The sequence below is a fragment of the Melozone crissalis genome, unplaced genomic scaffold (assembly GCF_028551555.1).
Source record: "Melozone crissalis strain CALT ecotype California unplaced genomic scaffold, PUWL_Pcris_2 ptg000372l_1, whole genome shotgun sequence".
Taxonomy (NCBI): Eukaryota; Metazoa; Chordata; class Aves; order Passeriformes; family Passerellidae; genus Melozone; species Melozone crissalis.
In genome coordinates, this window is record NW_026536115.1 from 363793 (window position 1) to 477060 (window position 113268).

Consider the following 113268-nt stretch of genomic DNA (forward strand, 5'->3'; position numbering starts at 1 on the left):
CTCAGCCCAGCCCAGCCCGGCTCAGCTCAGCTCAACCAAGCTCAGCCCGGCTCAGCCCAGCCCAGCTCAGCCCAGCCCAGCCCGGCTCAGCTCAGCCAAGCTCAGCCAAGCTCAGCCCGGCTCAGCCCAGCCCGGCTCAGCCAAGCTCAGCCCAGCCCAGCTCAGCCCAGCTCAGCCCAGCCCGGCTCAGCTCAGCTCAACCAAGCTCAGCCCGGCTCAGCCCAGCCCGGCTCAGCCAAGCTCAGCCCGGCTCGGCTCAGCCCAGCCCAGCATGAGCGTGCCCGGGGCGCTGCTCGCCGTGCCGCTGCTCCTGCTGCAAGGTAAGCCCGGCTTCAGCTCGGCCCAGCTCTCCTCCCCAGTCCTGCTGTGCTGCTGGCACCGGGGTGACACAGCTATAATGGCACCCCTTTCCCGATTTTGCCCCCCAGTTCCCAATTTTGGCACCCCTTTCCCAGCTTTGTCACCCCTTTCCCAATTTTGTCCCGTCCCGATGTCCTGACCAATTAGATCTGCTTTTCTAGAGGAACCACTTTGGGGGTTCTCTCCCAAATTTGCCCTGAACCAGGACATCACCCCATTCCCAGTTTTGTCACCCCATTTCCAGTTTTGTCACCCCATTCCCGATTTTGTCACCCCTTTCCCAGTTTTGTCCTGTCCCGGTGTCCTGGCCAATTGGATCTGCTTTTCTAGAGGAACCCCTCTGGGAATCCTCTCCCAAATTTGCCCTGAACCAGGACATTGCCCCATTTCCAGTCTTGCCACCCAATTCCCAGTTTTGTCATCTCTTTCCCAATTTTGGCACCCCTTTCCCAATTTTGTCCTGTCCTGTCCCAGTGTCCTGGCCAACTGGATCTGCTTTTCTAGAGGATCCCCTCTGGGAATTCTCTCCCAAATTTGCCCTGAACCAGTACATCACCCCATTCCCAGTTTTTTCACCCCTTTCCCGATTTTGTCCTGTCCCGGTGTCCTGGCCAACTGGATCTACTTTTCTAGAGGATCCCCTTTGGGGGTTCTCTCCCAGATTTGCCATGAACCAGGACATCACCCCATTCCCAATTCTGTCACCCCATTTAGGAGTTGTCACCCCATTCAGGGGTCAGTGAGCTCACCGAGTCCCAAACCCAGGATCAGTGACACCGAGTTACTCCTGGGTGACAAAGCTTTGGGGTATCCAAAAATTCTGCCTTAAATTTGGGCAGGGGGTCACTGCTTGCTTTGCCTGGCTCCGAAATCCAAATTTGCCCTTTTTGGTGTGAAGTCAGAGCAACTCAGGGAGAACTTGCAAAGTCCTTTGGAAAAGAAAACCGCTTTAGGTTTTCTGCAGGATGAATTTGTAGCTGCTGCCTTGGCTTCCAGAATTAATTCAGCTCCATCCAGAGGGCAGCAGCCAGGACAAAAACAACTCATTAAATGGGGTGATTGTGGGTTATAATCTCACAGATAACTGCACCAAAAAAACTTCATTAAATGGGGTGGCTGTGGGCTACAATCTCACAGATAACTCTGCACGAAAATTATTAAATGGGGTGGCTCTGCGGGTTACAGGCTCACAGATAACTGCACCAAAACTAACTCATTAATTAATTAGAGTAATAGTGGGTTACAGGCTCATAGATAACTGCACCAAAAGTCATTAAATGGGATGGCTCTGTGGGTTACAATCTCACAGATAACTGCACCAAAAAAACTCATTAATCAATTGGGGTGGCTCTGTAGATTGCAGGCTCACAGATAACTGCATCTGTGAGAAATAATACTCGCTTGCAAAAAGTTAAAAGGTTTATTAAAACCTTAACAGAATACGCTGTTGTGTTACTCATCTATAACAGCACCAAAACTGACTCATTAAACAGGGTGATTGTGGGTCAGAATCTCACAGACATCTGCACCAAAACTAATTCATTAATTGGGGTGATTGTGGGTTACAATCTCAGATAACTGCACCAAAACTAACTTATTAAATGGGGTGGCTGTGGGTTAGAACCTCACAGATAACTCTGCACCAAAATCACTAAATGAAATGATTGAGGGTTACAGGCTCACAGACACCTCTGCGCCAAAATTATTAAACAGGGTGATTGTGGGTTACAATCTCACAAATAACTGCACCAAAGCTCATTAAATGGGGTGATTGTGGGTTACAGGCTCACAGATAACTGCACCGAAATCACTAAATAGGATCGTGGATTTCAGGCTCACAGATAACTGCACCAAAATTATTAAAGAGGATGATTGTGGGTTACAATCTCACAGATAACTCTGCACCAAAATCAGTAAATATGGTGATTGTGGGTTATAATCTCACAGATAACTGCATGAAAACTCACTCATTAAATGGGGTGCTTCCGTGGGTGACAATCTCACAGATAACTCTGTGCCAAAATCATTAAATAGGAGGATGATAGTGGGTTAGAATCTCACAGATAACTGCACCAAAAACACGAAATGAAATGATTGTGGGTTACAGGCTCACAGATAACTGCACCAAAACTCACTCATTAAATGGGACGATTGTAGATTACAGGCTCACAATTAAATGCACCAAAATCATTAATTGGGGTGGCTCTGTGGATTACAGGCTCACAGATAACTGCACCAAAATTATTAATAGGATGATTGTGGGTTACAATCTCACAGATAACTGCTCCAAAATCAGTAAATAGGATGATAGAGGGTTAGAATCTCACAGATAACTCTGCACCAAAATCATTAAAAGAGTTGGCTCTGTGAGTAACAATCTCACAGATAACTGTACCAAGATTATTAAATAGGATGATTGTGGGTTACAATCTCACTGATAACTGCACCAAAATCAGTAAATAGGATGATTGTGGGTTAGAATCTCACAGATAACTGCTCCAAAATCAGTAAATAGGATGATAGAGGGTTAGAATCTCACAGATAACTGCATGAAAACTCACTCATTAAATGGGATGATTGTGGATTACAGGCTCACAGATAACTGCACTGAAATTATTAAATAGGATGATTGTGGGTTATAATCCCACAAATAACTGCACCAAACTCATTGAAAGGCATGACTCTGTGGGTTACAGGCTCACAGATAACTGCACCAAAATTATTAAAGAGGATGATTGTGGGTTACAATCTCACAGATAACTGCACCAAAATTATTAAAGAGGATGATTGTGGGTTACAATCTCACAGATAACTGCACCAAACTCATTTAAAGGGTTGGCTCTGTGAGTAGCAGTCTCACAGATAACTGCACCAAAATCAGTAAATAGGATGATAGAGGGTTACAATCTCACAGATAACTGCACCAAAACCATTACATTGGGTGGCTGTGGGTTACAATCTCTCAGCTAACTGCACCAATATTATTAAATAGGATGATAGAGGGTTACAATCTCACAGATAACTGCACCAAACTCACTGAGCAGGGTGGTTGTGGCTCACAGCTCACTCTGCACCCTGCTCTCCGTGCAAGCCTCAGTGCAGGCAGCTCAGTCACTTCCTGGGGGCTGCAAGAGCAGCAGCCAGAGCAGAACCCTGTGCTCGGAGCCTCCTGCAATCCCACCCCAAACTGCTGCCCTTTCTGCCCAGGGACCTGTCCTTGGTGGCACAGGGGTTGTTCCAGGTGGGATCCACGTGGAGCTGCCATGGGGACATTCCCACATTTGGGGACCACAGCAGAGCCCCCGCGCTGGGGAGAGCTGCCCTGTGAGTCACGCTGTGAATAAAAATAAAATAAATAAAAATAAACCCCATTTCCCAGTGGGTTCCCCATGGAAATTCCATTTCTGCCCCGGGTTGGAACGGCACCAACACCCCCAGCTCCTCCTGCTCGGCCTGGCTGCCGTCACCCCCAGAGGTGCGATGTCCCCACGCTGCCGGGGGTGACAGGAAACCATCACGGGGACAGAAATACCCGAGGGGGCTGTGAGAAACCACACAGAGCCCCAGCTGCCTCCAAACAACTCTCACCTCCTGCCACAGCTCCCCTGACAGCCGCAATCCCCACGGGGAACCGTCCTACAGGGAGACAGGGCTGGTTCTGGAGGCACAAAAATCAAAACTTTTGTAGTAGAACCAGCTTTTGATTACAAAAGCAAAATTCCTGACAAAAAAGCCCCTCATTTCTGAGCGATTTAAAATGGTTAAAAATGTGAAAATCTTCCCCAAAGCCCCGAAAGATTCATTTCCCCAAACTGCAGTGGGAACTGGCAGTCGACAGCCGCGTGGAAAATCAAATCAAAACACGCAAAACAGGAATGAAACCAAAACTCTCCCGCTGCCCATTTACCCAACTCCAAGGCAGGCACCAATGTTGGAATTCTCCAGGGTATTTTTGTCTGGAGAAGGCAAAATTCATTCAAACTATCATCAAATATTCTCATAAAGTTTTTAATCTGCCTTAGAATGGCTGGAGAGGAAAAATACATTTTACTGCCAGCCTGTAAATGAGCTGGGAGAAGAGAGAGTGAAATTTCATAATTTCATTTTAGTAACCTCTGCCAGCCCAGGTTTGGGTTTTTTCAAAAGAAGTTTCATTTCTGAATAAAAAAGTCTCATTTTTAGAGGTGTTGGGAAATCATTCACTGAGCAAATGAGACACAAAATCAGAGAATGGTTTGGGTTGGAAAGGACCTTGAATATTATTTAGTTATAATGATGAAATAAGTAAAAATTGAATGTCTGTGTTTAAATACAGTGCATGAAATGGGTCTGCTTCAGTTCTCTATTAGCTAATAATGAAATGCTTTCTTGGCTAATAACTAAAACTGGTTTAATAATTATTTAATAATTAATAATCAGGTGGTGCTGGCAGGCGGAGACCCCAAACCTTTGTCACACAGATGACCTGTCCAATGAAAATAATCTATTTATATGCCTACAACCATACTGGCAATGTAGAAATACTAAAAAAAATTGCAAATAAAGGAAAATTACCACATCACCCTGTGCAAAATATCCCTGCTTTGCTTTGTGTCACAATTTCCAATTTGTTTTTTCCCCCGGTGCGTGTCAGGGACGTTTGCAGGGGCTGCCAGTGACTCTGTGGCTCTGAAGGAAGGAGAAAATCTAAACCTGAACTGCACCTTCAGCACCCTCAGCAACCACAACTTCACCCTGCAGTGGCTGAACCCTCGCAATTTCACCATTTTCCTCAATGCCCAGCAGGGTAAGTGTGAAATCAGAGCGGAGGTTGACGCTGGGGACACTGAGCTGGCCCTGCTGCCACCCTGGTGCCAACAGGGGAGGTTGTGGCTGGGCCCAGAGGGTCCTTTGTGGTCACCAGAATTTGGTGCCTTTTGGGGCTACCTAAATACAGAGGCCAGAGAAAATTAAAAGCATAAAAAACAGTGGTTTTCTCTTTATTGAAAGGCCTTTCTGTTTATGGAATGGCCTTCAGGTACATTTAGGGCAGACAAAACCCACCCAAAAATGGACAACGGGTCACAGGTTTCACACTTTTATAAGTTTGGTCCATTTACATTTTGGGGGTGAATCTGCCAATTCCAGCTTCAGCCAATGAAGTCATTGACCCCAAGTTTGCTGCCCCAAATCCCCTTTTGTTTCCATCTCTGGGCCCTGAGGCAGTGAGGTGTCCTTGATTGCCAGGCCTGGAGAGGAATTGTTGTGTCTGCCCCGAATGGGGAAGCAGCTGCTCCCACTGTGTGTGGAGTTTGGAGTTCTGCACTAAAGAACTGCAGGGTTACAAACAGATGGAAAATATAACAATATACTGTTATTGAATATAATTTATTATTATTGGTAGTATTAGTATTAATGTTAAATATAATATCATCTCTTTCAAATATGTAGAAAATAGAAAAGCTGAAATCCTGGAGAGGAATTGTTGTGTCTGTCCCAAATGGGAAACTCCACACTGTGTGTGGAGTTTAGAGTTACACACTAAAGAACTGCAGGGTTACAAATAGATGGAAAATATAATAATATACTATTAATAAACATAATATAGTAGTGGTAGTAGTAGTAGTATCACTAATATTAGTATTAAATATATAATCTCTTTGAAATAGATGGAAAATATAAAATATAAAAGCTTAAATCCTGGAGAGGAATTGTTGTGTCTGCCCAGAATGGGGAAGCAGCAGCTCCCACTGTGTGTGGGGTTGGGAGTTCTGCACTAAAGAACTGCAGGGTTACAAATAGATGGAAAAATAATAATATACTCTTATTAAATATCATTTATTGTTATTGGTAGTAGTAGTGTTAGCATTAAATATGATATCATCTCTTTCAAATAGATGGAAAACATAAAATATAAAATATTAAAGCTGAAATCCTGGAGAGGAATTGTTGTGTCTGCCCAGAATGGGGAAGCAGCAGCTCATAATTTACATGGAGTTTGGAGTTCTGTACTAAAGAACTGCAGGGTTACAAATATGTGAAAAATATAATAATTTACTGTTATTAAATATGATTCATTATTATTATTATTATTAGTAGTAGCGGCATTAGTATTAAATCTAATATATCTTTCAAATCTATAGAAAATATAATAATATACTATTATTAAATATAATTTATTATTATTGGTGGTGGTGGTAGTAGTAGTAGTAGTAGTAATAGCATTAGTGTTAGTATCAAATATAACATCATCTCTTTCAAATAGATGGAAAATATAAAATACAAAAGCTGAAATCCTGGAGAGGAATTGTTGTGTCTGCCCAGAATGGGGAAGCAGCAGCTCCCACTGTGTGTGAAGTTTAGACTTACACACTAAAGAACTGCAGGGTTAAAAATATGTGAAAAATATAAAAATTTACTATTATTAAATATAATTATTATTATTGGTGGTAGTAGTAGTAGTATTAGCATTAGCATTAAATATAATTATCTCTTTCAAATAGATGGAAAATATAAAAATGTACTATTATTAAATATGATTTATTATTATTGGTGGTAGTAGTTAATTGATTAATTAATTAAATTATAAAATTAAATCAAACTAATTAATTCTAAGTTAAATAAATTAATTCTAAAATTAAATAAAATAAATAAATAAATAAAATAAATAAATTAAATCTTGATTCTAAAATGAAAATAAATTCAATAAATTATTCAATTACATTTCTTTAAAATACATTTAATTATTTATTATTTGAATTTATTAAGTAAATTTAATTATAAAATTAAATACCTTTAATTATAAAATTAAAATTATTGGGATTCGCCCAAATTGCTGGGATTTCCTTCCAGCTCAGTATTCTGTCAAAACCTCAGCTAAAAAATAAAATTAAGATTAAAAAGAGAAGTTTTGAGGTCTCTTCCCCCTGCTGTTTGTACAAAGCACAGTTTCAGTTCAGTTTAAGTGCAGAAGTTGCATTTTCTGGGCTGCAATTGTGGGAAAAGTTCATGGATTTGTTGGGTTGAGCCCGAGGACTCCTGAGAATTGTGCAGCAGGAGGGGAGAATTAAAGATCAGAAAGTCAAGAAAGGAGAGTAGAGCTGCCCTGGGAGATGCTTTCATGAAAAAATTAAAACTTTAAAATGCCATAAAATAAAACCTCTCCCCAAGCTGTTGGGAGATTTAGGTGACTAGAGACTGGAAAAGTCCAAAGTCGTGGCTGATTCCAAGTCCTGCACTGTCGCAGACATTTTTTTCACAGAAATCCTTTCTTTGGGACTTGTTCGTTTTCTGGGAAGCTGAGGCCCCAGAAAGAGAATGTAAACAATTGTTATCAGCTGCTGTAAATGCAATAGGATGCACCTGCGATTGGTTCATGTTCCCATGTTTATAATTAAGAGCCAATCGCAGGAGCAAGCTGGGGACAGAGTCCCTGGACACAACTTTGTTAGAGATTCTTTTCTTTCTATTCTTAGAGCAGCAGCCTCTGCAACTTCTCTCTTTATTCCTTTTAGTATAGTTATAATGTATTATACATCATATATCAATAAATCCAGCCTTCTGATCAAGAAACAAGATTCTTTTCCTTCTCTCACCATCCCCAGCGACCCACTCAGGTTGCTGTAATACTGCACCGGTGAGATAGCGCGTCCTTGGGCCTAGCTGGAGTAGGATAACAAATAGTGAGAGAGAGACATGAGAAAAGAGAGGTGTAACCCCTGAGGAATGAGGAAGAGTTCATGGTATAGTTTAACCAATAGAGTGTTTGGCTCACAGAATATTCATAAGCTGATTATTTGCTGTATAAGTGTTTGATGCTTTCTCTAATAAACTGGACCTGTGATGAACCAGCTGGTGTCCTGGTCCCCTTCCTTCGACAGAAAGCTCTCCGCGATAGAAGTGCGGTGTTCTCTGTAATCCGTATCAGGAGCCATAAGTGGTCCGAGGGCCTAGGAGAAGGGAATGAGCGTGCAGATAAATTGGTTACCTTACCCATTGATAACTCTTGTCCTGTTGATAAGCATACCTTAGCAAGAGAAGCCCATAGTGGATAACATCAAAATGCGAAAGGGTTGGTGAGGAACTTTGATTTTGGGCTTATCAGAAGCCAAGGGCATGTCCAATATGCAATTATCATAATGGGGGAATAGGTCTGGGCTGCGGAGTTAATCCTCGAGGTTTAGAAATGAATGAGAAATGGCAAACGGATGCCACGCATGTAGCTAGGTTTGGTAGGCTCCAGTATGTGCATGTTACTATAGGTACATATAGCCACTGTTGGGAAATTTAGGTGACTAGAGACTGGAAAAGTACAAAGCCGTGGCTAATTCCAAGTTCTGCACCTGCTAGATAGCGTGTCCTTGGGCCTAGCTGTAGTAGCATAATAAATAGTGAGAGAGACATGAGAAAAGACAGATGTAAACCCCAAGGAATGAGGAAGAGTTCATGGTATAGTTTAACCAATAGATTGCTTGGCTTACAGAATATTCATGAGCTCATTATTTGCTGTATAAGTGTTTGATGCTTTCTTCAATAAACTGGACCTGTGATGAGCCACCTGGTGTCCTGGTCCCCTTCCTACGACACCAGGCTTTTTTCCTGAGCTGGATTTTCTGTTCGGGCAGTTCTGAGGGACCGGAGGTACAAACTGCTGAGGTACTCCAGGGATGAACTGTCCATCCAGCTCTCCAACCTGACCCTGCAGGACGAGGGGATTTACAGGTGCCTGCACTACACCCGGCACGTCAGAGCCCGCAGCCAGAACGTTCAGATTTTGGGTGAGTTCCCTCCCCTGCTTTGGTTTTGTACCTGGGGCAGAACAGAGCGAGCTCCTCAAGTCCACACCTGAATTTTTCCGTCAATTTTTACGTCAATTTTGCATCAATTTTTACTCCAATTTTTACATCAGTTTTACATCAATTTTTACACCAATTTTTACGTCAATTTTTACATCAATTTTTCCATTTTGCTTTTATCAGTCCCCTCCTGCGGCAGCAGCCACAGAAAGCAGAAAAATCCTTCCCAGAAAAATCCTGGGAAGCTGTGGGATCTTAGAGGAAAAGAATTCAAATAATTATTATCTCTCTTTCTGTAACCATCTGATTTGGATTTGTACCTGGGGCAGAACAGAGCCAGTTCCTCAAATCCACACCTGAATTTTTCCGTCAATTTTTACATCAATTTTTCCATTTTGCTTTTATCAGTCCCCTCCTGCGGCAGCAGCCACAGAAAGCAGAAAAATCCTTCCCAGAAAAATCCTGGGAAGCTGTGGGGAGCTTAGAGGAAAAGAGCTCAAATAATAATTATCTCTCCTTTTGTAACCATCATTTATAAATATGGTTCTCCAGAATTCAAAGAATTCAAGGAATTCAAACAATTCATACAATTATTATCCCTCTTTCTGTAACCATTGTTTATAGATATGGTTCTCTAAAATTCAGAGAATTCAAACAATTCAAAGAATTTTAAAAATTCAAGCATTTATTATCTCTCTTTCTGCCATTGTTTATAGATAAGGTTCTCTAAAAGTCAAAGAATTCAAAGAATTCAAACCATTATTATCTCTCTTTCTGTAACCATTGTTTATAGATATGGTTCTCCAAAATTCAAAGAATTCAAAGAATTATTATCTCTCTGTAACCATTATTTATACAATCTTAGGTTTTAATTGTTTCTATAAAAACTGTAAATTTCTAATTACAAATTCTTACGTTTTCCATTATTTCTATAAGATCTGTAGATTTCTAATAATAAAATACTAGGTTTTAATTTTTTCTATAAAAACTAGATTTCTAACAATAAAACCTTAGGTTTTCCATTGTTTCCATAAGAACTATAAATTTCTAATAATAAAGTCTAAGGTTTTCTATAAGAACTGTAGATTTCTAATAATAAAATCTTATGTTTTAATTTTTTCTATAAGAACTGTAAATTTCTAGTAATAAAGTCTTAGGTTTTCCATAAAAACTGCAGATTTCTAATAATAAATTCTTAGGGTTTCCGTTGTTTCCATAAGAACTGTAATAACAAATAATTTCAATAATAATTAATAATTTAATAATAATTATTTCTAATAATAAAGTGGCCCTCATTCCTTCTGGATCATGGGGTCCATGCTAATTATTACCCAGCTGGGGGCCTGCAACACCCTCCAAAAATGCTGATGGAAAAAAGAAGAAATAATGCTGAAAAAAAAAAAGAAAGAATTCTGATGAAAAAAGGAAAAAATACTGATAAAAAGGAGTAGAAAATTCCCCTAAACTGATGCTAAACCTCCCTGTTTCAGCTCCTCCTTCCCACCCAGTGCTGGAAATCTCCCAGGATGAGGAAAGGGGCATCAAACTCTCCTGCCACACCCGGGGGGGCAGACCCCAGCCCCAGATTTCCTGGCTCTTGGACAACGGCATTGAGCTCCCAGGTAAGAGTTTGAAGGGTCTTTGAGCACTAAAATCGGGGTTTTGGGCAGTTTTGGGGTGGTTTGAAGGTGCTGGAGGGGGAAATATCGGCTGGGTCTGTGATTCACGGCTGCAGCTCCGGGGAACAGTCAGCATGAAATTGCACTGGGGTGAAATAAAGCCAAAATTCCGGAATTTCAGCACTGAATTGCACTGGGATAAATCCCAAAATCCTGGAATTTCAGCATTGAATTGCACTGGGATAAATCCCAAAATCTAGGAATTTCAGCATTGAATTGCACATGGATAAAATAAAGCCAAAATCCTGGAATTTCAGCACTGCATTGCACTGGGATAAATTGAACTCCAAATCCCTGGAATTTCAGCACAAAATTCCACTGGGATAAAACCCAAAATCCTGGAATTTCAGCACTGAATTGCACATGGATAAAATAAAGCCAAAATCCTGGAATTTCAGCACAAAATTCCACTGGGATAAAACCCAAAATCCTGGAATTTCAGCACTGAATTGCACATGGATAAAATAAAGCCAAAATCCTGGAATTTCAGCACAAAATTCCACTGGGATAAAACCCAAAATCCTGGAATTTCAGCACTGAATTGCACTGGGATAAAACAAACCCAAATTCCATGCCTGGAATTTCAGCATGGAATTTCCCAGCCCCAGGAAATCCCCTCAGAGCTGCCTTCGTTCATCCTCGGCTGCCCTTCAGAGCAGCCACTTTTACATGAAAATATGAGACACAAAAATTTAATTGTTCGAAATATAAAAATTCATTGCCTTAATTCACTATTTCTCCAATTTTTGTGTTTTTCTCCATTTTTTGAAGGCTTGGAGTGACTCTCTTTCTCTCCCTCCCCTCCCCAGCTTTAATCACTTGCTGCAAATATTGACACTAATCAGCAAATAGCTAATAAATGTTAATTACTGCCCCCAGCAGGGCTCAGCAGGGCAGGGCAGCTGTGATTGCTGAGCTGCTGCCAAAGATGAGCTCTGGAATCCTTTTGGGGCTCTGGAATCCCTTTGGAGCTCTGGAATCCCTTTGAAGCTCTGGAATCCCTTGGGAGCTCTGGAATCCATTGGGGCTCTGGAATCCCTTTGGAGCTCTGGAATCCTTTTGGGGCTCTGGAATCCCTTTGGAGCTCTGGAATCCTTTTGGAGCTGTGAAATCCTTCTGGAGCTCTGGAATCCTTTTGGGGCTCTGGAATCCTTTCGGAGCTCTGGAATCCTTTTGGGGCTCTGGAATCCTTTCGGAGCTCTGGAATCCTTTTGGGGCTCTGGAATCCTTTCGGAGCTCTGGAATCCTTTTGGGGCTCTGGAATCCCTTTGGAGCTCTGGAATCCTTTTGGGGCTCTGGAATCCCTTGGGAGCTCTGGAATCCTTTTGGAGCTCTGGAATCCTTTCGGAGCTCTGGAATCCTTTTGGAGCTCTGGAATCCTTTTGGGGCTCTGGAATCCCTTTGGAGCTCTGGAATCCTTTCGGAGCTCTGGAATCCCTTTGGAGCTGTGAAATCCTTTTGGAGCTCTGGAATCCTTTTGGGGCTCTGGAATCCTTTTGGAGCTCTGGAATCCCTTTGGAGCTGTGAAATCCTTTTGGAGCTCTGGAATCCTTTTGGAGCTCTGGAATCCTTTTGGAGCTCTGGAATCCTTTTGGGGCTCTGGAATCCTTTTGGAGCTCTGGAATCCTTTCGGAGCTCTGGAATCCTTTCGGAGCTCTGGAATCCCTTTGGAGCTCTGAAATCCCTTTGGAGCTCTGGAATCCTTTTGGAGCTCTGGAATCCCTTTGGAGCTCTGGAATCCTTTCGGAGCTCTGGAATCCTTTTGGGGCTCTGGAATCCTTTTGGAGCTCTGGAATCCTTTCGGAGCTCTGGAATCCTTTCGGAGCTCTGGAATCCCTTTGGAGCTCTGAAATCCCTTTGGAGCTCTGGAATCCTTTTGGGGCTCTGGAATCCCTTTGGAGCTCTGGAATCCCTTTGGAGCTCTGGAATCCTTTTGGAGCTCTGGAATCCCTTTGGAGCTCTGGAATCCTTCCGGAGCTCTGGAATCCCTTTGGAGCTCTGGAATCCTTTTGGGGCTCTGGAATCCTTTTGGAGCTCTGGAATCCTTTTGGAGCTGTGAAATCCTTTTGGAGCTCTGGAATCCTTTTGGGGCTCTGGAATCCTTTTGGAGCTCTGGAATCCTTTTGGGGCTCTGGAATCCCTTTGGAGCTCTGGAATCCTTCCGGAGCTCTGGAATCCCTTTGGAGCTCTGGAATCCTTTTGGGGCTCTGGAATCCTTTTGGGGCTCTGGAATCCTTTTGGAGCTCTGGAATCCCTTTGGGGCTCTGGAATCCCTTTGGAGCTCTGGAATCCTTTTGGGGCTCTGGAATCCTTTTGGGGCTCTGGAATCCTTTTGGGGCTCTGGAATCCTTTTGGAGCTCTGGAATCCCTTTGGGGCTCTGGAATCCCTTTGGAGCTCTGGAATCCTTTTGGGGCTCTGGAATCCCTTTGGAGCTCTGGAATCCTTTTGGGGCTCTGGAATCCTTTTGGGGCTCTGGAATCCTTTTGGAGCTCTGGAATCCCTTTGGGGCTCTGGAATCCATTGGGGCTCTGGAATCCTTTTGGGGCTCTGGAATCCTTTTGGAGCTCTCACCGGGCCCTGCTGGGGATGGAAAAAAGGGTTGAGAAATGCAGAGTTGGGAAGGTTCATTTTATTTTTATTGGGATTGTTTTATTTTATTTTATTTTATTTTTATTGGGAATTTTTTTGTTTCAGGGTAAAAGAGCACAGGGAGCATCAGAAGCTCTGCATTATAAACAGAAATATTTTTAATATTTGTGTCCTTCGGGCAAATATCTGAAATACCTCCACCTCCACACATCTCTGGTTACATTAAATACAATTTTATTTTTTATATCATCGGAATTAGGAGGAGGAGGAGGAGTGGGAATCCCACCAGACTCCCCCTAATTCCTTGTGGCAAAGTAAGGAATCCTCTGTGTAAATTCCAGCAGCTGGGAAAGGGGAAGAGTCAAAGCTGTGCTGTAGGAGAGCAGGATTTCAGGGTGATAGAAATTCTTTTATTTTATTTTATTTTATTTTATGTTATTTTATTTTATTTTATTTTACTTTATTTTATTTTATTTTATTTTATTTTATTCTATTTTATTTTATTTTATTTTTATTTTATTTTATTTTATGTTATTCTTTTTTATTTTATTTTATTTTTATTATTTTATATTTTTTAATATTTTTTACTTTATTTTATTTTATTCTATTCTATTTTATTTTATTTTATTCTATTTAATTTTTTAAATTTTATTTTTATTTTATCTTTTCCTTTTTATTACTTTATTTTATTTTTTTATTATTTTATTTTACTTTATTTTATTCTATTTCATTCTATTTTATTTTTACTTTTTTTTTACTTTATTTTATTCTTTTTTATTATTTTATTTTACTTTATTATTCTATTCTATTCTATTCCATTCCATTCCATTATATTCCATTTGTTTTATTTTATTTTATTTTATTTTATTTTATTTTATTTTATTTTAATCTTTTTTTACTTTATTTTATTTTATTTTATTTTATTTTATTTTATTTTAATCTTTTTTTACTTTATTTAATTTAATTTAGTTTTATTTTATTCTCTTTTATTTTTAATTTTTTTTCTCCCCACGGGCCTGCAGGCGACACCAGGCACGAGCTGGGAGCCGATGGGAGCAGCTGGAGCAGCAGGAGCACCCTGAGGGTCCTGAGCTACAGCCCGGGGGTGACAGTGACAGCCAGCTGTGCCATCGGGCACCCTGCGCTGGGGGCACGGAGACTGCTGGCACCTGTCACCTTCCAGAACCTTCCCAGCCCGGGTACTGCAGCTCTGCCCTCCGATTTCACTGCCCTGAGCTGGTGAAAATGTCCCTGATACACCACAAGTGTGGGGGGTGCTTTGAAATGAGGAATCTGGGGCAAAAAATGAGGAACTGGGGGCAAAAAATGAGGAATTGGGGACACAGAGACTCGTGGCATCTTTCCCCTTCCAGAACCTTCCCAGCTCAGGTACTGCAGCTCTGCTTTCTGATTCAGTGCCCTGAGCTGGTGAAAATGATACAGATACCCACAAGTGTGGGGGGTGCTTTAAAATGAGGAATCTGGGGCAAAAAATGAGGAATAAGGGGCCAAAAAATGAGGAATTGGGGGCACAAAGATTGGTGGCATCCTTTCCCTTCCAGAACCTTCCCAGCTCGGGTACGGCAGCTCTGCTCTCCAATTCACTGCCCTGAGCTGGTGAAAATGATACAGACACCCACAAGTGTGGGGGCTGCTTTGAAATGACGAATCTGAGGCAAAAAATGAGCAATTGGGGGCAAAAAATGAGGAATCGGGGGCAAAAAATGAGGAATTGGGGGCACAAAGATTGGTGGCATCCTTTGCCTTCCAGAACCTTCCCAGCCCGGGTACTGCAGCTCTGCCTCTCTAATTCAGTGCCCTGAGCTGGTGAAAATGTCCCAGACACACACAGAAATGTGTCTTTAAATGAAATGAGGAATCTGGGGCAAAAAATGGGTTTGGGGCTGTTCATCGGTGCCACAGCTGAGCAGCAGCTCCTGCCCCGAGCTCCCCACGGCCAAGTGTGGCATTTATTCCTCATTTCAGGGCAGCAAGGGCAGGAAAGGGCAGGGAAAATATTCTGAGGGCAGGAAAGGGGAGGGTGGGACTGGAAGTGAGACCCCTGATCAGCCAGAAAACCCAATGAACAATGCAGGGCGTGGAGCAGGACAGAAAATCCAAACAAACAATGCAGAGACTGGACCCGGGCAGAAAATCCAAAAAATGCAGAGTATGGAGCAGGGCAGAAAACCCAATAAACAATGTAGGGCATGGAGCAAGACAGAAAACCCAAATAATGCAGAGCATGGAGTAAAGCAGAAAACCCAATAAAAAATCCAGAGCACAGAGCAGGGCAGAAAACCCAATAAACAATGCAGGGCATGGAGCAGGGCAGAAAATCCAATAAAAAATGCAGAGCATGGAGCAGGGCAGAAAACCCAAATAATGCAGAGCATGGAGCAAAGCAGAAATCCAAACAATCCAGAGCATGGAACAGGGCAGAAAATCCAATGAAAAATCCAGAGTATGGAGCAGGGCAGAAAATCCAAATAATGCAGAGCATGGAGCAGGGCAGAAAACCCAATAAACAATGCAGAGAATGGAGCAGGGCAGAAAACCCAAATAATGCAGAGCATGGAGTAAAGCAGAAAACCCAATAAACAATCCAGAGCACAGAGCAGGGCAGAAAACCCAATAAAACATCCAGAGAATGGAGCTGGGCAGAAAATCCAAAAAATGCAGAGTAAGGAGCAGGGTAGAAAACCCAAATAATGCAGAGCATGGAGTAGGGCAGAAATCCAAACAATCCAGAGCATGGAACAGGGCAGAAAACCCAAAAAACAATGCAGAGAATGGAGCAGGGCAGAAAATCCAATAAAAATCCAGAGCAGGGTAGAAAATGCAATAAAAATCCAGAGCAGGGCAGAAAACCCAATAAAAATCCAGAGCAGGGTAGAAAACCCAAATGATGCAGAGCACAGAGCAGGGCAGGATGGTTTTTCAAGGATCTGCTCGGTGGCAAAGTCTCTTCTGATTTTTGTCATTATTTTTGGTGGGTTTCTTCAGGCTGCAAAGAAGCAAGCAGACCTCCAGAAGATGGAGAAGTTCCCAGCTCATCAGAGAGCCCAGAAGTTTCCAGTTCTCCAGGGAATCCAGCAGGTACCAACCCATCTGCATCCCCAGAGAATCCAGAACCTTCCAGCCCTTCTGCATCTCCAAAACAACCAGAAGTTCCCAGCCCTTCTGCATCCCCAGAGAATCCAGAAACTTCCAGCCCTTCAGCATCCCCAAAAGAACCAGAAGTTCCCAGCCCTTCTGCATCCCCAGAGAATACAGAAGTTTCCAGCAGCCCTTCTGCATCCCCAAATGATCCAGGAGTTTCCAGCCCCTCTGTATCCCCAGAGAATCCAGAATTATCCAGCCCCTCTGCATCCCCAGAGAATCCAGAATTATCCAGCCCTTCTGCATCCCCAGAGAATCCAGAATTTTCCAGCCCTTCTGCATCCCCAAAGAATCCAGACATTTCCAGCCCTTCTGCATCCCCAGAGAATCCAGAATTTTCCAGCCCCTCTGCATCCCCAAAAGATCCGAAAGTTTCCATCCCTTCTGCATCTCCAAATGATCCAGGAGTTTCCAACCTTTCTGCATCCCCAGAGAATCCAGAAGCTTCCATCCCTTCTGCATCCCCAAATCCTCCAGGAGTTTCCAGCCCTTCTGCATCCCCAAAAGATCCAGAAGTTTCCATCCCCTCTGCATCCCCAGGGATTCCAGCAGCCCCAGCCCAGCCAAACCTCACGGGCGTCACACTGCGCGGTGAGTTCGGTCTCAGCCCCCTGAATTTCTCAACCCTGAGATGACAATTGCAGAGATGCCGCCGGGCACAGCGGTCCATCCCGCACCCCAGAGCAGTGTGGGACACAGGGCCCAGCGTTTCCTGCTTGTTCCCTCCTTTTCCCTGCCAAAATCCCTCTCCTTGGAGGAGCAGGGTGGGAGCCGGGTTGGGATGCTCTGATGGGCTGCACTAGATGGCACTGTGCAACAATTCTTCACAGAATTCGCAAAATCACAGGATTCACAGAATCACAGAATCACAAATTTGGAGGAAATCCTAAAGATCATCGAGTCCAACCCAGCCCCAACCCCTCAACTCAAACCCTGGCACCCAGTGCCACACCCAGGCTTTGTTAAACACACCCAGGGATGGGGACTGCACCACCTCCCTGGGCAGAACATTCCAGAATTCATCACCATTTCTGTGAAAAACTTTATCACCCTTTCTGTAAAAAAACTTTATCACCCTTTCTCTGAAAAACTTTATCACCTTTTCTATAAAAACCTTTTCCCAATATCCAGCCTGTATTTCCCTTGGTGCAGCTCGAGGCTGTGTGCTCTGGTCCTGCCAGTTCCTGCAGAAAGAGAGGAATTCACGCAGTAGCAAAAGAGGAAGATTTTAGAAAATCTCAGAGAATAGAATGGGGTAGCAGGGGAGGAAATTCTGGGGAGCACAGCTGGAAAAATCAATTTGTTCTAGGAACCAGTGTAAATGATGAAAATGATCACTGGAAGGTTTTGGAAAGGAAAAAGTAGACATAACTAAAGGAAAGGAAAAAGAAATATACAAATATACAAATATACACATTTATACATATATACATCTATACATCTATACATATATACATCTATACATATATATACATATATACATATATACATACATACATATATACAAGGAAAACTATAAATATTTCCTTTTATATATAAACAATATAAATAAATAATATATAAAAAAGGAAATAAAGGAAATATATAAAAGGGAAAATAATACATAACTGCAAAAATGTCTCTTTGCTCCAATCAGATTTGCCCTGCAGGAAAGAATGTTGATTTTTCAGGAATGCATCACTGGGGTGAATAATTCCTGTTTGAATTCCCAGCACATTTAACAGCACGATCCTCTGTTACAGAGCAAAATCCCGAATCCAAAGGGCTCCTGAGGAAGGAGAAGAATCTCCTGCTGCCCATGCTGGTGGCTGCTCTGGTCCTGGTGCTGCTCATCATCGTGCTGCTGTTCGTGGTGAAGCTGAAGAAAGCGCACGGGGTGTGGAAGAGAGGTGAGGAATGGGAATTGGGGGGGTCAAGGCCATCCCTGGGGTGCTCAGAGTGAGAAATCTCCAATTTGGGACTCTCTGGATTTTTGTGAGATTATGTGATCTCTGTCAAGGTAATGAGGTGCCCATTTTCTAACTCTTCTCTCAGGGTTTTTGTAAGATGATGATGTATGAGGTGATGGTGATCTCTGTCAGACTGATAAATCCCCATTTTCTAACTTTTCTCTCAGGATTTTTATGAGATGATGGTGATCTCTCTCAGGCTGATAAGATCCCATTTTAGGACTCTTCTGTCATGATTTTTGGGAGACGATGGTGATCTCTGTCAAGCTGATAAAATCCCCATCTTGCGACTCCTCTCTCACAGTTTTTGTGAGATGATGGTGATCTTTCTCAGGCTGAGAAATCCCCATTTTCTAACTTTTCTCTCAGGATTTTCGTGAGGTGATGCTGATCTTTCTCAGGCTGATGAGATCCCATTTTGTAGCTCTTAGGATTTTTGTGAGATGATGGTGTGTGAGATGATGGTGATCTCTGTCAGGCTGACAAATCCCCATTTTGTGACTCTTCTCTCAGAATTTTTGTAAGATGATGGTGATCTCTCTCAGGCTGATAAATCCTCAATTTCTAACTCTTTTCTCAGGATTTTTATGAGATGATGGTGATCTCTATCAGGCTGATAAAATCCCCAAATTATGATTCTTCTCTCAGGATTTTTATGAGATGATGTTGATCTCTGTCAGGCTTTTAAATCCCCATTTTCTAACTCTTCTCTCATTATTTTTATGTGATGATGGTGATCTCTGTTGGGATGATGAGATCCCCATTTTGTAGCTCTCAGGATTTTTATGAGATGATGCTGGATGAGATGATGGTGATCTCTGTCAAGCTGATAAATTCCCAATTTATGACTCTTCTCTCAGGATTTTTTTTGTGAGGTGATGGTGTATGAGGTGATGGTGATCTCTGTCAGGCTTAGAAAATCCCCATTTTTTAACTCTTCCCTCAGGATTTTTGTGAGATAATGGTGATCTCTGTCAGGCTGAGAAATCCTCATTTTGTGACTCTTCTGTCAGAATTTTTATGCTCAAGGCAAAGTGTGAGAAGGAATAATGGAAAAAAAAAATCTCATTCTCATAATTAAAATGCATGCGGTTTTAATTATTTAATTATTTTAAAATTCATTTCTGTTTCTAAATTGTTTAATTTTTTTTATTTCATTTAATTAAATTTAAATAATTTAATTGTTTAAAATAATTTTTGGGGTTTTTTCCACAGAAAATGATGTTTCAGAGCAAACACTGGAGAGTTATAAATCCAGATCTAATGAAGAGAGTCCAGGCCATGAGAAGAATGGGCAAGGTAAAAATCTTTAATTAACATATTCTTGGAAATATGTTCCTGTTTTCAATAACAAATAATTCTTGTTTTATTTAATTATAATAAATAATTATCATAATAATATTATAAATTTTACAATATTTTAATATTCAATTAAAGTTATATTTAATTATAATAAATAATTCTTGTTGTATTATAATTTGTTTAATTATAATGTTGTATACAACATTATAATAATTATAGTGTTGTGTTATAATTTGTTTAATTATAATAAATAATTACCATAATAATATTATACATGTTATAATAATTATAATATCCAATTAATATTATAATAGTTAATTGGAAGAAATAATTCTTGTTTATTTAATGATAATAAATATTTCTTGGTTTATTTAATTGCTGCTGACTGTGGCCAGAGCAGGTGGGGACCATAAATACTAAATAATGATAATGATAATATTGATAATGATAATGTTAATGATAATAATGATAATAATGATAATGATGATGATGATGATAATGATAATAATAATAATAATAATAATAATAATAATAATTTTACTAAATATTATTTAAAATAATAAATACTAAATACTAAATATAATAAATAATAAATAATAAATAGTAAATAATGAATAATTAATACGTGCTGGTTTTTAGCTGGAAATCCCAAATCCAACATGCAATATGTAACAGAAGAACACGTGGAAACCCCAGAGAAGAACCTGGAAACCCCAGAGAAAAATCCAGAAAGGCCAGAGAAGAACCCAGGTGACAAAAGCACGGCAATAAATGAGGAAATATTCACGTGTGGAAGGGAGACAGACGTGTAACAGCGCAGGAAACTGCAATTTCCTGATATTTATGTTAAAGGTTTCAGGGATCTTGGTTTGAAGGAGCAGGAGGGACAGGGAGCTCCATCTGGGGGTGCTTTTGTCCTGGAGACCTGGCCTGATTCACCTGGGACCTTCAGAACATGTCAGGAACCTCTGCCACCTACAGCTCAGCACCCCCAGCAGCAATCAGCACCCTGAGAGGACATCCAGACCCAAATTAGGACATTTATGGTTGATTTTGTCACCTCCTCTGTGACCACAGGTGCTACAAACCCGCTGTGACTTTTCTTTTCTCCCTGGGACTCCAAACCAGGAAACGTGGCCTGAGTTACCTGGGACCTTCAGAACATGGCAAGAACCTCTGCCACCATCAGCTCAGCACCCTCAGTGCCCTGGCAGGACATCCAGACCCAAATTAGGACATTTATGGTTGATTTTGTCACCTCCTCTGACCACAGGTGCTACAAACCCGCTGTGACTTTTCTTTTCTCCATGGGACCCCAAACCTGTCACTGAGCAGGGCAGGGAGGTGGGGCTGGAGCTCCTGCAGACCTGGCCTGAATCACCTGGAACCTTCAGAGTGTGTCATGAACCTCTGCCATGAACAGCTCAGCACCTCAGGAAACCTGGTCTGAGACACCTGGGACCTTCAGAGCATTTCAGGAACCTCTGCCACCAACAGCTCAGCACCTCAGGTGTCCCTGCAAACCTGGCCTGGGTTACCTGGGACCTTCAGAACACGTCAGGAACCTCTGCCATGAACAGCTCAGCACCCTCAGTGCCCTGGCAGGACATCCAGACCCAAATTAGGATATTTATTATTGATTTTGTCACCTCCCCTGTGACCACAGGTGCTACAAACCAGATGTGACTTTTCTTATCTCCATGGGACCCCAAACCTGTCACCCAGCCGGGCAAGGAGGTGGGGCTGGAGCTCCTGAAAACCTGGCCTGAATCACCTGGAACCTTCAGAACATTTCACAGACCTCTGCCATGAACAGCTCAGCACCTCAGGAAACCTGGTCTGAGACACCTGGAACCTTCAGAACACGTCAGGAACCTCTGCCACCATCAGCTCAGCACCCTCAGTGCCCTGGCAGGACATCCAGACCCAAATTGGGACATTTATGGTTGATTTTGTCACCTCCTCTGTGACCACAGGTGCTACAAACCCGCTGTGACTTTTCTCTCTTCTCCCTGGGACCCCAAACCTGGACTTGCAGCTGGGTTTAACCGAGCTGGGAAGCGGCATGGTGGTTAAAGGGTTAAAAATTAAAAAAGAACAGAAATTGACCCAAATTATTTGATGGTTCTGTGAAGGGGATGTTCCCCATGGGCTGCCCAAATGGGGCAGCAGGAGAGCTGGGACTCCTCCAGGGCTTTCCAGGAGCCCTTCCTGCTCCAGGAGGGTAAAATTCAATCCCTAAAATAAAGGAAATATGAATTACAACCATTTTTGCCATTTGCAGAATCCCAGAATATTGATTTAAGCGTGAATTACAATTATTTTTGCCATTTGCACTATCGCAGAATGGTGATTTATGTTTAAATGTGAATTACACTGATTTTTGTCAGAATCACAGAAATAATTCCATGTTTCAGTGGAAATAATTCCATTTTCCAATGGAATAATTCCATGTTTCAGTGGAAATAATTCCATTTTTCAGTGGAAATAGTAATTCCATGTTTCAGTGGAAATAATTTCACGTTTCAATGGAAACAATCCCATTTTTCAGTGGAAGTAATTCCACGTTTCAGTGGAAATACTTCTGTGTTTCAATGGAAATAATTCCGTTTTCCAATGGAAATAACTCCATGTTTCAGTGGAAATAATCCCATTTTTCAGTGGAAGTAATTCCACGTTTCAATGGAAATACTTCTGTTTTCCAATGGAAATAATTCCGTTTTCCAATGGAAATAACTCCATGTTTCAATGGAAATAATTGCAGTTTCCAATGGAAATAATTCCATGTTTCAGTGGAAATAATTCCGTTTTCCAATAGAAATAATTCCATTTTCCAATGGAAACAATAATTCCAGTTTTCAGCGGAACGCGGCGGCTCCCGGGCGCTACCACCGGGCCCGCGGGAGGGGGGGATCCGCGCTCCCCCCGCCCCGGTGGGTGCGGCCGGCGTCCGCGGGGTTGCCGTGGCAACGGGGACAGCGCGGCACGGCCCAGAACGGGCCCGGCCCGGCACGGCGGGACAGGGACAGGGACAGAGACACGGGAACGGCGGTGAGAGGGACACGGACACGGACACGGGACAGAGACACGGGAACGGCGGTGAGAGGGACAGGGACACGGGACAGGGACACGGGAACGGCGGTGAGAGGGACAGGGACACGGACACGGGACAGGGACAGGGACACGGGAACGGCGGTGAGAGGGACACGGACACGGACACGGGACAGAGACACGGGAACGGCGGTGAGAGGGACAGGGACACGGGACAGGGACACGGGAACGGCGGTGAGAGGGACAGGAACACGGACACGGGACAAGGACAGAGACACGGGAACGGCGGTGAGAGGGACAGGGACACGGACACGGGACAAGGACAGAGACACGGGAACGGCGGTGAGAGGGACAGGGACACGGACACGGGACAGGGACAGAGACACGGGAACGGTGGTGAGAGGGACAGGGACACGGACACGGGACAGGGACAGGGACACGGGAACGGCGGTGAGAGGGACACGGACACGGACACGGGACAGGGACAGAGACACGGGAACGGCGGTGAGAGGGACACGGACACGGACACGGGACAAGGACAGAGACACGGGAACGGCGGTGAGAGGGACAGGGACACGGACACGGGACAAGGACAGAGACACGGGACAGGGACACGGGAACGGCGGTGAGAGGGACAGGGGCAGGGACACAGGACAGGGACACGGGAACGGCGGTGAGAGGGACAGGGACAGGGACACGGGACAGGGACACGGGACAGGGACACGGGAACGGCGGTGAGAGGGACAGGGACACGGACACGGTACAGGGACACGGGAACGGCGGTGAGAGGGACACGGGACAAGGACAGGGACACGGGACAGGGACATGGGACAGGGACACAGGAATGGGCCGGGAACAGCCGTGAGAGGGACAGGGACATGGGAATGGGACACAGGACAGGGACACGGGACAGGGACATGGGAGAGGGTGACATGGACACAGGACAGGGACACGGGACAGGGACATGGGAGAGGGTGACATGGGCACCGGACAGGGACACAGGACAGGGACATGGGAACAGCAGTGACAAGGAAAGGGACATGGGAACAGCAGGGACAGGGACACGGAATAGGAGAGAGGGACATGGGAGCAGAGAGAGTGAGAGGGACTTGGGACACAGGAGGGGACGGAGACAGGGACATGGGACAGGGACACGGGAACAGCGGGGACAGGGACATGGGACAGGGACAGGGCACCAGGGAATGGGGGACTGGGAGAGGGGACAGCGGTGAGGGGACAGGGAGGCAGGATCGGGGACAGCAGACCAGGTAAGGGACATGGAACAGGGGACAGGGGATGAAGGGGATGGGACAGAGGACCTGGGACAGGGACAGGGATGGAGAGAGGGAACAGGGACAGGGGGTGAGGGAAAGGGGACAGGGAACTGGGACAGGGGACAGGAGAGAGGAGATGGGGATGGGGGACCAAGACGGGAGATCAGGGACACAGAGTGGGGACAGGGAATGCGGGGTTGGGAGTGGGTGAGGACACTGGGGACAGGGGACAGGACTGGGTGAGGGACATGGCAGAAGGGACACAGGAGAGGGGACTGGGGCTGAGAGGAGGCAGGGACAGGGAGCTGGGGACAGGGGAGGCCTCGGGGACACAGTGGCTTTCCTCTGGGACTGAGGTCTGTTCCAGGCCAGGAGATTCCCCATTCCCTGCCCATCCCAGCGCTGCCCTGGTGGGAGCAGGGGACACAGGGGACACAGGGGACAGTCCAGCTGTCAGGGCTGCCTGCAGGGTGATCTCAGGGTAAAATATCCAAAATCCTTTATCCCCAGGGGCTGAGGTGACACTGCCTGTGCATGTCTGGTGCCAGGTGTGCTGGCACTGGTGCACATCTGAGAACAGAAAGCTCAGCACAGAAAGCTCAGCACAGAAATCTCAGCACAGAAATATCAGTACTGAAAATTCAGCACAGAAATCTCAGCACAGAAAGCTCAGCACAGAAAGCTCAGCACAGAAATATCAGCACAGAATTCTCAGTATTGAAATCTCAGCACAGAAATCTCAGTACTGAAAATTCAGCACAGAAATCTCAGCACAGAAATCTCAGCACAGAAAGTACAGAAAGCACAGAAATCTCAGCACAGAATTCTCAGCACAGAAAGCACAGAAAGCTCAGCACTGAAAATTCAGCACAGAAATCTCAGCACAGAATTCTCAGCACAGAAAGCACAGAAAGCTCAGCACTGAAAATTCAGCAAAGAAATCTGAGCACAGAAATCTGAGCACAGGAATCTCAGCACAGGAATCTCAGCGCAGAAAGCACAGAAAGCTCAGCACAGAAAATTCAGCACTGAAAATTCAGCACAGAAAGCTCAGCACAGAAATATCAGCACAGAATTCTCAGTATTGAAATCTCAGCACAGAAAGCTCAGCACAGAAATCCCAGCACAGAATTCTCAGCACTGAAAATTCAGCACAGAATTCTCAGCACAGAATTCTCAGCACAGAAATCTCAGCACAGAAAGCACAGAAAGCTCAGCACTGAAAATTCAGCACAGAAACCCCAGCACAGAATTGTCAGCACAGAAATATCAGCACAGAAATATCAGTACTGAAAATTCAGCACAGAAATATCAGCACAGAAATATCAGCACAGAAATCTCAGTACAGAAATCTCAGCACAGAACAGCTCAGCATAGAAATCTCAGCACAGAAAGTACAGAAAGCTCAGCACTGAAAATTCAGCAAAGAAATCTCAGCACAGAAATCTGAGCACAGAAATCTCAGCATTGAAATCTCAGCACAGAAATATCAGCACAGAAATCTCAGCACAGAAATCTCAGCACAGAACAGCTCAGCACAGAAATATCAGCACAGAAAGCTCAGCACTGAAAATTCAGCACAGAAATCTCAGTACAGAAATCTCAGCACAGAAAGCTCAGCACAGAACAGCTCAGCACAGAACAGCTCAGCACAGAAAGCACAGAAAGCTCAGCACAAAAAATTCAGCACTGAAATCTCAGCACAGAAATCTCAGCACAGAAAGCACAGAAAGCTCAGCACAAAAAATTCAGCACTGAAATCTCAGCACTGAACACTCCTTGTCCTTCTCCCACCTCACCTGGGGAACATCTGGAAGTGCAAACAATTCCTGAACACTTCAGCTGAGTGTAAAGAAATTCTCACCCTAATTTAGACACACCCTAAATTCACCCCATCCCACCTTCTGCTGCTTTTACATGGCCAGAGGGTCTGCAGAGAACAAACAAAATTCATTTTAACTCTCAGAGTTAACATATAACAGATGCTTTGCCTCACTTTAATTCTCTTTGCCCCAAGCTGCTTTTGCATTATTTATTAATATTATCCCCAATAGTTGAGATTTCATAGCAGTACATTCAGGAAAATCAGATGAGAACAGAGAATTGTTTGAACAATAGGAGGTCAAATTCTGAGCCTAAGCCAATGGTAGCAGCGAAATGCAGCTTCTAAATGTTATTAAAATGCATTTTATGTGTTCTCCAAGCAAAATACAGCTTTTAAACATTATTGAATATGTTTAAATATTATTTAAATATTATTAAATATTATTTAAATATTATCAAATGTTGTGTGCTCTACAAATAAGATGCAGCTTTTCAATATTATTAGAAGGCATTTCATGTGTTCTCCAAACAAAATGCAGTTTTTAAGTATTATTAAAATGCATTTTATGTATTCTCCAAAGAAAATTCAGTTTTTAAATACTATTAGAATGTTTTATATTCTAATAGTATTTAGCAAAATGCAGCTTTTAAATATTATTAAATATGTTTAAATATTATTTAAATATTATTAACATGCTTTATGTGTTCTGCAAACAAAACGCAGCTTTTAACTATTATTCAATATGTTTGAATATTATTTAAATATTATTTAAATATTGTTAACATGCTTTATGTGTTCTCCAAACAAAATGCAGTTTTTAAGTATTATTAAATATGTTTAAATATTATTTAAATATTATTTAAGTATTATTTAAATATTATTTAAATATTGTCAAATGTTTTATGTGTTCTTCAAAGAAAATGCAGTTTTTCAATATCATTTAAATATTATTTAAATACTATTAACATGCTTTATGTGTTCTCCAAACAAAATGCAGTTTTATAAATATTATTAAAATATTTTCTGTGTTCTCCAAACAAAATTCAGTTTTTAGATACTATTAGGATATTCTATGTGTTCTCCAAAGAAAATGCAGTTTTCAAGTATTATTAAATGTGTTTAAATATTATTTAAATATTATTTAAGTATTATTAAAATATTTTCTGTGTTCTCCAAACAAAATTCAGTTTTTAAATACTATTAGGATGTTCTATATTTTCTCCAAACAAAATGAAGTTTTATAAATATTATTAAAATGCATTTTATGTATTCTCCAAACAAAATGCAGTTTCTAAATATTATTACAATCTTTTCTGTGTTCTCCAAACAAAATTCAGTTTTTAAATACTATTAGGATGTTCTCTGTGTTCTCCAAAGAAAATGCAGTTTTTAAGTATTATTGAAATGCACTTTATGTGTTCTCCAAACAAAATGCAGTCTTCAAGTATTATTAAATATGTTTAAATATTATTGAAATATTATTTAAGTATTATTAAAATATTTTCTGTGTTCTCCAAACAAAATTCAGTTTTTAAATACTATTAGGATATTCTATGTGTTCTCCAAAGAAAATGCAGTTTTTATGTATTATTGAAATGCACTTTATGTGTTCTCCAAAGAAAATGCAGTTTTTAAGAATTATTTAAATATTATTTAAATATTGTTTAAATATTATTTAAATATTATTTAAATACTATTTAAATATTATTAAATGTGTTATGGGTTCTCCAAACAAAATTCAGTTTTTAAATACTATTAGGATGTTCTATGTGTTCTCCAAACAAAATGCAGTCTTCAAGTATTATTAAATATGTTTAAATATTATTGAAATATTATTTAAGTATTGTTAAAATATTTTCCGTGTTCTCCAGCGCAGGGCTGCCGTGATCCGCCGGTGCCAGGCAGGGCATGAACCCTTCCGCCATGAAATTCCTTTCCGTCTCTTCCCCGCTCCCTCACCCCCCCGGCAGCATCCAGGTGCCCCCAAAAACCCTGGTGCCCCCCGTGTTCCAGGCTGCCAGCTGGGCACGGGGCAGCAGCTCTGCCTCCAGCGCTGAGGATTCCCCGGATTCCGGCTCGGAGGGCCTGGAAAAGCAGCGGCAGCTCCAGCAGAGCGTCCTGCAGAACCGGGGGCTGCCAGGGCACGAGCGTGGGGACACCCCGGAGGGGGACAGCGCCGATGGGGACAGCCTGGAGGAGACGAGCTCTGCAGAGGAAGGAGCCGAGCGCGACGCAAGAAAAGCAAAGATTTGTGGGAGGTAAGGCGCAAAGCTTGAGCGGAGCGAAATAATTCTGGCGTTTTTAATCTGATGTTCGCAGAATCACAGAAATTCTAGGTTGGAATCACAGAATCACAGAATCACAGAAATTCAAGGCTGGAAAAGACCTATAAGATCATCAAGTCCAACCCGTGTTCTAACTATTCAACTAGATCATGGCAGCAAGTGCCACATCCAGTCTTTTTTTGAACTCCTCGAGGGATGATGACTCCACCACCTCCCTGGGTAGATGATTCCAGTATCTGACCACTCTTTCTGTAAAATACTTCCTCCTTAATTCTAACTTGCATCTCCCTTGACGCAGCTTGAGACCGTGTCCTCTTGTTCTATCTGTTGTTGCCCGGAGAAAGAGACCGACCCCCAGCTCACCACAGCCACCCTTCAGGAAGTTGTAGAGAGTGATGAGGTCACCCCTGAGTCTCCTTTTCTCCAGGCTGAACAACCCCAGCTCCCTCAGTCGTTCCTCATACGGCTTGTGCTCCAAGCCCCTCACCAGCCTCGTTGCTCTCCTCTGGACACGCTCAAGCCTCTCAACGTCCCTCCTAAAGTGAGGGGCCCAGAAGTGGATACAATACTCCAAGTGAGGCCTCACCAGTGCCGAGTACAGGGGAAGAATGACCTCCCTGCTCCTGCTGGCCACACCGTTCCTGATACTGGCCAGGAGCCATTGGCCCTCTTGGCCACCTGGGCACACTGCTGGCTCATGTTCAATCGACTGTCAACCAGCACCCCCAGGTCCCTTCCCACCTGAGCACTGTCCAGCCACACCGTCCCCAGCTTATATCGGTGCAGGGGGTTATTGTGGCCGAAGGGACCTTTGAGATTATTACAGCGACCTGAGGTGGTCGCTGGGGTGAGAGAAAGACGAGAATCTTGTTTCTTGATCAGAAGGCTGGATTTATTGATATATTATTACAGCAACCTGTGGTGGTCGCTGGGGATGAGAGAAGGACGAGAATCTTGTTTCTTGATCAGAAGGCTGGATTTATTGATATATGATATATAATACATTATTACTATACTAATAGAAATAAAGAGAGAAGTTGCAGATGCTGGTAAGCTAAGAATAGAAAGAAAAGAATCTATAACAAAGTTGTGTCCAGGGACTCTGTCCCCAGCTTGCTCTTGTGATTGGCCCTTAATTATAAACATGGGAACATGAACCAATCGCAGGTGCATCCTATTGCATTTACAGCAGCCGATAACAATTGTTTACATTCTCTTTCTGGGGGCCCTTGCTTCCCAGAAAATGCACAAATCCCAAAGAAAGGATTTCTGTGAAAAAATGTCTGCGACAATAGATGATATATAATACATTATAACTATACTTTGCGACAATATATGATATATAATACATTATAACTATACTAAATAGAATAAAGAGAGAAGTTGCAGAGCTGCTAAGCTAAGAATAGCAAGAAAAAATCTATAACAAAGTTGTGTCTAGAGACTCTGTCTTTAGCTTGCTCTTGTGATTGGCTCTTAATTATAGACATGGGAACATGAACTAATCACAGGTGCATCTTATTGCATTCTACAGCAGCTGATAACAATTGTTTACATTCTTTTCTGGGGTCTTTGCTTCTCAGAAGATGCAGAAATCTGAAAGAAAGGATTTCTATGAAAAAATGTCTGCGATTTCTATGAAAAAAGATCATCGAGTCCAACCCATGTTCTATCAGCTCAACTAGATCCTGGCACCAAGTGCCACATTCAGTCTTTTTTTAAACTCTTCGAGGGATGGTGACTCTTCTGTGGAGAGCTTGGTTCAAACATGGCTTAAAGAAAGAGGCCATGAAAATATACAGCTGATGGAAAAGTAAAAGGCAGCTGTAAGCAGCAGTTTCCCAAGCCCGTTTCTGTAAATAACTCGGTTCTCAGGCACATTTTTCTAAACAGCAGGGTTCTCAGGCAGTTTTCTCATAACAGGTAAACATTCTGTCTTTGGCTGTTTTGGGAACAGACATGGAGGTTTTGAGAACCACTTATATCAGGGTGAGAACATAAATCTTGGTTTCAATAAACAAACCACAGGCGTTGAAAACAAAAGGAGGGGTTAGTGTTTAATCTGTAAGCTACGGTGAGCTCAGATTTTGCAATATGCCTGAACTTAATTAACGCGGTTATAAAAAGTGACTGATTGAATCAATAAATCGGAGTTCGATGCTCATCAATCGGATGGTCGTCTCCCTTCACTCCAATACTCCACCACCTCCCTGGGTGGATGATTCCAGGATTTGACCCCTCTTTCTGTGAAAAATTTCCTCCTTAATTCCAGCCTGTATCTCCCTTGGCGCAGCTTGAGACTGTGTCCTCTTGTTGTTCCTCAAGGCCGCGTTGAAACATCCTTCAGAAGGCATTAACTGGGTGCATAAAATAAAGTTGAATATCCTGCCATATGCATGGAAGGTTTAACCCTGGATAAATTGGGAATAATTCTTGAGTTTGAAGGGATTACATTAAACCCCAAGTAATAACGACGCGCAGTTTCAATTTAATAGTCTACTTAAAATGAAATGACAAACAAATGAAGGCTAAATGATTAATAGCATGCTTTTATTCACCTCCTCAACAAGAAAAATGGCCAGTTATTGAATATTTTATTGTGAGTGCAAATGATGTTAATTGTACTAGAAACACGCTCTAATTTTTAGTAATTTTTTTGGACTGAATGCTGTGCTGAATGTGAGGCTCTTCATTAAATGGAAATTTGATTTTATTTTGTTTGAACTCATCCCAGTAAGCACTCCAGCGCAGTCCATTAAGCAGAGCAAATATCACAGCACATCCACATGAAACCCCCTCTCTACATCCATTACCAAGCTGGGAATTTGAAGAGGAAATGCTGCAGCTGTCGTGTGCTCACCACACTTTTGTTGAGCAGCACAGGGTCCATCCAAGCTCCCCAGGAGCAATAAAAGGTGCCCTTTTTGTCTGCCCACGATGAGGGATGAAGGAGCTCTTCACACTCATTTTGGTGACCCGGGCTGAGCCCCACGGTCGGGTTCTGTGCACACATTTCTGCACAAAGGGGCTCTTTAGCATTATCCTGTGCCATTTCAATCATTGCAATTAGCTCACATATTTCTGGACTCGCTTCAGAGCAGCCTCAGCTCGTGCTGTTTACCTGCAGATGGGAATAATGAGATTTTTCCCTGGTGGAAATCAGCTCCAGGAGACCACGGCAGCCATGCCCACCTGGAAAGCAAAGAAAAACTGATTATTTTGTTATTTGGAACCACTTGAAATATAGGCAGAGGCATGAAAGGATGAATAAATGATTTAATTTTTTTTAATATCATTAACAAGGCCACAAGGTGAGGAATCCAGCAGATTTGTGTAACAGGAGCTGAAGAATCAACCAGGTTTCAGTGGCTGTAAATGTGCCCAGGGCTGTGCTGCAGATCTAGGGAAGAAAAAAATATGTTGAAAATAAATAGAAATATAGGCAGAGGCGTGTAACTCGTTGAGAAAGGATTAATAAAAGTTTTTTTTTTTTTTAATATCATTATCAAGGCCACAGGTTGAGGAATCCAGCAGATTTCTTTAATAGGAACCAACCAGGTTTCAGTGCCTGTAAATGTGCCCAGGGCTGTGCTGCACGTCCAGAGATGGAAAAACTGTGTTAAAAATATATAGAAATATAGGCGGAGGCATGTAACTCATTGATAAAGGATGCATAAATTATTTATTTATTTATTTATTAATATCATTAACAAGGCCACAGGTTGGGGAATCCAGATTTCTGGAACAGGAGCTGAAGAATCAATCAGGTTTCAGTGGCATCCCCAGGGCTGTGCTGCAGGTCCACGGAAGAAAAATTTGTATTAAAAATATATAGAAATATAGGCAGAGACATGTAGCTCATTGAGAAAGGATGAATAAATTATTTCATTTTTTTAAAATATCATTAATAAGCCCACAGGTTGAGGAATCCAGCAGATTTCTGTCACAGGAGCTGAAGAACCAACCAGGTTTCAGTGCCTGTAAATGTCCCCAGGGCTGTGCTGCAGGTCCACAGAAGAAAAATTTGTATTAAAAATAAATAGAAATATAGGCAGAGGCGTGTAACTCGTTGAGAAAGAATTAATAAATTATTTAATTTTTTAAATATCATTAATAAGCCCACAGGTTGGGGAATCTGTAACGGGAGCTGAAGAACCAACCAGGTTTCAATGGCTGTAAATGTGCCCAGGGCTGTGCTGCAGGTCCAGGAAAGAAAAAGTTCTGTTAAAAATAAACAGAGATATAGGCAGAGGCATGAAGCTCACTAAAAATGGATGAATAAATTAATTATTATTTTTTAAATATCATTAATAAGCCCCCAGGTTGAGGAATCCAGCAGATTTCTGTCACAGGAGCTGAAGAGCCAACCAGGTTTCAGTGGCTGTAAATGTCCCCAGGGCTGTGCTGCAGGTCCAGGGAAACAAAAATTGTGTTAAAAATAAATAGAAATATAGGCAGAGGCATGTAAATCATTGAGAAAGGATGAATAAATTATTTCATTTTTTTTAATATCATTAACAAGGCCACAGGTTGAGGAATCCAGCAGATTTCTGTAACAGGAGCTGAAGAATCAGTCAAAGGCTGTAAATGTGCCCAGGGCTGTTCTGCAGGTCCAGGGAAGAAAAAATTGTGTAAAAATAAATAGAAATATAGGAAAATGCATGTAACTCATTGAGAAAGGATGAATAAATGATTTCATTTTTTAAAATATCATTAACAAGGCCACAGGTTGGGGAACCCAGCAGATTTCTGTCACAGGAGCTGAAGAATCAACCAGGTTTCAGTGCCTGTAAATGTCCCCAGGGCTGTGCTGCAGGTCCAGGGAAACAAAAATTGTGTTAAAAGCTTTTTTTTCTCCCCCATTCCTTCCACCTGCACAGCTCCTGGCAGCCTGTTTGGATGGATTTGACTCCTGCAGTTGCTTTTCCTGCCATTGGATCAGATTTTCAATCAGAAATTGGCTCAGTTGGGGATTTTTTAAAGCAGAGCATCTGGCTGTGCTTTATGACAAATGTAACTCAAAGCGGTAATTTGGCCACTTGTTAAAAAATTGCCAAAAACACAGAATCTCCATTTATGTTTTTCTACTCTTATCTAATCACTGCCTGTTTTTAATAAAAAATGATTTAAATCTTTTCTAGAAGGAGTTTTTAATCAAAACATCAGGATGTTTCACAGGAATGAGGAGAGAAAATAAGAACGCAGAGCTTGTTTGGACAGTCTCAAAAGGACACTTGAAATCTGATTTTACCAGGAATTTCGCTTTTATTTGGACAGTCTCAAAAGGACCCTTGAAATCTGATTTTACCAGGAATTTCACTTCTATTTGGACAGTCTCAAAAGGACACTTGAAATCTGATTTTACCAAGAATTTCACTTTTATTTGGACAGTCTCAAAAGGACCCTTGAAATCTGATTTTACCAGGAATTTCGCTTTTATTTGGACAGTCTCAAAAGGACACTTGAAATCTGATTTTACCAGGAATTTCACTTTTATTTGGACAGTCTCAAAAGGACACTTGAAATCTGATTTTACCAGGAATTTCACTTTTATTTCACTCAGCAGAGCCTTTGAAGAAGGAACAACACAAATTGCCTTTTGTAGACTGTCACGTTTAAGGAGACAACAGAACAATGCAATTTATCATTTTCACCTTTTAGCTGATTCTGCTAGAATTTAAAAATTTCCATGCCAAATTTAGGATAATGATTGTATCCCACTGTGATCTGAGTGTTAGAATTTATCATTCACTGATGATGGGAATTAAAAAGGGAGAGGAATTCCTGCCTAAACGTTCTATCAAAAAATCTTTGATAAAACTCTTCTGATGCTGAAATAATTCATTTAGCCACAGCAGGACATCTGTTTGCACACTGAAATAATGCAGAATTTGTACCATTTATACAGAAATAATTTGGTTTTTGGTTTTTTTTTAATTAGGAAACAACAGCCTACGGACAAATATTCCAGCCTGAGGTACAATCCTCATTGGAAGAATGCAAAAAAAGGAGATTTTTTTGAGGCAGAGAAGGCACCCCAGATTTTTGGAGGAAGCAGTGGGGACTTTTCAGTGGATTCATTTTATCTCCACTCTGATGGCTCCTCAGAGGGCAATCACCAGAGCCAGGATTCACTCCCAGAGATTGATCCTGAATTATTCACATTTTACGGAGCAAACGTGGCCGGCACCAAACCCGATGGGCCACAAACCAAAAGGGAGGAACCTGCAGATGGATTTCATTCCAAAAATCATCCTGGCCACGCTTTTCCTCCTCAGAACCAGCAGGATCCACCCCAAAGAGCAAAAAAAAACTTTGTGAAAAAGAACAAACGGACTTTGGGACAGTCAGAGAGGATCAATTCCTACCTTGAGCTGCACCATAAAAAGCAGCAAGTTCTTCAAGGGCAGGTGGGTAAATGTAGAAATTCCCTAAATTTTATACATTTAGAATTTTCAGATGAAATATATCTATAAAAGCACTGAATTTGGATGTTTTAAGCTGGCATCTTGTGGCTTTTAAAGTAATTATTAGTGACAAGAAGTTCTGACTGTGCACAGTCTGGAAGTTCTCAGTTCCTTTTCCAGCGAATTTAATAATTGAATGTATAATTTTAGAATTTTAAATTTTATAAATTTAGCATTTTTACATTTATATAAATTGATAAATATTATAAATATTATAAATACATTTATAAAAGCACTGAATCTGGATGTTTAAAGCTGTCATCTTGAGGCTTTTAAAGTAATTTTTACTGACAAGAAGTTCTGACTATGCCAAGCCTGGAAGTTCTGACTTCCTTTTTTAGAGAATTTAATAATTGAATTTATAATTTTCTAAATTTAGAATCTATACATTTAGAATTTTTCAGTTGAAATCTATCTATAAAAGCACTGAATTTAGATGTTTAAAGCTGTCAGCTTGTGGCTTTTAAAGTAATTATTAGTGACAAGAAATTCTGACCATGGACAGTCTGGAAATTCTGATTTCCTTTTTGGGAGAATTTAATAATTGAATTTATATTTTTAGAATTTTAATTTTTATAAATTTAGAATTTATACGTTTAGAATTTTCAGATGAAATCTAGCTATAAAATTGCTGAATTTGGATGTTTAAAGCTGTCATCTTGTGGCTTTTAAAGTAATTATTAGTGACAAGAAATTCTGACTGATGGACATGGTGAAAATTCTGACTCTGCACATTCTGGAAATCCTGACTCTGCACATTCTGGAAATTCTGACTTTGCACATTCTGAAGTTCTGACTTTGCACATTCTGAAGTTCTGATTTTACACATTCTGGAAGTTCTGACTGATTCAGTCTGGAAGTTCTGGCTTTGCACAGTCTCAGCCACCTTGTGGCAAGCTTCAAGAGGAAATGTAATTACACTTCCTAATGAACCATTAGAAACGAGTTCATTGCTGTTCCTTGCTACTCATTATGCATAATGGGAACTGGGGGGGGTCACTGAATGACTCCACACAGAAAATTGTCACCTTGGGGAGCTCCAGGGACATTGAGCTCCAGGTGACACCTCTGCCAAGGCCAATGAAGAGTTGACACAACATCAGAGGGAATTTTCTGCCTTCATTCCACTGGCAGGAATGATGGACAGGATTTTTTTCTCTAGTAGATCTATTAAGAGCACTTGGGGTTTTTTTTTCACTTCTAATTTGGATGATGGTAAAAATAATGAGTGTGGATGGATGCTAATTAGAGCTGTGTTGATATGATTATGTTTGCTATTCAGGGAATTCTGGAAATCTTTCCGAAGTGTTGGAGCCAGGGATCCGGACTTCGTTGTGCATTGTTTAAAAATATGGAATAGAAAAAGGAATCAGTTAAAATCAGGGTTGTGAGATAAGATTATCTTGCTGCAGTGGACAGCAGAGAGGTGACACAGCAGGCACAGGGGGTGTAGGAAAGTTTCTTCATGACCTTGACAAGTTACAGGGAAGTTGTGGAATTCCCATCCCTGAAATGTTCCAGGACAGGGCTTGGAGCAACCTGAGCTGGTGGAAAGTTTCCCTGTCCATGGGACAGGATTTGAAGTCCCTTCCCACCAAAACATTCCATAATTTGTGATTCCATGAGTGGCATCAGCACTTGCTGTCAGCCACCCCTGGATCTGCTGCGGGACAGGCAGAAGTCACTGATTAATTTACTGTTAATTAATTAATTTACTGTCCCTCCCACCCAAGCATTCCATAATTCTGTGATTCCATGAGTGGCATCAGCACCTGCTGGCAGCCACCTCTGGATCTGCTGCGGGACAGGCAGAAATTACTGATTAATTTACTGTTAATTGGCAGTTCATTTACTGATTCCTAAGCAGATATCCATGGCTCAGTCTTGTTGGAAGGGGTGCAAAAGGCCCTGAGGGGACAATGGTGGCAACTTTGGTCACCCCACCTGGAAAACTCTGTCCAAAAGTGCAAAACCACCAAGGAACGGATGAGCCACATGTCAGCAATCAAAGTGTGCTTCCTAAACTGATTTTTCTGAGCTTTGCAAGGGGTTGAGGCTGAATTGATTGATCTGCTCACTGCTGGGGTTGTGGCAATGAAATGGTGTTTGCTTTGAGGGCACAACTGAGTTAAAACACTTCCAACCTCGTGCAAGATTTACATTTACAGATTACAGATTTCCCAAAGCACACCACAAACCCGTGCTGATCTGTACATTTACTAATTCATACAGCATTTTATACAGCATTGCCTGTTCCTAAAGCAGCCCATGATGAGTTTCTTTGAGAGGAGCAGCCGTGGCCCAGCCCAGCTCAGCTGTGCTCAATCCCAGTTGCTTTCCTACCTCCAAGGCCCTCACTTCAAAGCCAGGAACATCATGTACAATTTTTTAATGGCTCTAGAAAAAGGCCCTGAGGGGAGCCTTGTGGTGATTATAAAAATTATAAACTATAAATTATAAAAACAATCTTATTCTAACCCAAGCAGGAGTCGACTTTGGTCACCGCACCTGGAAAACTCTCTCCAAAAATGCAAAGACAACAAGGATGTGAACAAACAGATGAGCCACATGTCAGCAGTGAAACTGTGCTTCCTAAACTGATCATTCTGGGGTTTGCAGGGGGTTGAAGCTGAATTGATTGATGTGCTCACTGCTGGGGTTGTGGCAATGAAATGGTGTTTGCTTTGAGGGCACAACTGAGTTAAAACAGCCTCGTTCTGCAAGATTTACATTTACAGATTACAGATTTCCCAAAGCACACCACAAACCCATGCTGATCTGTACATTTACTAACTCATACAGCATTTTATACAGCATCAAGTTCTTTTCTGATTCCTAAAGCAGTCCATGATGAGTTTTCTTTGAGAGGAGCAGCCGTGGCCCAGCCCAGCTCAGCTGTGCTCAATCCCAGTTGCTTTCCTACCTCCAAGGCCCTCACTTCAAAGCCAGGAACATCATGTACAATTTTTTAATGGCTCTAGAAAAAGGCCCTGAGGTCCTGCAGAAGTCACTGATTAATTTACTGTTAATTGGCAGTTCATTTACTGATTCCTAAGCAGATATCCATGGTCCAGTCTTGTTGGAAGGGGTGCAAAAGGCCCTGAGGGGACAATGGTGGCAACTTTGGTCACCCCACCTGGAAAACTCTGTCCAAAAGTGCAAAACCACCAAGGAACGGATGAGCCACATGTCAGCAATCAAAGTGTGCTTCCTAAACTGATTTTTCTGAGCTTTGCAAGGGGTTGAGGCTGAATTTATTGATGTGCTCACTGCTGGGGTTGTGGCAATGAAATGGTGTTTGCTTTGAGGGCACAACTGAGTTAAAACACTTCCAACCTCGTGCAAGATTTACATTTACAGATTTCCCAAAGCACACCACAAACCCGTGCTGATCTGTACATTTACTAATTCATACAGCATTTTATACAGCATTGCCTGTTCCTAAAGCAGCCCATGATGAGTTTCTTTGAGAGGAGCAGCCGTGGCCCAGCCCAGCTCAGCTGTGCTCAATCCCAGTTGCTTTCCTACCTCCAAGGCCCTCACTTCAAAGCCAGGAACATCATGTACAATTTTTTAATGGCTCTAGAAAAAGGCCCTGAGGGGAGCCTTGTGGTGATTATAAAAATTATAAACTATAAATTATAAAAACAATCTTATTCTAACCCAAGCAGGAGTCGACTTTGGTCACCGCACCTGGAAAACTCTCTCCAAAAATGCAAAGACAACAAGGATGTGAACAAACAGATGAGCCACATGTCAGCAGTGAAACTGTGCTTCCTAAACTGATCATTCTGGGGTTTGCAGGGGGTTGAAGCTGAATTGATTGATGTGCTCACTGCTGGGGTTGTGGCAATGAAATGGTGTTTGCTTTGAGGGCACAACTGAGTTAAAACAGCCTCGTTCTGCAAGATTTACATTTACAGATTACAGATTTCCCAAAGCACACCACAGACCCATGCTGATCTGTACATTTACTAATTCATACAGCATTTTATACAGCATTGCCTGTTCCTAAAGCAGCCCATGATGAGTTTCTTTGAGAGGAGCAGCCGTGGCCCAGCCCAGCTCAGCTGTGCTCAATCCCAGTTGCTTTCCTACCTCCAAGGCCCTCACTTCAAAGCCAGGAACATCATGTACAATTTTTTAATGGCTCTAGAAAAAGGCCCTGAGGTCCTGCAGAAGTCACTGATTAATTTACTGTTAATTGGCAGTTCATTTACTGATTCCTAAGCAGATATCCATGGTCCAGTCTTGTTGGAAGGGGTGCAAAAGGCCCTGAGGGGACAATGGTGGCAACTTTGGTCACCCCACCTGGAAAACTCTGTCCAAAAGTGCAAAACCACCAAGGAACGGATGAGCCACATGTCAGCAATCAAAGTGTGCTTCCTAAACTGATTTTTCTGAGCTTTGCAAGGGGTTGAGGCTGAATTTATTGATGTGCTCACTGCTGGGGTTGTGGCAATGAAATGGTGTTTGCTTTGAGGGCACAACTGAGTTAAAACACTTCCAACCTCGTGCAAGATTTACATTTACAGATTTCCCAAAGCACACCACAAACCCGTGCTGATCTGTACATTTACTAATTCATACAGCATTTTATACAGCATTGCCTGTTCCTAAAGCAGCCCATGATGAGTTTCTTTGAGAGGAGCAGCCGTGGCCCAGCCCAGCTCAGCTGTGCTCAATCCCAGTTGCTTTCCTACCTCCAAGGCCCTCACTTCAAAGCCAGGAACATCATGTACAATTTTTTAATGGCTCTAGAGCAAGGCACTCAGACTGTGTGCGCACTGAGCCTTCCCTCGGTGTAAACACCTCATCAAGATTGCCTGGGCTCCAACAATAGCAGCCAAATGCAATTGGAGCAGCTCGAGGCTTTGAAGTCCTCCCCGCAAAGGCTGGTTTGCCAGTCTGGGATAATGACATGCCATGATTGCTGCCTTTGTTGTGTCTTTTCAGTGGAGAAGCAATTATGGGCCTCAATTTAACAGAATAGGCATTACGCAGCTTATGATTCTCAAAATGCAATTTCATTTGATCATTTGCTCGATTTGATTGGTATGAATAGAATGGTTCACAAAAAAAAAAAAAAAAAAAAAGGAAAAAAAGAAGGGAAAAAAATTGCTGGCAGAGGTTGTGTCCTGCTCCTCTTTCAAAGAGATAATGTAGAAGTATGTTTTACCTGCCCAGCACTCCATCCATGCACTCAGTCACTTGGTTCCACCAAAAACATTTTATTCTGTCTGTCCTCAGCTCAGCAAAACCTCCGTGGTACTTTTTAATTTTCTTGTGAATTTTTTTCCAGGGATTTACGTTGAATTTGGAGCCGTGAGATCAACCATAAACTCAGTAATAAACCCTGTCCACCTTTTCCTTCTGCCTTAATCTCTTACCCCCAAAATGAGAGACTCAGCTTCCCACATTTTTTTTCCATTCATGATTTTCATAATATAGTAATTCATAAATATCTTTTATCTTTTGGTCATAAATATCTTCCCATTGTCGCTTCTCCTGTAGGATCACTCTGGGGTGGAGCAGAGATTCCTCTCACAGTGACACTTCCATTAAAATACCCAGCAGGATGGTTTGGGACAAAAAATAGGGACTAAAAATTGGATTTCCAGCAGTTTTGTAGATTAAAAAAAGTTTATTTCAAGAAAAAAATTTAATTATTGCTATATTTACAAGGGGAATTTACTCACCCTTGTGCAGTGATTAAAATTAAAGTTTATTTTTAAAAAAATTAATTATTGCTATATTTATAAGGGGAATTTACTCAGAAAACTTGCTCCAAATAAAATCTTGCTGTGGTTATTTGAGCTCTCCTTGTTTGTGAGCTTGTTTTGGCAGCTCTGTGTATTCCAGACTTTATTCCAGACTTTATTCCCATTATTTTCAGCCCCATTATTGTGTTTTTCCAGATTTTCCTGTGGCACCACTCTGGGATGGAGCAGAGATTCCTCTCACAGTCACACTTCCACTAAAATACCCAGCAGGATGGTTTGGGATACAAAATAGAGACTAAAATTTGGATTTCCTGCAGTTTTGTAGATTAAAAAAAGTTTATTTCAAGAAAAAAAAATCAAATATTGCTATATTTACAAGGGGAATGTACTCATCTTTATGGAGTGATTTTAAAGAGTTTATTTCAAGAAAAAATCAATTCTTGCTATATTTACAGGGGGAATTTACTCAGATTTGTGCAGCGATTAAAAAAAGTTTATATCAAGAAAAATATTAATTATTGCCATATTTACAAGGGGAATTTACTCATCTTTGTGCAGTGGTTAAAATTAAAGTTTATTTTAAAAAAGATTTAATTATTGCTATATTTACAAGGGGAATTTACTCACCTTTGTGCAGCGATTAAAAAAAGTTTATTTCAAGAAAAATACTCATTATTGCTATATAAACAAGGGGAATTTACTCAGAAAACTTGCTCCAAATAAAAACTCGCTGTGGTTGTTGGAGCTCTCCTTGTTTTGGCAGCTCTGTGAATTCCAGATTTCATTCCTGCAGCTCCCCCATTCTTTTCAGCCCCATTATTGTGTTTTTCCAGCTTTTCCTGCAATCTCTCTTGCTGGGTGTGTGATTGCCTGGCCAGGGATGGTTTTTTGCTGATTTTCTGTTATTAGGTGCATTTCCTCCATGGAAATGGAGCAGCTCAGACATTGGAGAGTTTCTGTGCTGCACAATTTTCCTTCCTTTTATTCCTCTTAAAACTACAAGGAGCCATCCCTGCCTTTAATTGGGTTTTGCTTCTTTTTTTTTTTCCTTTAACCGTTTCCTTGTCATCCATCCCATCATGGAAAATTTAATTTTAATTTTAATTTCAATAGGCCACAAATTTTTCTTATTATTTCCTCAAGATTTTAAGATTTTTCCCCTTAATTGCTGTGACCATGAACGTTCCTGGTTTTTAGGTCCCAGATCCTCCACCAGCTGTTGAAGAACCATTCCAGAATGTTCCAGCATCCCAAACTGGGAAAATGAAGCCTGAAGAGAAATGGTACCCAAAAGGACAGCAGCTCAAGGTTCCTTTTTCAGAGAATTTAATCATTGAATTTATAATTTTATAATTTCAATTTTTTTTTTAAATTTAGAATTTATACATTTAGAATTTTTCAGTTGAAGTATCTATAAAATATCTCTAAAAGCCTATCCATGATATATCTAAAAAATAGCTAAAAAATATCTAAAAAATATATAAAAAATATATAAAAAATATCTTAAAAATATCTATAATCAGTTGGAATATAGCTATAAAAGCACTGAATTTGAATGTTTACAGCTGTCATCTTGTGGCTTTTAAAGTAATTATTACTGGCAAGAAATCCTTAAATATCTATCAATAGATAAGCACTGTAATTTAATGTATGTGTGCTTTATGTACTAAATAAATTTAAAGCAAAATGCCAGGAAATTCTGAGCTCACAGGATGTATTTGGGAGATGATTTGATAATTTAAATTATCTAGATTATTATTATAAACTAGTACATGGTCCTGTTTGGTGGTTTGGGAAATTCTGAGCCAGAACTTCACCATTTCTGCCCGATTTGTCCCCTAAAATTAAGGGGGAGTGAATTAAATGCCATAAACTAGAAAATATCATGTATAATAATTTTATCATTTATATAATACAATTGTATTTGTATATTTTATAATTTTTTTATCATTTATATAATGGAAGGTTATTTATATAATTGGCATCAGGCTGTTCTACATGGCCCAGTCTGACAGTGTGTACAAAGCCATTTTTCCCCAAAATTTGGCACACAAAAATCAAGAACTGATTTGATTTTTAGATCATTTTTTCCAAGTGGTTGACAGAGAGCTCTGGGTTATCCACAGGGTTCGATCTGGGCGCTTTAGGGCACCATTTTTGCACCTCTTGCAGATAAAATCCACATTTACCACACCTGGTTTGCATCTGCAAGGACCAGAATTTGGTCTCAGACCTTTGGGGAAATGTTTGATGCAGAATTATTCATTGAGCAGCACCTGAACAACATCTCTGCTCTGTTCTGCGCTGAGGGGTCCTTTCAATTTGAATTTTTGGGCTCCTTTCAATTTGAATTTTTGGGCTCCTTTCAATTTGAATTTTTGGGTTCCTTTGAATTTGTATTTTGGGTTCCTTTAAATTTCAATTTCTGGACTATAAAGAGAGTTCCTTTAAATTTGAATTTCTGCACTATAAAGAGAGTTCCTTTAAATTTGAATTCTGGACTATAAAGAGGGTTCCTTTAAATTTGAATTTCTGGAGAATTATTCATTGAGCAGTGCCTGAATAACATCTCTGCTCTGTTCTGGACTGAGGGGTCCTTTAAATTTGAATTTTGGGTTCCTTTCAATTTGAATTTCTGCACTATAAAGAGAGTTCCTTTAAATTTCAATTTCTGGACTACAAAGAGGGTTCCTTTAAATTTGAATTTTTGGCTTCCTTTCAATTTGAATTTTTGGACTATACAGAGGGTTCCTTTAAATTTGAATTTCTGGGTTCCTTTCAATTTCAATTTTGGGTTGAATCCAAAATCCTGAGGGTGACCATGATCAGGGTCAGACCCCAGCAGCTCAGAGGGATTCTGATGCGAGTGACGGAATTTCCACCTGAATATCTCAGATGCAGCTGTTGGTGACTCGTTTCAGGAGCAGCTCAGGTTCTTGCAGGGACAAAAAGCAGAATCCAAGCAGCCTCTCAGGTTTGCATCTGCAAGGACCTGATTTTATAGTCCAGTGCTGCAGAACTTGCCTCAGGCCATCAAGGAAATGTTTGATGCAGAATTATTCATTGCGCAGCACCTGAACAACATCTCTGCTCTGTTCTGGACTGAGGGGTCCTTTAAATTTGAATTTTTGGGTTCCTTTAAATTTGAATTTCTGGACTATAAAGAGGGTTCCTTTACATTTCAATTTCTGGGTTCCTTTAAATTTGAATTTTTGGGTTAATTTTAATTTCTGGACTATAAAGAGGGTTCCTTTACATTTCAATTTCTGGGTTCCTTTAAATTTGAATTTTTGGCTTCCTTTCAATTTGAATTTCTGGACTATAAAGAGGGTTCCTTTCAATTTGAATTTTGGGTTGAACCCACCATGATCAGGGTCAGATCCCAGCAGCTCAGAGGGATTCTGATGCGAGTGACGGAATTTCCACCTGAATGTCTCAGATGCAGCTGTTGGTGACTATTTCAGGAGCAGCCCCGGCCCCTGCAGAGGCACCGAGCAGAGCCCAGGCCCCCTCTGGGTGGCAGAGCCTTCCCCAGGAGCGCTGGCCGGGATCCCCCGGGAGCAGCAGGAGCCGCCAATGCCCGGGCGCAGAGGCAGCAGCAGCCCCCGGGACCCCAGGCTGTGCCCCCTGCCCTGGGGCGGGACCCCAGCCCGGCCCTCGCCCCAAATTCTTCTCTTGGCCCAGCAGAAAAACCCCAAAGCGGCTTAAACAACGCCCCAAATCCAATCCTTGCCACGCCTGGCTGTTTCCTCCCGATATTCCAGAATTTTTACCCACCAGAGGTTTTAAATCCTGAATATCCCGGCCAGGAGGACAAGAAACACCAGCAGGACTCTGCAGCTGGAATTCCACAGCTGGAATTCCCAACCAATCCCATCCCTGGGCAGGATTTTTCCTGGAATAGCAGCAGCAGTGACCAGGCTCATCCGGAACTGGAGAATATTCCAGCTGATTTTAATGCCATTTTTCAAGAAAAAGTGAAGGACCAAGCAGCGCTTCCAGATTTCCAAAATCACATTCATGAGGATTGCAGGTATCAGAAGAGTTTGTGGTAAGGATTTAAATGGTAAAATAATATTGTCATAACCCTGTGATGCCCAGAAAATAAACAAAAAAATGTTAAAACTTTATTTTATAAAACTTAAAAAAAAACTTTTTAAAACTTTTCCACTCTAAAACTTCCTTCCTTCCTTGTTTATATTTTGTTTAAACTCCGAAGGATAAACTTATTTTGCTACCAACCTGCCATTATAATTTATTACTAATTGAAGATTCATTATAGATACTGATTTTTAAATATGGCTTTGGAAAAGGACAGCTCTGTCCTCCAGGAATGGAAATTTCCACAATTAAAATTTCCTTGTAGGAGGCTGGGTGGGAAAGTTTAAAATACAGATAGGAAAGGGAATTTTGCATAAATTTAGAGTTTGTAGGAAAATTGGCTTTGCCGGGTGGATATTCAGGATCAGTTCTGTCCCTAAAAGAGAGAGTAGGAAAATTCTCAATTATATAGAATTTCACTGTCTTGATTTTAAAAAAATGAAGGTTTTATTTCACATAAACAAATAATTCTATCAATATTCAGCAGGCCTGATCCAAAGCTTTTCATTTGCTTTAATCGCCTTTGCACCAGGCTGAAATTTCCCTATTTTTGGGGTTTTTTCCATTTATTTCCACACACTTGGGTGCAAGCAAAATCATTTATTGTGAAATCCTCACCTTCCCATCTCCCTGCTCCCTCACTCCATGTCCAGGTTGTTTGCTGTGTGTAAATTCAGATTTTTGCTCTTTCCCCCTCATTTTTTAAGGCCTTTTTATCATGTTTTGCTCACAGCTCACCGACATCTGCTTGCAGAATCTCCCATTTCGTAGAAAAGAAGGAAAAGCCACGATTTTCTGATTTTGAAGATGCTTTTGCTGGCACGTGGCTGTGGGGTTTGTTCCCGCCTGCCCTGCCCCGGGGAGACTCAGGAAAAGCTGAAGGAAACCCAAGGAAAATGAGAAGGAGCAGCTCAGAGGGGTCTCTCCTACAAAGGGAAAAGCAAAACCAGCCCAAAATCAGCAAAAAGGTGAGGAAGTAAATGTGGGTTGGGTGAAATTTCTATTTCCACTCTAACATTTCTTCTTAATAATCCAAAGTTTAAAAAAAATACAAATAGGGACTGAGAAATGTTGTAAAACGAACAGCAGAGCATTAAAAATCATGGAACAAAGGGAGAAATAGACACTGAAATCATTTTAGAGCAAAGGGATCAGAGAATCCACTGAAATTTTAGTTCATTTTTTTCACTGAAATAGTTTTAGAGCAAAGAGATCCACCTGGATCAGAGTTCAGTGAGATTATTTTATTTGAAAAAAGCAAGTTCATTTGGTTCAGTGAAATCATTTTAGAGCAAGGGGATCCACCTGGATCAGAGAATTCACTGAAATTTTATTTCCTTTGGTTCACTGAAATCATTTTATTTCATTTGGTTCTCTGAAATCATTTTTGAGCAAGGGGATCTGCCTGGAGCAGAGAGTTCACTGAAATTTTAGTTCTTTTGGTTCACTGAAATAATTTTAGTTCATTTGGCCCACTGAAGTCATTTTAGAGCAAAGGGATCCACCTGGATCAGAGTTCACTGAAATTATTTCATTTTAAAAAAGCAGGTTCATTTGGTTCACTGAAATCATTTTAGAACAAAGGGATCAGAGAATTCACTGAAATAATTTTAGTTCATTTAGTTCACTGAAATCATTTTAGAGCAAAGGGATCAGAGAATTCACTGAAATTTTATTCATTTTTTTTCACTGAAATCATTTTAGAGCAAGGGGATCCACCTGGATCAGAGAGTTCAGTGAGATTATTTTATTTGAACAAAGCAAGTTCATTTTATTCACTGAAATCATTTTAGAGCAAAGGGATCCACCTGGAGCAGAGAGTTCACTGAAATTTTAGTTCTTTTGGTTCACTGAAATCATTTTAGTTCAATTGGTTCACTGAAATAATTTTAGAGCAAAGAGATCAGAGGGTTCACTGAAATTTTAGTTCATTTGGTTCATTGAAATCATTTTAGAGCAAAGGGATCCACCTGGATCAGAGAATTCACTGAAATCATTTTAGTTCAATTGATTCACTGAAATAATTTTAGAGCAAAGGTATCTGAGAGTTCACTGAAATTTTAGTTCATTTTTTTCACTGAAACCATTTTAGAGCAAGGGGATCCACCTGGATCAGAGAGTTCAGTGAGATTATTTTATTTGAACAAAGCAAGTTCATTTTATTCACTGAAATCATTTTAGAGCAAAGGGATCCACCTGGATCAGAGAATTCACTGAAATTTTAGTTCTTTTGGTTCACTGAAATCATTTTGGCTCTTTTGGTTCACTGAAATAATTTTAGTTCATTTTTTTCACTGAAATCCTTTTAGAGCAAAGGGATCCACCTGCAGCAGAGAGTTCACTGAAATTTTAGTTCATTTGGTTCACTGAAACCATTTTAGAGCAAAAGGATCCACCTGGATCAGAGAATTCACTGAAATCATTTTAGTTCAATTGATTCACTGAAATAATTTTAGAGCAAAGGTATCTGAGAGTTCACTGAAATTTTAGTTCATTTTTTTCACTGAAACCATTTTAGAGCAAAGGGATCCACCTGGATCAGAGAATTCACTGAAATTTTAGTTCTTTTGGTTCACTGAAATCATTTTGGCTCTTTTGGTTCACTGAAATAATTTTAGTTCATTTTTTTCACTGAAATCCTTTTAGAGCAAAGGGATCCACCTGGATCATAGAATTCACTGAAATTTTAATTCATTTGGTTCACTGAAATAATTTTGGAGCAAAGGGATCCACCTGCAGCAGAGAGTTCACTGAAATTTTAGTTCTTTTGGCTCACTGAAATCGTTTTAGTTCATTTTTTTCACTGAAATCATTTTAGAGCGAAGGGATCAGTGTGGCTGAGTGCAGGGACGCACAGAGCAGTGTTTGTCCCGTCGTTTATCACAGATAAAATGATTCTCATCGGACAGGGTCGGGCAGTTTGTGAGCAATAGATTATTTCTGCTTTTGAGCAGGCAGCCTCAGATCTGAGCCGTCCATTATCCTGCTCACGCTCCTTTCTTGTCCTGCTCAAATCTCCTGCTTTCCAAGGGATTCCAACCCAAATCTGGAGGATTTGTAAAGCCAACAGCACAAACCTCATCCCTGATGCTCCTCATTAAAATCTGAATTTCTGTCTCCTCTGCAAGCCCGCTCCATCCTGGTGTCACCATTAGGCTGCCCATGACAAATTAAATGTTTGAGGAGTTTTCTCCAGCTCTCAGGGCAGACAGACTAAGCTGGAATTATGATTTCCTGCACTCTGGGTGTTGCTGCCTGAGTGCCCCTAAGAAGAATTAGGATTATGGTGGGAGCTGGAGGGCAGAGCTCCTTCTCTCCCCTTTGTTTCTTGTCCCTGCTTGCAGCAGATTTCTCACGCTCCGCATGTGGGGAATGCACAGAGGATCACTCTGGTTCTGCTCCCAGGAAAATCCGGTTTTTCCTCATAAACAAATGCACTCATTGCAGCAAGAGGGGAACCCTGATTTTGTGGGACACAGAGAAATTAAATCCTCACTGTACCCCAAATTAAAAATTAGCGAGTTATAGCAGGTGAGAGCAGGGGTTGCTGACACAAAGAAACCTCAAATAGGAAATTCAGTGCATAAAATCAAATTTTCTGCAGTTGAGTTTAACTTGAACTTGTGCTTTGTAGAAATGCCCATTTTATTTCCATTGCTGTTCCTGCATTACTCTGTGGTGGAAATCACCACAGAGCTGATCATAATGAGCTTCACTGACAAGTGTTTACACATAATTCCCTTCTAAAAATGTGGTCTTGAAAGAGAATAAAAATATTATGGGGGCATTGGAGTCTTTGTGTGATGTCCAAAATACTGGATGGCATCAGCCACCACTCCTGCACTTGTAAAGCCTTTGCTGTGCAGCAGAAATGGATTTTTCAGCTCTCTGTGGCAACTTTCCAGTGCAGATTTCAGAACAAGGAAAGGTTTTTCTCACCAACATCATTTGTCTGATTTTTGCCACCAAAGTCAGTAATTTTATCTGCTTCTCTCACAAAAAATTTCTTTGGAGTCTCATTCTAACCACAGTCAAATGAGTGGCTTTAAGCCGTTTCACAATAAAGGTAATTTTTGATTGAGAAAATATCACTTTGTGATTGGGAAAATTGGCAATTTCCCACTTAGATCCAAAGGAAATTCTGTTGTCATTTGACTTTTGCCATAACTCAGTCCTGTTGGTCACTTATTTAAAATGAGACATGCCAGGGGTGGGGCTGAGATTGCAAATTAAACCCTGAGGTTTCCACTATAAAAATTCCTTGAATTATTCCCTCTGTAAAATCATATCAAGGAAAATCTGTTTGCTGTTTGGTTTTCAGCTGGGCAGCTCCAAATTCTACTTCAATCAGAGTATGAAGCTTGGAGGCCTTGGACCTGACTATGAAACAATCAAAGAGAAAGTGAGTAAACCAAAAGTGGATTTGGGCAGGGAAATCATAATTTACAATTATCTGGGACTTTATATCCCTGGCTTGAGAGAAATATCCTCGGAATAAGTGAATCAACCAAAAGGGGATTTAGGCAGGGCAAAGAAATCATAATTTACAATTATCTGGGACTTTATACCCTTGGTTTGAGAGAGATATCATTGGAAAAAGTGAGTAAACCAAAACTGGATTTAGGCAGGGCAAAGAAATCATAATTCACAATTATCTGGGACTTTATACCCTTGGTTTGAGAGAGATATCATTGGAAAAAGTGAGTAAACCAAAACTGGATTTAGGCAGGGAAAAGTGGCAGAGAAATCATAATTTATGATATGATATCATATTTATTACATGATATTTATGATATCATATTTATGATATGATGAGTCTGGGACTTTATATCCTTGGCTTGGGAGAGATATCCTTGGAGAAAGTGAGTAAACCAAAACTGGATTTAGGCAGGGGAGAGAAATCATAATTTAGGATTATCTGGGACTTTATATCCTTGGTTTGAGAGAAATATCCTCGGAATAAGTGAATCAACCAAAAGGGGATTTAGGCAGGGCAAAGAAATCATAATTTATGATTATCTGGGACTTTATATCCTTGGTTTGAGAGAAATATCCTTGGAGAAAGTGAGTAAACCAAAACTGGATTTAGGCAGGGAAAACTGGCAGAGAAATCATAATTTATGATATGATATCATATTTATTATATGATATTTATGATATCATATTTATGATATGATGAGTCTGGGACTTTATATCCTTGGCTTGGGAGAGATATCCTTGGAGAAAGTGAGTAAACCAAAAGGGGATTTAGGCAGGGCAGAGAAATCATCAATTATGATTATCTGGGACTTTATATCCTTGGCTTGGGAGAAATATCCTTGGAAAAAGTGAATCAACCAAAAGGGGATTTAGGCAGGGAAATCATAATTTATGATTATCAGGGACTTTATATCCTTGGCTTGAGAGAGATATCCTTGGAGAAAGTGAGTAAACCAAAACTGGATTTAGGCAGGGAAAAGTGGCAGAGAAATCATAATTTATGATATGATATCATATTTATTACATTATATTTATGATATCATATTTATGATATGATGAGTCTGGGACTTTATATCCTTGGCTTGGGAGAGATATCCTTGGAGAAAGTGAGTAAACCAAAACTGGATTTGGACAGGGGAGAGAAATCATAATTTAGGATTATCTGGGACTTTATATCCTTGGCTTGAAATAGTGAGAAAGTGAGTAAACCAAAACTGGATTTAGACAGGGGAGAGTGGCAGAGAAATCATAATTTACAATTATCTGTGACTTTATATCTTTGTCTAGCTGGAGATCTACAGGAAAATTCAACTAAAAGCAAAGACAGCTGTCCTGGGGATAATTTTAACCCTCTCATTTTTAAAATCCAGAAATAGGAATCAATCAGGGCTAATTGCACATCAGGAAATGACCCACTCAAGTGGCTGAGTTGTCATTGCCAGTGTAAAGATCCACCAAACGTTCCAAGTGGAAATCAAAGTTGTGTAAAAACAAAACTATCTGGCTGCACTCTGGTGAAATGGAGACAGATTGTTCAGGACAGAATGAAGATGGAGCTGTCACATTTCTGCTCAGCTCTATCCTATATTCAGTCCAGGGAAAAGCTCTTAAAAGGGAAAAGCAACTAAATAAAAAAAAGCTGTGCCATTTACCAGGGCTTCCTGTTGTGTGCTGAGGAGGGATCAATGGCAAAGGCAGGTTGGACAGCAGCAGAGGTGGAAATGGAATATTGGTGGGAAAAGGTTTTCATTGATGGATCTCCCCAGCCAGTGAATTCCAGGCCCTTTTTTCTGCTTTTTCTCAGAAAGAAAAGATGAAGCTGCAGAAGGAATATTCCAGGCAAATTAAGGAATATAACATGAGGAATATCACTGTGGTTCAGAGGCTGCCTGCAAAGCCCCAGGTGCCCTCAGTGTCCAGGCAGAAGGTGAGAGCTGAGTCCTGAGGGTGACAAGGAAACACTGCAGGACAAAGCTGGGAACTCAATAATATCAAAATTCCTCAGTTCCTTGCATTTATTCCCAAAAATAAACCGCTATTTATTGTTTGGGTGGCCAAAAGGGCTTTGCCTGCAAAGGCCCAGGTGGATTCAGTGTCCAAGCAGAAGGTGAGAGCTGAGTCCCCTCCAGGGTGTTCCTGAGGGGGACAAGTGAGCACTGCCAGCTCCAGGACAAAGCTGTGAACACAATAATATCAGAATTTCTTGGTTCCTTGCAGTTATTCCCAAAAATAAACCACTAAGAGACAAAACTTTATTGTTTGGGTGGCCAAAAGGGGTTTGCCTGCAAAGCCCCAGGTGTCTTCAGGCAGAAGGTGAGAGCTGAGTCCTTTCCAGGATGCTCCTGAGGGGGACAAGTGACTGCAGGCTCCAGAACAAAGCTCTGAACTCAATAATATCAGAATTCCTCAGTTCCTTGCAGTTATTCCCAAAATTAAACCACTAAGACACAAAACTTCATTGTTTGGGTGGCAAAAAAGGGGTTTGGATTCTTTTAGGGGCTTCACCAGGACCAGGAGATAATGCACTGGGGACATGAGGTGTTCCCAAATCCCTGCAGCACACAGGCACCAAAACCCACCCCAGATTAAACCAGGGCTCTGCCAGCTCCAGCATTTCTGTAAAACTCTTTCCATTCCCTCTCCAATTCCATGTCCCAGGCATCATTTTGCTTTTTAATTTGGATTATAAAGTGCATTATGCAGGAGAACCTGAGCTTGTCCTGTTGACCTGCAGAGCTCCCTGCCTGAGGGCAAGACCCTAATGAGACTGGGAAAAAATGTTTATAAATGTAATAAATTCATGTTGCTCTTTATTTTTTACAATAAAAACACTTCCTCAGTGTCTAAGGCGGCTTCTAATGGTGGCAGGAAGCAAATCTTGGGCTGGGTTGTGTTGCAGTCACCACTGAAGAATCTGGGATTGAATTCTGTCAGAAACAAGCTCAGGAATTCAGAGATATCTTACTCATCTTCTAAATGTTTTTAGGAAATCTTGGCCAGGTTTTCTCCTGCTCATTTCCCCCAGTTTTTCCTGCTTTCAGGCTCTGGAATACGCCAAGAAGATCCCAAGGCCGAAGATTTTGATAGCGAAGCAATCGGAGCAGGAGGGGAAGGAGGTTCTGGCCCAGGCTCCAGCTGGACCCAGGTTCCCCAAAATCCCATCTCTGGAATCCCTGTGGAGCAGGCACGAGAAGGAGAAGGAGGCCGTGGCTGCTTTTGAAGCCCTTCACATCTTGTAGGTATTTGGGGAATCTCAGGGATCGAGGCAAAAATGCCTGAATTGTTTTTATTTTCACCTGTGACCATCACATCTTCATTTCCCTGTCCGCTGAAATTTAACTGGTTTAATTTTAATTATTTTTAAGTGTTAGAGTTGGTTTTAATTGTTCTACTTTGTACCTGTTTTGTTAATAAATTGACCTTTTGCATTTATAGCATTGTAAATACAGCGCTCAGTTCTTTTATTAGAAAATGTTTTATTAGAAATTTAGTCCTCTGTTCTTTTTCTTTGAAATAAATGATCTGAAAATTGCATCTTTTAGACCAATCAGCTCTTGGTTGTCACAGCTGGATCATTTTTAAACATATAAGCAGGAAAATGTATCTACAAAACATTAAAAATAAACTTCCGTTTGATCTGATGACCTTAACACCAGCAATATTTCTTTTTCTGAAGTGCAGAAGAGACTTTTGGCCAGAAATAAAAGCAAAAATAATTCATTGCTGCTAAAAAAGAGAACAAAAATATACTCCAAACACAGCAGGGTGTAATAACACAATGCTAATTATTTAATTGTTACTCTGTTGTCTCTTAGTGAAGAGTTTCTACAATAAAAACAAAATTTTGAAGCTTCATTTGGGACAAGAAAATTCCAAACAAGCCCTGGCTGAGCATGCAGACAATCTGGGATTAGCCAGGAGCAGTTGGAGCATATATTGGGTAACTGAGGATAATTGAGAGCTGCATGTTTGAGAGGAAACAGCTTTTAACAGATTAGGGCTGTAAAAATAACAACAAACAGATGGGTTTCTTAGGGCGCTGCCATTTCTTTAACTTAGCAAATTATGAATTAAGTCACCATATGAAATGTGATTAGAGCACACAGCGAGGGAATTCGGGCTAAAACCTCCTGAAAAGAGGCTGGATAAAGGAAAAAAAAAAAAACAAACACCTTGTGATGGTGTGGAATTGCTTTATCCTATTTATTTGGTCTCTTTTTTATGGGGGCTCCCAATTTAATTTGGGGAAAAGTGATTCCAATTCTGCCCTTCCTCATGGCCTTGTTTAAACCCTCCTGATGAGCAGGAACTTGGACTCACAGCTGGAATTTCAGGACATTTTTGGGAACATTGAGACAAACCCCAATCACTTTGTAATGATGTGGAATTGCTTTATCCCATTTATTTGGTCTTTTTTTAATGGTGGCTGCCAATTTAATCTGGGGAAAAGAAATTCCAATTCTGCCCTTCCTCATGGAGAAGGGACCTAGTCTTGCTTCCAACCCTCCTGATGAATCAGCCTCTTGGACTCACAGCTGGAAGTTCAGGACATTTTGGAGAATATTGAGACAAACCCAACCACCTTTTGATGATGTAAAATTGCTTTATCCCATTTATTTGATCTCTTTTTAATGGGAGATCCCAATTTAATATGGGGAAAATTGATTCCAATTCTGCCCATCCTCACGGCCTTACTTCAAACCCTCCTGATGAGCAGGAATTTGTGGAATCAGCCCCTTGGACCCACAGGTGGACGTTCAGGACCTATTTTTAGGAATATTGAGACAAACCCAACTACTTTGTGATGATGTGGAATTGCTTTATCCCATTTATTTGGTCTTTTTTTAATGGGGCCTCACAATTTAATTTGGAGAAAAGTGATCCCCACCCTGCCCTTCCTCACAGAGAAGGGACCTGGCCTTGCTTCAAACCCTCCTGTGAATCAGCCCCTTGGACTCACAGCTGGAATTTCAGGACATTTTTAGGAATATTGAGACAAACCCAACCACCTTGTGATGATGTGGAATTGCTTTATCCCATTTATTGGGTGTCTGTTTTATGGGGGCTCCCAATTTAATATGAAGAAAAATCATTCCAATTCTGCCCTTCCTCATGGCCTTGTTTAAAGCCTCCTGATGAACAGGAATTTGTTGAACCAGCCCCTTGGACTCACAGCTGGAAGTTCACATTTTTAGGAATATTGAGACAACCACCTTGTGATTATGTGGAATTGCTTTATCCCATTTATTTGGTTTCTTTTTAATGGGAGCTCCCAATTTAATTTAGGGCAAAGCAATCCCAATTCTGCCCTTCCTCATGGCCTTTCTTCAAACCCTCCTAATGAGCAGGAATTTGTTGTATCTGCCCCTTGGACTCACAGCTGGAAGTTCAGGACATTTTGGGGAATATTGAGAAATGTTAAGAATATTTTGGGAAGCCTTGGTGGAAGAACCATTGTCCAATATGGGGCCACAGGTCAGGCTGCAGGGGAAATGTTTTCCATGACATTTTTGTCATCCAATTCCATCTTCTGGACAGAACCTTCCTCTTCCTCAGCCTCTTTCCCCTCTCCTTTGGGCACTGCCAGCCTGGGAAATGTTTCCATGCTCTTCTTTCCTACTTTTTTTTATTTTTAATCCAAACCGTAACACTTTGAAGCATTTCTGCTCTGGGCACCTCAACTTGTTGTTCCTGCTTAAAAGTGATAATCCCCCCTTAATCCAAACCTCAAGTGCCTGTTTTAATGAAACCTTCAGATGAATATCAAAGAGCTATTTACTCGTATCTAATATTTTAATTAGATTATATTCTCAATTTAACCCATTAAACCCCCTTTGATGAGCTCCATGTTCAGTGTTTAGCCCCAGATGCTGGAGGTAATGAATATTGGACCTTTGATTTAATGAGAATTTCTGCCTTTCCAGCCTGACTCCCTTTGTATCCCCTTTTTTTTTTTTTTTTTTTTTGCTTTTCTGGCCTATAGAATTCATTTAATTGAAGAAGTCTCTTATCAGCACACATTAAGGAACCTAAATTAGCATCCCTTTTCTGATGAGAAAATGCAAGCAGACATTTTCTCTTTGATCTGAGGGCTCAGTTGAAGTAGGCAGCAGCCCCCGGAAAATGAGCTGATGGCTGCATTATTTGTGTGCCATGCAGATGTGTCCATGTGGTGCAAAATGCTTAATGTCTTAATTGATCGCCTTCCTCCCTGGCTCCATCCTCCTCCTCTCAGAAATTAACCCAGAAATCTGTTCATTTAGTGGTTTTTTTAAAATAAAATAATGAATTTTTAGGAAATATTTAAATATTGAAGCTGTGCGAAAGTTGGATGTGATGCTGCAGCTGGAGGAGCGCATTTTAAAAATATTTTTATCATTATTTTAACAACCACTTATTTTTTATAACACTGCTTATGATCATCTCACAAACCATTTAGAAATTCTGGTGGTTTGGGTGTTTAAAATCCCACAAAATGACATTTTTACATGGAAAGAAAAAATTTTAACCTAACTCAATACAAATTCAGATTTTCCCTGCACTTCACAGATATGGTGGCACAAAAATAAGAGGCCAATGAGCATCCAGCTGCTTAAAGTCAAAGGCCAAAATTTAATGTATTTCAGATTAGGAAGGCAAGATATTTAATTAAAATCCAGCCTTAAATGTTGAATTAATTATGAATTAATTATTGAGGGAGGAATCTGTGTGCAGCACCCAATGGAAATTCCCAGTATTTTCTTGGCAACACCTTTCCAGTGCCATCGTTTCTCAATATTTGAGGTTCTGGAAGTGTTGCAGCTGAGCTCACCTTCAGTGGGCCAAGCCTTGGTGTCAGTTCTACCTAAAAAATGTTCCTGTAATTAAATCCCCATTGCATTTCTTCCAAAAATAACCAAAGTTGGTTTCCCAGCCCCTCACAAAAGGCATGAGCATGTTGATGGCACCATCAAGAACATTAATTTAATCATTAAATGCATTAAACAAGGTAAAACCTCACAGCCACCATTCCAGCTGTAAAAATGAGATGAGGAATGAAACCAGATGAGGTTTTGCCCAAGTCCTGCAGTCCCTGGATGCTTCAGACAGCCACCAAGGAGCTCTGCTGTCACAAACTTGATTGCTGCTATTTCCTCCCAGAGAGGAAATAGCCAAAAAAATCCTTTTTTTTCCCCTAAATTTTGATTCATGTTAAACCAATGAAATGCAGGGTTTACCTCTGATTTAGACTGTGCTTTGTTTTTCCCTCACATCACTCCTGTATCTAATACAAAAAAAAAAAAAAATTCCATGTGAGAAAAAGCAGGAATGTGGAGAAAGGAGCAGCAGCTCTGGTGTGAGGAGGAGGAATGGCTTCAATGGTTTCTGGAATGGTTTCAGTGGTTTCTGGAATCGTGTCAGTGGTTTCAGGAATGGTGTCAGTGGTTTCAGAGGTTTCAGGAATGGTTTCATTGATTTCAGAGGTTTCAGTGGTTTCAGGAATGGTGTCAGTGGTTTCAGAGGTTTCAGGGATGGTTTCAGAAATTATTTCAGTGGTTTCAGGAGTGGTTTCTGTAGTTTCTGGAATGGTTTCAGTGATTTCAGTGATTCCAGGAATGGTGTCAGTGGTTTCAGGAATGGTTTCAATGGTTTCTGGAATGGTTTCAGGAATGGTTTCGGGAATGGTGTCAGTGTTTTCAGGAATGGTTTCAGTGGTTTCTGGAATGGTTTCGGGAATGGTTTCGGGAATGGTGTCAGTGTTTTCAGGAATGGTTTCAGTGATTTCTGGAATGGTTTCAGGAATGGTTTCAGGAATGGTTTCAGGAATGGTTTCAGTGTTTTCAGGAATGGTTCCAGTGATTTCTGGAATGGTTTCAGTGGTTTCTGGAATGGTTTCAGGAATGGTTTCAGGAATGGTTTCAGGAATGGTTTCAGTGATTCCAGGAATGGTGTCAGTGGTTTCTGGAATGGTTTCAGGAATGGTTTCAGTGATTTCAGTGATTTCAGTGGTTCCTGGAATGGTTTCAGTGTTTTCAGGAATTGTTTTAGGAATGGTTTCAATGGTTTCTGGAATGGTTTCAGTGGTTTCTGGAATGGTTTCAGGAATGGTTTCAGGAATGGTTTCAGGAATGGTTTCAGTGATTCCAGGAATGGTGTCAGTGGTTTCTGGAATGGTTTCAGGAATGGTTTCAGTGATTTCAGTGATTTCAGTGGTTCCTGGAATGGTTTCAGTGTTTTCAGGAATTGTTTTAGGAATGGTTTCAATGGTTTCTGGAATGGCTTCAGTGCTTTCCTGCAGTGGTTTCAGGAATGGTTTCAATGGTTTCTGGAATGGTTTCAGTGATTTCAGTTGTTACTGGAATGGTTTCAGTGGTTCAAGAGGTTTCAGGAATGGTTTCAGTGGTTTCTGGAATGGTTTCAGTGGTTTCCTGCAGTGATTTCAGTGGTTCCAGGAATGGTTTCAGGAATGATGTCAGGAATGGTTTCAGTGCTTTCCTGCAGTGGTTTCAGGAATGGCTGAAACATGAGCAGCTCACCTTCACTCCTGCCACCACAAACCCGGGTGATAAAACCTTAAAACTGACTTTTTCCTTGAAAAATGCACCCTGCCAGGGAGAAAAGCCACTGTGGGTCAGGATCACACATCTGCCCCCTCCTGCCTTGCCGGGGATTAACGATGGGAGCGGCTGCACCACCCCTGCAGGGCAGCCACCAGGGGCACAGCCACGATACAAGAAATCTAGAAATAAATCTGAGAAACAAGAAATCTAGAAATAAATCTGAGAAACAAGAAATCTAGAAGCAAATCCAAGAAGCAAGAAATCTAGAACAAATCCAAGAAATGAGATATCTTGAAACAAGGCAACCCCACGAAACGAGAAATCTAGAAAGAAACCCAAGAAACAAGAAATCTAGAAACAAAGAAAATCAATAAGAAATCTAGAAAAATCAAATATCTACGAGATCTAGAAACAAGATCGATAAAAGAAACAAGAAATCTAGAAATAGATCCAAGAAATGAGAAATCTAGAAACAAGATAAACCAAATAAACGAGAAATCTAGAAACAAAACACAAAAATAAGAAATCTAGAAACAAATCCAAGAAATCTAGAAAGAAAGCCAAGAAACGAGATATCTAGAAACAAAATAAAGACATAAAGAAATCTAGAAAAATCCAAGAAATGAGAAATCTAGACATGAATCCAATAACTTTAGACATTTAGAAACAAATAAATCCAAGAAACAAGAAATCTAGAAACCAAACAGACATAAGAAATCTAGAAAAAATCCAAGACATTAGAACTCTAGAAACAAGACTAGATCAATACAAGAAACAAGAAATCTAGAAGTGAATCCAAGACACAAGAGATCTAGAAACAAGATAAACCCAAGGAACAAGAAATCTAGAAATAAATCCAAGAAATTTAGACATTTAGAAACAAGATAAATCCAAGACACAAGAAATCTAGAAACAAGATTAATACAAGAAACAAGAAATCTGGAAACAAACCAAAGAAACAAAAAATTTAGAAACTAGATAAACCCAAAAAGCAAGAAATCTAGAAACAATATTAATACAAGAAACAAAAAAATTGGTAACAAGATGAATCCAAGACACAAGAAATCTAGAAACAAGATAAACCCAAGAAACAAGAAATCTAGAAATAAATCCAAGAAATTTAGACATTTAGAAACAAGATGAACCCAAAAAGCAAGAAATCTAGAAACAAGATTAATACAAGAAACAAAGAATCTGGTAACAAGATGAATTCAAGAAACAAGAAATCTCAAAACAAATTCAAGAAACAATCTAGAACCAAGATAAATACAAGAAATCTAGAAACAAACCAAAGAAACAAGAAATTTAGAAACTAGACACACCAAAATACCAAGGAATCTAGAAAAAAATCCAAGAAACAAGACATCTAGAAATAAATTAAACTTAAGGAAAAAGAAATTTAGAAACAAGATAAGCCCAAGACCAAACTCGGCCCCTTTTTAAGCCAGGACCATCCTGGCAGGAGTTTGCAGTGGGTTGAGGTGATGCTGTTTGTTGTTGGGAGTAAAAGAGAGGGAAAGTTCCCTCAAGATGCAAGAAATCTGGAAACAAGATAAACCAAAGAAACAAGAAATCTAGAAACAAATCCAAGACACAAGAAATCTAGAACCAAGATCAATACAAGAAATCTAGAAACAAACCAAAGAAACAAGACATTTAGAAACTAGACAAATCAGAAAACCAAGAAATCTAGAAACTAATCCAAGAAAAAAGAAATCTAGAAATTAGTTAAACCCAAGAAACAAGAAATTTAGAGATAAGGTAAACCCAAGACCAAACTCAGCCCCTTTTTAAGCCAGGACCATCTCTGCAGGAGTTTGCAGTGGGTTGAGGTGATGTTTTTTGTTGTTGGGAGTAAAAGAGAGGAAAAGTTCCCTCAGGATATCAGTGACAAAAAATGCACTGAATCCAGCAGAGAGAAATGAGAGAAATCATTAAAAATATTTTACGTCTTGCCCTGGTCGTTCTGGGCTTGGCCATGGGTTATTTACACCTTCCCCACTTCCTCCATGTGTGTGCAACAGCAAGAAATTCAAATTATTTGCTCTATAAATACCCTTAAAATCTATATCTGAGCTGCTTTTATGGAGTTCTGGATATAAAATTTAAAAGTTTGGGTTGGAACTGCTTTCCAAACCCAAAAAAGTTCAAAATGTTTAAGGCAGCATGCAGGGAAATGCTCAAAACGGAAACAGAAAGCAAAGGTTCATGGCAGGGTTTATAGATTGGGGTTTGATTTTCTGTGACGAAAACAACAACAAAAAAAGCATTAAGCACTTGTGAATTAAATTAACCGCCTGAACACAATCTCATTTCAGAACAACTCACTGAAGAATTTTGATGAAAAATAGGAAATCCACCGACATTTCCTGTTCCCAGCAATGATTCCCTGCGAGTCTCTTCCACTGCAGAATTCTCCAACATTCATTTTATTTTTTATAAAAGAGAGAGAGCTCAAATCTCTCCCATTCTCCTCAAGCTTCTTGGGAAGAGCAAGGAAAAATCGGCTGCTTGGAATAAGTCAGGATCCAAGAATAAAACCTCATTTCATTTATACCAAGTTAAAAAGTCTCAGAGTAAAATCTCATTTCATTTATACCAAGTGAAAAAAAAACTCTGAATAAAACCTCATTTCATTTATTCCAAGTCAAAAAAATCTAAATAAAACCTCATTTCCTTTATTCCAAGTGAAAAAAACCTCTGAATAAAATCTCATTTCATTTATACCAAGTCAAAAAATCTCAGAGCAAAATCTCATTTTATTTATATCAAGTGAAAAAAATGAAACCTAATTTAATTTATTCCAAATCAAAAAAAATCTCTGAATAAAACCTCATTTACACTTACTGCAAGTGAAAAATTCTCATAATAAAACCTCATTTCATTGATTCCAAGCGGAAAATCTCTGAGTAAAATCTCATTTCATTGATTCCAAGTGAAAAATTCTCTGAGTAAAATCTCATTATATTTTTCCAAGTCAAAAAAATCTCTGAATAAAATCTCATTTCATTTATCCCAAGACCAAAAATTCTCAGAGTAAAATCCCATTTTATTTATTTCAAGTCAAAAAATCTCTGAATAAAATCTCATTTCATTGATATCAAGTCAAAAAATCTCTGAGTAAAATCTCATTTTATTTATTCCAAGTGATAAAAATCTCTGTAGAAACAAAACTCTGCCTGCCCAGCCCTTCCTTTCCCCAGAACATTTCCATTCTGCAATAACCCGTTCCCAAAACGTTGCCCAGACTCTCTGGAAATTCCATTTTTCCATCTCCAGCTGGGCCGGAGCTGCTGCTGACACTGGGGATTTCTCTGGCAATGTTTCCTTCATTTCTCTCAGTTTCAGGGATTTTTTTTGCACCAAACTTTGTGGGATAAACAAATTCCCAAAATCTTCCTGTTCCCTGCGAGGATGGGATGGGGATATCCCTGGGAATGGGAATATTCCCATTCTGCCGGTGTGGGATTGGTTTTTTTATCTGATTTTTAGCTTTGATTTTCAGTCGAGGTGCCTAAAACCATCCAGAGGTTGTGGGGTTTGTTTTATTGATTGGCAAAAATATTTTGGGAAGGGAATTCCTGGAGTGGCAGGGGAGCAACAGCAAAGATTTGAGGGGGTTTTGAGTCGTATTTTGACTTTTTTCTCATAGATCTGACACCACAGAGCAGAGCCAGCACAGCCCCGAGCCATTCCCGACCATGGAACAGCAGCAGCAAACGTGGTCCAAAATAAATCCCATAAATATCGTGTGGATACCATAAATATAATGTGGACCTCATAAATATCATGTGGATGCCATAAATATCATGTGACTCCCATAAATATCATATAGATTCTATAAATATCATATAGATCCCATAAATATCATGTGGATTGCAAAAATATCATATAGACCCTATAAATATAATGTGGATCCCATAAATATCATATAAACCCGATAAATATCATATAGATTCCATAAATATAATATAAATCCCATAAATATCCTGTGGGTCTCATAAATATCATATAGATCCTATAAATATAATGTGGATCCCATAAATATCCTATAAACCCTATAAATATCATGTGGATGCCATAAATATCATATAGATCCCATAAATATCATGTGGATTGCAAAAATATCATATAGATCCTATAAATATCACGTGGATACCATAAATATCATGTGGATCCTATAAATATCATGTGGATCCCATAAATATCATATAAATCCCATAAATATCATGTGGATCCCGTAAATATCATATAAACCCCATAAATATCATGTAGATTGCAAAAATATCATATAGGTCCCATAAATATAATGTGGATCCCAAAATTATCATATAGATCCCATAAATATAATGTGGATCCCAAAATTATCATATAGATCCTATAAATATCGTGTGGATCCCATAAATATCATATAAATCCCATAAATATAATATAGATCCCATAGATATCATGTGGATCCTATAAATATCATGTGGATCCCAAAAATATCATATAAACCCCTTAAATATCATATAAATCCCATAAATATCATATAGATCCCATAGATATCATGTGGATCCTATAAATATCATGTGGATCCCATAAATATCATATAAAGCCCATAAATATCATATAAACCCCATAAATATCATATAAAGCCCATAAATATCATGTGGATCCCATAAATATCATATAAACCCCATAAATATCATATAAACCCCATAAATATCATATAAACCCCATAAATATCATGTGGATCCGATCTCAATTTTAATAATTCCCGATGAAACCAGCGGGGGGGGAGGCTGACAATAATCCCAGAGCAAAATACACAGAAAAAATGTGAATTTTCCAGGTTTTTAAATTCCCATCTCTTCCCTGCCCATGGGATTTGGGAAAAGGGGAGAAACCAAAGCTGGGAGTGGCATTTCCAGCCAGCTCTGCTTCAAACCCCGCCGAGAAACGTGGTTGCTTCAAAAATCCTAATTTTTAGGGAGATTTGTGGCATTTTGTCGATGAAAATAATTGTCCTGAAAGGATTTATTTATGAAATATCCTGAAAGAATTATTTCCTGGATATGTGGATGGGTATTGGGGGTTTTCTTCTAAACACAATGTGCGATTTTTATTTTTCATGTAAAAAATTAGAAAGGCAGACTCACAAAATAAAATAAAGGAAGCCGACATACACATTTCAATCATCTGTATTTTATATATTAAACAGGAAATTTAAACGTTTTCCCCTCACAAAACGACGTGTCCCATCATCCAAAATGCCCTGAAAGTGCTAAGAACAGCAGACAAACAAATGGAATTCTCGAGGAAAAAAAAAAAAATATATATATATATATTAAAGAAATAAATTAAATAATAGAAAAAATAAATTAAATAACAGGAGGAGACACCGCTGCTGCAGCAGGGGATGCTGAGCCAGAATTTTCAGCAGAAATTTCCCAGGAAAATTCTGGGAAAATTCTCCTCCCCGGAGATGCTGAACCTCCACCTCGCTCCCTGCGCGTTTCCCAGCCTGCAGCTCAGCCCGAAACCAAAATTAATTATAAAAAAATCAGGATTTACCTGGAAATGAACCCAATTTCCCCGGCAGGGAGGGAAAGGCAAAGCGGGGCTGCTCCGGCTGAGCGCAGGGAGGGGACGGGACCGCAACGCGGGACCCGCTCCGGGGCTGTTTCACAGGAAAATGGAATTATCCTTTTAATCCACATCCACACCTTTAAACCGGGCAGGAATCGCTCTGCCCAAACTTCTCCAAGCTGTAGAAAATTCCTTTTTTTCTGGCTGGGAGCGCCGTTTGCTCCGTGCAGCCGAGGCGACATCGAGTTCTTGGTGATGCTCGCCCTTCACTCCCCCACAGCGGAATGAAATAAATCGGAATTTTTTTTTGCCTTACCTGTTTCTTCGGAGGGTTTTTTCTTACAATTCTTTTTATTTGGAAGCTCTCGAGTCGGAGAGCGTGGGGAGAGCAGCGAGAATTTCGGGATTTTGGGGAATAAAGTGTGAAAATTTGCCCTGCCTGCCTCTCCAGGAACCACAACACTCTGCCACGAGTAGACATTTATTTTACACCCCAAAAAGTTCGGGGAACGAGGAAAACTCCGACAATTCGGAGGGAAGGGGGGACCCTAAAACAACCTCGGCTCCTTTCTCTCCGCAGATTTCCGAGCACTGCCCGACCTTGGGGTGATGCTGGGGGGACATCAGAGGAGGGGAAGGGGCTGCCCCGGTATCCGCGCCCCCTTCCCGAGCCCTTCGGGGGCCGAGCGGAGGCTCTAGAGGCGATGGGGACAGATGTCCCCCTCCTCCAGGATGTCCACCTCGTCCTCGGGGTCCTGCAGCACGAAGGGGCCGGGGGGGCCCTGGCGGGGCTGGGGCGCGGCCGCCTCGGGCAGCTCGGGCTCGGGGGAGCTCTGGCTCTGCTCCCGGCTCTCCTCCCCGGCCGCGGCCTTGGGCTCGTCCTGCGTCTTGCGCAGCTGCTTTTTGTGCTTCATGCGGCGGTTCTGGAACCAGGTTTTCACCTGGGGGGGAGGAGGGGAAGCGGGGGGAAGATTGGGGGGGGGGGGGGGGGGGGGGGAAGAGGGAGAAAAAGTGGTAAAAATTAAAGGGAGGAGGGTGCAGGGTGTGATGGATGTGGGGATGATGGAGGGGATGCGGGGAGGCTGAGTGGGTGGGATGCGAGGATTCAGAGGGGATGGGATGTGGAGGGTGCTGGAGGGTGCTGGAGGGGATGCTGGAAGTGATCCGGGGATGCTGAGTCGGTGAAATGTGGGGATTCAGAGGGGATGGGATGTGGAGGGTGCTGGAGGGGATGCGGGGATGCTGCACCGGGCGCTGGCTTGTTGGAAATTATCCGGGGGTGCTGAAAGGATGTGGGGATGCTACTCGGGATGTGGGGGATGTGAGGATGCTCCTCAGGATATGGGGATGCTCCTGGTGATGTGAGGATTCTCCTTGGGGTGTGAAGATGCTGCTCGGGATGTGGGGATGCTGGACCCATGGGATGAGGGCTGGCTGGGGAGAGGTGCCGGGGACAGGTTGCTGGAAATGATCCGGGGAATGCTGAAAGGATGGGATGCTCCTCGGGATATGGGGGATGCTCCTCGGGGTGTGGAGATGCTCTTTGGGGTGTGAGGATGTTCCTGGGGATGTGGGGATGCTCCTCGGGATGTAAGGATGCTCTTTGGGGTGTGAGGATGCTCCTGGGGATGTGAGGATGCTCCTCGGGATGGGGGGATGCTCCTTGGGGTGTGACGATGCTGCTCGGGATGTGAGGATGTTCCTGGGGATGTGGGGATGTTCCTCGGGGTGTGAGGATGCTCCTGGGGATGTGAGGATGCTCTTCGGGATGTGAGGATGCTCCTCGGGATATGGGGATGTCCCTCGGGGTGTGGGGATGGTGCTCGGGATGTGGGGGTGCTGGATCCGTGGGATGAGGGTTGGGAACAGGTGCCGGGGACAGATTGCTGGAAGTGATCTGGGGAATGCTGAAAGGATGGGATGCTTCTGGGGATGTGGGGATGCTCCTGGGGATGTGAGGATACTCCTCGGGGTGTGAGGATGGTGCTCGGAATCTGAGGATGCTGCCTGGGATGTGAGGATGCTCCTGGGGATGTGAGGATGCTCCTCAGGATATGAGGATGCTCCTCGGGATGTGGGGATGCTCCTGGGGATGTGAGGATGCTCTTTGGGGTGTGAGGATGCTCTTTGGGGTGTGAGGATGCCCCTGGGGCTGTGGGGATGCCGGACCCATGGGATGAGGGTTGTGGACAGGTTCCAGAGCCAGTCCCCTCTCCCTCACCTGCGTCTCGGAGAGGCTGAGGGCCGTGGCCAGCTCCAACCGCTCGGGCGTGGACAGGTAGCGCTGGACCTCAAACCTCTTCTCCAGGCCGGAGAGCTGCGAGTCGGAGAAGACGGTGCGGGCTTTGCGGCGGCGGCAATGCTTCCCGGGCAGCTCGGCGTGAGCGTGGTGCTGGAACAGCGCCGGCACCGGCATCCCTGGGGGGACACACCGCGATGGGCCGGGGAGAGGGGACCGGGAAAAAGCCCCGGAATGCCGGGCTTGTCCTGCCGCGGCTCGGGGTGGGCGCTCTCCCTCCCTCTTTGAATTTTTTGTGGTTTTTTCGTTGATTTCGTTTCTGAGGTCGATTGATCGGTTTGGGTTTGGGGGTTTTGTTGTGATGAAAACGAGGGGGATTTTCCAAGAGCCCGTCCCGGGGTGGTGAAGGGAGTCACAGGATGGGATGCGAGGCTGGCGCGGGCACCTGAACCCTCCCGGCGGGGAAACCACAACGAAATGGGCACGGAAAAAAACGGGAGAGCCCTGGAAAAGCCTGGGAAGGGGGAAACGATCCTTGGCAGCCCCGCTGGCACACGGCTTGGGAAATTTGGGAGGTTTTGTCCTTGCAGAGCAAGGAACGGGCAGAGCCGGGAGCGGGAGACGAGCGGCGCAGCCACAGCGGGGCTGCTGGAGATGGAAAAGCGGAGCCCGCTTGGACAACGAGAGGGAAAAGCGAGGTTTTATAAAATAAAAGCGGTTTGAAAAAATAAAATTAAAGGCAAAGAGAGGGAAAACCTCGAGGTTTCGGACACCGGCTAACGAAGCGGCTGCCCCGGGGCGAGCAGCCAGGGATGCAGGCGGGGGATGTCAGAGATTCCTGGCAGCCCCAGAGCGGCTCTTCCACCCTCGTCCCCACCCGGACTCCCCGATCCGGCGCTTACCCGAGGTGGTGAGGAAATAGGGGTGGTGGTGGTGGTGATGCTCCGGCTTGTGCAGGGCGGGGTGCGGGTGCGGCGCCAGCAGGGTCGGGGTGGGCATCAGGGGGTACCCATAGTCCAAGAGGGGCACGCGGGAGGCCAGCGAGCCGGGGAAGTGCTCGGGGGGCACCTCCCGCAGGGCTTTGGGCTTGTGCAGCAGGATGTCCTCGATGAAGAACGACGTGGGCCGGCCCGTGGACACCGGCAGCACCGGAGAGGTGAAGTTGAGGTTCATGGCCCCGCTCGGGCTGCGGGGGCACCGGCAGGGGCGGCCGGCGGGGAAGAAATAGAAGTGATGGTGTCAATAAATAAAGAAATAAATAACAATTTTAAAAATCCACAATCAAAATAAACAGCGATAATAATTTTTTAAAAAAAGGGAATCCCCCAGGCAGAAACAAACCGAGCTGCGGGAGCAGAGACAGGGGCGGCCGGCAGGGAAGAAATAAAAATGATGATGTCAATAAAGAAATAAAGATGATTTTTTTAAAAATCCGCAGTCAAAATAAACAACGATAATAATTTTTAAAAAAGGAATCCCCCAGGCAGAAATAAGCCGAGCTGCGGGAGCAGGGAGAGGGGGCGGCCGGCTGCACCCAGGGCCGGCAGGGAAGAAATAAAAATGATGGTGTAAATAAAGAAATAAAGATGATTTTTTTAAAATCCGTAGACAAAATAAACAACGAAAATAATTTAAAAAAAAATGAATCCCCGAGGCAGAAAGGAGCTGGCGGAGCCCGGGGAGGCGAGGCGGGCGCGCCGGGGATGCGCGGGGCGCTGCGCGCCTTTGAGGCGCGCTGGGAAGGGGGACGCGCGCTGAGCCAATGGCGAGCGGGGGGGGCCGGGCCTGCGGGGCCACCCAGAGCACCCCGGGGGCGACGAGGGGGCGAGGAGGGGGCGACAAGGGGGCGAGGAGCCGGCAGGACCCGCAGAGCTCCGCAGCGTCCCCCGCGCATCGCTCCGCACCAGCGCGCTCAGCCCCGCTCCCGGCGTTTCCCCCCAAAACACGGCGGGATCTCCTCCTTTTCTTATTTTTTCTCCCCCTTTTAAAAATAAATAAATAAAGAACAAAACTTGGGGGAAAATAAAGCAGCGCTTCTTTCCCACGCTCCGCTCCCAACCTGTCCCCGCGCACGCCGCTTCTCCCGTCCCTCTCAGCTCTCATCCCATCATCCCAGCACGGTTTTGTTCCCATCCCTTGCTCCCATTTCCCATCCCTTCCCCGCTCTCTGTTACGCCAACACTTTTTTTCTTTCCTTTTTTTTTTCCCTTTTTTTTTTTTTTTTTTTGGGGGGGGGGCGTCTTTCCTCTGTTTGTCTTTTTGGTTTTTTTCTTTTTGCCTTTCCTCACCCCTCTAATCTGCGCCATTCATTTCCCCGGAGTCAATTTGCTCAAATGAGGGTGATACACCACATCATAGCCGAGATAATTTCGGTTCGCATCTCGGCAAATTGCTCTAATTATTGATGTTAAACTCAGGGAAATTAAAAGAAGGCGCTTCTCCTTCATCTCCCGATTTTAAGCTCTAATTTGTTGAAATCGAGTTGTCATCACAATTCCAATCACTCCCGTTAATAGTAAAAGTGTTCTAATAGAGGCAGAATTCGCACAACCCATGCTATTAGATAATTAAGAAAGATGTTAGAAAGACAAGTGCTAATCCTTGGGCACACGGACAGCGCTTCCATCTGATCCAGCAGGTAGAACAAATTAATTACCCGAATCAATTAGTCCTAAAAGTACAGTTCTCCGGCAAGTGCAAGCCATGCCTTCCATATGGATGAGCTGGTAAATGGCAAATAGATGAGGAAAAAGCCGGGAAAGAATAGAAACGGCGAGCGCGGCGCTTTAATGAGAGCGCGGCTCGCGGGTTGGGCGGCGGTGCCAGCCCCGGGCCGGGACAGCGGGGGCTCCTTGGGCAGCTGCCGAAATCGGGAAATTGGGGAGGGGGCGGCCGGAGAGCCCCCGATGCCAGCAGGGAACCCCAGGGAGGGTTTGTGCCCGCTGGAGCCACACCCGCGCTTTGTGCGGTGCGGAGTGACCGCGGACAGGCAGAGCGCACACACCCCAGCAGCGTGAAATTATGTGTATCAAATAAAAATATCCGCGGTTCTGTCTTTGTTTTATGCGTTATATTTGTATTTATATCGCGTTTTATTGTCTTATGTGTGGTTTTTTATATTTAGAAATATATATATTTATATTTATACACAGATCCTTTCCTGCAGAGTACCTGATGCAGGAAAGCAGGAGGAGTCCCCCAGGACTGGGGGGAAATCTCAGCTCCTCTCCCTCTTTTTCCCCAGGAAAAATAATTTAAAAAAAAAACCAAAAAAACCCAAAAATACACCAAAAAAACCCCACAAAACAAACTAACTCAACTCTTCTCTTCTCTTCTCTTCTCTTCTCTTCTCTTCTCTTCTCTTCTCTTCTCTTCTCTCCTCTCCTCTCCTCTCCTCTCCTCTCCTCTCCCTCCTCTTCCCCAGGAAAAAATAGACAAATAAATAAATAGATAAATAAACAAATTACTTGATAAAAACCTAAATAGATAAAGGCAATAATCCTGTTGCAGCGGCCCCTCCTGAAATGACCATCAGGACTTTTTGGCCGAAGGATTTTGAAATCCAACTTTCAGCGCTGGAGCAATTGGGCGGATGGACTCAGGGTGATGAAACGGGGCTAATGCCCCCCTGCTAATGAGGAGTGTCTGTCTAAGCTGCTTGAGGAGCCATTTCATCAGCTGGGATTGCTCTGCCGCGGGGGCCGGGGCTTCTCCCTCCTCCTGGGGGGTAAATTCGGGTATTTAAAGCAGAGCTGAGAGATCGGAGCTGTGTCACCGCAGCCAGGCTGGGTCACAGCTCCAAACATTGGCAGGGCTGAATTTTGGAGTTTCTGTTTTTTGGGGGCGCAGGGGAGTGAGGCAGAGCAGGAAATGGGGTGAGTCCTGGTGTTCATTTGCAGCAAAACTCGTCCCCAAATTGGGCAGCGGCACTCCAGGCACCACAGCCTCTCCCTGCTGCTGTTTTGGGGCAAGAAGCAGAGGGGACAGACCCCATCTGTGGGGAAGGGGGAGGATGGCAGCCCCAGGAAGGGAGATCTCCCCTGCAGTGCTCACATACAGGGATTTTTTTTAAATTTAACATTTCACAGCTCTTTGTGACAGAAATGGGGTGCCAGGTATGTCTGGTGCTCTTTGCCCCAGAAGTTTTTCCCTGTTTTTCCCCATTTGTTCCTGGGGTGATGGGACCCCGCAGAGTGGATTCCATCCAGGGACCCCCAAACACACCCAGGAGCAGCCCCTGGATCCTGGATCATCCCTTTGCCAGGCTGGACAGACAGACAGACACAAACAGACGCTCTCCCTACACACCCCATCCCATCTGGTGCCAAACTCTGGGAGAACAGAACCCGTGGAGGGGTCACCAGCAGGGACTGCCCCAACCTGCAGGGCTGGGACACGTCGGGAGGGACAAACAGAGGGAGGAGGAGGAGGAGGAGGAGGAGGAGGAGGAGGAGGAGAAGGAGAAGGAGAAGAAGGAGAAGGAGAAGGAGAAGGGGAAGGAGAAGGAGAAGGAGAAGGAGAAGGAGAAGGAGAAGAAGGGTTGGGGGCAGGACAAGGATCAGGATCAGGACCAGGATCAGGATCAGGATTGGGATCAGAATCAGGACTGGGATTGGGATTGGGATCAGGATCAGGATCAGGATCAGGATCGGGACCAGGATTGGGATCAGAAACAGGACAAGGATTGGGATCAGAATCAGGACTGGAATTGGGATCAGAATTGGGATCAGGACCAGGATCAGGACCAGGATCAGGATAAGCCAGGGAGAAGCTGCATCTTGGGCTGTTTCACTCACTGGGTGTTTCCCTTTCCATTTGAGGGGGACCAGAATTGTCCCTTTCTCCATCCCCCCTAAACCCCTTGAGGGACTCTGCAAATCCCAGCCTGGCACACCAAACAACTCAGACCTCCTGATTTTTCTCTAACCACAGCCACACTGCTGTGGAGCTTGTCTCGTGCTCCTTCAATGAAACAAAACTGATTTTTACAGAATAAAGAGGTTTATAAACTTGCTGGAAGTGATGCACCCCATTCCTGATTTAATAACACACGTGCTTTGCTTAGATAAACCCCAACCATCATCACTCGCACACTTAAGATCATTTGAAGACATCACAGGCAGAATTTTACCCAGGAAAACAGAAATGGATTTGACTTAAAACCTCGGGGGTCATTTCAAAGGTCAGCCTGGCTGCATTGATGCTGGCAGCTTTATTTCAGTGCGCTGCATTAGGGATAAATTTGGCGTGGTTTAAAAATACAGGCACTTACCTTGAAGAGGTAAGGCAGCTCGGGAGCCCGGCCTTTTCATGCCTTTCAAGACCAATCCACTCCAAAAGGAAGGGTTAAATTAAAAACAGACAGCCTTGATAGGCTCCAAATGGGAGCCTGGCTGCAGCAGAGAGGGCTGAAGAGCCGGGGCTGATAGCCACACGTGTGACACGAGAGAGGGCTTTCAACACAAAGCTTGGCTTAATGGAGAATGTTCCTGGCTCGCTGCTTCAGGCTCAGCCACTTCCCATCCCCGAGTGCCTCTGCTGCTGGGGAGAGGCAGAAACACTCCCCAGCCCCTCTCCCCACCCCCAAATCTGCCTTTTCTCCCCACGCTCAGGCTCAGCTGGTGCCCTGTGGGAATCCAGGAGTGGGGTGGGTGTTGGTGGTGAGGGATTTTATCAGTCCAGCTCAGCTGAGACAAAGTGGGAACCCCTGGAGCACCAGGTTGGGGCTGCACTGGAAATTTTATGCAGGACAGGGCTTTGAACACAAATTAATGGAGAATGTTCCTGGCTTGGTGCTTCAGGCTCAGCCACTTCCCATCCCCGAGAGGCAAAAATACTCCCCAGCCATTCTCCCCATCCCCATCCTGTCTGCCTTTGCCCAAATCTGCCTTTTCTCCCCAAGCTCAGGCTCAGCTGGTGCCCTGTGGGAATCCAGGAGTGCGATGGATGTTGGTGTTGGAGGATTTTCTCAATCCAGCTCAGCTGAGATGAAGTGGGAACCCCTGGAGCACCAGGTTAGGTGCAGGAGAGGGCTTTGAACACAAAGCTTGGCTTAATGGAGAATGTTCCTGGCTCGCTGCTTCAGGCTCAGCCACTTCCCATCCCCGAGTGCCTCTGCTGCTGGGGAGAGGCAGAAACACTCCCCAGCCCCTCTCCCCATCCCCAAATCTGCCTTTTCTCCCCAAGCTCAGGCTCAGAAATCCAGGAGTGGGGTGGATTTTGGTGATGGAGGACTTTATCAATCCAACCCACCTGAGATAAAGTGGGAGCTGTCACTATAGGACACCAAAGAACACAAGCGCACACCGCTGTTCTCAAGGTGAAGGAAAAAAAAAGTTTATTTTCTGACTCCAACATTTATAGATTTCCAAAAGTGACAGTGGATTGGACAGTGACAGTGCCACCTCTCCAATGACACCGGACAAACCAACAGCCCATCAAATTTCTCCTCCTCCACAAAGGAATGCAAAACAATGAGTTATTTACACGATGTGGACACGCAGCTCTCTCAAGGTAAAAGGAGAATTGTAAATTTCTGACTCCAGCATTTATAGATTTATAGGTTTATAGATTTCCAAAAGTGACGGCGGATTGGAGGGTGACAGTGCCACCTCTCCAATGACACTGGACAGACCAACAGCCCAGCAACTTTCTCCTCTTCCATAAAGGAATGCAAAACAATGAGTTATTTACAGAAAGTGTGTTAGAAAGTTCACCACAATAATGTCAACATCAGAAGGCTCAGAAAATCTTAAAATCCAGGGTGACAGGAGCCCCTGGAGCACCAGGCTGGCGCTGCACTGGAAATTTTGTGCCATTTCAGCATTGCCACAGAGGAACGGGAGCTGAACTCCTCGTGGGTCCCTTCCAGCTTGGGATATTGGGAATATTTCTGCTGGAAAGCCCTCCAGGAGAGCTCAGAGGATGGGTTTGATGTTGTCTCCAGGCTGAGAGAGGCAAAATGAAGCTTCAGAGAGGAGTTTACCCCCTAATCAGGGTGGGTGGAAAAGTCCATCCAAGTTTTCCAAGGCTCAGAATTCCTCCCTCGGCTCAAACCCTGGCACTGCCCAGCCTGGCACTGCCCCTCTTCTGTGCTGAGAGGAAGAAAAGCCAGAATGGGAACCGGAGGGGAAATCAGCCTGGTGATTTATCCCCAGGCAATAAACACTCGGGTTAAAAGCCAGCTCTGTGTAATTCTGAGAAAATCACTGAACCTCCTCAAAAAGCACAGCAATTCCAGGCTAAAGTGCAGGGGAAAAGCACAGGGCCATGGAAGTGCTGCTGATGGGAGGAGGTTCTGAGGCAGAAAGGCTTTTCTGAGGTTTCTGTCCCACCAAGAGCTGCAGGAATTTTGGGGATAAAAAGGGATGAAAATTGAAAGTGTAAAAAGACTGTAGCTTCTTACACAGCTCAAACCCAGCTATCCATGGGTGGGCTCAGCAGTTTCAGTCTCAAATCCAGAATTTTATCTCTCTACTGAGGATTTGCCTCATTATCTGATAACCCTGAGCATTTCATCAGGGCAGAGAATAAAAGCAGAAACACTGACAGGTCTGATCCAAACACTTCCCTTAAAAGTGACATTTATTAATTGAGACCTTCTTCATTCCCAAAGAGCTTCAGCAGGGTGAGCTGGACATTCTCAAAACCCTGCAAGATAGATTTTCTTTTCTTTTCTTTTCTTTTCTTTTCTTTTCTTTTCTTTTCTTTTCTTTTCTTTTCTTTTCTTTTCTTTTCTTTTCTTTTCTTCATTTTCCTTCCTTCCTTCCTTCCTTCCTTCCTTCCTTCCTTCCTTCCTTCCTTCCTTCCTTCCTTCCGCCACTTCCTTCCGCCACTTCCTTCCGCCACTTCCTTCCGCCACTTCCTTCCTTCCTTCCGCCACTTCCGCCACTTCCGCCACTTCCGCCCCTTCCTTCCTTCCTTCCTTCCTTCCTTCCTTCCTTCCTTCCTTCCTTCCTTCCTTCCTTCCTTCCGCCACTTCCTTCCGCCACTTCCTTCCGCCACTTCCTTCCGCCACTTCCTTCCTTCCTTCCGCCACTTCCTTCCTTCCTTCCTTCCTTCCTTCCTTCCTTCCTTCCTTCCTTCCTTCCTTCCTTCCTTCCTTCCTTCCTTCCTTCCTTCCTTCCTTCCGCCACTTCCTTCCTTCCTTCCTTCCGCCACTTCCGCCACTTCCGCCACTTCCGCCACTTCCTTCCTTCCGCCACTTCCTTCCTTCCCTTTTTCTTGTCTGTTCTTTCTTTCTTCCTTCCTTCCCTCTCTCTCTCTCTTTCTTTCTTTCTTTCTTTCTTTCTCTCTCTCTCTCTCTCTCTCTCTCTCTTTCTCTTTCTCTTTTTCTTTCTCTCTTTCTCTGTCTCTTTCCTTTTCTTTCTGTTCCTTTCTCTTCAGAAACCATCAGAAACCAGGATGGACCCTCAGAACTTTCCCTGTTTTCAATAATTCTCCTTTTCCCTTGGTTCCCTCTCAGTTCCTCCTTGCCCATCCCTCGGGGCAGGGCTGATTATTCCACCCGGTGCCATCTGCGCTTTGGGATCTGGGCTAATCCTCCGCTCTGGATAAATCCATTCCTGCTCTGTGCTCCCTCTTTGTTGTTGCCTTTATCCCACCAGGGCTCCGTGCTCTGCTTTCATTCCAGCTGTGGAACAACCAGCGGCACATCTGCACCTTTGATTCCTCCTTTTTTGGCACTAATGGCTCGGGACCTCCCTTGTTCCCGGATTGTGTGGTGTCTGAGCCGTGCCCATCCTTGTCTGTAACCTCTGGGGTGGGATAATCCTGCTTTTCCCTTTCTTCTCCACCCAACTTTGATTTATTCCCTTTGTTTTCCTCCTGTTCTCTGTGGCTTCCCTCTGATTATTTGCCACACTCTGCTGCTCCATGGAAAACCTTTCCCACTCAGAGAAACCCCTGGAATAAAGAAATAAATAATCCCAATCTGGAGTAAGTGAGGAGTTCACTTTTATAAAAACCACCAGAAAAAATAATCCCTAAAAAATCCCTAAAAAAACCCCCCAAAAGTCCCTAAAGAAACCCCAAAAAATCCCCCAGTTAATGAATGCAGGTAACAATCTGAGCCTGAAGTAATGAGTGGGTCTGGGTCTGTTTGAAAATCAGATTTTTCTCCTCATTTTTACTCTGCTGCTCCATGGAAAACCTTTCCAACTCAGAGAAACCTCTGGAATAAATAAATAATCCCAATCTGGAGTAAATGAGGAGTTCACTTCTACAAAACCCACCAGAAAAAAAAAATCCCTAAAAAACCCCCAAAATTCCCCCGTTAATTAATGCAGGTAACAATCTGAGCCTGAAGTATTGAGTGGGTCTGAGTCTGTTTGAAAATCAGATTTTTCTCCTCATTTTTACTCTGCTGCTCCATCCAAAACCTCTTGTGCCTTTCCCACTCAGATAAACCCCTGGAACAAATAAATGATCCCAATCTGGAGTAAGAGAGCAGTTCACTCCTATAAAACCCACCAGAAAAAAAACCCAAAAAATCCCTAAAAAACCCCCAGAAAATCCCCCAGTTAATTAGTGCAGATAACAATCTGAGCCCGAAGTATTGAGTGGGTCTGGGTCTGCTTGAAAATCAGATTTTTCTCCTCATTTTTACTCTGCTGATCAATGGAAAAGCTCTCCTGCCTTTCCCACTCAGAGAAACCCCTGGAATAAATAAATAATCCCAATCTGGAGTAAATGAGGAGTTCACTTCTATAAAAACCACCAGAAAAAAGAAAAATTCCCTAAAAAACCCCCAAAAAATCCCTAAAGAAACCCCAAAAAATCCCCCAGTTAATGAATGCAGGTAACAATCTGAGCCTGAAGTACTGAGTGGGTCTGGGTCTGTTTGAAAATCAGATTTTTCTCCTCATTTTTACTCTGCTGCTCCATGGAAAACCTTTCCAACTCAGAGAAACCTCTGGAATAAATAAATAATCCCAATCTGGAGTAAATGAGGAGTTCACTTCTATAAAACCCACCAGAAAAAAAAACATCCCTAAAAAGCCCCCAAAATTCCTCCGTTAATTAATGCAGGTAACAATCTGAGCCTGAAGTATTGAGTGGGTCTGAGTCTGTTTGAAAATCAGATTTTTCTCCTCATTTCTGCTTTGCCATTAAAATGGGATAAAAGGCTGGGAAAGGAATTCCCTGTCATCCCATCGGGACAAACCTCAGCCACCAGAGCACAAAAACCTGAATGGTTTTAGTGAAAATGAAACCACCAATACTTTGAGCCCTTTTTAATCCACTTTTTTTCCTTTCCAGCTTTAAAATGTCTCGTTCTGAAGCCTCAAAAATAAAAATCTGCCCTCCAAGGCCAGAGAGAGATGTTGGGAGCATCCAGACGGAGCCCACAACTCCTCCCAAACCCAGCTCTGTGCCAAACACACAGAAAACACCCAACCTGTGGCATAAAAAATAAAAAAAAATCCCCTTTTCTAAGCCTTTAAATTATATTTGGTCATCACAATGAATACAGAGTAAGGAGGAGTGGTTATAACTGGGGAATGAGCACGTTCATCTCCAGATCTCAGCTCTCGTTTCTGGGTTTATATTTTGAGTTTTCCTGTGGTTATTCACAAACTCTGAGCTCAGATTTTCTAGGCTGCAGTTAAAAGCTCAGTTTGAGTGGGTTTCATGAATCACTTAAGCCTCAGTGCACTTGGTTTGGCTTTTTAAGCACACAAATTTCTCCATCACCTTCTGCAACCCAAAGCCCCACCTGAGATGTTCCAGCATCACCTGCACAGCGGCACAATCCCTCATTAAAAAGAATTATCCCATTAAATTTTATACCAACCTGTGACATTAAAAATCCACTTTTCTAGCCTTTAAATTATATTTGATGCACCACAATGAATACAGAAGGAAATGAGTGGTTATCAGTTGGGGAATGAGCACGCTTATCTCCAGATGCCAGCTCCCATTTGTGGGTTTATATTTTGAGTTTTCCTGTGGTTATTCACAAACTCTGAGCTCAGATTTTCTAACCACCATTCAGGCTGCAGTTAAAAGCTCAATTTGAGTGGGTTTCATGAATCACTTAAGCCCCAGTGCACTTGGCTTGGCTTTTTAAGCACACAAATTTCTCCATCACCTTCTGCAACCCAAAGTCCCACCTGAGATGTTCCTGTGTCACCTGCACAGCAGCAAAATTCTTCATTAAAAACAATTGTCTCACTAAATTTTAGGCCAACCTGTGGCATTAAAAATCCCCTTTTCTAAGCCTTTGAATCATATTTGATTCACAATGAATACAGTGAGGGAAGGAGTGGTTATAACTGGGGAACGAGCGCATTTATCTCCAGATCCCAGCTCTCATTTCTGGGTTTGTATTTTGAGTTTTCCTGTGGTTATTCACAAACTCTGAGCTCAGATTTTCTAGGCTGCAGTTAAAAGCTCAATTCTAGTGGGTTTCATGAATCACTTAAGCCCCAGTGCACTTGGCTTGGCTTTTTAAGCACACAAATTTCTCAATCACCTTCTGCACACCAAAGCCCCACCTGAGATGTTCCAGCGTCACCTGCACAGCGGCACAATCCCTCATTAAAAAGAATTATCCCATTAAATTTGATACCAACCTGTGACATTAAAAATCCACTTTTCTGAGCCTTTAAATTATATTTGATGCACCACAATGAATACAGAAGGAAATGAGTGGTTATCAGTTGGGGAATGAGCACGCTTATCTCCAGATGCCAGCTCCCATTTGTGGGTTTGTATTTTGAGTTTTCCTGTGGTTATTCACAAACTCTGAGCTCAGATTTTCTAACCACCATTCAGGCTGCAGTTAAAAGCTCAGTTTGAGTGGGTTTCATGAATCACTTAAGCCCCAGTGCACTTGGCTTGGCTTTTTAAGCACACAAATTTCTCCATCACCTTCTGCACACCAAAGCCCCACCTGAGATGTTCCAGCGTCACCTGCACAGCGGCACAATCCCTCATTAAAAAGAATTATCCCATTAAATTTTATACCAACCTGTGACATTAAAAATCCACTTTTCTGAGCCTTTAAATCATATTTGATGCACCACAATGAATGCAGAAGGAAATGAGTGGTTATCAGTGGGGGAATGAGCACGTTCATCTCCAGATCCCAGCTCTCATTTCTGGGTTTACATTTTGAGTTTTCCTGTGGTTATTCACAAACTCTGAGCTCAGATTTTCTAGGCTGCAGTTAAAAGCTCAATTCTAGTGGGTTTTATAAATCACTTCAGCCCCAGTGCACTTGGCTTGGTTTTTTTAAGCACACAAATTTCTCCATCACCTTCTGCCCACCAAAGCCCCACCTGAGATGTTCCAGCGTCACCTGCACAGCGGCACAATCCCTCATTAAAAAGAATTATCCCTCATTGCAGCACAATTAATCTTTGTTTTCTTTCATGTTTGCCCCAAACAGATTGCAAAAACAAAAAAAAAAACATACAATAAAATAGAGAAAAAAAAATCCCCTTTTTGATGATCAAAGGGAGAGATTGGTTCCATTACTTGCATTAGGCAGAGTTGGCTGTGCTGTGGCCTTCAGAATAAAGGCAGAAATGTACTTTAGAAAGATCTGAGTAACACACTTTGCTCCAAACATTTCTGTATTATGTGGCTTCTTGACCCTTTCAGCTTCCTCGGTATCTGTGCACTTTATTTTAAGCACTGCAGAAGTGGATGACAGGTCCTGGGGGGGAAAAGGGGAGGAAAAAAAAGAGACAGAGAGAGAATCGAGTCAGCATCTCACAAATGCATCTTCAAATAATGCTTTAAAAGTGGAAATTGCATTTTGAAATGGCATTTTGGCCATTGCCAAAGGGGAGGGGCTGGAAGTGAGGGGAGGGTGTCTGATGTCCGAAACACTTCCTCACATTGGTCGATATTAATTTAATATTAATTCTAAATTTGATTTTAAATTTAATATTAAAGGGAACTATTTAATTGTAAAGGGAACTATTAAAATGTCATTTAAAATAAGGAGTGATGGAGGTGGATACTCCATAACAAACCAATAACAAAATATTTAGATGATTTTTCAAACCCATCTTTTGATTCAGCCCAGCTATTGCTGAGATTTGATTTTAACCTGATTTCCTGCACAAAATAAAAGAAAATAAAGAAAGAATTGGCCATTTGCAAAGGTGAGGCATTGGAAGTGAGGGGATGGTGTCTGATGTCCAAAACACTTCCTTACATTGGTCAATGTTCATTTAATATTAATTTTTAAATTGATTTTAAATTTAATATTCATTTTAAAGGGATGCATATATAATATGTATATATATACATCCCCCATGTATTTTATATATGTATATAATATACATCTATTGTATATATAATATATGTATATAATATATTTATATATAATATACATAATATAATATATAATATAATGTATATAATACAGAATAAATGTGTAATATAATATATATAACATATATATTATCATAGATAATATAATATGTATAATACATAATAAATATGTTCTATAATATACATAACAATATATAATATTATATATAATATTATGGATATAATATATAATAAATGTGCCCTATAATATATATAGCTAATATATAATATGAGTATAATATATAATAAATGTATTCTGTAATACATATAACAATATATAGAATATAATATATAATGCAATGGATATAATAAATAACAAATGTGTTCTATAATATATATATAATATATTGTGTATACTATATAATGTGTTCCATAATAGAATAATATATAGCTGCATAAATGATAATATATAATATAATGTGTATAATACATAACAAATATGTTATGCAATATATAACAATATATAATATATAATATATTGTGTATAATAAATGATACACATATTTATATATGTGCATAAAATATATATAAAATATAATATGTATATATATAATATATAATGTATAATATATATACTACAATATAATTATATATATAATATATATAATATGTAATATATATATAATATATGATGTCTATAATAAATAATACATATGGTTTTTGATCTTCATAGTTGATGGTGGAGATGCTCAGTGCAGTGAAATCACCACGTAAACAATGCAAAAACCAAAAGAAAATAAAGGGTTTTCTGCCCAAATTTTGTTTTATTTTGAGTTTGGAGGGACCTGGCCTTGGCCTTGGCAGAAGAGTTTGCCCACGGCTATTGGAAAATAATGTGGGAAATTAAACTTACAAGGCAAAGGCCATAAGCTTGGAGGCAGGGAACCAGCCAGAAACACGGGAATCAAGGAATCATAGAAAATATTCCCCAAATATTGAGGAGTTTTAGGATTTTAGGAGCTGTCTCCCACTCCCAAATAAAATCTCTGTGTGTGCATTTCCTGACAGACATCAACCCTTCAAACCCCAAACAACTCCAACTCCAACAACAACAACAAAAAAAAGAGAATTTTCCAGTTTGCATCCTCCAGCAAGCGCAACCTCGCTCCCAACACACATTAAATTCATTTAGCCTAGTGCATTTTTAATAGACATTATTCATCTATTACCTTAATGAGCCTGCTGAAAGCATATTGCCTCCCAATTTTCACAAAAGCAGCCAAACCCCGCTGCAGCTTTTTCCCCTTTTGCCTCCCAAGGCAGCAGCGCCGAGGGGGGAAGGAAGAAAAAAGCCACCGAGGCAGATAAGGTTTTTATTCTGTGTCACAACACTACATTAAGAATAAAACCTTCCACTTAAACACTTAAATGAAAACATCGAGAAACTAATTTACCATTTGTAACCACATGATTTAAGTAGGAGCAGCTTTAATTTTCTTCCCATTTTCCTCATATTCAATGTGAGCCCACATTAGATTTCACTGGCTCAAATCACAACACTTAAAGCCACTTTCATTTTCTTTTTGATTAAATAATTGAAATTCCTGTCCACTGCCTGCACTTTACTAGCACACAAATTTTCTGTGTAAAGATAAATACTCTTTTTTTTCTCCCTTCGCTGCCTGGAAGCTTTTTCTTTTTTGGGGGGGGCTTTTTATTTTTTTTTTAATTTTCCTTCAGTTTAATCTTAAAAGCAGGCAAGGTTTCGCTTATTGATGGTTTCCATAAAATGGATCAGTACTCCATTCACCTATTTCGTGGAATTATACCTCTCCCATTAAGTGATTGTTTGGAGAAATTATGGAAAGCCATCTTCTCTAATTTAGCCGCCATCCAATCCTAAAAAGGACAGGAAAAAAACCTGGATCCTCCTCTGCTTGCTCCCCTCTGCCATCCATTAATGCCCCAAACCTGGAGATTTATTCCAGCTTTTCTCCCAATTAGGGGCACAAGTTTTATTAATGCTCCCTGAGAAGTTATTCCCCACCAAATCCAAGGAAATGGGAGGGCTGGAAAAGGGAATTTCACAAATTCTGGGATTCGTGGATTGGAAAAGGGAAAATCACAAATTTTGGGATTCATGGGGGTTTCTGGGTTGGAAAAGGGAATTTCACAAATCCTGGGTTTTCATGGATTGGAAAAGGGAATTTCACAAATTCTGGGATTCATGAGGGTTTCTGGGTTGGAAAAGGGAATTTCACAAATCCTGGGCTTGATGGGGGTTTTTTCTGGATTGGAAAAGGGAATTTCACAAATTCTGGGTTTCAAGGAGGTTTCTGGGCTGGTCTGACGAGCAAAGGACTCTGCACGAGTTAATTCTGATTAATGGAATTCAGATTTGTGTGGCTGGCTGAATCTGGGCTTTTAGTGCATTGGGTGTGGAGCAAAAAATAGAAATATTTGTGTGTATTATGGGAAGGGAGGGAGGGAGGGAGGGAGGGAGGGAGGGAGGGAGGAAGGAAGGAAGGAAGGAAGGAAGGAAGGAAGGAAGGAAGGAAGGAAGGAAGGAAGGAAGGAAGGAAGGAAAGAGAGAAATAAATTAAGGGTAAAATGAAGGAGGAAAGAAAGAAAGAAAGGAAAGAGAAAGGAAGGAAGAAAGAGGAGAGAGAGAGGAGAGAGAAAGAGAGAAAGAAGAGAAGAGAGAAGAAAGAGAGAAAGAAGGAAAGAAGGAAAGAAAGGAAAGAAAGAAAGAAAGAAAGAAAGAAAGAAAAGAAAGAAAAAAGAAAAAGAAAGAAAGAAAGAAAGAAAGAAAAGAAAGAAAGAAAAAGAAAGAAAGAAAGAAAGGAAAGAAAGAAAGAAAGAAAGAAAGAAAGAAAGAGAAAGAAAAGAAAGAAAGAAAGGAAAAAAGAAAGAAAGAAAGAAAGAAAGAAAGAAAGAAAGAAAGAAAGAAAGAAAGAAAGAAAGAAGAAAGAGAAAGAAAAGAAAGAAAGAAAGAAAAAGAAAGAAAGAAAGAAAGAGAAAAGAAAGAAAGAAAGAAAGAAAAAAGAAAGAAAGAAAGAAAAGAAAGAAAAGAAAGAAAAAGGAAGGAAGGAAGGAAGGAAGGAAGGAAGGAAGGAAGGAAGGAAGGAAGGAAGGAAGGAAGGAAGGAAAGAAAGAAAAGAAAGAAAGAAAGAAAAGAAAGAAAGAAAGAAAGAAAGAAAGAAAGAAAGAAAGAAAAGAAGAAAGAAAGAAAGAAAGGAAGGAGAAATCGCAATTAAGACAACTTTAATTTCCATATAACACACTAATCCCACCCCACACCATTTAGAAACCTTCCTGCCAGTGTTCACCACGCATTTTCTGATTTAAAAAAAAATAAATTTACAAATAACCCCAAACTTCCAGAGGCAAATTATCCCCACCTAGGCCCAGAAATCAGAGATTTCCCTGCGAACGAACCAAGGCACGAGGGTCAGCCCCAGCTTTTAACGCTGAAAGGAGCTCCAAGAAAAAGAAGAAAATCATCTTTTCACGACTGCCCCATCCCTTCCCCTCAATGTCCTCACCCAGAGGACATTGTTGCCATATAATAACTGCCCATGTCAGGATTAATTAAGCAACCCCTAAACGAAGCAGCTGCTGCTTTTGTCGGGCCCAAATGTGGGTGCAGGCGCGGATATGACGCTAATTGAAACCCTTGCTGCTGATTTTTTCACCCCTAAATGCACAAGAAAGAGAAGAAAGAATCTTGGAGGCTCATCTGCTCCGCTCGGGCGCGGGGAGGGATCTCAGGGCGAGGAAATGAGCAGCCAAATCCAGGGGGATGCGCAGCACCAGGGGCTCCTTGGGGGAAAAAAAAAAAACGAAAAAAAAAACACCAAAAACCCCCCAAAAAACCAAAAAAAAACCCCACCCAAAAAATCCCCCAAAAAAACAAAAAAAAAAAACCCCCCCAAAAAAACCCCCCAAATCCCTGACATTTTAAATATGTCTTGTGCCCTGTTGCGACCATTCCAGCAAGGATCAGGGATTGGTTATTTTGTTTAATTTTAAGGAAAATTAATATTTTTGGGGTTTTTTTTTCCCTTAGCTAGAGGCTGAGATATTAAATATGGTTTGTGCCCTGTTGCCACCACTCCAACTGGATCAGGGGTTGGTTATTTTGTTTAATTTTAAGGAAAATGAGCAATTTTTGAGGTTTTTGAGGTTTTTTTTCCCATTAGCCAAAGACTGAGATGTTAAATTTGGTTTGTGCCCTGTTGTGACCATTCCAACAAGGATCAGGAATTGATTATTTTGTTTATTTTTAAGGAAAATTAATATTTTTTGTGGGTTTTTTTTCCCTTTAGCCAAAGGCTGAGATGTTAAATATGTCTTATGCCCTGTTGCCACCACTCCAACTGGATCAGGGGTTGGTCATTTTTGAATTTAATTTAATTTTTAATTTTTAAATTTGTTTAGCTTTAAGGAAAAATAATATTTTTTGAGTTTTTTTCCCCTTAGCCAAGGCCTGAGTTTTTTAAATCTGGTTTGTGCCCTGTTGCCACCATACCAGCAGCAATCAGGGATTGGTATTTTGTTTAATTTTAAGGAGAAATGAGCATTTTTTGAGGTTTTTTCCCCTTAGCCAGAGGCTGAAATGTTAAATCTGGTTTGTGCCCTGTTGCCACCATGCCAGCAGGGATCAGGATTGGTTACTTTATTTAACTTTAAGGAAAATTAATATTTTTGAGGTTTTTTCCCTTTAGCCCAAAGACTGAGACGTTAAATTTGGTTTGTGCTCTGTTGCCACCACTCCAACCAGATCAGGGATTGGTTATTTTGTTTAACTTTAAAGAAAATTAATATTTTTTGAGGTTTTTTTCCCCTAATCAGAGGCTGAAATGTTAAATGTGGCTTGTGCTCTGTTGCCACCTTGCCAGCAGCAATCAGGATTGGTTATTTTGTTTAATTTTAAGGAAAATTAATATTTTTTGAGGTTATTTCCTCAAAGGTGTAAAACTGCAGAAATTAAAATGAAAATGAAATTAAATCTGCACAATGAGGCAGCAAATGGGGTCAAATAAATGGGTTTTTGTACAGCAAAACTCACCTCAATGGAATTATTATTATTATTATTATTATTATTATTATTATTACTACTACTACTACTACTACTACTATTATTACTGTTACTATTACTATTACTATTATTACTATTATTACTATTATACTATTTCTCATTATTATATTATTATCATATCATATCATTATAGTTGTTTTACATTAACTACTATTATTATTGTTATTTTTTATTACTATTATTATTACTATATCATTATTATATCACATCATTTATCATTATATTATATTATATTATATTATATTATATTATATTATATTATATTATTATCACTATTATTATTACTATTATACCACATCATTTATTACTATTTTATATTACATTACCATTTCTTATTATTATATCATTATCATATCACATTATTATTGTTATTGTTTTATATTATTTCTTATTATTATTACTTATTATTATTAATATTATTATTACCATATCATTATTATATCATATCATTTATGATTATAATTATCATTAGCCCTTATATTATATTATATTATATTACATTACTATGTATTATTATTATTACTATTAAATCACATCATTGATTACTATTTTATATTATATTACAAGTTTCTTATTATTTTATCATTATAATATCACATTATTATTATTATTACTATTATTATTATTGCTATTATATCACGTCATTTATTACTATTTTTATATTATATTTCTATTTTTACTATTATATCATTATCATATCACATTATTATTATTGTTTTATATTATTATTTCTTATTATTATTACTATTATTATTACTATATCATTATTATATCACATCATTTATCATTATCATTAGCCTTATATTATATTATATTATATTATATTATATTATATTTTCTTCTTATTGTTATTATTACTATTATATCACATCATTTATTGCTATTTTATATTATATTACTATTTCTTATTATTATGTCATTATCATATCATATTATTATTATTATTATTATTGTCATTATCATCATTATCATTATCATTACATTATTATATCACATCATTTTTCATAATCATGACCATTATTTTATATTATTATTTCTTCTTCTTCTTCTACATCCTATTATTATTATTATTATTATTATTATTATTATTATATCATTATTATAGCACATCATTTATCATTATCATTACCATTATTTTATATTATTATTTCTTCTTCTTCTTCTTCTTCTTCTTCTTATTATTATTATTATTATTATTATTATCATCATCATCATCATCATCATCATTATCATTACCATTATTATTTTATCAGTATTTTGAGGACAAATGATGGAATATTCTGGGTTGGACGGCACCCACAGGGATCAGCCCCAAACTTCCAAACAAACCCCCACAAAGTCAGAGACTGAGGAGGACCCAATCATCGCCACAATTTTATTAATTGCAATAAATTTTTAATTGTGATGGTAGGAGAGAAGAATTCCAGAAATCCGATTTTAGCACTAAACCTTGATGGAAATACTGAGAAATCGGTGAAATCCTGGCGTTTTCCTGCCCTGAAACGAGGAGCCCCCAGCACTCACGGGGCCGTTTCGAGCTGATTCCTTCCTTGAGGCCGCAGAGACGGCAAAATCAAACCATTGGAACCTTTTAAAAGCTTTCTTGCAAACCATTGGAACCTTTTAAAAGCTTTCTTGCCTCCAACTAAAAATATCCCTGGCTGCCAGATGCAAGCTGTCGATAGAGAATTCAAGAACTCAGTGTGGAGAGCGGGAAGAGTGCAAAGTCTTGATAAACGTCTCAAATTGGGTCTTACTCAGTGGGAACCGCGTAGTTTGGAGTGGTAATTGTAAAGAGCATTTCGCATCGAATCAATTAAACGAAAATCTTTTAAACCCTTTTTAAAAAGAGACCTTTTGAAGTTAACAGGTGATTTTAATTGGAACCACGGGACTCTCAGCCCAGGAGGTGGGTTGGGGTTTTTTTTGTGGTTGAGAAGGGGTTTTTGTTTTTTTGGAAGCTTTCAATCTAGGGGAAAATCGATGCACTTCCATCAGCATCTGAACTCCCAGAGCCTCGCAGGTTGAGGAGCGAGGCTGAGCAAGAATCGCAGTTTGCTCTGGTTTGTGAAGCTTTGCCTTGCAGTTAAATGTGTTTCCATCACTCCCTAAGAGGAAAATTTACCAAGGGTAATTCTTTTCAGTCAGAATCCTCTGCCATGACCTACTGTAAAAATCTAGACATACTTTGTGTTTAAATTTGAGTTCAAACATCCCAGCTGACACAATTTCATATTGCCAGTAATTCCATATGAGTAAAATTCACTCCCTAATTGTGAAAGGTGCAGGAAAATTTATCAAGGATGATTATTTTCAGTCACAATCCTCTGCCATACCCTACTGTAAAAATTTGGAGCTATTTTGTGTTTGAATTTGAGTTCAAACATCCCAGCTGACACGAGCAGTATTTCCATGTGAGTAAAACACCCCCCCCTAATTGTGAAAGGTACACAAAAATTTATCAAGGATAATTCATTTCAATCAGAATCCTCTGCCATGGCCTACTGTAAAAATCTAGACATACTTTGTGTTTAAATTTGAGTTCATCACAGCTGACACAATTCCATATGAGTAAAATTCCCAGTAATTCCATATGAGTAAAATTCACTCCCTAACTGAGAAAGGTGCAGAAGAATTTATTAACGATAATTCATTTCAGTCAGAATCCTCTGCCATGACCTACTGTAAAAATTTGGAGCTATTTTGTGTTTAAATTTGAGTTCAAACATCCCAGCTGACACAAGCAGTATTTCCATGTGAGTAAAATTCACTCCCTAATTGTGAAAGGTGCACAAAAATTTATCAAGGATAATTCATTTCAATCAGAATCCTCTGCCATGGCCTACTGTAAAAATCTAGACATACTTTGTGTTTAAATTTGAGTTCAAGCATCGCAGCTGACACAATTCCATATGAGTAAAATTCCCAGTAATTCCATATGAGTAAAATTCACTCCCTAACTGAGAAAGGTGCAGAAGAATTTATTAATGATAATTCATTTCAGTCAGAATCCTCTGCCATGACCTACTGTAAAAATTTGGAGCTATTTTGTGTTTAAATTTGAGTTCAAGCATCGCAGCCGACACAATTCCAGATGAGTAAAATTCCCAATAATTCCATATGAGTAAAACTCACTCCCTAATTGTGAAAGGTGCAGGAAAATTTATCAAGGATGATTCTTTTCAGTCACAATCCTCTGCCATAACCTACTGTAAAAATTTGGAGCTAATTTGTGTTTAAATATCCCAGCTGACACAAGCAGTATTTCCATGTGAATAAAATTCACTCTCTAATTGTGAAAGGTGCAGGAGAATTTATCAAGGACAATTATTTTCAGTCACAATCCTATGCCATAACATACTGTAAAAATTTGGAGCTATTTCGTGTTTTAATTAGAATTTAAACATCCCAGCTGACACAATTCCATATGAGTAAAATGTCCAGTAATTCCATAAGAGTAAAATTCACTCCCTGATTGTGAAAGGTGCAGAAGAATTTATTAACGATAATTCATTTCAGTCAGAATCCTCTGCCATGACCTACTGTAGAAATTTGGAGCTATTTTGTGTTTAAATTTGAGTTCAAACATCCCAGCTGACACAAGCAGTATTTCCATGTGAGTAAAATTCACTCCCTAATTGTGAAAGGTGCACGAAAATTTATCAAGGATAATTCATTTCAGTCAGAATCCTCTGCCATGACCTACCATCAAAACTTAGAGCTATTTTGTGTTTTAATTAGAGTTTAAACATCCCAGCTGACACGAGCAGAAATTCCAAAACAATTCCTGCTCCAGCTGGGCACCAAGGACAAATGATCCCAATCTCAGCCCAGGAGCACAAACACCCGTGGGCTGGAGAGAGAAAAACAAGCAGGGTGGGACTGCAGGGGCTAAAGCTGGAATGGGACAATGAACTGCAAGGTGCAAATGGAGCAGAACTGATCCAAGGGAGAGACCCCGGGAGCGCTCGTGCATTTTGGGACCATTTTGGTTCATCTTGGGACCATTTTGTGACCATTTTGGGTCATCTTGGGTTCATTTTGGGACCATTTTGGTTCATCTTGGGTTCATTTTGAGACCATTTTGGGTCATCTTGGGTTCATTTTGGGACCATTTTGGGTCCATGTTGGGTTCATTTTGAGACCATTTTGGCTCATCTTGGGTTCATTTTGGGACCATTTTGGTTCATCTTGGGTTCATTTTGAGACCATTTTGGCTCATCTTGGGTTCATTTTGGGGCCATTTTGGCTCATCTTGGGTTCATTTTGGGGCCATTTTGGCTCATCTTGGGTTCATTTTGAGACCATTTTGGTTCATCTTGGGTTCATTTTGGGGCCATTTTAGCTCATCTTGGGTTCATTTTGAGACCATTTTGGCTCATCTTGGGTTCATTTTGGGACCGTTTTTGGCGCATCTTGGGTTCATTTTGGGTCATCTTGGTTCATCTTGGGTGCAGCCCTGGCTGGGCTCTTGTGCTGCCCAAGGTGCATGGAATTGCTGTGTTCCCACCCATGGAATTGCTGTGTTCCCACCCTCCCTCCATGGAATTATTTTGTTCCCATCCTCTCTCCATGGAATTGCTGTGTTCCTTCTCTCCCTCCATGGAATTGCTGTGTTCCCCCCATTCCTCCATGGAATTGCTGTGTTCCCACCTTCCCTCCATGGAATTATTTTGTTCCTGTTCTCCCTCCATGGAATTGCTGTGTTCCCACCCTCTCTCCATGGAATTATTTTCTTCCCGCTCTCCCTCCATGGAATTGCTAAGTTCCCATCCTCTCTCTATGGAATTATTTTGTTCCCATCCTCTCTCCATGGAATTATTTTGTTCCTGCTCTCCCTCCATGGAATTGCTGTGTTCCCACCTTCCCTCCATGGAATTGCTGTGTTCCCACCTTCCCTCCATGGAATTATTTTGTTCCTGTTCTTCCTCCATGGAATTGCTGTGTTCCCACCTTCCCTCCATGGAATTATTTTGTTCCTGTTCTTCCTCCATGGAATTGCTGTGTTCCCACTCTTTATCCATGGAATTTCTGTGTTCCCACCCTCTCTCCATGGAATTATTTTCTTCCCATTCTCCCTCCATGGAATTGCTGTGTTCCCACTGTCCCTCCATGGAATTGCTGTGTTCCCTCTATTCCTCCATGGAATTGCTGTGTTCCCACTGTCCCTCCATGGAATTGCTGTGTTCCCACTGTCCCTCCATGGAATTGCTGTGTTCCCTCTATTCCTCCATGGAATTGCTGTGTTCCCACCATTCCTCCATGGAATTGCTGTGCTCCCGGCGTGCTCGCAGTGATTAGAGGCTCTGTGAAGTTATGGAGTGGGGATCCAATCCCACAGCCCTCTTCGGAGGGGTGAGTGTTCCGCAGCTTTTCTCCCTGCCTGAGCCAATCTGCACAAATAGGCTTTTAAATTAAGCAGTGATTTGGAATATAAGTGAGTGCATTTAAGCCGCTAAGAGATGGAAAGATCCTAATGGCTGAAATATTTGTCATATCACAAATAAACTGCTGGATCGGGAGCCACTAATATAACTAATTTTTACCAAATCCTTCACTGCTCTGTGAGAGAAAATGAGGTCAGCACAGGTTGAGGCAACAGCAAATGAGCAGCTGCCAGGAGGCAGCACAGAATACTGATAAAGGACTCTGCAGGAACTGCACTGCCTGCCCACAGAAACTGGAATCACTTTGCTCAAATTAAGATATAGCTGCTTCCAGAGCATCCAGGGCTGGCAGGGAAAGGTGCCAAGGAATACAGGCTCCAATGGATCTGGAATACAAATTCCAAAGGCTCTCTATACTTGGGCTCATCCTGCTTTTATCCCTCTGTGTGATTTGGGCTGGGACAGAGGGCAGGAGGGGGCCCTGGGGCAGCTGATGAGAGTCCCTGGGATTCCCACAGCTCCTCTGGGGTTTCCCAGCTCCAGGAATTAAACCCTGACTTAATGTGCCATTCATGAGGAGGAAAAGTGAGATAAACTCACCAATTCACTTTAACATCAAAAACCAAGCCCAAATCCCACAAAGAGCATGCCAGGAGCAACTCTTGCACTTCTGGATCTGGAATACAAATTCCAAAGGCTGCCCACACCTGGGCTCATCCAGCTTTTATCCATTCCTGGGATTTGGGCTGGGAGAAAGGGCAGGAGGTGCCCTGGGGCAGCTGATGAGAGTCCCTGGGATTCCCACAGCTCCTCTGGGATTTCCCAGCTCCAGGAATTAAACCCTGACTTAATGAGGAGCAAAAGTGAGATGGGAAGGAACTCACAATTCACTTTAACAGAAAAAACCAAACCCAAATCCCACAAAAAATTGTGCCAGGAGCAACTCTCGCACTTCTGGATCTGGAATACAAATTCCAAAGGCTGCACACACCTGGGCTCATCCAGTTTTTATCCCTCTGTGTGCTTTGGGCTGGGAGAAAGGGCAGGAGGGGGCCCTGGGGCAGCTGATGAGAGTTCCTGGCACTCCCACAGCTCCTCTGGGATTTCCCACTTCCAAGAATTAAACCCTGACTTAATGTGCCATTCATGAGGAGCTATTTTGTGAGTGAGATGGAGACGAACTCACAATTCACTTTAACATTAAAAACCAAGCCCAAATCCCACAAAAATAGTGCCAGGAGCCAGTCTTGCACTTCTGGAGGGTGAGGAACCCAGAGAAGCCCCCAAACTCCCCCGGGCTGTGCCAGATGAAGGTGCTGATGTGGAGAATAAAACACTTTGGGAAGAGGGAAAATCTCCTGCAGCAGCAGCAGCATCCCTTGCTCTGAAACTGCCCCAGACATCTGGGACCAGCCATGGGATTGTTCTAAGGGAAAAACAACAGAATTGTTTGTGTTCTCGTAAAGGATTCAAGAACACTCTGGAGGGGGAATTTTCTCCCTCCTTTACTGGCATGAGCAGCCTGTCTGAAAAAGAGGAGGATTTTGGTCATAATTTGTCCTTTCCATCCATAAACCCTAAAAAAGAATGAAGAAAGTGCAATTCCATGGGAAACTGAGGCACAGAATGGGTCCCAAGAGAGTCATAAAATATTCTAAATTGGGAGGGACCCACAAGGGTTGAGTGCAACCCCTGGCCATGCACAGACACCAGAACAACCCCAAAAAATCCAAATATCCCTGGCAGCTTTGGGAATGCGCCCATTCCCTGGGCAGTGCCAGCACCTCTGGGGGAAGAACCTGTCCCTAAAATCCAACCCAAACCTGCCCTGGCTCCAACCTGTTCCTCCAGGTTCTGGTGTAAGGAGAGAGCCCCAGCATCTCCTCCAGTGTGACCCCACCAAAAATCAGCTCTGAGGGGGGACCAGGGTGTCCCTGTTCTTATTTGGGATGATGTTCTAATGCAGGATCACTGGGATCCAAGCCCAAATCCCAGTGAGAGCCAATATCCTAAACTGGGAGGGACCCACAATTGTCGAGTCCAACCCCTGGCCATGCACAAACATCAGAAAAACACCACAAAATCTAAATATCCCTGGAGCTCTGGCAGCCTTGGGACCATCCCTATTCCCTGGGCAGTGCCAGCACCTCTGGGGGAAGAACCTGTCCCTAAAATCCAACCCAAACCTGCCCTGGCTCTGTTCCAAATCTCAACCCAATTCTGTTCCTCCAGGTTCTGGTGCAAGGGAAGAGCCCCAGCATCTCCTCCTCTGAGACCCCACCAAAAATCAGCTCTGAGAGGGAACCAGGGCTGATCTTTAATGAAGGATCACTGGGATCCAAGCCCAAATCCCACCAAAAATCAGCTCTGAGAGGGAACTAGGGTTGATCTTTAATGCAGGATCACTGGGATCCAAACCCAAATCCCACCAAAAATCAGCTCTGAGAGGGAACTAGGGTTGATCTTTAATGCAGGATCGCTGGGATCCAAGCCCAAATCCCACGGGAGAGGGGCTCTCCTGGGGTCAATCCACAGCCAGCACTCGGGAGCATCGGCCAATTTCACTAAAATAAGCTTGACATGGATTAACAATGGCAATAATTCCTAAATGGAACAGGAGAGGGGTTCATATTTGATAACCATTAAATGGTTTAATGAAATGATTATGACCCAGAGCCCCGAGCCGGGCCACGATCGATAGCCACGAGCTCTGAGGCGCAGCCTGAGCCCAGCTCCCCGCAGGCAGAGTGGGGACTGCAGATGTGACGGACACTGAAGCTGCATTAAAACACCCCCATCAAGGGCACTAATAGATTAAGGGCCGCTGTGGCGCTGCAGTGGGGCTGGTCGATACCCTTTATTTCCTGCATCAGCCCCAATTTTGCCACCCTCCCTCGCGCTATTAGCGGCAGTCGATGCCTGGTGCTGGCAGAGCTGCATTAATGCAGGCTCACAAAAGCGGGGAGCGCGGCATTATCACTTCACTCACTTTCAAATTGCAGCCTGATGCTGTCTGCGGGCAGCTTGTGACACGTTAGCGCTCGCCGCGCTTGGCGGGGCCGGGCAAGCATTGCGTGTGGGAGGATGGCAGGGAGGTTTGATGAGTGAAATCAGCCCTGCTGCCCGGGGGAAATCATGCCTGGGAAGGGAGGCGGGCGCTGGGGGGATGGAGGTGATGGGGGAGAGGGGAGGAAGAGCAGGGAGGAGGAGGAGGAGGGTGCTGAGCGCCTGTGTGTGCTGGGAAAGGAGCGGCGGGAATAAAGCCAGGCTTTGTTAGGCACAGGAATAAGAATAAACTCACGCTTTGTCAGGTACAGGAATAGGAGTAGACCCAGGCTTTGTTAGGTATAGGAGCAGGAATGAAGCCAGGCTTTGTTAGGTACAGGAACAGGTAAAACCCAGACTTTGTTAGGTACAGGAATAGGTATAGGTATAGGTATAGGTATAGGTATAGGTATAGGTATAGGTATAGGTATAGGAGTAGGAATAGGAATAGGAATAGGAGTAGGAATAGGAATAGGAATAGGAATAGGAGTAGGAATAGGAATAAACCCAGGCTTTGTTAGGTACAGGAATAGGAATAAACCCAGACTTTGTTAGGTACAGCAACAGGTAAAACCCACACTTTGTTAGGTACAGGAAAAAACCCAGGCTTTGTTAGGTATAGGAATAGGAATAGGAATAGGAATAGGAATAGGAATAGGAATAGGAATAAACCCAGGCTTTGTTAGGTACAGGAATAGGAATAGGAATAAACCCAGGCTTTGTTAGGTACAGGAATAGGAATAGGAATAAACCCAGGCTTTGTTAGGTACAGGAATAGGAATAGGAATAAACCCAGGCTTTGTTAGGTACAGGAATAGGAATAAATCCATTCCTTATTAGGTGCAGGATTAGGTAAAACCCACACCTAGTTAGGTACACGGTTAGGTATAAACCCAGACTTTGTTAGGTGCAGGAATAGGTATAAACCCATGCCTTGTTAGGTACCAGGACTAGGTGTAAACCCACTCCTTGTAAGGTACAGGAATAGGTAAAACCCAGACTTTGTTAGGTACAGGAATAGGAATAAACCCACACTTTATTAGGTACCAGGATTAGGAATAAACCAATGCCTTGTTAGGCACAGGATTAGGAATAAATCCATTCCTTGTTAGGAGCAGGATAAGGAATAAATCCATTCCTTGTTAGGCACAGGATTAGGAATAAATCAATTCCTTGTTAGGTACAGGGTTAGGAACAAACCCAAGCCTTGTTAGGTACCAGGACTAGGTGTAAACCCACACCTTGTTAGGTACAGGATAAAGAATAAATCCATTCCTTGTTAGCTGCAGGATTAGGTAAAACCCAGGCTTTGTTAGGTACAGGATTAGGAATAAATCCACACATTTTTAGGTATCAGAACTAGGTGTAAACCCACATCTTGTTAGGTACAGGAATAGGTAAAATCCAGACTTTGTTAGGTACGGGATAAGGAATAAACCCACACTTTATAAAGTATCAGTATTAGGTATAAACCTGGATTTTGTTAGGTATGGGATAAGGAATATAATCCATTCCTTGTGAGGAGCAGGATTAGGAATAAACCAATGCCTTGTTAGGTACAGGATTAAGAATAAACCCAAACCGTGTTAGGTACAGGATTAGGAATAAATCCACGCCTTGTTAGGTATAGGAGCAGGAATGAAGCCAGGCTTTGTTAGGTACAGGAACAGGTAAAACCCAGACTTCGTTAGGTGCAGGAAAAAACCCAGGCTTTGTTAGGTACAGGAATAGGAATAAACCCAGGTTTTGTTAGGTACAGGGTTAGGTATAAACCCAGGCTTTGTTAGGTACAGGAATACGAATAAATCCATACCTTGTTAGGTGCAGGATTAGGTAAAACCCACACCTTGTTAGGTACCAGGACTAGGTGTAAACCCAGACTTTGTTAGATATAGGAATAGGAATAAACCCACGCTTTATTAGGTACCAGGATTAGGCATAAACCCAGACTTTGTTAGGTACAGGATAAGGAATAAATCCATTCCTTGTTAGGTACAGGACAAGGAATAAATCCATTCCTTGTTAGGTGCAGGGTTAGGAATAAACCCAAGCCTTGTTAGATACAGCCCTGCTGTCCCCTGTGAGCCCCACATATCCCTGACCAGTGCTGTCCTTGTAGGATTCACCCTGTGAGCCCCATATATCCCAAACCTGTGCTGTGCTTGTAGGATTTACCCTTGAACCCCACATATCCCAGCCCTGTGCTTGTAGGATTTACCCTTGAACCCCACAGATCCCAGCCCCGTGCTGTGCTTGTAGGATTTACCCTTGAACCCTACATTTCCCAAACCTGTGCTGTGCTTGTAGGATTTTCCCTGAACCCCACATATCCCAAACCTGTGCTTGTAGGATTCACCCTCTGAGCCCCACATACCCCAGCCCTGTGCTGTGCTTGTAGGATTTTCCCTGAGCCCCACGCGTCCCAGCCCTGTGCTTGTAGGATTCTCCCTCGGAGCCCCACATATCCCAGCCCTGTGCTTGTAGGATTTACCCTTGAACCCCACATATCCCAGCCCTGTGCTTGTAGGATTTTCCCTGAGCCCCACATACCCCAAATCTGTGCTTGTAGGATTTTCCCTGAACCCCACATACCCCAAATCTGTGCTTGTAGGATTTTCCCTCTGAACCCTCCTCCCCCAGCCCCACCAGGCCGTGGGTTTGAACCAGAGCTCTGACAGCCCCCAGGAACTCCCTTCACCCACTAAACACCCTAAAACAAATACCCTAATCCACTAAATACCCTAAAACAATAAATATATGACCCACTAAATACCCTAAAACACTAAATACCCTCACCCAGTAAATACCCTAGAACTATAAATACCCTAAAACACTAAATGCCCTAAAACACTAAATATATGACCCACTAAATGCCCTAAAACACTAAATATATGACCCACTAAATGCCCTAAAACACTAAATATATGACACACTAAATATCCTAAAAACAATAAATATCCTCACCCACTAAATACCCCAAACCACCACCACCTTCCAAACTCAATTTCGTGGCCCTCAAGTCAACAAAAACCTCACACACAATTAATGGGAGGTATTGCTCTGGATTGTAATAAACACTATAAATAATTTGGGGTGTTTAATTCAAACCCAGAGGGACAGCCAAAAAAAGGGACCCACAAAAGTGATGTCCCAAAAAAAGGGACCCACAAAGTGATGTTCCAAAAAAGGGACCCACAAAGTGATGTCCCAAAAAAAGGGACCCACAAAGTGATGTTCCAAAAAAAGGGACCCACAAAGTGATGTTCCAAAAAAAGGGACCCACAAAAGTGATGTTCCAAAAAAGGGACCCACAAAGTGATGTCCCAAAAAAGGGACCCACAAAAGTGATGTCCCAAAAAAAGGCACCTCTGTGATTCCACGGGCAGGTGCTGCTATCTGGTGGCCCAGCACCAGCAGTGCCTACAAATTAAAATTTATTTAAAGCCTTCTCAGTTTTGTGTGATTAATTAATTTTTCATTATTCCCTGGTTATTTTTAGGGGGTTCCCTGCTGGCAGGGCAGCGTGGGGACACCAAGCACAGCCCCGCCGGTCTGTCCCGGGCCAAAGTGACCCGGGTTGGGCTGGGACACGGGGATTTCTCCAGGGATGAGCACTTGGGGTGGTTCTGACCCCCAATCAGCCCAGGGATGTCCCAGAGCACGCGAGGGCTCATGGAGATGAGGAAGGAGGACACCGGAATATTCTGAATATTCTGGATGTGTTTGCCTAGGAAAGGCTGAACCCTGAAGCAGGGTAAGAATCCCATTATTGCTTTAAATTTTAATTTTCCCCATTAAATTTTCATGGCAATTTACCGTGCCCAGGTGCCACCCAGCTCTGGCACAAGCCAAGAACGAAGGAAAATATTTGGAAATTAATGATCAGTTTGAGGGGAGGATTTCTGCTGGGATCCAGGGGCAGGACTTGGGAATGGCTCAAGGGGAATCACTGCACTGCCCCACATGGGCCATTTAAAAGGGTCTTGAACACAAAATTTTTTTAATCAAAGACTGAATAATAATAAATAAGCTCTCCCAAGGTTCCTTTGAACTGGTACTGCTCTAGGAATTTTCTGATTTTAGCTGCAAATTGCTCCTCCACTGGTACTATATGAACACTTTTATACATACAGCAGAGGAGTTCTGCCAAAAAACATTCTGTAAAATTTAATCATAAAATATTATTTGCATAAAATGTATTGCCAAAATATTTTTAATAGTTTTTTCACTATCATTTTAATCAAGTATTGCCAGAAATATTATTAAAAGACTCTTCCCTGGCAAGCGAATTCTCCAGCTCCACTCACCTCTGAATCACCCTGTAAGCTGAGATACTTCAGCAACTAATTGCTTAAAGAAAATTAATTACCCAGTGTTTTTGTACTTGCAGGATGCAATTTACAGGTTGGACTTGATCTAAAAGGTCTAAATTCAGAGATTTTCTGCCTCAGGTCAATCCATTTTAAAAATCCACCCAGACCGCAAATATTTAAACAGGACCTGGCTCCAAACCCCTTTTCCCACTGCAACTCCCACCTGATCACACTCAGTTTAGGTTGTCTTCCTTTATTTCCACTGGTCAGCTGGTACAAGTAAGTGAAGGCAGAGACAGTGTGATGCCCATTAAATAGTTTTTATTCTTTAGGACACGAATTGCATTCCCACTCATTTACAGTACTGTAAAGTGCAATGGTTTTCATCACCTCCCACCTGCGCGCACGCTTTCAAGTATTTAAAATGCCCAGAAAACAACAACAAAAAAAAAAAAAAAAAAGCTTTTTTGTTCTGTTTTTTTTTTTTTTTAATTTTTTTTTTCCTCTCTCTTTTTTTTACAGCAGCTCAGTTATGGAGTAATTAATCTGGCAAAACAAACCCAGCTGTGCCTACAGGATCGGGTCCTTCACTCCCACCCCCCGAGCTGGGGGTTTCCTCCAACACCAACTGCTAGTGGAATGCATTTCCCTTAATTAATTAATGTCCTTAATCCACCTCCTCGATGGTGGGGCCCGAGGAGGCTCCCCCCGAGGGAGGGGCTCCACCCCCGGGGAAGCCTCCGGGCATCCCCCCGGGCATCCCCCCTGCGCTCTGGTACAGCTTGGTGATGATGGGGTTGCAAACCTTCTCCAGCTCCTTCTGCTGGTGCTCAAACTCCTCCTTCTCGGCCGTCTGCAAGAGAAAGATTTGGGGAATTTAGAGGGTTTTAAGAGGTGGTAAAAAGGCTTCAGACAGGCTGTTTGAGGCTGTTTTCAGTAGTGCTGTCCTGCTCGTTTCTCTATATGAATTGCCAGTTTAACAAAACAGAGCTCAGCTGCTTCTGCTCAGGGGCACAGCCCAAGAAGGAAGCGAGGCTTCACCTGGATTACACATTTCCACAATCTGGGCAGGGTTTAAACCCCCCAACAAATCCAGGCCAGGGTTTTTGGCCTCTAAGTCTGGGCCAGGGTTTTGGCCCCCCACAAATCTGGGCCAGGGTTTAAGACCCTCTAAATCTGGGCCGGATTTTGGCCCCACCCAAACCCAGGCCAGGATTTAAGCCCCCTAAAATCTGGAAAGGATTTTTTTTTTAGGCCCCCAATCTGGCCCAGGGTTTTAGCCCCCAATCCAGGCCAGGGGTTTTGGCCCCCCCCAAAATCTGGGCCAGGGTTCTTTTAGCCCCCTACTCCAGGAGCAGGGTTTAAGCTTCCCCCAAATCCAGGCCATGGTTTAAGCACCCCACAAATCTGGGCAGATTTTAAGCCCCACCCCAATCTGGGAAAGGGTTTAAGCCCCCAAGTCTGGGCCAGGGTTTAGCCCCACCCTTAATCTGGGCTGGGTTTTGGCTCCCCCAAATCCAGGGTTTGGTCCCCTATGTCTGGGCATGGTTTTAGCCCCCAGTCTGGGCCAGGGTTCTTTTAGCCCCACCCCAATCTGGGCCAGGGTTTAAACCATCCCCAATCTGGGCTGGGTTTTGGCCCCTGCAATCTGGGCCAAGGTTTAAGCCCCCCCCAAATCCAGGCCAGGGTTTAAGCCTCCCACAATCTGGGCCAGCATTTTTGGCCCCCCCAAATCAGGGCAGGGTTTAGCCCTACCCTAATCTGGGCCAGGGTTTAAATCCCACCCCAATCCAGGCCAGAGTTTAAACCTCCCTAAATCTGGGCCAGGGTTTAAGCCCCACCCCAATCTGGGCAGGGTTTTGGCCTCCCCAAATCTGGACAGGGTTTAGCCCTGCCCCAATCTGGACAGGGTTTAGCCCTGCCCCAATCTGGGAAGGGTTTTGGCCTCCCCAAATCTGGACAGGGTTTAGCCCCACCCCAATCTGGGCCAGGATTTAAACCCACCCAGATCTGGGCCAGGATTTAGCCCCAGCACCAAGCCAGGCTTGTATTAGCCACAGAATTATTCCTGCTTGGTTTGGCCCTATCTCACACTGCTCCAGAACAACAAAACGAAATCCTGGGAGGCAGCCAGGGAACAGCAGGGCTTGGGAACCCCCAGTGCTGCCCAGCTGTGGTCGCTCAGACATCCAAGGAAGGAACTTGCACCATCAGCAGCCTTTCGACCTCCGGTGGAAACTACGAATGGCTTTGGAATCTGATTCATCACAGCAACCAGGGCTCCTCCTGCGGCCTCAACTGCCCCCGTGGAACCCAGCATGGACTCTGACAAACCTGGTTCTTGTCCAGCCAGTTGATGATCTCGTTGCATTTGTCCAGGATCTTCTGCTTGTCATCGTCAGAGATCTTGCCCTGGAGCTTCTCATCCTCCACGGTGGCTTTCATGTTGAAGGCGTAGGACTCCAGGGAGTTCTTGGAGGACACCTTGTCCCTCTGCTTCTCATCCTCTGCCTTGTACTTCTCTGCCTCCTGCACCATCCTCTCGATGTCCTCCTTGCTCAGCCGGCCTGCAGGGAACACAAATCACGAGTCAGGACTTCATCTTTTAGGGAATGACTTCAAATTCCCAGACATTTCAATTTAAATTTTGGGAGGCAGAAGAACCCCAGAACAAGCCATCATAATAAATACTATAATTTAAAAGCCTCACACAGACACAAATCAGACTACAGCCAAATTCTGATTAAAACAACAAGCAGAGCTCGCCAAACCCGTTTTTAAAGCTCCCCCACCCTCAGGACAGCAGATCCTTACCCTTGTCATTCGTGATGGTGATCTTGTTCTCCTTGCCAGTGCTCTTGTCCACAGCAGACACGTTCAGGATGCCGTTGGCATCGATGTCAAAGGTGACCTCGATCTGAGGGACCCCTCTGGGAGCAGGGGGAATGCCAGTCAGCTCAAACTTGCCCAGCAAGTTGTTGTCCTTAGTCATAGCACGTTCTCCTTCATACACCTACGGACAAGAACCACCAATTATGTCATTAAAGTCATAATGGCCTAATTAATTATTGTCCTGAAGGGATGGGGTCGCTCAGACATCCAAGGAAGGAACTTGGACCAACACCAGTCTTTCGACTTCTGGTGGAAACTACGAATGGCTTTGGAGTCACTTTCATCACAGCAACCAGGGATTTACAAACTACAGGAATTCAACACCTCTGGCCTAAAACTGTTGAAGTGTTGACCAGTGAGAGTACTGACAGCGTGCTGTCCGTATCCCAGGGCTCTCTGCTCACCTGGATCAGCACCCCGGGCTGGTTGTCAGAGTAGGTTGTGAAGGTCTGGGTCTGCTTGGTGGGGATGGTGGTGTTGCGCTTGATCAGGACCGTCATGACCCCTCCAGCTGTCTCAATGCCCAGCGACAGGGGAGTGACATCCAGCAGCAGCAGGTCCTGCACGTTCTCAGACTTGTCTCCAGACAGGATGGCAGCCTGCACAGCTGAGGAGAGAGAGAAACAGCATGAAACCCCTGCAAAGCACCTCTTCTGTGAGCTGTGCTGGTAACACAGGGCTGCATGAAACCCCGCAGAACATCCCCATGGAGCTGTGCTGGTGCACAGGGCTGCATGAAACCCTGCAGAACATCCCCATGGAGCTGTGCTGGTGCACAGGACTGCATTGAAACATCCCCATGGAGCTGTGCTGGTACACAGAGCTGCATGAAACCCCTGCAGATCATCCCCTGTGAGCTGTGCTGATAACACAGGGCTGCATTAAAATTCATTCAAAACACCCCCTGTGAGCTGTGCTCATGCACAGGGCTGCATGAAACCCCAGCAAAACACCCCCATGGAGCTGTGCTGATAACACAGGGCTGCATTAAAGCCCTGCAGAACATCCCCTGTGAGCTGTGCTGGTGCACAGGGCTGCAATAAACCCCTGCAAAGCATCCCCTGATAGCTGTGCTGATGCACATGGCTGCATGAAACCCCAGCAAAACACCTGTGAGCTGTGCTGATACACAGGGCCCCTGCAGAACATCCCCATGGAGCTGTGCTGGTGCACAGGGCTGCATGAAACCCTGCAGAACACCCTGTGTGAGCTGTGCTGATAACACAGGGCCCCTGCACAACATCCCCATGGAGCTGTGCTGATAACACAGGGCCCCTGCAGAACATGCCCATGGAGCTGTGCTGGTGCACAGGGCTGCATTAAAGCCCTGCAGAACATCCCCATGGAGCTGTGCTGGTGCACAGGGCTGCATGAAACCCTGCAGAACATCCCCATGGAGCTGTGCTGGTGCACAGGGCTGCATGAAACCCTGCAGAACATCCCCATGGAGCTGTGCTGATACACAGAGCTGCATGAAACCCCTGCAGAACATCCCCATGGAGCTGTGCTGATACACAGGGCTGGATTAAACCCCTGCAGAACATCCCCTGTGAGCTGTGCTGGTGCACAGGGCTGCATGAAACCCCTGCAGAACATCCCCATGGAGCTGTGCTGGTGCACAGGGCTGCATTAAACCCCCGCAGAACATCCCCATGGAGCTGTGCTGGTGCACAGGGCTGCATTAAAGCCCTGCAGAACATCCCCATGGAGCTGTGCTGGTAACACAGGGCTGGATTAAACCCCTGCAGAACATCCCCATGGAGCTGTGCTGGTGCACAGGGCTGGATTAAACCCCTGCAGAACACCCTGTGTGAGCTGTGCTGATACACAGAGCTGCATGAAACCCCTGCAGAACACCCTGTGTGAGCTGTGCTGGTAACACAGGGCCCCTGCACAACATCCCCATGGAGCTGTGCTGGTGCACAGGGCTCGCTCAGACATCCAAGGAAGGTACTTGCACCATCACAAGCCTTTCGACCTCCGGTGGAAACTACGAATGGCTTTGGAATCCGATTCATCATTGCAAGTCCAAGGGGATCTCCTACAGGATCGAGGTAGAAGCTCAACCCCTACACCATGAAGAGTTACAGAGTGAGCGACCACTTACCCGCCCCATACGCCACAGCCTCGTCAGGGTTGATGCTCTTGTTGAGCTCCTTGCCGTTGAAGAAGTCCTGCAGCAGCTTCTGGATCTTGGGGATGCGCGTGGAGCCGCCGACCAGCACGATGTCGTGGATCTGCGACTTGTCCAGCTTGGCGTCCCTCAGCGCCTTCTCCACGGGGTCCAGGGTGCCCCTGAACAGGTCGGCGTTGAGCTCCTCGAAGCGGGCCCTGGTGATGGAGGTGTAGAAGTCGATGCCCTCGTAGAGGGAGTCGATCTCGATGCTGGCCTGCGTGGAGGAGGACAGCGTGCGCTTGGCGCGCTCGCAGGCGGTGCGCAGGCGGCGCACGGCGCGCTTGTTCTCGCTGATGTCCTTCTTGTGCTTGCGCTTGAACTCGGCGATGAAGTGGTTCACCATGCGGTTGTCAAAGTCCTCCCCGCCCAGGTGCGTGTCCCCCGCTGTGGATTTCACCTCGAAGATGCCGTCTTCGATGGTCAGGATGGACACGTCGAAGGTGCCGCCGCCCAGGTCGAAGATGAGAACGTTCCTTTCAGCACCAACCTGCGGAAAACATTTAAAAAATCACTTTCAGCATTTAATTCCTACTTGAAACACTGATACTGAAATTCCTATACTCTAACACCTTCCTACTGGCCAGACACAGTGACCCTGTGGCAGTGTTAGCCGTCCCAGGATGAGGGAAGAGAACCTTGACTCCGTGTTTCAGAAGGCTGATTTATTATTTTATTATATATTTTAATGATATATTTACTATTTTATGATATAATGTATAATATGCATAATAAAATCTTGTATTAATGATTTTATGATCTATATATTTTATGATCTATAAGGTAAGAGCTGTAAGACCTTATAGATATTTTATTTTAAAGAAAACATTTTTATTATATATATATGTTAAGTATATATCATTTTTCTATCTATATGGTATTTTATGATCTATACATAAAGATCTATAAGACCTTATAGATGATGTATTTTCAACAAAATATTTTTATTTTATATCTGTTATATACACATTATTTTATTATCTATTTGATATTTTATGATCTATAAGGTAAGATCTGTAAGACCTTATAGATAATATTTTATTTTAAATAAAATATTTTTCTACATATGTTATATATATTTTATTTTTCTATCTATATGATCTTTTATGATCTAGAAAGTAAGATCTATAAGGCCTTATGGATGATATTTTATTTTAAATAAAACATCTTGATTTTATATGTTATATATATATTTTTTTAATATCTATATAATACTTTATGATCCATAAGGGAAGATCCATAAGACCTTATAGATATTTAGTTTTAAATTGATGTATTAAAACTATACTAAAACAATAAAGAAGTTATTTCATCAGAAAGCTAGCAAGGAATAAAAAGGAATGATTTTATAATCTTGTGGCTGACCAGAGTCTGCCCAGTGTAATTCCCATTTAAGCGTGCAAAGCACACTCCACACCCTGTCCAGAGTACAGCCCTGCTGTGCTGCTCTGCTCCAACACAGCTGGGCTGTGATTGGCCATTAATTAACAACACCCACATGAGACCAATCAAAAACCCACATGCTGCATTCCACAGCGGCAGATAATTACTGTCAACATTTCATTTCTAACACCTCTCGGTTTCTCAGAAGAAAAGATCTTAGCAAAAGGATTATTCACAAATGTGAGCCCTCCATACCTTCTTGTCCAGCCCGTAGGCAATGGCAGCTGCCGTGGGCTCGTTGATGATCCTCAGCACGTTGAGCCCCGCAATGGTTCCGGCATCTTTGGTGGCCTGGCGCTGGGAGTCGTTGAAATAGGCTGGGACGGTCACGACAGCATTGGTGACAGTCTGCAAACACAGCAAACGGCTCAGTTGTTGCGGTGTGCTGTGATGTCCCATTTTAGACTTCCCGGTCACCTCCCAGGTGTGCCTATACCTGTTCCTCCTCCCCCCCCTTGCTGAGTGAGTCCTGTCAGTCAGGCTGAACATTCCAGCAAGGCGTGGTGTGGTTGGTCAAGTTCAAAGGATGCTCCTCAGGCCCGGGGGTCATTGGCCTGTCTGGGTGTCCCTTGTCCCCTGAGACCCTGTCCCTCCCACCTGAGTAGTGCTCACCTGTCCCCTCCCCTCCCCCTGTCCCTAAAAGGCAATCAGAGCATGCAGTCGGATTTCTGTTGGAGCAGTTGCTCACGTTCAGACCTCTGTAACCATGGAATAAAGCTCTGGATATTAAACCCTCCAGCAGAATCCATCTCCTTTTCCTCCTCACCATTCGCCTAAAAACCTTCCTCCTGAGGTAAACGGAGTTCCTACCAAGCCTGGACTTGTTCAGTGCCCAGCTGCAATCTCCAGCAAGCCAAAGGTATCTCTGGGGTGACACACCACAGCTGCCGCCTTTGGCCCAGCAGCGAGGGTCAGACTGGCCCAGGCACCATCTAACTGGTAATATTGGGATTCATATTCCAACACTCAGTCAGGCTGGAAATCCTCACACAGCTTCTCATCACATCCCTCTCCAGCCCCAGACTCACCTTTCCGAGATAGGCCTCTGCAATTTCCTTCATTTTGGTTAAAACCATGGAGGAGATTTCCTCGGGGTAGAAACTCTTGGTCTCGCCTTTGTACTCCACCTGCACCTTGGGTCTGCCAGCATCGTTGACCACAGTGAAGGGCCAGTGCTTCATGTCAGACTGCACCACTGAGTCATCGAACCTGCGCCCGATCAACCGCTTGGCGTCTGAAAAATGTCACTTCAATACATTAATAATGGTAATTTTTAAGTAAAAACCTAAAATTCGTACTGAAACGCACAAAATCCTAAACCACCATCCTTAACGTTATTACTGGCCTGTTAAGAGTCAGATACAAACACTAAATTTCCATTCTTTTATATGCATAAATCCATTACTATCACCTCTAAAATATTGCAAGTGCTGAGCCATAAACCAAGTTGAAAAAACTGGTTAAGATTACCCAAGACTGACTACCCTGAAAAACCTACTACAGAGCAAATCGTTTCCCCATCTCTAATAAATTTTATCTCGTAATATCACAACTTTATTCAGGTTAGAAGCAATTGAAGTATATAGCTTCAATGAGAAAAAGCCTTAACCTCACTTTGTAACTAAAAAAATGAAATTATTTTTCCGTGTTTTTTTGTTTTTTTTTTTTTTTTCAGGAAAAAATTCTCTTTAATCGCTAAATGATGTGCCAATCCTGCAGGCTCACCAAAGACTGTGTTGGTTGGGTTCATGGCCACCTGGTTCTTGGCAGCATCACCGATGAGCCGCTCTGTGTCTGTGAAGGCCACGTAGCTCGGCGTGGTGCGGTTGCCCTGGTCGTTGGCAATGATCTCCACCTTGCCATGCTGGAACACGCCAACACAGGAATAGGTGGTGCCAAGATCGATCCCGACAGCTGGTCCCTTCGACATCTTGTCTGAAAAAACGGGAAAAATGAGATTAATATATTTAAAAGTCATGATGTAGCTTGATGAGAGAAACTGTGGCTGTTTTTTTTTAAATGCTGAAGGGCAAAAAACTGTATTTGTTTTTTTTTTTTTAATGTTCAAGGGCAGGGTAGATTGGGCTGAAACAAAATAAAAAGAAAAATAAGAATGTTTTAGTTTAAAGCGAAGCTGATATAGCTCGCATAGAAAAACTGCGGCTTTTTTTTTTTTTTAATGTTAAAGGGCAGGCTGGTGGGGCTGGGAGCAGCCTGTTCGAGTTGATTGTGTCCTATTTTAAGGGGTGTAACCGGATCCGTTCCCGCCTGACCCGGAATTCCAGCCCCGTTATCCCACGTGGGCCCAGCCCCGCACCCCGCCTGCACTCCCCGCCTCCGCCGCTTGGCGTCCCCCGCACCACGAGGCGAGAAACTCCAACTCCCAGCGTGCCCCGCGCCGCCCGCGCAACGTGACGCGGCCACGGGGCGTGTCCAAGGGATGCCGGGAAATGGAGTCCCCGCCGGGCGGTCCGCGTGTGCCAGCACCGCCGCAGCCCCGTGCGGCGCCGACCCCCCCCGCCTTGGAGCCGTCCCCCCCGCATCCCACACGTGGCCGTTCGCCACCCCCGGGCACTGCAGCGCCCGCTGGGCCCCGGCACCGCCCCAGGCCGCCCCCAGCGAGGTAAGATGGGCGCTGCGGCTCCCCGAGCCCTCCCCTGTTCTCCCCTCCCCCGTCTCAGCAGGATCTAAAAGGAGCCGGGGAGGGGGGGGGGGGGAGGGGGGAAGGGAGGAAAGCGGAGATGCCGCTCCTCCCCCTCCCGCGGCAGACCGCATTAAAATAATGGGGAAATATCGGGATTAAAAAAAAAAAAAAAAAAAAGCACCCCAGCGGCCCAAAATAGGTCAGCAGTCGCTATTCCCTCCCTATCCCCGCAGCACAACGGTTCTTGAGGACACAAAATCACCCTGGAGGCCCCTCCGCCCTTTCCAGGCCACCCCAAAGCTGCCTCCAGCACCCGCCCTGCGCCATCCCAAGGCAGCCGCGTCCCAGCCCGCCCCTCCCGTGCCGCATGTGCCCCCCCAGCCCCGTTACCCGCAGTCCGGCCCGGTCTCTCGTTCACACACTGGGCAGCCTCTCAGCTCAGCTCCGGCTCGCTCAATGCCCCGCGACCGCCGCGCCGCCCTTTTATACCCGCCCAGAACCTTCCAGAAGGCCACGCCTCCCTCGCACTGCTCTGACCAATCAGCGCGTGGATCCCGCCCCTCTGCCCGTCAATGATTGGTTCGTGCCGTGCGTGACGCGCGCCGGAAGGGGGCGTTGCGCGCCGGCCGGCCCCGCGTTCTCGAACCTTCATGCGCTTTCCCCGCGCCCCCCCCAAACCCCGCGGTGGGCGCGCCTTTCCTCGCGCTTTGACCAATCAGAGCCCGCATTGCTGTTGACGACACGAGTGGAGGGCGCGGCGCGGGGAGCTGGCGGGCTTTTCATCCAATCGCCGTGTAGCGCGCCAGGTTCTTATTTGCATATTTCGCAATGGGGCGGGAAGGGCCAATCAGCGCGCGGGAATGGCGGGTGATTTGCATAGAGGGCGGTGGGGAAGGAGAGCGGCGGGGAAGGGGAAGCGCAAGATGGCGGCGCCATGAGGGGTGAGCCTGGGTGCAGCCCTGGCGATCCCCCCGCGCCCGTCGGGATGGCTCCTTCCCCTCAGGAACGGCGGCGTTCCCCGATCTCACACCCGCAGCCATCGCCGGGCCTTTCCCGCAGCGTGTGCTCAGCAAATCCCCCGAGTGCCATAATCTGCATCCTCCATGTTCCCTCATGCACGGCACAGGAGTTGCCCGCTTCACCCCGCGGGCTGTTCCTCCCGCAGGAAGCCGTGTGTGGGGTGTTTTAGGCACTAGAACTGCTTGTTCCACAGATAAAAATACATTTCAGCATCTCCACATTTTATAATTAATCCTAAATGTTCCCATCCATCAGGAGCCTGAGTTCAGGCCCAGGACAGGCTGTCCCCCCTTGGTGTGTGGGTAACGCAGCTCCCGGCACGGATTAATTTATTTATTTGTGAGAGGAATGAGGGATTTGTCTTTCCAAACCAGCTGTGGGGCTGCTGGTGGATAAAACCAGCCCTGGGAGAGAAAAGAAACAATGGGAAGAATCCCACTGACTGATGAATGGAAAAAGATATTTGCTTTTGCAAATAAACTTTAGGTTTGCTGGTAAATGAATTTGGGTATTGAAAGATGAAAGAAACAATGGGGAAAAATCCCTAAACTCAGTAAGAATTAAAAATTAAAAGGGTTATATGTTAGGGAGTGTTATATATTAGAGTGGGATCTTTGGGATCAGGGAATCTGAACCTCTTAAGTTCCTCAGAAATGGGGAAAGAGAAGGGAAATGTGGCTGGAAATTGGGATAAAAAGGAGGCTGAGTCCTCCAAAAATTCAAGAGATCCCAGGGGATGTCCCATGGCCTCTGCCTTGATTGGAGTAAAGCCAGAAAAGACTCCTCTGTCTCCTTTTTGTACATAAACCTCTGGCGTTTGTGGATTGATTTTCCTAACATTTGGGAAGGGAAATGGTGGAAAATCGGGGTTTTTGGTGTCCCTGGGGGTGAGGGGAGCGGGGCAGAGGTCGGGAATCACCTGAGGTCACGCTCAGGGCTGTGGCTGCATCCAAAGTTTACAGGGAATAAAGGCCAGGGAGGCTCTGGGAGCAGGAAAAGCAAACACAGAGTCCTGGCCAGGCCCTGTGACACAGCACCGGGGAAAACAAAACTGGGAGAAACAGCTGCTCACTTTTCATAGGTTAGCAAGGTTTATTAAACCTTATCAAAATACAACACAAGACTGAATAGAGGAAAAAGGTTACCTTTTCTGAACAGAGAAAAAAGGTGCCAGGAGCAAAAGATTCTCCCTGCCATGTGCTCAGCCCCCTCACAATGGAGGTTTTTCCCCTTTTTTAAACCCTTTAACTCCTCCCAAAGTTCTGTCCATTAACCCCTTCTTTGCTGTCCAGTGGTGATCTCTTCCTCAAAAGGGGTAAAGAAAAGAGAGATCTCTTTCATTTAAAGGGGTAAAAACAGCACAAGAAAAAGCATTTCAGGTTTTCCCAGGTTAACTTTAGACAAAAATGCTGTTGGTAACGCTTAAAAATCCGGCACAGGAGCAGATCCCTCCGCCTGTTCCTTGTGTGTGTCTGTGACAATTCCTGAGATAAGGGTGGCAGCACCCCTTTTCCTGGCAGTTTGGGGTGACACAACGGGGGGATGTGACGCTGTCCCCTGGCTCAGCCCACAGAAGCAGCCCCACGCCAGAAGCAATGGTGTCACTGCTGTCCTGTTTGTGGCTCCTGCCCTTGCTCAGGGCTCGGAGCTGAGCTGGGATTTTGGGGTGGCACCCAAGGGCAGGGTTTGGAGCTGGGATTGGGGTGCACAAGGTTAAAGGCAGGGCAGGGGAAGGGGCTCTGTGTCCTGGAGCAGCAGCTGTGCCTCCCGAGGTGAGGGCAGGCACACCTGGGCACGTGAGGTGTGCAAAGAACGCTGCACCCTGTCCAGAGCACAGCCTGCTGCTCCAGGGCTACTCCAGAGATGCTCCTCGGTGTAATTCGCACTGAGGTGTGCAAAGAAGGCTACATCATGTGCAGAGTACGGCCTGCTGTGCTGTTCTGCTCCAGGGTTACTCCAGAGATGCTCCTCAGTGTAATTCCCACTCAGGTGTGCAAAGCACACTCCCCCATGTGCTGGCTGCTCTGGTGTTCTGCTCCAGGGTTACTCCAGAGATACTCCTCAGTGTAATTCCCACTCAGGTGTGTAATACACACTCCCCCATGTCCAGAGAACAGCCTGCTGTGCTGTTCTGCTTCAGAGTTACTCCAGAGATGCTCCTCAGTGTAATTCCCACTGAGGTGTGCAATTCACACTCTACCCTGTCCAGAGTACATCTTGCCCTGCTGTGCTGCTCCAGGGTTACTCCAGAGATGCTCCTTAGTGTAATTCCCACTGAGCAAAGTGGTAAAGGTATGCAAAGCACACTGCACCATGTCCAGAGTACAGGCTGCTCTGGTGTGCTGCTCCAGAGTTACTCCAGAGATCCTCCTCAGTGTAATTCCCACTAAGCAAAGTGGTAAAATTTACAAAGCACACTGCACCCTGTCCAGAGAACAGCTTGCTCTGGTGTTCTGCTCCAAGGTTACTCCAGGGCTGCTCCTCAGTGTAATTCCCACTCAGGTGTGCAAAGCACACTCCCCCATGTGCTGGCTGCTCTGGTGTTCTGCTCCAAGGTTACTCCAGGGCTGCTCCTCAGTGTAATTCCCACTGAGGTGTGCAAAGCACACTCCTACATGTCCAGAGTACAAGCTGCTCTGCTGCTCTGCTCCAAGGTTACTCCAGAGCTGCTCCTCAGTGTAATTCCTACTGAGCAAAGTGATAAAGTGTGCAGAGCACACTGCACCATGTCCAGAGTACAGGCTTATGTACTGTTCTGCTCCAGGGTTACTCCAGAGATGCTCCTCAGTGTAATTCCCACTGAGGTGTGCAAAACACACTTCACCCTGTCCGGGCTGCTCCGGTGTTCTGCTCCGGGGTTGCTCCAGAGATGCTCCTCAGTGTAATTCCCACCGAGCCCACCTCGGCACCCTTGCTGTTCGCCTTTGGGGCGCTTTTTCGGGGTTGATTTTTTTAAAGCCCGGGCAGAATGACGGCAGCACCCAAGAATAGCAGCTGGGGGTGCCACGGCGACATTTCCCTGTGCGAGCTGGGGGTGCCACGGCGACATTTCCCTGTGCGAGCTGGGGGTGCCACGGCGACATTTCCCTGTGCGAGCTGGGGGTGCCACGGCGACATTTCCCTGTGCGAGCACTCGGAGCAGCGAAATGCGGTGAGTCAGTGCAGGGAGGAGGGCGCTTCGCAAATGAATCATCCGTCAGAAATTAGAGGCTGTTCCGCTGGACAAAAGGAGCTCGTTTGCTTGATATCACATCAATTAAAGCTTGGCAGGCTTAACTATTTCTTCTATTTAGTGTGGAGCTGTTTTCTGTTTTGTTTTTTTTTTTTTTTTTTAATTATGGATTGAAACGTTATTTTGGGGAGTGAATTTAGAGTATCGGGGATCTAGCACTGCTTCTCCTTTCAGCGTTTCAAACAGAACTGGCAGGAGAAGGGAGATTATCAGAGGCATTCCTGCTGCTCACCACAGCAGCGTTTATTTATATAACACTTCGAGCCGCTGGAGTTTGAAAATCACAGATTTGCAAGGCCCTCCCTTCCCTTTCCCATCGGGTTCCCCCCTCTCAGAGTGTCAGGACAAACGGCTCCGGGTTAAAAATAATCCTAAATTCCTGATCCTGTGCAAAAATCTGCAACTGCAGTTTCTGATCCTGTACAGAAATCTGGAACTGCACCCCCAAATTCCTGATCCTGTGCAAAACTCTGGATCTGCACACCCAAATTCCTGATCCTCTCAAAACTCTGCAATTTCACACCCAAATTCCTGCTCCTGTGCAAAACTCTGTAATTGCACCCCCAAATTCCTGCTCCTGTGCAAAACTCTGTAATTGCACACCCAAATTCCTGATCCTCTAAAAACTCTGCAACTGCACCCCCAAATTCCTGATCCTGTACAAAAATCTGGAGCTGCACCCCCAAATTCCTGATCCTCTAAAAACTCTGGATCTGCACACCCAAATTCCTAATCCTGTACAAAACTCTGCAATTTCACACCCAAATTCCTGATCCTGCACAAAACTCTGTAACTGCACACCCAAAATTCCTGATCCTCTACAAAACTCTGTAACTGCACCCCCAAATTCCTGATCCTGTACAGAAATCTGGAACTGCACCCCCAAATTCCTGATCCTCTGCAAAACTCTGTGACTGCAGACCCAAATTCCTGCTCCTGTACAAAACTCTGTAATTGCACACTCAAATTCCTGATCCTGTACAAAACTCTGCAACTGCAATTTCTGATCCTGTACAGAAATCTGGAACTGCACCCCCAAATTCCTGATGCTGTACAGAAATCTGGAACTGCACACCCAAATTCCTGATGCTGTACAAAACTCTGCAGCTGCACAGCTCCTCTCTGAACTAACCAGGGTTTTTAATGTCACCAACTCCTGGAGCAGGAGCAGCGTTTGCGCTGGAATTAGGGACAGACAGGCCCCACCTGTGACACCACTGTGCTGTCACCCTCTGTTGTTTCAAACACTGGTGATGTCGCAACTTTTGCTCCCACGTTTCAGCCAGGAGGATTGGTGATGTCTGGACACCTCTGCAAACACCCTGAGGGGGAGAGAAGGCTGAGAGACACCGAGCCCAGCGCCTTTATCTGCCCTGAATCCACCCCCCGGCTGCCTGGATGGCCTGAGCTGCCTGCAGGGTTTATCTGCAGGGATCTGGGCACGGCTCAGGTTTAGGGATCTGGGCACAGCTCAGGTTTAGGGATCTGGGCACAGCTCAGGTTTGTCTGGGCACAGCTCAGGTTTAGGGATCTGGGCACAGCTCAGGTTCAGGGATCTGGGCACAGCTCAGGTTTGTCTGGGCACAGCTCAGGTTTAGGGATCTGGGCACAGCTCAGGTTTGTCTGGGCACAGCTCAGGTTTGTCTGGGCACAGCTCAGGTTTGTCTGGGCACAGCTCAGGTTTAGGGATCTGGGCACAGCTCAGGTTTGTCTGGGCACAGCTCAGGGTTTATCTGCAGGGATCTGGGCACAGCTCAGGTTCAGGGATCTGGGCACAGCTCAGGTTTAGGGATCTGGGCACAGCTCAGGGTTTATCTGCAGGGATCTGGGCACAGCTCAGGTTTAGGGATCTGGGCACAGCTCAGGTTTATCTGGGCCCAGCTCAGGTTTAGGGATCTGGGCACAGCTCAGGTTTATCTGGGCACACTCAGGTTTATCTGCAGGGATCTGGGCACAGCTCAGGGTTATCTGCAGGGATCTGGGCACAGCTCAGGTTTAGGGATCTGGGCACAGCTCAGGTTTATGTGCAGGGATCTGGGCACAGCTCAGGTTTAGGGATCTGGGCACAGCTCAGGTTCAAGGATCTGGGCACAGCTCAGGTTTAGGGATCTGGGCACAGCTCAGGTTTATCTGCAGGGATCTGGGCACAGCTCAGGTTTGTCTGGGCACAGCTCAGGTTTATCTGGGCACACTCAGGTTTATCTGCAGGGATCTGGGCACACTCAGGGTTATCTGCAGGGATCTGGGCACAGCTCAGGTTTAGGGATCTGGGCACAGCTCAGGTTTATCTGCAGGGATCTGGGCACAGCTCCGGTTTAGGGATCTGGGCACAGCTCAGGGTTATCTGGGCACACTCAGGTTTGCCTGCAGGGATCTGGGCACAGCTCAGGGTTATCTGGGCACACTCAGGTTTATCTGCAGGGATCTGGGCACAGCTCAGCGTTTGCTGCTCACCCAGAGCCCATGAGCAGAGCCGGGCACGTGGGCTGCTCCAGCAGGGAGGGCACAGCAGGGCGAGGGGTGAAGCACCAGGGGTTGTTGTGCTGGAATTGTTTATTCACCACGTTGGCCTCCAGCACCTGCATCCCCAGCCAAAAATATCCCAGATACCCAAATATCCCAAATATACCCAGATATCCCAGATATACCCAAATATTTGGGGTTTATCTGCAGATAATCCCACATTTCCCTCATTGTGTCACCACAGACATCCCCAAATATTTGGAGTTTATCCCCACATAAAACCTCATTTCCCTGCATGCATCACCCCAAATATTTGGGGTTCATCCCACATAAACCCACATTTGCCTTCATGCATCACTCCAGATATCCCCAGATAAAACCACATTTGCCTCCGTACATCACCCCATATATACCCAAATATTTGGGGTTTATCCCCACATAAAACCACATTTGCCTCCATAAATCACCCCAGATTTTCCCAAATATCTGGAGTTTATCCCCAATAAAACCGCATTTGCCTCCATGCATCACCTCATATATACCCAAATATTTGGGGTTTATCCCCAAATAAAACCACATTTGCCTCCATGCATCACCCCAAATATCTGGAATTTATCCCAAATAATCCCACATTTCCCTCCATGCATCACCCCAGATACCCCCAAATATTTGGGGTTTATTCCCACATAAAACCACATTTCCCTCCTTGCATCACCCCAGATATCCCCAAATATCTGGGATTTATCCCCAAATAAAACCACGTTTCCCTCCATGCATCACCCCAAATATACCCAAATATTTGGGGTTTATTCCCACATAAAACCACATTTCCCTCCTTGCATCACCCCAGATATCCCCAAATAAAACCACGTTTCCCTCCATGCATTACCCCAAATATCTGGAGTTTATCCTCAA

At 43.2% G+C, this 113268-nt stretch overlaps 4 protein-coding genes and 3 non-coding genes across 7 annotated transcripts; 2 read left to right on the top strand and 5 right to left on the bottom strand.

Annotated features, from left to right (window-relative positions):
• The first annotated feature begins 271 nt into the window (after positions 1 to 271).
• Positions 272 to 20628, top strand: CRTAM (cytotoxic and regulatory T cell molecule). The gene is made up of 9 exons (XM_054294911.1): positions 272 to 320; positions 4994 to 5146; positions 8964 to 9116; positions 10625 to 10756; positions 14426 to 14602; positions 16410 to 17033; positions 18281 to 18454; positions 19730 to 19813; positions 20456 to 20628. Exons 1-9 carry the CDS (start codon positions 272 to 274, stop codon positions 20626 to 20628), a joined length of 1719 nt encoding a protein of 572 aa, XP_054150886.1.
• Positions 20629 to 27874: 7246 nt separating this feature from the next.
• Positions 27875 to 52426, top strand: JHY (junctional cadherin complex regulator). The gene is made up of 8 exons (XM_054294910.1): positions 27875 to 28224; positions 34193 to 34661; positions 41639 to 41749; positions 43906 to 44474; positions 45276 to 45510; positions 48864 to 48944; positions 50826 to 50948; positions 52063 to 52426. Exons 1-8 carry the CDS (start codon positions 27875 to 27877, stop codon positions 52258 to 52260), a joined length of 2136 nt encoding a protein of 711 aa, XP_054150885.1. The 3' UTR covers positions 52261 to 52426.
• Positions 52427 to 63827: 11401 nt separating this feature from the next.
• BSX (brain specific homeobox) lies at positions 63828 to 66544 on the bottom strand. Its single transcript, XM_054294912.1, has 3 exons — positions 66274 to 66544; positions 65354 to 65550; positions 63828 to 64073 (listed from the first exon to the last, which is right to left on the bottom strand). The coding sequence occupies exons 1-3, from the start codon at positions 66542 to 66544 to the stop codon at positions 63828 to 63830; spliced, it is 714 nt and encodes a 237-aa protein (XP_054150887.1).
• A 30606-nt stretch (positions 66545 to 97150) lies between these two features.
• Positions 97151 to 106136, bottom strand: HSPA8 (heat shock protein family A (Hsp70) member 8). The gene is made up of 9 exons (XM_054294909.1): positions 106029 to 106136; positions 104720 to 104929; positions 104023 to 104228; positions 103190 to 103342; positions 101486 to 102041; positions 99783 to 99985; positions 99301 to 99499; positions 98821 to 99053; positions 97151 to 97339 (listed from the first exon to the last, which is right to left on the bottom strand). Exons 2-9 carry the CDS (start codon positions 104922 to 104924, stop codon positions 97154 to 97156), a joined length of 1941 nt encoding a protein of 646 aa, XP_054150884.1. The 5' UTR covers positions 104925 to 104929; positions 106029 to 106136; the 3' UTR covers positions 97151 to 97153.
• Positions 98664 to 98760, bottom strand: LOC128950037 (small nucleolar RNA SNORD14). Its single transcript, XR_008484302.1, has one exon. It is a non-coding gene; the product is annotated as a small nucleolar RNA SNORD14 (small nucleolar RNA).
• Positions 99574 to 99670, bottom strand: LOC128950040 (small nucleolar RNA SNORD14). The gene has a single exon (XR_008484304.1). It is a non-coding gene; the product is annotated as a small nucleolar RNA SNORD14 (small nucleolar RNA).
• LOC128950039 (small nucleolar RNA SNORD14) lies at positions 101308 to 101404 on the bottom strand. Its single transcript, XR_008484303.1, has one exon. It is a non-coding gene; the product is annotated as a small nucleolar RNA SNORD14 (small nucleolar RNA).
• Positions 106137 to 113268: the final 7132 nt, after the last annotated feature.

Coding starts and splice junctions, on each gene's coding strand:
- JHY (XM_054294910.1), top strand. CDS start 27,875: ATGAACCCTTCCGCCATGAAATTCCTTTCCGTCTCTTCCCCGCTCCCT. Junction 28,225..34,192: donor AAAGCAAAGATTTGTGGGAG/GTAAGGCGCAAA, acceptor TTTTTTAATTAG/GAAACAACAGCCTACGGACA. Junction 50,949..52,062: donor CCTCAGTGTCCAGGCAGAAG/GTGAGAGCTGAG, acceptor TCCTGCTTTCAG/GCTCTGGAATACGCCAAGAA.
- BSX (XM_054294912.1), bottom strand. CDS start 66,544: ATGAACCTCAACTTCACCTCTCCGGTGCTGCCGGTGTCCACGGGCCGG. Junction 65,551..66,273: donor CTATTTCCTCACCACCTCGG/GTAAGCGCCGGA, acceptor GTGTCCCCCCAG/GGATGCCGGTGCCGGCGCTG. Junction 64,074..65,353: donor TCAGCCTCTCCGAGACGCAG/GTGAGGGAGAGG, acceptor CCTCCCCCCCAG/GTGAAAACCTGGTTCCAGAA.
- CRTAM (XM_054294911.1), top strand. CDS start 272: ATGAGCGTGCCCGGGGCGCTGCTCGCCGTGCCGCTGCTCCTGCTGCAA. Junction 321..4,993: donor GCCGCTGCTCCTGCTGCAAG/GTAAGCCCGGCT, acceptor GGTGCGTGTCAG/GGACGTTTGCAGGGGCTGCC. Junction 17,034..18,280: donor CATCCCTTCTGCATCCCCAA/ATCCTCCAGGAG, acceptor AATTCCCAGCAC/ATTTAACAGCACGATCCTCT.
- HSPA8 (XM_054294909.1), bottom strand. CDS start 104,924: ATGTCGAAGGGACCAGCTGTCGGGATCGATCTTGGCACCACCTATTCC. Junction 104,229..104,719: donor CCCAACCAACACAGTCTTTG/GTGAGCCTGCAG, acceptor GACATTTTTCAG/ACGCCAAGCGGTTGATCGGG. Junction 103,343..104,022: donor CAGAGGCCTATCTCGGAAAG/GTGAGTCTGGGG, acceptor CTGTGTTTGCAG/ACTGTCACCAATGCTGTCGT.